Raw genomic sequence first — 144,179 nt, forward strand, 5'->3', positions numbered from 1 at the left:
GTCTTAAAAGTGTAGCTCCAATCCCCTCACAGTCTTGATGAAGAGAAAGAAGGGACTGAAGGGGAAAAACTCTTTTTATTCTGTTGCCTGCTGCTCAAGCACATAAATCCATGCAATGCTTAACTATCAGTACAAGGAGGACCACAAAAACCTTGGAAAGATGGTACTAAAATAAAGAAAATGCCTATAGCCAAAGACCTAGCCTTTTGTTTGAATCTTGTCAGGGAAAATTTAGCTTTCACTCTCCTTTCACTGATACCAGCTTGAAAAATCTATCCAGCCGTGCACAGTACCAGGAGTTGAACTGTAAGCATGTATGAGTGCTTAAAGTACACAAGTCTGTAAAGTGCTCCCCTAACCTATGTGGGAGGATAGAACAGTAAAAGATTCAAAAAAGCTTAAAAGCAGGACAGCGCTGGTTGCCTAGAAAACAAAACTGACTACTAGTCAAGAATGGAATTCTGTTTTTAGCAAAATGCTACTGAGTGGCTGAAATTTGGGTTAGCAGAACCACTGTGACCTAAATATAGGGTACATCCCTCGATCAAAGAAAGGTAGAGCCCTTTCTTTCTATGGAGAGCTCCTTTATCTGAAAAGATCGTTGGCTTTCATAAGGTTGCTTGTGTAAAATAAGCCTGCTCCAGAGTAAGAGTGGGGACCCACGCTCAGTGCTGCAGATCACGTTGTCCAGATAAGCAGAGCTCTGCCAGCCCATGATACGCCAGGGCGAATCATTCATATGAATAACGTTGCAGGCTTAGTTTCCAGGGCTATTCTCTTTGGGTTGTCATGAACTGATGATGCTTAGCAGCAGTTTTATAAAACAAAGTTAACAGAGGTTTTATTTTTTTTTTTTAAAGTGATGTTGCAATTTCCCCCTTGGACAAATTTAACAGACTAAGAAATATTTCTTAGTGAGACAGTATAATTTCTTGCAATAATTTTGTTACAGATTAAAAGTCAAGCCTATAGCCTTATACAAGGCAGTTGTACTAGTAAAGCAATAAAATTTGCAAAAAATATGTTTTTGCCCTTTGTTAAGGGCACGAATTCAAGGGTTGGAACTTAACATACGTTCAATTGTACACATACATATAGCGTTTTGTAGGAATTTCATCAAGATACAAAATCAGGCTGGAGAAAAGACTAAAAGGAATGTAAGAGTCCCATATTTTCCAGACATTTGTACCTGGTTTAATAGGCTTACAATTTGTACACTTACTTAACAAAAATAATCTTACCAGGTTCCCATCGCTTTCATCTCAGTTTTTAACTATTGTGATATTCCTCCGGGCTATTACATGACATGCCAATAAAAATGCAGGAGTACAATAGTTTTCTTTGTGTTCCTCTCTCTTAATCTGCAAAACAGATGCAGTGAGTGTGCTAGCCACTCCAGATTGCTTTCAGCAAAAAAACATAACTTTGGCAGGTTAGTACTAGTTAAGGGGCATATGGTTTGCTATTCTCTGTGGAAAGATAGCCATAAGTCAGCCAGCAAATTCAGATTCTTATAATTAACAACAGACAAACATTTGGCTAAAAATTCATGAGGGTTTTTTTTTTGTTTGTTTGTTTGTTTTGTTTTGTTTTTGCATGGCTTTCTAACCATTTATCCTTCTCTTCTTTTTTTTAGAAAAAAAAAAGAAAACCCACACAACTATGTGATTGATGGAGTAAATTATGTTGCAATTATCATAACGATGTCCTTGTTATTGTTTCAGAAAAATGTTTGTTTTTTACTACCACCCTCCTCTGATTTGACATGAATTTTAAGATGAAATGAAATAAATCTAATTTATTATAAATCATAATTTGGGGACAGTCTTTTTTGAGTGAAGCCAAGCTGGCTTGTAGCTTGCAAACCAATCAGCAAGAGAGAATGAAATACTTGACTGGCTTGATATGAAGAAGCTGACTTTAGAGGACAGGCCAACTACTGAACTTGTATATACTTTCCATTAGCTTTCAGGGGAATCATGTACGTGCTTCAAGAGCAGAGTCTGGCCTATTGCATTAGGCCTATTAGAGAAATTAAGAAGCTTTAAAACTTCTCACTGAGAGGGACAAAGCACATCCCTAGCAACAAAAACATGGCACTTCCTGACCAGTACGTTTGTGGCATCTAGGGCTCTGCTTCAGAAAAGCACTTGTGCATATGGCATTTTTTTAAGCTGCTGCGTAAGTCCAAGCAGAGGTTCGGCAAAGCCCTTGAGCACACAACTTGACGGGTTTGCCCGCGAGCCTGGCAGAGGCAGGGCACAGAACCTCCAGAAGGCACGAGGACTCAGTTCTCACTTGTGCCGCTGCAGCTGCTCTCCAATTAGCAAACGCCAGCCTGCAGCAGACGAGGGATTTCATCATGGGCGAACCTGTGTCTCCATGTGCCGGCACCAGTTTCTCTACTCTTATGGAGCCGTGAGATTTCTTTTGCTGGGGTCCCATCAAGCCTTATAAGCTTCAAGGCTGGTCAGCACCTAAGGACCTGGGGTAGGCTCTGAGGGTCACAACAGGGACCCACTAACCTAAGCCTGGAAATTTCTGCCTGCAGAAAGCCTGCAAATTTCACAAGTCATCCTCGGGCTTTGTCTGCACTACAGAGACACACAGCTGGGCATTAAATGCTCAAGGCCTCCCAGCATGGTAGGCAAAAGTGAATGTTGCATCAGCAGGAATGAGGACTAACTTGTTCCTGTTCAAGAGAGCTAGAAGGACCTGTGTCTTTGCTGTGGGAGAGGGTGGATAAGCTCTCAGGCTGTGGGCATGAGAGTTGATCAGTCAGACTGGTAAGGACAGCAGAGTCCTGCATCTCCAAGCCAGTTCTTGCTGGTGCCAAGGTAATAAGATCCAACATTGCCAGGGGAGGGGTTGGGGGGGGGGGGTGTTCTCTCTCTCCCTCCCTCCCTCTTCTGCATTCCTGCAGGAGCCACCACTCAACATAATCCAGCTCCTACCTCACCTCCCCAGGGTTCTGGCACAGGCATAGACAGCAGAGCAATAGCTACTTTGCTGCTTCTCCACCCATCTGGCACCCCAGGCGGCTGCCTGCTCTGCTTACTAAATCAACCTCCACTGAGCTCTGCGTTGGCACTGCTGCAGCGCTCTGGTGCCCAGGCAAGCACCCCAGTGCCTGTTCACCACCCACTGTGGCCACCTGTAGCAGCCCTGCATGGCATGCTCTGTTGCAAGCTTTCCTCCAATGTCACACCAGGGCCCACAAGAGATGTAAGAGAGAGTGTCTCTCTAGAAACGCATCAGTGACAGGTCAGTGGTCTTGGGGGTCCTCAAACAGCCCATGCAACTTTGCAAGACACTCGATCTTCTTTTTCTCTCCTAGTTGGACCTCAGGGGCAGCTGTGTCTCTTTAGGGGAAGCTGCTTCCAGTCCTACAAGGCTGCTTCCTTGTAGGAAACTTCCTTGTAGGAAACTTCCACTGCTCACCAGCCATGTGCAAGCCGTGTGCATCCTATATGCTCACATACGGACTAATAAAACAGGAACTGACTGCCACTGAAGCCTCAGAGCTCTGCCACTGTGATGATGATGATTATCGATATTAACAAAAATAAGTGTCCTTCACAGGCTTTTCTACTGAGAATATTTTAATGATTAATAAAGATTTGGTGCAGTGCTGCACTTCAAAGTACAGTAGAAAACTTGGAACATGGACAAACCTAAGAGCAGCCCCTACCACCTTAGAGCAGATGTCCAACTAGTCTAACGCCCTGCATTAGGCAGTGTCCAATAGCATACATCTAGGGAGAACTACGAGAAAAAGAGAAGCATATATTGTACCTCCTTGATATGCTCTTCCAATTTCCAGCAATCTACACCTCCTGAGCTAAAGACAGAGGGTTAGGTCCTTTGTTTTTTTTATTTATTATCGCCCTCAGTGAATTTTTGTTTCACTAATTTCTGTCATCACTTCCTCAGGCTAGGAAGTCTTGTGGTGGCAGGTTTTCTCCATTGCTGCTTGTTATCATCTCCCTGGCCTGTTCTCAGACTTCACCTCCCACTGTCAGCTGTCAGGTAGACACTTTTTCTTGGTAGGACTCCACAGAGACCAGTGTGTCCCATGAATCAAAATAAATTGGCTAGTCCAGTATCCTTCTTGCTCAAGGGAGAGCTCTTACTGAGGAACAGACAGCATAGCAGTTTTACACCAATTTGCCATGTTGTCCCAACTCAACAAGCACGGGGAACTTTGTTCACATGGCACCTAGTGGCTGAAAATTTTTTCAGGGGCCTAACTAGCCTGGTTCTGATTCCAGGGCTGAACATCTCAGAAAAGGGAACCGATCTGCCTTCATCCCCTCATCTTTACACTCCAGATGAGTAAATAAGGAATGACAGATAATGAACAGCCAACGTATGATTTGTGCACAGATACCCTTGCTTATGGACTATTTAATATAATATTTAATATCATCATCAATAACATAGATAGTGGGACTGACTCCACCCTCAGCAAGTTTGCAGATGACGGCAAGCTGAGTGGTACAGTTGATTCACTAGAGGGAGGAAAGGGTTGCCATCCAGGGGGACAGGCTTGAGGAGCGGGTCAATGTGAACCTCATGAAGTTCAATAAGGCCAAGTGCAAGGACCTGCACTTGGGTTGGGGCAATCCCAAGTATCAATACAGGCTGGGGGATGAATGGATTGAGAGCAGCCCTGTGGAGAAGGACTTGGGAGTACTGGTGGACAAAAAATTGTACATGAGTCAGCAATGCACGCTTGCAGCCCAGAAGGTAGCCAGCCAGTCATACCCTGGGCTGCATAAAAAGAAGTGTGGCCAGCAGGTTGAGGGAGGTGATTCTCCCCCTCTGCTCCTCTCTGTGAGACACCACCTGCAGTACTACCTTCAGTTCTGGGGTCCCCAGACAAGACAGACACAGACTTGTCAGAGTAGGTCCAGAGGAGGGACACAAAAATGTAGGCCTCCCATTTAGGAAGGCTGGAACACCTCTCCTATGAAGAAAGGCTGAGAGAGTTGAGGTTCTTCAGCCTGGAGACAAGAAGTCTCTGGGGAGACCTTATTGCAGCCTATCAATATACAAACTGGGCTTGTAAGAAAGATGGAGAGCGCCTTTTTACCAAGGCCTGTAGTGACAAGACAAGGGGCAATGGTTTTAAACTGAAAGAATGTAGATTTAAATTGGACATAAGGAAGACATTTTTTATGAAGAGGGTGGTGAGACACTGGAACAGGTTGCTCAGAGATGTGGGTGTTCCGTCACTGGAAGTGTTCAAAGTCAGGCTGGATGGGGCTTTGAGCAACCTGATCTAGTAAAAGATGTCCCTGCCCATGGCAGAGGGGTTGGACTAGATGATCTTTGAAAGCCCCTTCCAAGCCAAACCATTTTGTGAGTCTATGTATCAAAAATGGACAAAACACCCCAAAAAGCAGTGTCTCCCTGTGATTGACACAAAAAGCGAACACAAAAGGTTGTGAATATGACCAAGATAAGCAACTGGGAGGAACGTTGGCAATACTGACCTGCTTTCCTTACCGTTGGACAGGGACAAATCAGGCATTCCCCACTGCATGGCCTGTTTTATGCTTGCTTCAGTTCAACCCTTTCCCACAAGAGGGTGATGGTCCTCCCTCTCCAGGCAGTAGTAAACAAGTCACTCCCAGGGAGGTGGAAAGACCAGGTGGAGCATTTAGAAAGCTCCAGAGCATGCAATGAGCTATAAACCACGGCTGTGAAGGTTTCTTCACACTCCAGTTACCTGGCAAACAAAAACCATAACTGCTTTATCACAGCCTACTGACAGACTCCTGTTAAAAAAGCCAGGATTTAGCAGTCCAAGGATGGAACGCGACACATGCTAAAATCCCTTCTCTCCTGAAGACTTCAGGCCTTGCTGGCAGCTGCCTGGCTGCACGGTCCCTCTTCCTCCTGTCTGACCTCCTCTTCCTCCCACGGCAGCATAACCTCCCAGTGTGCCAGAACCAGCATTACAAACCTACAAAAGAAATGATTCAGTAGGTCGGTCAGACAGCACAGACTCACAGCGTCTTGTTGTATGCGGATAGCAAACATTATTCACATTCTCAGTAGTTCATTAAGAGAAAAGCCAAATCAAGATATTGCTGTTTTTTTTCATTTTGTCTGCTTCCAAATACCTAATAATAAAATATTAGTTACGTTAGAAATGATTCATACAGACACTGGGCTTTGAAGGGGAAAGAAGCACAGTTAGCACGCAGCAGCAAAGGCTACCCGCATGATTTGTTAGCCCTGGAAGGAAAAGACAGCAGCAAGCACAGTGGAGTCCTGGTCCCAGCCTAGGGCTCCAGGGCACGCCTGTAATACTCCTAATAAATAACCTTGAACATATTGCTGAGCTCAAATTCGAGTCCCAGGAGCTCTCCCAAGCTCTCCCTGCACAGCAACCTTGCAGTCCCCATAACAACCTGGCTAGCTCAGCTATCCCCGTCTTTCTCCACACTCCCGTTTCCCACTGCTCTGTAATAAAACAGCCTTATACCCTAAATCCTTGTCCATCTTCTGCCATTTCTGCTCACATTCCTTTCTCAAGCACTCCCCTCTGTCCCTTCAGCCCACCCTCGCACTGTTCATGCTAGGACTGGGGTAGCAAGAAAAGTGCACCTTCGAGGTGCCTGGCTAGGGTACCTAGCACATCCGCTGCCAACCCCTTGAAATCATTAAGGAATTTTCTCCCCAGAAAGCAGGAATCTGAGTTTTTTTTCATTCCTCTGTCCTAGCAAAGGCTGTCCCCTTCTCAGTATGATCTGTGTTCTTTTACCGTACCCAAATCCTACTACTGCAGAAATCAAGAATGTTGATGGTCCATCTGGCCAGACCAAATGGTGCTCAGTCACACATTGTGCTCTGACAGCTTTTGGTGCAGGTTTGTTTACAGGTAGCAGTTGTCAAACTGTGGTTTGAAGACCCATTGAGAGGTTTGTCCGTGTCCAGAAGTATTCTTCCCTACCTTTAAGGGGAATCCGCAAAAGGACATTTTACGCTTCCTGTGTAACATTTGCAAATTGACAAGACAGCACTTCACCTGGAAGAGCTTGAAAACTCCAGCACAGGAAGTTGGGGCAGCTTGTGTCCATGGTTGTTGGTAAATGGTGGGAGAGATAACTTCTGAAATAACATGTTGCACAGTTGTCTGATGCATCTACAACCATTTCCTTTTTCTTCCAAGCTCCCATATCCCGCCAGGTATCTAAAAATGTATTCACTCCCCTCCTTTTCCCTCTGCTGAGCAATTATGAAGAACCAAACGTCTGGAAAGTATTTCAAATAAATTAGTGGGAATTGTCAACAAAGACTGACTCAATTATAAACTGAAAATCTGTCATTATCCTGAATGATAGATGATAGAGGACAATGGACTGAGAACATGTAGAATTAATTTGTCTTCTCTCAAGCTGGTTAAAAATGATTTGCTTAGAAATGTTGCTTCTTGGGGAAAAAAAATACAATTATGATTGCACCTTTTCCTTTTCTAAACTTTTGCTATAGGCAGAAAGCACTGGTACTCTGCCCATAACACAGCTAGGCCCACGCTGCACACGCATCGGCTTCGTGCCTGCAGAACGGGCTGCAGTGCCCCAGCGCTCTGCACCTTTCAGCAGAGAATCTCAACTCTTCTGCAAACGCTGCTGGAGTCGAGTGCCGGAGCGTTTGCCAAAGGCAAAATGAGAACAAAAAGCCCTTCTCTATCCAGCCACTCCCTGCCTGCCTCCCTCCCTAACTGCACAAAAACAGTAATTCTGTGTGTGAATAAAACATGTTTGTTTGTGTACTTTTGGACAGTGGAACTGCAGAATTCAGCTAAATACATCCCTGATCTGTGAGAACCGAAGCACAAGTGCTCTCGTTTCCCCCCCTCAGCCATCTCTTTCAACAAATTTCCCCTTCTGAGCCATCCATTCATTTCCCCGAGGCTACACTGCTGCTTAAAAGTAATGAAATGTTCAAAGTATGGTAGAGTAAACCTATTTTGAAGAAACAGGGAACAAAAACTGAAACGGCCATGTATCTGTCAAAGCCTAATAACTCCAACAACATGAATTTCTTTCCCTGACCTGCCTTTGTCCATTATACTTTGACATTGAGCAAGGTTTTCCAGGGCATTGCTACACTTCATGAGGCCATGCCCAATTTTTAGATGCTGGGTTGCCATGGGGAATTCACAGCATCCAAGATACGGGGGCCTCTGTTCCCACAACGAGGCATGAGAACAGCACGCCTTAAAGCAAGAGCCACAAAGTGCAGTTTGCTGAGCCAGCCAAGGGAAATGCCAAAAAGATGGGTATGTCTCAATATTGTCCCTCTCCAGGACTCAGATGCCATCAGCAGTTTTCAGAAAAGTCCTCTCTCTCCCAAAGGCAGCTAAGGGCTTCTCAGCAGTGTAGGCAAAAATGAATTTTGCTGCTCCAAAACTAAGGGGCACAAGGGTGAAAGAGGCAAACAAAGGGGCAGTGGTAGGTGGAGAATCAGGGGATGGAGCCTGGAAATCGAGGATTTGCTGGCCCTGCTGGCTTCCAAGGAAGACAGCTAGGGGCAGTAATTCTTGCTGTCATGGTCCCAGACACCCAGACTCTGCACTGGGTAGCAGCAGCATCCTTCCTAGACTTTCCAAGACTGACGAAAGAAAGAGTGGGATGGTTTTGCCCTCTTATCGCTCCTGCATAGGCTGCTGCTGTAGATACCTCTACAACCTGCCTGTGCCTGGCCTTCCTATTCAGTGCACAACAGTATCACAGCTTGCAGCCAGGCTCCTCTTTTCTAAATATTGCCTTAACAGCTGGGCTAGGGAGTTACAGGGCACGTCTGTACAGTCAGAGGCAGCATGCGACCACATGTTAGCTCTGCCTAAGGCAGGAGGGTGCAAGTTGGTGCCAGTCCCAGGCCCATGCCGCCACGGAGCATGGGACTGCACCTACTTGCACATCCAAGAGCAGAGCAGGCCTCCTTACTGCCAACACAGCTCTGATCCAACATGTAGGACATGTAGGCTTGTAGGACTGGCTTAGGTCCCACCAGCTCAGTGCAAGGGTGGAGCTGGCATAACACTGACCTCAACTGCTTCCAGAGGCATATAAACCAAGACTGTCTCACAAACCTTCCTGCAGGTTCAGCTGATTTTGCTGGTGCTGTGCCCCAGACACACTCCAAAGCTGTGAGTGAGTGCTCCCGTAGAGTCACCTGCGATATGGATCCATATCTGGTCAGGCAGGAGAGGAAACTGAACCTCAAAGTCCCACAGCAGGGATGAATGGGGGAGCCTGGAAATCAGACGGGTGCTTTCAATCCACCTTCCTGTGATGGGTGGCGTGGTACAGGGAGCGTTTTCTGTCCACATTTGGTCAGAGCAAGAGCACAGCAGGTAACACAGACTGGGAGCACCAACCTTTAGGAAGGTTGGGCATGAGAGAGAGGTTTGTTGCTTTGTCTCTGTCAAAATAGTATTATGGCCATAACACCCAGAAATGGGTTCTGAGCTGCTTTCTCATCGGAGAGGCAGATGAACACGGTCTTAAGCTGCCCCTGAGGCAACTTAGCAGTGGAGCTAAATTTTGAACCCAAACATTTACAGTGAGGTTAAGCTAGCTGTGTCCCACCTGGGCTGCCCAGCAGAGCTGGGTCTGAGTCTGAAGTATGTGGTGTCAGGGGGCTTTTCACCATTTCACGAAGGAGGGGCCACAGTAGTGAAATACATTGCTATGCCTATATATACTCAAATACAATGGTTTTGGTCAATCAGTAACAAGGAAACCTATCATATGCCTGATTTTCAGCCGCTGACCTGAAGTTACGTAACAAAAACACAACATTCATTTAAGCTTCTCCATAATATAGGGGTGTGTGTAGGGAGACGGGGAGATGGGGAACCAAAAACAAATAAGTTATTCTTGCAGATTTGATGAAAGGTTCATGGGCCAAACAGTTTTGCATGAAACCCAGTAATTTTTACTTCCCTGCTTAAACTTGAAACCAGCCAAATTGTGTGTGGTTTGTGCTATTGCTGTGAAGAGCTTATATGGCCATACTAAGAGCAGTAGTAATTAGACCATCACAGCTATGCATTAGTTAATAAACAACATAAATAATCATATAAATGTCATGCTTTGATGCTAGGACTTGACCAATTCAAGCAAATTCAACAGTGTTTGGCACAAGAGAGCATTCTAAGAATTTGTACATAATCTGCTTTTTTGCAAACCTTTTGAGAAGGAGCTATTTACATGGTAAGCATGTTTTTCTTCAAGAGATTATACTCCTTCCAAGTCAATTAACTACATTCCAATGAAAACAGGGAGAATTTTAAATAAATGATACTAGCCTGTTCATAAAGAAAGAGAGAGGGAGAATGAGAACACAATGGAAACTCTGAAATTGTGGTCACTTAAATAAAAACCCTTCTGTGCACAGCTGAAAACATTTTCTCTCCTAAAATACTGACATTTTACCATGGGAGAAAGAACAAGAGCATTAATCTTACAGGGGTTTTCACTTGTTTTGGTTGCCAGAGTGTCTCTGTTACTGCCTCACGTTATGATTGCTATATTAAAGACATTAATTACACAATTCAGTGACAGAACAATCAGGAAAAAAAGGCAAGAGAAGTCTTCTGTGGAATCAGAGCTGAACAAACTGCAGGATAAAACAGCAAGGATCAGGGTACAGCAACTTTTCTTTGCTGAAGGCACCACTGACCTTTCCAACATCTTAGGTAAGCAGTTTATCTTAGCATTAGCCCACAGTACCACCCAGAAAATGACTACCTACCGTTAAGAGATGAAGATGGGTTTCTGAGACAAGGTATTTATATGGCCATTACCCAGGAACTCTGACACAAGGGGAGGAGATCAGAACAACATGTCAAAAGCAACTCGTAACCCAAATGAGTCCAGCTCACTTTGACCACTGCTCCTCCTGGTGACTCCACCAGGTGTACTCCTGGTGATCCCACCACGTGAAGAGCAGCTGCCTCTCAAGCGAAATTCAGCAGAGAGCAGCTTCCACAGTAGCCTGACCCACTAACAAGCTAGAGGAAGAAAACACTGCACTTCCCATCCTGCCATCTTCATTACTGAGGAGGAAGAGGACACTCAGTCTGAAAGCACTCATATACTTTTCTGTGCAGTTGTATTCGAACAAAAAGGAAGATACTAACAGCTCAATTCCCTCCCTCTGTGTGCCTCAAATCCACCAGAGGGGAGCCAAGCTGGGCTGGGAACACTGAGTGCTCAGCTCTTATACGAGTCAATGCTTGCACATCTCAGTAAACGCCCCATGAAATGCAGGCATCTTCTGAAGGTGTAGCATTTGTACAAAGCCAGGGCTGCCAGAGTCCTTGTAAAAGGATATCTCCGTCTGTCACATGGAGAAAACCGTTAGGTACAAAAGAGGTTTGGATATCCACAACCTGTAGTGTGGACATTATGTACTCAGAATTTAGAGGATGTATTTTTGGTACTTCAAATTCCACACTTGGGTGCACATGTCTAACCCTCCATCTTCAGTGGAAACCTATCTATCTGCCTATATGCAAAGGCAGAGCCAACTCACATTCCTCCTCACTTGCCACATTGACAAAGCATGAGTCATATTCAGATGTCAAAAGGGTCCAACTGCACAGAACTTAAAAGAAGGTTTACAAGTTTCTCTTAGGTCAAATCCCAGCCTACTGCGTCCTACGTCCATCCTGTGAGGAGCCCCCTCTGAAAAGGGGAAGACTACTGTTGTTATTATTTCTATTCCCTTAACACTATGGACCAGGGCCCCTTTATTTTAGGCACTGTACAAACAAATTACCCAAACAGTCCTTCCCTCGGGTGCTCCCCAAATAGGAGTGCCTAAAATCTTTCATTTGTCTAGACCTCCCACTTCCTACAAGAACATCTAGTTACATCAGAATTTTTGAATGTGAGAAAATAGCTGAAGTTCATCTTCTGTGAGCTGAGCACTGACAAGGTTAGAAAGAAGCTTTCCCGGGGTTCATACATCATGCAGTGGTGGGGTTGCTTCTCTGGAGTGTGTGGTTCCTGGTTCTAATCTCAGCTGTGGTGATGACCAGTGTGTTCAGCTACTGCATGAGAAAGTTTGCTAATTGCCAGTAGCTGTGCTAGCGTCTGACAGATACAGCAGATGTCACGGCCAATTTTCAATTATGTGCAGAAATAAACTGCATACCCTGGGAGAAACCAGAGCTTTCAGGACTTTTTCGTCCCCCAAATCTTAGGTGTTTCATCTGTGTGCCAATAAAAAGAAGCCACAGTGAATAACAGATTAATAAAAAGCTCTTCCAGCCTAAAGCTTTATCAGGGAACTTGAAAAACCCTTCCCTCTCTTTCGCACAGGGTGTGCTGTCCCTTGCAGTCCAAGACGCAGGCAGGAACTCAAGGCCTTGAAGAACAGTCCATTTGCTGTCCACCACAACTGTGCATTTCATAGTTTTATTGCCTGTTCAGTAGACAGATGTCCACTGTTCCTGCACCACTCTCAGATCCAAACCAAAAGCATGCAGGCCACCTTTGGACATGCAAGCTGCACTTCAGTAGTTTGGTTCCAAGGAATTTTCACTAGGCAACTGTGGCTCTCCCTCTTAGCCAACTTTAAAGTTATAACAAGCCTCTTTTAGCCAGTTTTTCTTGATCACCACACCAGCAATTAGCTGAACAGCCTCCCTGGATTTCTGCATTACCTCTTGTTTTCTAAATCAAATTTAATAATGTTTCCAGGAGTTGAAAAATATCATAGACTGAGCTACAATTGCTTTTTGTCTTTGATGCCTACCAGAAGCAAGTCTTGACTAATAGGGCTCCTAGCAATTGAATTCCACCTTTTTGTCTGCTTCCTTTCCCAGTGAGCTGCTACAAATGAAGGTTCAGTTTCCCTGGCAAATTCCACAGCTGTGTGAAGTGCTCTTAGCCTCCTTTCACATCTTGGTCTGTAAATCTAAGTCCAGCTGAACATCTACAAATTGGCCCGCTGTTAATTTATCTTGGAAAGTCTCATGTGGACATGCCTGGAACCTAAGTTTTCTCAGGTCCTTAGTTCAGATGGGGCCCCTTTTTTTCTCTTCTAAGTCTCATGTCAAGAGTTTGAGCCAAATATGGATATATCTTATCCTACATCCGGATCTAAATAAAAACTGTGCCACAAATCATATTTCCAAGATTTTTCTCTTCAAACAACTTGTCTTTTTTTCCTGAGGAGCAAATTCTACCGTACTATTAAAGCTAGTTGCTATTAGGCTTGTTTATGGAAGGAGGAAAAAATTAATGACAACATCAGAGAGATTCTTTGGTGAGATCCTATTTACAAAGTATGCCCACAAAGTCCTGTTTCCCAGAAAAAAAGTAGAAACAAATGACGGCACAACATTTTCTTGCTCAAAGTTACTAAGTCTCCCCCTTCTGTCAGTTCTGCTTTTCCTCATGGTGACACACTTAACTGTTTCTGTACGTTGGCTTGCTGTTTCTCGTGTGTACAGTGATTGCCAGTAACTGTAGACCCTCCATTTTGCAATTAGAGAATATCTCAGCCCTTATTTCTTAGCATCTGACTAGGCTTCATCTATTTTTTTTCTCCCATTTCACTGTGAAAGGAGCTTACTATAGAGCAAAGATTTTTCCTCAAGGCAACTAGTAACACCTTGCTATAAACAGCTCAATATCACATGCTATATTCTGCTCTGCATCCTCTGAGGCCACAGTTCATCCCTCAGTCATGTGAAAGCTCTGTGCTGCCAGGTCACGTAGCAATTGAAGGCATAGTCGTGTGGGCAGACTGTGAACGGTCACTGCTGCTAGCTAATTCACGCAGCAGTGATTTTGTGCCATGGACACGCTGCCAGGAGTGTCCCCGAGTGCCTCATGCTCAGCTCCCCACTCGTTTTTCCCAAGAACGGTAGGACACCTGCAGAGACAGAGTGAGACTGGGGGCAGTACCTTCTGGACTGCTCTGACTCTGGCTACCCTGTAATGCCACAGCTATTATAAATCATGACAACTTCTCCAAGACTGCTTCTATGCTATTTCTGTAGCCCTTCCATCCCTAACTACTCTTTTACTCCCCCATCCCTAAAACATTTCCAGTGATTTAGCTCCTTGAGATACATCAAGGGCCCTTATCATTACCCAGTGCAATATCTTACTGTGTGTAACCTGCCTGTGTACATCAAAGAAGCTGGATGCAGACTTTTCTCAACCACAGCAATAGGTTTCTGCTCTTTTTAGACAACTGCTTCAGATCATGCCTATGTAGACATGTACAGACAGACTTGAGGTCTTCTGTATGCTCCAGGATGCCTTTGTGGCCAAGTGGGCTAAGGCAGCTATTTGACTTCTGTGTAGAAGTTAGCCCGTATCAGCCCATGAAGGTATGCCCTCTGACAGGTTTTCTGATACTCCCAAATACAAGCCTGGAAAATAAGTTTTACCTTGCACGGTTCTCCCTAGTGTCATTTCCAGAAGCACCAACTCCAGCAAAGCAAAAGCATCCTAGGAAAAAACAGGGTACTGCATTTCCCAGAGGTGCAATCCCATTCATCCTGCTGTGAAAGGTAAAAGGAAACTAATTTTTTCCTTCACAATATCTATCAACTTGTTGTGCATAAAAACTTCCAAGCCAGGATTAATCTACCCCAAATGTAGGCTTCCCCCAGTGCAGTCACCAACCACTGAGTTAGGCTTCCTTTGTAGTTAGCCATCTGAGGTGCTTTGCAGGACATGATTCATCCCAATCTCAAGCAGGTATCTAAATTAGGGCAAGAAAGACCTCAGGGGAGCAGCTCTGATGCAGACACCTACCTCCAGTCATCTAAAGTTCAGTAACATTGAATCCCACCTCCAGACACTTTTCAGCTGACCCAGTTTATCAATAACTGTCATTTACCTCAGCAAAAAGCAGACACTTTCATCTGTACTTTTATTTCTCTACTTTTATTGAAAACTCCAAGCTTGTAGCACAGATATCTGGGAAACACTAGCCCTTCAGACAGCATCGGGGGCTTAATAAGAATGGAAACATCTTCACAATATGGCTGATTTCCAGTTTGAGAGCTCACCTGGACCTTTGTCATCTGATTTCACACACAGTTGCATTCCCTAATCAAATATATGCTTAATCAAGCACCTTACAGGACTCTGAAGTATACATTTTGCAGCATTTCAGCCCAAACTACCTCCTATTTACTAACTATTGTTGTTCAAGCAACTCCCAAGACATATATGGAGCTTTATAAACACATAAAGCAGATAGATCTCAGTCCATAAAAGCTTTGAATCTAAACAAAACATAGCAGCAAATGAAGACAGACTACTGAGTGGGGGCTGAGGAAATGGTTACAACCAGCGAGGATAATTTGCTATAGACTTCATATGAAAAAAATTAAAAAGTTTGCACATTTTTCAGTTGATATTTCTGGCCCTGGAATTTTATGCTTGAAAAGCTTCTTCCTGACCTGTCCGTTTTTATTTGCATTGAACCATTTGCTTCATCTGAGTTTCCCAAGAGACTGCAGGATTGTCATAAACTCCCTGCCACTCTACTTTAAGCAGACTATCAATGTACTTGAGTGTTCAAACTCTTAGGGTCTGTCTCCACGCTTGCTAGCAGCCAGGGAGTGATGACCACAGGCCCCTCTCAGGTTGTCTCCTAAGGCGCTTTGAACAGTGGCATTCCTTGGAAGACCCCACTCTGTTAGGCAGCCTGGTTGAGGAGGAAAGGAGATGGGAAGAGCTTCTCTGCCGCTGCACTTTTGCACCCAAGGCATAGCAATCTGGCATCTCATTTACTACTTGTGCCAAGCACGGAGGAAATCCAGAGGTGCCTTGCTGGACACAGCCGGGCAGGGCATGCAGAGGCACTACAGGAGCACGGCAATGCTCCTCCCCGCGCCTCTGCCTCTCTGCACCACCACGGCTCATGCTGAACGAGCATGGAGGAGCAGGGGAACTGCTCCAAACCAAGATTCTGCCTCTCCCTCTCTCCCTGTAGCCCTACAGGCTGATCCCAGCCTTCTAGGCAAAATGTCTTTGCCCTGCTGGACGGGAGAGTAGAGGGAACGAGGCTGGCAGGGGACAGCAAAGCTCACTGCAGTGGGGAATGTCATCAGCGCCTGGGGCTCAGCCCTGTCCTTCCCTGCTCTCCACCAGCCCCTGTCCATGCCGGCTGGGCCCCACAAGCAGCCACGCCATTTGCTGCAAAGGGAAGGAGAGGGCAGCGGGAGCAGAGAGGGAGCAAAGAGGAGCAATGAGGAGGTGGGCAGCTGTAGCACAGAGGGTGGGGTTGCTCCCTGCCCCCGTGAAGCCCTAGGCAGCTCCAGCGGGCTCCTGCCCCAGGCAGGCAGGGAGGTCAGAGCTGCGATCCACGTGGTTTCCAACTCCCCTATTGCCTGGACTACTGGCTCCCAGGCGCGACCTTGGAAGCCACAGCAGCTGACAAGATTAGTCTTTTGCCGTAACAGATAATAATAATTTTCATTAATTTTAATTAATAATATAAAATGCTTTAGACTAGGTATGATAATTGGATATAATCATATGATCTTGTCCTAGTCTAAATAATCTAAAAAATATGTTATTGACTACCCAACTAGCAGAAAATTTCTTCTGACATTTTGGCCCAGCTCATCCATCTCCTCTTTGCACCTCTGATATTTCCTGATCATTGAACCTCTGTTTAACATACTTAATTCTACGGTGACACACACTGCCTGCAACAGCTATTCATCCATCCTAAATTACTACTTTCATTCTTATTGTAATCTGTCTCTAATAGTAAATTACACATTATTTTCTATATCACCTCATGCTAAATCCTGAATGTAGCCCTATCAAGACAGTTAGGATTAAATAATATCACACCTATTAGACAGCTGTTCATGTATATATATTGCTCTATGCAAGCACAGTAGGGTGACAACTCCTGCTGCTTTCCCTCCCCACCCCTCCCTGCTCACATGCCCTGAAGCTGGTGTCCGGCACGTGACCTTGCAGCAGCAGGATCGTCTCTGCTGTAGGGTTTAACGTGCAATGGAAGGAACTGGAGCATCTCTGACCACCAATTATGGGTCCAAAACAGTCACCAGGACATCTGCCACCACCGTGCTTCAAGCAGCACCAGCAAGAAAACATCCGATATGTCTTTTAAAACAAGGGAGCACATAAGTGAGAGATTTACTGTCCTACCCCCAGCCTGTGTTGAGGTTGTGACACTCACCCCCTTTTCCCACAGCTGCCAAGGCAGAAACAGCTTCAATCAGAAACAGCCATTGACTCTGCTTCGCCACATGCCTATGACTTACCCATTGTGGTTATAATTATAGGCACAGGGAATCACACAAACATGTGTAGCATGTCTGTGCAGAGGTCTTTTGATGAGACCTGAAATCCCCCAGCCCAGGGACACTTCCCTGTCCTTCCTTTAAAAGGTAGGCTGGGACCTCAACCCAACCTCCTCTGTCACTCTGGCACAGTCATCCTGGTGATTCTCCGACTGATAGTCAAAGCCTAGTAGTGCCTGCCCGTTACTGCTAGCCATAAAACACAGGGATGAAGCTCCCCCGTAGTCCAAGGACTATTGACCACTGTAATTCTCCTCGACCTCTCTTCAGAGATGTTGCAGGGAAGCCTTCAACAGAGCATAAGCTTTTCCACTCATGGCAGAAGGATGAATTTTATCTCTAGTGCTTGCATACTGCATACTGGCATAAATTAAATCAAAGTGGAGCTAAGGAAATCAATTAGAGTGGAGTCTGTGCTGGATTTAGATGGTTTGCAGTAAATAAGGCCTGGGGCCTCACACTGAATGAGCCAGTAATAACGAATTGCTACCCAGTCAATGAGCACCGTCCGGTGCTAAAGGGGCCATCGTGTCACAGAAAATAGAGCACAGGAGCGTGTAACTGGAAACCACATCACGCTGCATACATGCAAGCAGCTGGGATGGAGAGCACACAAGGAGTTTAGTAATTCTTCTTCATAACTTTTGAATGCTTTATGTCCCAGTCTTCACAGTTTCTGGTTTCTTAGATTGAAGGTACCGATATGTTACAGCACAGAGACTTGTTAACCATCAGCATTACCTTCATCAAACTCAGCTCTGAGAAACAGCTAATGAAACCGCACTTCTAAAGCAATCACTGAGTATTCGAAATAGGCACATGGGAAGTAGCTCATGGAAATGTACTGGACTGGAGCACACAAAGTGTGCCTGAATAGCCCCTGAGAACAGCATGGCTACATGCTCTTTTGCAAGAGAGGTAGTTCAAAAATCAGCACAACTACAAATTCCTCTGTGTGCTGCCATAGCATCTTATTGTGGAAATGTATATAGATCTGCAGAAACTTATTCCACCTGCCTTGAAGGGAGCAAGATACATAGTGCAAGCCTGTAAGGGCTGACAGTTGTAGAACATCAATAATTCAAAACCTGTGTATGACTCACACTGCCCAACCCATCCCCCTAAAGGTACTTTTACTTAATATTCACAGAAGGCACATTGTTATTTCTTCTTCAAAAAAGTCATGAATAACTTACCATTCATTACCCAAGCACTTTTTTTTACAATTCACTTCATCTAAAAGAATAAGTAAGCGTAGAAATTGTTGATTTCCCAACCTCTTAAAATCTTCTTAGTTCATTGTGGTTGAGCATAAAAGTATTATTCAGAAACTCTTAGTTTGCAGAAGACCACATTTTTTATTTTTTTGTTTAAAGGCCTTAACTTCATTTTGTAAGCAATATTCACCTCTGTTCCTAAAAAAGTAATACAATGAAAAAAAGAAGGCAAAAGCCAGACTAGATGAACATTTCAATTTATCTACAAATTAATATATCAGAAGTCGCACTTCAGACTACCAGAGAAATGTGGACTGCTAGACTCCTGTTAACACCCAGCTTGGCAGAAGATAGTAAATTCTCAAGCACTCCACCTTGGATCATTTTAAATGCCTCAAACCAGCTTCCTCTACCCACCACAGGAAGAAGCGACCTCTCCATTGCAGGCCTTTTCCATGGGATGAGGTGGAATCTGTCACCAGTCAGCTGCTGGTTTTCTACTTGTGAATCATGTATGAACCCACTGGGAATGGCACCTCTTTGAAAGCAGCGTGAGGCTTGTCATCAGTTGCCACAGAAACAGTGATTTTCACAGAATTGTTCCACCTGGTTGAGCTAGAACATACTTCTTAGAGATTTTATTTTGGTTCCAAGACAAGTTATGGAATTGGGATGGGATTAGGCCATTGTTTCACCATCACCATCAGCCAAACCAGAACCGCAAAAAGGGGTCTTGCCCTTAGCCCCCAGCTGCTCAGTCTTAACCCATGCTTCTCACTTCCTCCTATTATCCTGTGCATTTGAGATGCCATGGAGAATCAAATCAGGATGCTGATCTGGGTTAAAACAAACCTTTCCTTTTTGAGAGGTTGACTAACTTGGACCCGTTCCCAATCCAGTTCTCTCTTTGACCTTGAAAACACTTGTGCTAGTGTGTGCAAAAGAGGGGTAGTGTGGGAATTGAAGTAAGCACTGAAGCAGTGAAAGGGTAAGGCTGTTTCACTCACTGGTTTCTGCTAGTATAAAAGGATCTTGAAACTAAAGCACTAGCGTCACTGGATGAAATGAGCATATTTCTAGCCTGAATTTACCTCTCTTCTGGTTAAATGATAGGGCCCTCTCTATTTTCAGAATTTGTTACTTATGTAAATACCTAAAACTGTTATGTCTCCAACATCTCCAACGTCAACTGCGTCCTGGGCTGCATCAAAAGAAGCATGACCAGCAGGTCAAGGGAGGTGATTCTACCCCTCTAGTCCACTCTGGTGGGACCCCACCTGGTGTACCGCGTCCAGCTCTGGAGTCCTCAGCACAAGAAGGACATGGACCTGTTGAAACAGGTCCAGCGGAGGGCCATGAGGATGATCAGAGGACTGGAATACTTATGCTATGAGGACAGGCTGAGAGAGTTGGGGTTGTTCAGCCTGGAGAAGAGAGGGCTCCAGGGAGACCTTATAGCAGCCTTCCAGTACCTAAAGGGGCCTACAGAAAAGCCGGGGAGGACTCTGTCAGGGAGTGTAATGATAGCACGAGGGGTTTTAAACTGAAAGAGGGGAGATTTAGATTAGATATCAGGAAGAAATTCTTTCCTGGGAGGGTGGTGGGGCACTGAAACAGGTTGCCCAGAGAAGTTGTGGATGCCCCATCCCTGGAAGTGCTCAAGACCAGGTTGGATGAGGCTTTGAATAATATGGTCTAGTGGGAGGTGTCCCTGCCCATGGCAGGGGGGTTGGAACTAGATCATCTTCAAGGTCCCTTCCAGTCCGAACCATTCTGTGAGTCTATGATTCTATGATCTTAGCTTTCCGTTAATAAGGTAAATCAATTGGCCTTTATAAGTGCCTAACACACCTATTTCATGGCACAAGTATGGTCCCTCACATGACTTTCATTGTAAATCCTGCACAGAAGGGAAGGGATGATATTGCTTTGTCCTTGTCACGTCAGCACCTGTTTGGTGCAACAGCTTCACATGAGGCACATGGTCAAATGCTAGTCCATGCCTCATGCCTCTGCCAGTGTAAGCCCAAATAGGAGTGCAGAACATGCCTCTTCACCTCTTGCAGGTAGGCTCTGCATGCCCACACCCACACCACTTGCATTGCCAGCACCTCAGCCCCACAGGAATCATAGAATAGGTTGCGTTGGAAGGGATCTTTAAAGATCATCTAGTCCAACCCCGCTGCAATGAGCAGGGACGTCTTCAACCAGATTAAGTTGCTCAGGAGCCCTGTGCCTGTGGACACTGGTCAGCTAAGGGGGCAGGAGAGGCCCTTTACAAAACAAAGGGCCTGTGTGCAGATTTCTCTCTCTGAGTGCAATTCGGCTCTGGGGGAGGGAGCCTGGTACAGCTGTTGCAATGCCAGCAGTGACCCAAGATGATCTGTCCCCTTAGCACAGAAAGTGCCAAGAGAAGGTGTTAGCCTGGGTCTGGGCTGAGCTGACCGGCCCTGCATCCTGGACCCCTTACCATTGGAAAGCCTGAAAAGGAGAGGGACTTTCTACTCCTCCTTGGGGTGGAGAAAAGGCCTAGAAAGTTTTCGGTTTGTCACCTGAGACAAATACATGCCTGTGCAGTGAGTGAATGGCTGTGCTCCTTTCCTTACTCTGCTCAAAACCTTCTTCTTCCTCAGCGTTGCTCTGATTGAATTTTTCCCCCTTCAGCTCCTGCTGTGCCTTGTCAGACCTCAACTGACACAACTCCTACGTCAGCCCTTTGGCTCAGAGCAAGCAGAGCTTTCTGCTAGTCAAACAAGAGTTTATTGAGGACAGTGCTGAAGTAGCCCTTTACTCCTAATTGAGTTCAAAATGAAATCTCATCCTCCGGGACATAAACATTCTGCAAAACCACCTCCTAGAACAGAAGAGTGCAACAAAAATATAGCAGAGAGCACCAACACTGAACTCAGAGACCAACAGATCCAAAAAAATTCACCTAGAACCACGCTAAGCTTAGGTTTTGCAGCAGTGCTCTGCAGTGGCAAAGAGGGGTTGAGACAAGGAAAACACCTAGAGATCTGTGGCGCTTTAGCAAGCTAAATCGAGCAACATAACATCAATATGTGCCCCCAAATGCTTGGAAATTATTTTCTAAGCAACTGTGGCTTTAATTTGTCTCCTACCGTCTCTAAAGCCTGAAAGTACATGTAACAATATCACTGTAAATATAGGCTAAATCTATCTAGCAAGTGACTTAACTGTAATAGCCATGTCACTTTTAAGTTTATGTACTTGTATATAAGCATATATATTACATACATATTTATATATACATACCTATCTATATACACACATATATATAAAATCTTTTTTACTATGTTATTATGCTATGGGCCATATTTCTAAAAAAAAACCTGTCCCAAAAAGTATAGTGAGCTCTTTGCAAAAATCATCAGTTCAGTGTCACATCAGATGCTGTTTGGTTATGATTTTTTTTTTTATTTTGTAAGTCTTAATCCAGGTGGGGGTACCAAGCACCAGTTTGATCAATTTAGACATTCATGTTTAGCTTCCATGAGGGAAAACTTAGAGCATGACACGTGAACTATTGGACAAAAACCTGGCCTTGTATGTCACTACAAATTTGATAGAAGAAAGTTAGCAATATGATCTAAATCCCAGCAGCCCTAGTCTTCTCTTATCCCTACAAAGTCTCAACTTCCCAACCTCTTCTGTCAGCACTTAGCAACCAAGCAGAGAGTTCAGGCAACTGCCTGAACTCAGATCTGCCTGTGATCTCATCTCCAGGTTAATTTTTCAGTGAGATCAGCCCTTTCCAGTAGCTCACTGGTGGTCACATGTATGTGAGGGCTCCCCTAGAGTGAAGAGTGTCATCAGAAAAAGGGGAACTTTGACAGAGATCAGCTCAAACCCCTGTTGGGCAACGTCTCACTGGCTCTTGAAATTGTTCTGCTGTCTATAACATATTCCCTGGGCCAGGCACTCAGTAGCACAGAAGTGGGCGTAAGACCTCATCCTTGAGGTAGGACCACAGACCTGCTTGGTATTTCAGCGCAAGAGTGTACAGCAGTCAGGATGCCTGGGGTTATCACATGGCCAAAGAGGGGGGACACCTGGTTCAATCTGCTCATTAGCCAGGCAGTGGCAGCCCTTGGATCTGGTCTACCACAGCCCAACAGTTAGCGAAACCAAGGGCTCACCTCCACTCCCCAACCTGCCTTTACGAGTGGTACCATTGCCCCAGCTACTGACACCACTTGTGTTCAGAGGAAGCCACTCATTACCTGCACCTTCCCAATGACTGAGACAGCATTTTCCAAATAATGTAAAGGAAGGAAGGAAGAGAAATAGCCACAGACTTCCTTCCAGGTGACAACTCTGCAAATAGCAGAGGTCAGCAACCCTGGTAGCACTCTACCGATGTACACACATGTGGAGGCCTACACACAAAGGTGACCAGTGCTCTACTCTACCTAACTGGTTTTCAAAGCTTCTGAGCACTGCTTATTACTACCTGTTACTGCCTGCCTGCTTTGAGTGCATGGACACTGAAGGCCTAGTATAGGCAGTGTGCCGTGCTAGGAGCAGTGTATTTACCACATTTTAAAAATAACACAATGCATGCCTCGCACCTTTGCTTGAAAGATATCTAAGTGCTTTATAAATATGCATGAAGCAATCCTCAGTGATATGCCAGAGATGTTCTATAGACTGTGCTGAGGCACGTTCCCAAGAGTGCAGAGGCAATTCACAATAAAAAAGCATTATTATTGCCTGTCCTTCCCAGTTCACCTTGAGAAATGAGAAGCAAATACCATAATGGCAGCTCTGGCTGTATTGTTTGGGCAAAGCAGCCAGCCTCAGAACAGCACAGTAAGGAAAGAATTATTTATATGCAGCTCCCAAGTTATATTATCTCCTGTGAAGACACAGCCCATTGCTTTTTCACATGTATAATGACCTCCATTGCTCCTCAAAGTATGCTAAATCACAATGCCACCTCTGCTGATTAGCAGAGACTTCATATGAGACCTTATACTCAACGTGCTGTTGCACAAACCCAGAATTATAAACAAAATTAATTTCCAAATCACAGTATCATTAAGGGTATGGTATCCACCTATCCAGCCAGCTCTCTGGGTCTGCAGTTAGAAGGTGTTGAATAGGGCAGAGCCCTGAATTTGGAGAGTCTGATGTGATCAAATAGGGAGAAATCTGTTCTGTGACTATGCAGTCAAGTGCATGAGCCTGGCAGGAGGGGATTAACAAGATCGGGGTGTAAATTTACATTAGTTGGAAGTATAAATCACGCCTTAGACACATTAAGCAGACACTAGGCCTGTAAATAATGACACAAGCACAATAAACAGACTCTTGGCAGGAGGCTGCCCTTAGGACACAATGGTAGAGGCTCCTGAGATTTGATGAAGGAATAGAAAATAACCAAAAAGGGAAGGGAAATGCTATCAGTCCCCAGTGTGTATAAAACACGGGACTAAACAAATCAGAATAACCTTGAGACATGCAGGCCTCCCTGATCTTTCTCAGCTGCCCACGTTCCACTTGCAAAGCAGTAAATAAGGAGAAGAAGGTTCTGAAGCACTTGAACAACATAGCAGTTTCCAGGTTTTCTATCAGCAAGAGCAGTTTCCAACGTTTATCCCAGAGATAGAACAACAAAAACATTGTTCAGGCTTGATCTCATTGGCCACTGTAAGATCAAAAACAAAACCAATCATCTTCTCTATCCTTCGACTTCTCTAAGTTAACTGATTTGCTCTACATTAGTGCTTTTGAGTCCTCTTCTGAGGTGGAGAGCTCCAGAACTTTCCCAGTTGGTCAAAACGCTGCTGTCTAGGATATTAGGTTATAGATACAATCTCTAAACAAATAACGTGCTTGTTACTTTTTTTCCCCAGAGATTCATACGGGGTTTTTGTCCTCTCCAAACTCAAGATGATGACCACAGGGTTTATTTGGACAGGACCATTAAGGAAAGTAGATTTTGACTGATTTAGGAAGAGCTTCCAGGTTGCTACTTAGTCACTGTAGGATGAATAGTGGGTGACCTTTCCATGTACTCACAAAGACTTATAGTCCAGACTCATGTTCACATTAGAAAGTGAACAGGAGTGAAAGGACATCTATATAAGAAGGAAACAGACAGGAAACAAACACTACAAGTATTTGTGCTAGAACCTGGTGTCCCTGTGTCTTGCTGCTTCCACAAGACCCAGTTTGCCCAGCATGGCCTAGAACTCCAAATGAGTAGCTGCAGAATGACTAAACTACTGACTCTGCTCCCAGTGTGTTTTGGTCAAGTCTGCCCAATATGGCAAGACTTCCCTCCCATAAGCACTCTGGCTTTTGCAGGCTGGAGAGAGGAGCTGAGCATAGCATGGGCCTCCTGTATGACACTGTGAGGCAGGAACAAGGGGAGGGTGGTGCTGGCTTCTGTCACCAAGAGCATAAACACCAAGGGACTTTGACCCCAGGTAGCATAGAACTCTTCCAGTGCTACTTTTCTCCATCCAAAAACTACATCACTTTGCCATTCTTGGCCACTTCCTCTAGGAGGCAGGGAGAGAATTCATATTGCAAAGCCAATGTTCATCTGCCCAGACCCAGACTGTTTTAACTTTGCTTTGTACTGTCTGCATCACTGACAATGCATCTCCCCATTTCAACAACTCTCCAAGCAAATCTGCGGCTAACACTAGTCTCAGTCTGTGCCCAACTCCAGGTCATCCAGGAGGCTGAGTCCTGGCGGAGCTGAGTATGCCCAAACAGCCCCTGTAAATACAGGCAGTACCAGCAGTGCTCATATAAAGCAACATGGATTAAACTGAAGTTGCATCCTTGTGTTTTATCCTCACCATCTCCCATGCTGAGTCTGACCATTGTAGCCAGTTGTAGTCTGTACATACTTTGTGAAAACAGATCTCTGTTACTTGATGGGCTCTACTGATCAAATCTTTTTCTCTTCAGACGCTTGTACTGCACCTTATATTCCCTGTGTAGTAATACAGAAAAATTCCTCTATCTTGCTTTCTGGCATGCTTTCTGGAGCACTAAGGGGATGCAAAAACGTCTTTCTGCTCTCAGCCTCTGTGCCTAGCACTACAGCATTCCCAAGCAGCCACCTATAAACTTCTGCTTAGCTTCTGGAGTCATGGTCTGAAGCATGCCTCAGTGCCAAGTTTTCTAAATCTCTCTACTGACTATCTGTGCCTGTCAAATTTAAAGAGTTGCTAAGCAGCCAAATAGAGACAATTTATCTTGGAAAAATAGCAAAAGGCATGCCCCTGACACTATGGCATCCCATTGCGAAATCGCAAACATGGAAACTCCAAAGCTTCTCAGCAAAACCACTGAAAGAATTTTATTTTTTTTTAATGCAGTGCGGATAAAACAACAATTTTCATTATCCTTATTCTTGGAAATGATTGAACTAATCTAGGCAAGTATTCCCTAAAAGCATCAATCTGAAGTGGCTACTTGACCCAGGAAATACCTACTAAAATGGTTCAAGATTGGCAACACCAAGTAAAAAATGCGTATGTCTGAACTTTGGACAAGGCAGGAGACCTACCTATGCTATACATGTGGAAGCATAAAAGCTGTCACGAGAGAGAATAATTAATTTTCCAGTAACAGGCATCATCCTGCACTGGCACCATTTGGGTTCTTCACTACCTTGTCTGGCATCAAAAAAGTCTCCTGGGGTAGCAAAAGAGGTTGGAGCACATCCAGGTTTCACCCCCACTGGCTGTCAGGATGCTCACAAAGATGTGTACTCAGAGGTAAGACGTGCTGCCAATGCCAACAATTTAGAAGCCGCTGAAGTGCCCCAAAAGCTAGGAGGAAGGATTGTTTGGAAAAACAGAGAGGTTTAATACACTGTTAGCTTTTTTTAAAGTCAGGCAAAAATGTAACATTTTTTTCCAGGACAGTAACAGTTTCTGGGTCAGGAGGAACACGTTGCCTTACACCAAACATTTCCCAGACACTGCAACAAACAATAGGCCTCTGACAAGCTATCTTAGCTGTATCCATCTGCATCCCAAATGTGAAACACTGGCACAAGTGAAAATTCAACTGAAGCTTCTTTTACTCTCATCTAAAATCTACATGATGCCCCACAAACCCAGACGTGCAGCCATCACAGCCACATGCAGTCCCCACTACACTGTTCTTTCCCATTTCCTTTAAGGAATCTGAACAAGGAAAGGTTTATAACTGGAATGACTAGCGTGAGTGGTTAAGACAGAGATTTTGAGTGGGGGAGAGATTCTCCCTGCTGTCCTTCTCCCATTGATTTCACATTTGTCCTTTCTTCATACAAGGTGTTGCTCTCACTGTACAGAGGATGAGCTAACACTTAGAAGTGCAAGTTTTGCTGCACTCCCAGAGATGCTTCCTTCTCCCACTCAGGTGAGACCTCGAAGGGCCAGAAGAAAGGGGAAGACCGAACCTTTTCAGCACACTGATAGATCGCATATCTAATTGCATCCAGTTTAACTTGCAAATCAGCCTTAGGAGATAATGGGTGGGCTGTCAGCAGGAGGCGGTGGAGCAATCCATGTGCGCATGTGTTTCAACCTACCGCCTGCACCGGAGTCATCATGCGTTTAGTTACTATCATAGTTCTCAGCAGATCTGGACCGGGAATTCCTCTCTTTAGCAGCCCTGTTGTGACAGCAGATTGGTATTTGCAAGGAAAGCTGGCGTTCAGCTTTGATACTTGTTAAATGTCATAATGGGTAGTGGAAATAAGAAAGCAAACTCCACAGTCCGAGGAAGAGGAAGATTCAACTGGAGTTCCACCCCTCAAACTCATACCTCTATTGAAGGGAGAACTTACACGCTCTCCAGAACTCCCATGCATTCACTCTCAAATCTCCCTCATCTCTCCTGTTGTGCACTACACAAATTTATAGGTCTATTTTCCCCCTATTTATTTTCTTTAGCATCCCATTTCTAAGGAGCAGCTTCACCGTGTATAATGCAGCAGCTGCCAGTAAGTCACTAGGATAGACAGCCTTGTTTTCCACAGGGAAGCGTGTGTAGTCAGAAAGAAATGAAGCATCTAAAAATAATGCCCTTAACACTCTACATGCAGCTGGTTTTCTCCAATTTTCCACTGGCCCGCTGCTGTATGCTGATGACAGTGTAAGAGGAGATCAGAGAGCCAGCTCAGTACTTTTCCATGGAAGGATGAAATCTCTAAGAATAACAATTTATCAGAGAAGCTGTGTCTGTTTGACCTGGCTCATTTTCAGAGATTAGAAACCAAATAACTCACAATGTATTGTGTTGACTTTGTGGGCTTTTTTTTTATCTAAGAACTGATTTTCATGTTTCATCAGTTCTCGGGGGGGGAAAGAATGCACATCTGTCTTCCAAAGTGGATCAGTGAGAGGATAATAACAAATAATGATAACTTACCCACGTGGAGTGCCTTTCATCTTGAAGGATACCAGAAATGCTGTAGTCTGTGGTCCAGTCCTGAACTGCTGAAGTCATTGCTGATTTCAGTGAGAGCAGAACCATAACCTAAGGCAGGGCAGCACCACTGCAACCCTGCAGGTAACTGGCTACCCTGCAGAAAGGTCCATACGTATTGTCAGGGAAATAAGTGCCTTTGAACTGACAAGTCATAGACTAGTAGAATTTGCATGCTCCTGCTTTCCTGGGACTGAAAGAGATCTAATACAGAAGCAACCACCAGCCCTGGTCTTCCACACTGCCAGATGAGCAGGTCAGTTGAAGGGAGCGGTACACAACCCTGTTGTGATGGAGGAGACAGTCATGAAAAGAGCTTGGGAGAAAACTCATCGTGACAGTAGCTGACAAGCTCACTATCACGATCTCATGTACAGAAGCAGACCCTGCATCACTGGCTACCCCTGTAGACTGCACTGTGGCAAGGCCCACACACTGACCCTGAGGTCAACTGGCACAGACTGGTCACATCTGGGCTACTAAACTCTCTTAGCCTACAAATCAGCACAGACACATTCAAACTGCCTGTTAGGAATGGTCCTCACACTGAGGGAGTTGGAGTCCCCCTGACACCAACACCCCAGGAACTATTAAATTATTAACTTAATAATTAAACAGTAGGGAAAATCAAGTTGCAATGCCTGGGCTCAGGCCCTTGTAGTCTTTATTTTACTAATATAGACATAACTAGGACTTCAGTGAAGTAGTGTCCCCGTTGCTGATGGGTTGACCTGTACCCAAAGATGTGGGTGTACACAAAGTCAGGAACAAGCTGGGAAAGGCCTAAACTCCTTGTTCTACCGGGCAAAGCCTGCCTCCATGCAAAGCCAAGAGAGTAGAAATGAAGCAGCCAAGGCTGCTTGCAGATTATGCTACTGACATGAAAAAGCAAACCCCATACACCAGCAAGGAGACAGATTCCACTGTTGGTTACCTCCATGCAATCAAAGGCATTTCTGTCTGCTGTCTCCTTCCCGTCCTCCTTCACACTATACAAAAAACATTTGTGTTAAGCTAATGAGATGTACATTCCAGCTCTTTCCTAACTTGAGCCCTCACTACTTTGATGACTCAGAAAAGCCAGGTGCAACTTCAAAGCAACAACTTCGGTAGGTTATTATGATAGGATCTCCAAATTAGATCTCAAGGATCCACATATTAAAAATACAACAGCAAGTGATGAAGATATGAATGCATTGCTTGAGCCCCTGGAGAAATTGCTCGAATTCTCAACAGAGAACTGAAATTAACCTACCTGGCTTCAGTGCTGGAGAATGATATCAGGATTCCCTTGGAGGAGACTTGCTGAAGACCCCAGCCAACCTAAGGGGCAGGGGAAAGTTCTTTCCCATCTCAGTGGACATCTGTCAAACAAAATGGGATATGTTTTAAAGGACTCTGCCAAATTTAGACATTGTGTACTCCTGCCTGGCTATCATGACCACTCTGGAGGTCACGCAAAAAGAAACAGTTCTCACAGCACAAAACCAAGTGAAGCAGATTGCATAGCAACCTACTCTTTCAAGTACAATACAAGCTTCTCTATTCCCTCCAGGAAAATCCTGTCTACGTGCTATGATGCCACATCCCATCTCAAATGCTAAATTTGTCCAACGCACAACATCTGGGAGATATTCACATGCACATGAAGAGCCCTATCCTGCGACACAGAGGGAGGAGCCATGTGGAACCACACTTGCTCCGAATGTTTGCCAGGCAAAATAGCACTGGATACTATATATAAAAAGGTGCAATTTAGAGGCCCAAGTCTGCTCCTCCTGAAGGCAGTGGCAAAATTGCCACCATCTGCTGCAACTGCTTATCCTTCAGGAGACACTCAGAAGAAGCAGCAGTGAGGCTCTGTCATTGCATTGGCAGCAGAAGCTCAACAACATGGTGGCAATATGTGCTGCAGGTGGCCAACAGTCATTCACACAGCTGTTGCAAATGCCTAGCAAGGCAAACCCCAGTGAGAATTACAAATAAATTTAGCCCTTTGGAAAATACTTATGGCTTACATCATAGTCTGAAGTTATGAGCTGGGCAGCAGTAAAATCCATTGTCATTAGGGATGTGGCTCTTTTCTATCTAGCAGTCTCTTTCCAGATGTTTCTGTGATATTTTTATGTGAATTTTCTTTCCAATAATCTCCTTTAGAAACCCAAATAAATTCAGAAAAACTCAAAATAAGCTGCTGGGGTGCATGCCATATGCTGCTGCAGGCTCCCCAGAAAACTCAACCAACCATCATGCTATGCCTGCACACAAGTCTTAGGGCCACTCTGAGTTCCGCATTGTCAAGACACACTTGGACATGAATCAAGGCTGCATTCAAGAATGGCAGAGCAGATCAAGATTGCTCAATCAGTCCCAATAGTAGTCCCTTCTTTCTCCAGAAAAATCTATCAGACAGCAGTTTCATATTTTTTCTGTTACCTCTGTTCAGCCAATACATACCATGCTGCAGATTTCATTCTCATAGCATGGTACGAACTGATTGTCCCCATGAATTTGGAGACTAGAAGTACCTAAAGAGTTACGGTTAAGTGTTCATTAAGGTACTCTCTGTCACAGTGCTGGTGTTTTGCCACTTGCTTTGGCCTCCACAGGGTCTGCTCCCTATATCCCAAAACAAAGTCCAGTGAAATCAAAGGGGGATTTCTGAATTTGACGTCTTCACTCCACGATAGATACAAAGCGATCTAAACTGGATTAAGAGTGAGCAAGCAGGAGGGTTATGTGCTTTGAAACAAGTGGTTCTGAGAACATTTGGATTTGACCATTATTTTGCTCCATTATAAAATTAGGCTAGGAAAAACAAATCTATTTTACAATCAAATAATATTTATTTTGTTCTTTCATGCTCCAGCACGTTATAGTGAACATGTATTACCCTGAAGGCAACTCTATTTCAAGGGAGTCTACTTCATAGACCATGGTTTCTGGGAGAGAAGTAGAAAAAAGATTAACTTGGATGTACTGTAGCCCAAAGCAGAATTATTCGTGAGATACACCCTACTACAAAGAAAGTAGCCTTCTGGGTGTCAGCAAACTATGTATGAAAATAAAGCTTTTAACATACAGTAAAGCTGTTGTTGATTGTAGAAATAGTCCCACAGTTTACAATGTCAGTCTGAATACACAGGATGACCACAGGACACTGCACGATAAGGTCTCCTCGGCCAAGTGAGGAGTTGCATTCACAGTATTATACATCACTCCTGCTCCCATCTTTTCAGGAAGCTGAATTCGCCAAGTATTAAACAGGCTACACTGAACTAGCTCGATGGTGAGCACACAGGAGGATGGGGGAGAAGAAAATCTCCTGTTGCAGGTTTTTCTCCTGGCTACGCTACTCTAAAAGCTGATAGAGCAGGAACACTCCCACCCTTCAGCAGAGATAGCAGACCCTCCTGAAACACAGAGAATGGCACTCTGTCTCCACCGTTACTATCAAACTGCAGAGCTAGGAAAATCATTACATTTCCCCACACCTTCATGTCCTGAGCAACACTGTCAGCCTTGGCTATTTGGGCCATACGCTCATTCAGCCTGGGACTTTTTTGTCCGAGGTGTTTGTACAACGCCTGACACACTGGGATCTCTAGGCAGTCTCACAACAGAGAAACCGATAACAGCCATCATCGTGCCCAAAGCCTGCCAGGGCAGCTGCTGGGGCTGCATCCAGAAGGCACAGTTGTGTAATGCCTCTGCGTTTAAGTGTTATGACTTGAAATTTCCATTCAGAGCACATTAGACACTACACAGGGGGGAGAACAAGAAGTACCAAGTTAGACTACACTTGGAAGCTCCTCAGTAGGACACAGAGCTAAGTCTGAACTTTCACCCTCCCTCTGAGCTCATGACTTCTGAGTGCTTGCCTCCTTACTCCAAATTTTTCTTTCACCTTAGTTCTCACGTGGAGCAGGGGTCATCTGCAGCCACAAGGTTCCTTTTTCACATCTGCATTTACCAAACTCTGCCTTCAGCTAGCTAGAGTATATCCGCACATTGCAATAGAGAATGCTGTCATTTTTCCACATTTCTCTCTTTTTCCCAGGTGGATCCATCCACAGTCCTCAGATTTCACACACCTGGGAAGGCCTCTCTTCACATCCCCCACAAAGGGAAAGTTGTGAAGGCTCTAAAGTTCCCTACCACTTTGGGAGTACCTCTATGCCCAAAAAGGTCTTTCCCCTGGGCTGTTAAAGTGCTGTCAGCAAACTCCTTCCCCAATTCCCTGTTCCTTAGCCCTGATTCAAACAGGGAAGAGGGTCAGCAGCACACAGCTTATTTGGCCTGGTGGTGCAGTCCAGGAGAAAAGCATCAATGACATGTTTGGGACAGAAGAGCTATGAATTTGCTTAATTCTTATGCCAGTGTTACATAGAAGTTGTAGCTAATAAAAAAGCATACAGTAGATGCAGGAAGTGTAATCTCAAGATGAAGGATACTTTGCTTGAAACATTTCCGAGGTGACTGTGAGGAGCAGGATTTAATACAGCCTCAATGCAGAACAGAATGTGGTATATTCTCTCACCATGCCTCCAAGAATCTGGAAGACTTGGGAACAAATAGAGAGGATGAAAAAAGAGTGAAAGAGTCCCTAAACCCCCATAAATCTGCCCCAGAATTGGCACAATAAAAGTATGTTAAAAAAACAACATTGTTTACAAGCAGTGTATGAATGGAAAAGAGGTCAAAAACCATCCCACAGAAAGAGAGGTGTGACAAAATGCCTACCCAGACATGGTCTGTAGGCATGTTTTTGGTCTTGCTGTAATTGTTTAACAGAGAAAAATATGTGAAAACCACCTGATTACTTAATTAGGCAGTAGAAAGATTACTTGGCTCAAAGCTATAACCCTGAGCAGGAGGTAGTTTCCGGTGAAGACAATCTAGTGGAATAGGCCGAGGTCCCTTTGCCTTTTTCAGGGCCTATGACATTCATTTGCAGGACTATTATCCTCAAATTAAATACTTCAGTGATTTTCCCCCCACCCTCACTATCCACAGCAGTGACAGAGCCTGGCAATCATGTGCAACTCTGCAATAACAAACTGGCAAATTCACAATGGAAGTAAACCATTTCAATTAGGAATCAGATTTCATTTTTAAGCATCCAAGAACTTATTTAACCAGAAGCAAAAGAAACCATTTTCACCCAAATTAGGAATCTGCTTACTAAATGAGAAGTAGCATAGGGCTGGTATAAGATACCCCTTATTGCAGAAAATTCTGTGGGATAGTCCACCAACTATTACCCTTGTATTATTGTTAGTTACAAAACAACCCCCCACCACCATCAAAAAAAAGAGAACCAGATAAAAGTTTTAGAGATTAATTTGTCCAAACATCAGTTTCAGTTGTGCTTGTACAACTCCAATGGTGCCAACGGATAGCTCAGGGACATGATGTAGAGCAGGATTCAGACTACCCGGTGTAGTAATCATCTCTTAAAGGCCTAACACATGCACACCTCACTGGTAGGACAAATTTCAGGACTAGAGCATCACTACAGGAAGGAAAGGCAGAAATAAACATGGAGATTCGCCTGTCCTCTAGCGGATAGGTCTATGAGTCTCACATACGGGAAAGGATGGCTTTGTTGAACATCAGGTTAAAAACAGAGATGGAAAAACTGGCAGCAATATCATGTTAGAAATTTACTAAAGACCACTTTAAAAGGGAGAGGGGGACAAACAATTTTTTTCTTGAGCAAATATCAGAAGGACCCAAAGAGAATATCTGATGGTTCGTGGGCATCTCTTGGACAAACAGTTCAGTGGGACAAGTGCCTACAACATGCTGAGAGCAGCTTTTTATTTTAGGTGGAGGAAGATGCTAAGGCTTGACTATGCATTCTGTCCAATTCCAATTAATTGGCGAGTGACAAATTGAGAGATAATTTGAATGAAGTAACAGAGTTCAGTATTCTAAGAAAAAGGAAACATGAGAGCAGCAGAAAAGGAATAATAGATCTCAGGAGAACAGACTTCACCAGCTAAGTGGCTGGTAGAGTCTTCTAGGAAGATAATTGGGGGCTGTTAGTAAAGTATACTGTATTGAATGTGCAGTAGCAAACCACAAGATTCAAAAGAAAGGTCTTGACGCAACCTCTGAGCCTGCAATGCTGAGTTCCGGACTGACCAGAATATCAAAAAGGGCTTGTGCAAATAATGAAAGCAAAAGCACATAACTAAGGATGAGTGAAGTGGAATAGATAAAGCACATGGGAATAAAAATTAATGTCAAGTGACAAGGCATATAAAGGCAATAAGAAATAAATTAGAATAGTAAAAGTGGTGCCTTTCCAAGCAGGAGTGGAGAAGAGCCCACAGAGATGTAAAGTATATGATAACATGCTTCTTTCTGTATTCACAAAAAAAATGTTAACTATGACTTAGTATCAACAAGGAAATAGCAAGGTAGGCCACGGTGTAGAAAACACGGGTTAAAAATATTTCAATAAATTCAGGATGTTTGAACCATCGGAGTCTGAGGAAATCCTCCCTCGCATGATAAGCAGCTAGCTACCGTAATCTGAGAGCCTTGAGTGATCACCTTGAATGGCTGGTAGATAGAAGAACACAGTACTACTCTTTAAAAAGGATGGAGGAATTACAGACCTGTCAGCAAAACAGGGATCTCTGAAAAACAGAAACTAAACTGGTGAAAGAGGGCTTGAAGGGTAGTGGAGAAAGACGTTATGAAAGCATGAAAGAGAGATTCTGACTATGTCAAGAGAAGCATGGCGCTCTAAGACGAAAGGAAGAGAGGTTAAGGGAGGAACGATGATGTTGTGGGAGGAGGATGCCTTGTGAGACACAAAAATGCCAGGAATGACAGAGAATTCGAGAGGATGGGTAGGGAAAGACAGCCAGCAGACGCACATTCCTGGGGAGGCAATATTTTTGGAAACCTCATTTAGCTATTCACGCAATCTTTCCTTCTCTTTCTCTCACATGCAGAAAAACACACACATGGTGCACACGCAGAAAAAAATTATCCAACCTACTTATTTGTTAACAAATACACATGGATAATCTCATATATCACAAGGGTCCCAGAAAATGTCTTAGTGATATTCTTTATCTAATCCGGTTTTTGTCAGAGGGCGATAGCAACACAGGATATCTTAAAGCATCGAACTTCGAAGCTGGTCTCCCTGGGCATACCATATGGTCAAAGGAGAGAGAGAGGTTCTTCCAAGAGGAAACTGAGAGCAAGAACCTGATTTACATGTCCAGAATCACGCTGTGTAGCAGGTTTTCTCTCTGGACTACTCAGCCTAGGAGCCAGCCTTCTGAATTAGATACCTAAAATTAGTGCAAGTATGAACTAATGTGTTTCAATAGAACAAAGTAAGTGATTGCTTTCAGAACACACTTGGAAGTTCAGGTCACTTTTATGTAAAAAAACATACTTACTAAATACAAATATTTTAATTCATCTAGTCTTCCACAGAATTTTTTAAACTTCCACCACAAAACTGAAACCCTCCACAAACTATTTTCCAGTTTTCTACAATCAAAAAATATAACTCAAAAAATTCAGCCAGTCAGATGACAACTAGCCAGTTTGTTTAAGTTTAGGTTGCCAGACCCAGGAAGACTTTTTAGCGCTCAATTTTCCTAATGGAAGAGATGAAAATGTAATTAAACCCAGATATTTTTACCAAGGAAATTTCCATTTAGCTAACATTACAGTCTTCATTTAGAAAGACATTTTTAGTTAAAAATTCCACTGAAAAGACATTCTAAAGAGATTTCTACTGCAGGCAATGGTGCAATATAAATATCTAGACTGGAGAGGGGAGAAAGAAGTAGATGCTTTGACTTGGCAATGTACCTAAACACGAGCAAACTCTGACCATACAAGTAGTTCTGCTGAGAAGACACACTGCAGGACATTGTAGTTGTTACACTAGACAATCAAAACATAAGCACAAACATCTTTGTATTTGCTGTACTTGGAAACTGCCAGTTCTCATGTTTAAAATGCTGGTTTGGCTTAGAATTGCAGGCTAGCTTATCTGGTGGCCAGTTACTCATCTAAGATGCTGAATCTTCTCTAAGACCTGAGAAAAGGAAAATCACAGATTTATGCCGTCACTTAGTGACACACTTTCTCAAGACAGACTAATCTGCTGAATGAATGTGGAGCCTTCTGTAAAAAACGAACATTTATTTTATTAGATAGACAAATCCAGCTAATGTTTGGAGAGTATTAAGAAGGTAGGTTAATTGCTTTGCAACGGGAATTAGTAACCAATTCATTGGTGAAAAAATAATTTTATTGTCAAGAAGAGCAACCAAATTAGGATAATTCACACCATTTTCATTAGTAGAGATGTTTTCAGTCTGAATAGAGATGTTTTTGTAGCTAGTAAGAACATCATGAGCATATAAAGAAGCAAAGTTTCAGCAGTTCTAACTTGAGTTCTGGAATAATAAAAGCTGAATAGCTACTTGATTAAAGATATTCTTTAGACTTATGTTAGTCCCATCATTCTGTGTTCTGCTGTATTTCACATGGACTATGGCTACCGCAGGCAGAAAGGCCAGTCTAGATCTGGATTTCTGGATTAACGAGTAGAACGAAAGAGAAGAAAATACTTCAGAGTTGGTCATCGCTGTTTGTTAATGTCAGCACACAGGCTTGGGGGTGTTGCAGAAAATGCACATTGTATTTCCCTCTATGAAAGATGCATTCTCATTTATTTATATTGGATATTAACACATGTCCATCCAGTTATGATGTAGTCAGGGCTGTGGGTGTATAACAACACGCTAAGGTATCCTGAAGACTCACAAATCAATCTGAAGTTGATGAGAGCCTTGTGCTTCTCTAAACAAGGTTACCAATATGGTGCCTACCTGCAAAGGTACCTGGACATACAGCACTCAACACTGCAGCTACTGCATGTCTGGGTGCTGGGCTCCGTGGTAGGATTCCCAGCACTGAGCTAGGCAGCCAGGCTCGTTATAGTGTGCCTAGGGATCTGCCCATACAAAGGGATTCACAAAAGGCCTTTCAATAGGCAACAGATGCTTCAGATGGCTCAAAGGAAATGCCAAGGACATACATTCAAATCCTCCGTCCACCCCAAGGCTCAGCTGCCTTTTTCTGGGCTGTATGAAGTACTTGCCTCTGTGCCACTCCACTCTTTGAACCCTTCCCTGTTCTGAAGCACCTCAGTAAATTCTTTCAGAAAGAGCAGGGCTATGCCACTCCTGTCTTGCATGGGGTCCCACTGCCATCCCAGCCAGTAAGAGGAACTGATGGAGCATTCTTCAAGGGCTCTGGGACCAGTTGCCTTTTCTGGTGAGATTCAGACCTCTCTCTCCCACATAAGCGTACAAACTACCAGGCTAGTTTCCCCCGCCGTGTGGGTTGGCCTCTCATGGGATAAATAAATAAAATAATTGGTTCAGGTACAGCCCTGTCCCACAGCAGAGCACTAGATCTGGTGTGGAGCCCTCTCCTTCCAACCTGTGAGGGCTCCCCTTGCTCCCAGCTCTCTAAAGGATGTGGTATAGGCCTTCTAACAGTCAAAAAGCAAGCCACCCCTGACACTCTGCCACTGAAAGGTAGGGGTTTCAATAGCAGAGAGAAAACCAGGGAGGAAAATTATTCAGGTTGCTCAATGACTATTGACAATCAGACTCTTGAAGGCACCTCAGGTGGGGTGACCAAGTTCATCAGCCACATCTGAGACAGCCTAAAGAGTTTCACTCATAAAAAAAAATAGGCGAATTAAGGAACCCAAAGGCTAGAAAACACAGAGGAAGAAATAATCCACCAAGGCCAACAGGCTAGCATCAAATGGAAGAAACTTCTTGAAATATATTTTAGGGTGAGTTACAAAATTTGAAAGGCTTCCAAAATGCAGAATATCATTATAAATTTATCTTGTAAAACAGAAACCAAGAAGAAAATCTGACACACAGGACTCTGACCCCAGAAATCACGCTTCCAGGAGGTAGGCTGCCTGGTGAAATCTGTGCTTAGGCGGGTTCTTTTTTCATCTGCGTGGCTTTTCTGCAGACACTCTGTTGAAGGTAGATCAGAGCAACAGGATCAGCAAATGGCTGTCCAGGAAGACGCCTTCTGAAGAGAGGCAGGAAGGAGGAACAGCACAGATGGAGCCCTCAGAAAGTGGGTGTCTAGATAGGTGTAGTATCTAGGGAGAATGAGGATGAAGAGCCTAGATACAGCTAGACTGCAAGGGTAGCTGGACTGATACAAAGAGACATCCCACGGTGTCTGGGATACGGCTCAGAAACAGTGCTGGATACCACTCAGATTGACACAACCAGTCCAGAGGGGTCTAAAGGAACAGGCTGGTGAGTGCCCACCCAAAGGTGCCTCTCTGTGCCTGCAGATCAGCATACAGCAAAACCACTGATACTCTGGCTCAGATTTCTGCTAAATTTCTGTCTCCACATGAACTCCTTAGCACAAAAGCGAATATTAGGTGATGCACTATTAGGCAGGCACTGATGGTTTCTTTGCCATTCAAGAAAAACTCTGAACTGACCGAGGTTAACTGGAAGTAAGACAATGAAGAGGTCTTATTGCCATCCAAGGCATTTTTAGAATTGCTTTCAGATATTACTGCAGACAAAGTTGATTTCTAAATCTTTAAACTATTAAGAAAATCTCATCAAGCCAGAAACATCAGACAAACAGAAAAGCTGTGATTTAGCATCTTGAGTAAGATTGACTTGATGTCTGAATCTCTTTCCTACAATGCTATTCTCCTAGCTCTTTACTTCCTCAGCCTGCATCTCGGAGAGCAGAAAAACAGCCTCTGACTGCAAACAAAAAAAAAAAAACCCTACCACTGCAGCACTGGTTCTTTCCATGCTGGAGGACACATCACAGCTCTGAAAACTAGGTTAACGACTGTGTGCGCTTTTCGCATGAAGCAAGGCTATGCCAAAGGGGAAATAATCAATAGAATTGGTTTCTGTCCTTGTAAACGGCTGATAATTCAGTATTAAAGCCTGATTCTGCTCTCACAAAATGAAGGAGCAAACCTCTATCTGTTTGCATGAAGTGAGAGGAAACCTTGAGAACGCAGTGAGGCTTATGTACTAGTGTGCACTGAACCAGTGAAGTGGACCCAGCAAACAAGTTGAGAAAAGTAAAGCTGCATTCAGGATTGGATTGGATTGCTTGCCCTCATTTTTACTTAGAGAGGCACAAAGAATACCCAGAGGATTAGCCAGTTTGATGGTTAAAAGCTCCAATGCCCTGCCAATGCTAGTTCTCCCACTGTTACTGTCTCTGCCCGCAGTCTAACGATGCGAGATTTCCTCAAGTATGCTACTGTAGACACAACCGCAGTGTAAATAGTTGGGCTACTGCTCCTCTGGGAAAGCCAGCCATGCCAAGAACTGCCAAACAGCAGCAGCAACCAAGGTGGACGGCTCTCTGCTCCTTCTTGTTCACAGCAGTGATGGACAAGGTGCAGAGGATTAAAAAGGTCTGTTACAGGGCTCACATTGTTGTAAGCAAACATTTTCCTCTCATTTAAAATAACTGAAACAACCAAAAAGGAAATTAAAAGAAATCCAAATAACTGTATTAACACAATATAAGCACCTCACACTTAAAAATCATACATAAGTACGTATATAATTCCAGCAACCACAGGAACAGAGGAGAATTAGCTTTTGGGTAGCCAGACTCTCTCTTCTCTCCTGTTCCTTCTACTCTTCAGCCTCTCCAGAAGATGTAGCAATCCTAAAAGGATAGACTGAGGCTGATTACAGAGAAAGGGTGTATGAGACAGATGGAGACTCATCTACCTTCAAATCAGCCTCTTACCATAAAGACCCTTCTCAGCATTGCTTGAAGTTTCAGCTTTTCTCACATTTAAAAGTTTGTTGTTAGCAGAAACTTCTCCCTGCCCTGTTCTGCAGAGCAGCAGTTTTGCCTTTCCATTCAGCAGTCTTGGAAAGTACCAGGTTAAGCATTCTAGAAGCTGGAGTTGCCCATGGAGCCATAGACCAAAACCCCCTCTGGCTCAGATTTCTCCTAAATTTCTATCTCCACATGAAATCCTCAGCACAAAAGCGAATATTTGGTGATGCACTATTAGACAGGCACTAGTGGTTTCTTTGCCATTTAAGAAAAACTCTGTTTACAGATGCGACAGAAGATAAATGACCTGGTTTCAGTTTCCAAGAAGGCTCCTTTATACATCTGCAGTAGTCTAATAGGGGCTTAAGTATAGTTTATACCAACCAGTTTCCACCAGATGACACAGAAGCGTTAATATACATGAGAAGCAGGTCTCCCCCTCTATTTTTTTATTTGCACAAGAAAATTATTACTTTTATGTTTGCATGCAGTAAATGCAAAGGATCATAATGTAAATAGACAGGGCAGTAGGAAAGTACTTAGGGAAGATGTAGCAAATTTATTGTTTGCAGTGATTCTGCTAAGTTCAAAACCAGACCTAGCAATTAATTTGCTTTGATAGAATCATGTTTTTCGTTACACTGTTCCACATATTTAATTATGTACTAATCCACCTCCAAGAAATCAGAGTAAGCTAAACTAGAGAACCATTACCTAAAAACATGACCAGGAGCCAAGCATTTGAAAATCACTTATTGATACAAAACATAAGGCAGACTTCCAGCCCAAGCAGTCCCTTGGGTTTAATCTTAAGATCTATAATGAAAAATCTCTTCTCTTTACCACTGTAGTCTTTCATCTCTTCCCAGGAGGGAGCAACCGTCTTCCCAAACACTCCCTTGTGGTCCTAATTGTCAAAAGGGAGTCTTTCTGTTACTGCAGCACTGTAAGGCTAATGAATTTACTGAAGTAAAGACTGTTACTAACAAAGACCAACCACTTTACTACAGTAGTGTACTGGTTCCCGGCAATGTGTTCTGGGCAAATTACCTCTAGTCAAACCAGCATCACTGAAAAATTACTGGTTAGTTTTCATAAAGGCAGTTTGTCGCTACCTCACTGTTCAGTTAAAAAAGTTTCATATAGGGAAGATTGTTGCTCCTCACCTGCAACTGAATACAGACTGTTGCCCAAATCAGGGCTGGGAGATTCATTAGGAAATCGGCACACTTTCAGAGAAGTAGAAGACCTTTCTCTGGCAGGTAGGATGGAGTGGATTTTGGCTTACCTGCTATTTGTCTCAAGCTGTGGACAGGGTGGGGTGCTGGGGTAAGGCTAAGTTGGTCCTGACATCGTCAGGATGGCGAGGAGATGTGACCTCCAACTATATAATTTTTAGTTGTTGCAAACCCAGCTGTTGACCCAATTACCTTGGCAAAACTGGACGTCTCCCAGGATTGCTTGTTTCTCTTGGTGGGGGAAAGAAGCTTGCTTCTGTAACACCTAGCACAGTTACAACCAGCCATATTTAGATAGACCTCAAATGAAACGTTTGATGTTCTGCAGCATTCCCTTAGGGTTGGGATTTTTCTCGTCCAAGATGGTTTGGTCAAAAGCCATACATTTGCAAAGCCTAATAGTCAATCCCAAGCTTGCTTTCTCAGGAACTAAAACATTTTGGATGGAAATTGCAAATGTGTGTGCCATCAGGACAGTATTTTCTGTCCTGCAAGCCTCTCTGAGCACAGCAAGTGTTGCCCTAGGCCAGAAGCCAGCCAGGAAACTGGACAGTTCAAGACATTAGCCTCTTCAGCAAACTCAAAGGCAGTTCTCAGCACTGGCTGAGACCACAAGGGAGACAAGAGGTGAGGCTTTACAGTAACAAAGTGGAAGTGGAAAAGAGGTTGTCTCAATCTTTAAGGCTTCCAAAAACCTGCAGAGGCCATTGACTAGACTTTGTATGACTGTAGTTAGTTAGAAAAAAAGAGCATGACTTATGGGTATACTCATGCTATGACTTTGTGCTTTAATAACTTGAAAAACTAATGAATGAAGCTTTCAGGACTGAGTCTTTCCCATGTTGGTGAAAGAGAAAACATTTAGCACTGATCAAGAATACCAGCTTTTGTGGTACACAAAGGCCATTTGCTTGCGGTTTTGCCCTCATCTTGATCATAGCAAATAATTTTAAATCAGTTCTGCAGGCACAAATACTTCAAACCAAACCAGTTTGTGATAGGACACAACACAGTTACTGATGAGAAGACCGCACTGTCACAGTTTAACTATGTCCAGTCACCTGAAGTTCAGCATAGGACTAATTCTCCTAAACAAACACATTTTTTCAGAGCACCTTGGTGACTCAGGTTCCTAACTCATTTCCACCCAGGACGAAAGATGTGTAAATGCAACAGGGCACATGCATTTCAGGGTCAGATCCCCAGAAGGGACTTACACATTGTGACGCTGAGTGCTGAGCTGCTAAGTCACTGAATGGAAGCCATGATGTTGGTGTTAGCACCGAGGCCTTCAGGGAAGAGCTGCTTCAATACCCACAGAAATAAATAACACAAGCAAGGAGCTGTCTAGGACAGCCACTGGTGGAGTTCCAAGGACTAGCAGGTTCCTTAAATCCTACCCACCCCTAGAAACGTACCACTTTACAGAGAGCGGCAATGGGGCATCTCTCTCCCTGCGGAAGTCAGAGCCCTAAATCCTCTCCTCATATTTGGTGCTTACATTCATCCATCTGTAACAAAAAAGAAAAAAAATCTGCCAAGAAAGGAAGCACCCACGTCCCATTTTCACCCAATAGTTGTTTTATTATTGCACTCCTCCAGGCCACGGAGTTCGTACCCACTTAAAGTGGAGTCTAGGATCTCCATTTTAGGCTTAGGTAGCTAATATTCCCATTATACGGCTGTATCTAACTCTTGGTACTAAAATAGCTTTAAAATCTGGACCTTAAGATCCCAAGTTACTCCGAAGTCAACACAACTACGATTCCTACATCCTCTTTGAAGATAGTTACAGGGTCCAAGGTCTTCTGAGGTGAAATTCTTTGAACTGAAATGAAAATATTTAGTCCATGATAAATATCTGGACTTCCCCTCCGATCAGCATATACCTCCAGGGATACCTTCAGGTATTCCATCCTATTCTAAAGTATTTTTGAAGGAATGATTCATAATTTTGGTTTGCTTTATAGCAAGGATAAGTACATAGCTCTTAAATGTTTGCAGAGCTGCTGAGCAGCATCTGGGAGGCTGAAGAGACTTAAAAAGAAATCCGTTTTCTAACAGGATTGTCTGAACTAAGGTGCAGTCAGACTTGTCAACCCACAACTGCTGAATTAGACATATCTGATAACTGCACCATGGTAGAGTCTAACTCAATGGCAATGGGATTTGGAAGGTGACATTCTGGTTCTTGTGATTCTGTGCTGTCTGGCAATCAGTGTCAAAGGAAGCAGAACTGGAGTGTTTTCTCTGAGCTGCTTGTATTTGCTGATAGCCCAGATATAGGAAAGAGAGGCGTCAAAGAGCAAGGAAGGCCAAAATCCCCCCATCCACAGCCACACACACATTTGGAATGCAGCTCAGCAGGGAGGCTCCCAAAATCATTGTTGGAAGAACAAAGGCAAGTTTTAGATGACAGACATTTCAAACAACAGAAAAGTTTGAGGAGACCAATAAGAATAACAATTAGAATGGGAAAGGATTAAGTGGCCAACAGAAAACAACAAAAGGAAAATTAACATCTTTTCAAAAATCACAAAGCAACTTCAAAAGCAGGGTAAGAACAATGAAAACCCCAAATTATGCACAGTTTAGCAGCAAAGCTCACAAAGAAATTAAGTGACTCCTGCAGAGAAAGGGTGTGGGGAGATCTTATAAATTTACCAAATTCCAAACAGGATAAAAAAAATAAAATTCTCACACACATAGCCTGGTAGGCAGCCAGTACCACTCGGTGCCATGATTTTTGAAGGCCAAATTCTAAAATGCATTGCTAATGCTAATAGTTTTGCAAAGGGGAAAGGTAGAAAATGAAATTATATTAACAAAGTCCAACTGGGGTTAGTAGGAACTGCCAACTGGTGACACAGCACAACGTGTCTGTGATAACACCTCACTTTTGTGCACCCATCCCCTAGTAAATCTTTAATTGGGATGCAAGTTTTTATGACAGGCACTAAACTCAGATGGAATTCTGTCTGTTGTTTGTTTTGAAATGTTCAGCCAAAATCATTGTGCTGTTTTCCCAGAATGAGATTTGGAGTTGATAAATTATCTCACCACTTAAAGCAAAAGCTTTCCTCTGAAGAGCTTTACTACTCCCATACCATCGGAGAGGATGTTAAAATTTAGCAGAAGCCTAAAACTTAGCCTATCTGTGTTACAGCTTTAACCTTCTGCCATAAAAGTCCAAGTGAACTTAATTATAAATCTTAGAGAAACCACACTTCGCACATCCTTAGCAGAGACTTCCTCAATTTCAGCAGTTAATGATTCTGCCAGTTCTTTCCGAACCTTTCTTCTTCTCTGAACCTGTTCCTTCCACAGCTCCTAGTGTGGTTCAGGCTATAGATACAACCAGGGAAAACCTGCAAAGTCTGCTTTTTGGCTTTTCCAGGCTGGCATGAGGCCGGGCACCAGACCTGAGAGCGGGAAACTGCTTTGCTACACTCTGATGCTGCCCCTGATGGCATCCAACAGTAGAGTGACTCAGACACTGAAAAGAGGAAAAGGATTCAGGAGAAGAAAAAAAATATTGAAATTCAGAGATAACATGAGAGAAATTGTGGTGGAGAGTTAGAGGAAAGGACTGGAGCACATCGAGAAAGGAGCTCCTTGGATTAGGAGCTGGAGACAGCATGGGAAGGGGACCACAAGGCAAAAAACATGTGACTGGCAGCCACAAGGACAGGGTACTGGCACTGCTTAGGGGCAGGAGCTGGAGCCACGGAAGGAAACAGAGAACAGTTGAAGGGGAGACACAAAAATGGATGTGAAGCTTAGAGGCGAGGAAACAGACACTGTCAGCAAATGACAAGGGACATTAGAAGGGGGAGCAGCTGGTGGGAAAAAGAGGTTAAAGAAAGAGGAAAAAATGGGAGTCAGATCTTACTAGTGTCTTGGCATAAACAACATTGAGAAACATTGGCCTGTTCAGGCAAAGAAACTGAGATAAGAAGTCAGGGAGGAGGGGTCTGGGAACAGGAGAAGACCAAGACTGAAGGAGAAGCCCAAGGAAGAAGACTACGATGTATAAAAATCAGGTATGTAAGACAGGGTTGTAGCATGGAAGCAGGGCACAAATAAAAATCATAGGAGAAGAGAGAGATATCAGACAGAGAACTGGACTACGCTGTGCATCAAAAGTAATTCCTGAGGGAAGAGAAAAGAATTACAAATTTGCCAAATGAGGAGGACAAGCAGGGCCACAGAACCAAGTCAAATCCCTTGAGAAGGAGGGACTGGGGCAGGGAAGAAGGATGGGTCAGTGAGGAGAAGACACAAGGAAGAACAAGGGAAAGGCGGGCAACACGAAGCAACGCCGAAGGGCTGTCATGTAGCTGAGCAGAACTGAAGGTGCTCGTAGCCCACCTTCCCAGTGCATCTGTGAGACACATTGCTGTTGGTTCAGGCTGGGAATAGCAGCTGCCTATCACTCTTAGTTAGTGTAAGTGCCTGCACATGCTGGAAAGATAACCTGCATAACTAAGTGTCCCAGCCTTAGCATTCAGAGGGCTGGACCCAGGACCAATTTCCTTTTTCTTCCAAGCAACCAAAGAATTTGCACGCAAAATGGCTGCATTCAAAACTCGCGGCATTTTTGTAGAACCCTCATTTACGTCTCTCATATCTATATGCTTAGATAACAGCTTTTAACAACACAATCACATGCCAGTTTTCTTTCAGCCCCATGCCTCAATCCACACGTGGAATGGGCCACACTCCCTTAACAAACACCTATTCACTCGTTTGTTTTCCCATAACCGCTCAGCATTGGCAAACATTATCTACAGCACACAATTCAAATTGTCTCTGAAGAAATTCATTACCTCTCACCCTAAATTTCCTTCAGCTTATATCCTTAAATATATGCTTATTCACTTCCTTACCGATTTCCTTTTCTGTGGCATTCACAGTGTTAGAATTTCCAAGGCCTAAAGACTCAATAGTTTCTTCAGGAGCCCAAGAATGCAGACAGACGTTTAAATAGAGTTTTAAATAATTAGGACCAGCATTGCTGGGAGTGTTTGGTATAATGCCCTACATATTTGTCTGTATTTGAATAAACACCTTTGAAAATCTGGATCTCTGTGCTTGCACAACTTCAATTCATTTATTTTCACAACACTTCCCGGAGGGCAGGGCAGACAATATTATTCCCTCGTTAGGAAATTGAAGCAATGAAAGTGTCTGGTCAGAGTGGGTGCCCAATTTGAAACAGGCAGGAATTGCTTTCTGTAGCATACTACTGGCAGCAGTTCTGCATGCGCCTCAAATGAGCCCCTAGGCTTGCAAGTAATTCAGGAAATTAGGAACACACCATTCATGACCACCTGTGGCTGCATGAACGATTGTCCCAGGATCACACAGAGGCTTTGTGGCAGAGTAGGCCAGCAGTAAGGCTTTTCTTTATCAGGAAGGGTCCTTCCACCGCCAGCAAGCCCATGTTTTGTACCTTAACACATTCCTACTTCAGCAACAAGAAACGAGACTCCAGGCAGCAGCCTCCTTCACGGCACTATGATTCACCTCTGGAGGAATAATCCTACCCTACAGACTATCCTGGTAAAAACTCTGTGTAATCCCACTGTACATTTGACGAGGTAGCGCAAGCAGTGCTGAATCTGCCGTTGTCTAACATCTGAGTGAACAGCACTTTATTCAGCTTTAATCAGCATTTGTTTCAGAGCCATGCACCTTAGAGACTGGACATAGGATGAAGATCCTGGGCAGCTGGTTCTGTTGCCAGCTATACCACCAGCCTGCAGGGCAACCGCAGCTAGGTTATCTACTTTCCCAGGTCTCCCTTTCCTCTTTTGTAAAATCGGGACATTAATATTGACAACACTTCTAAAGCATTTTGAGAACTATTGATGAAAGGCACCATTTTAGAGTTAGGCATTATTACTGTCATTGCACATAGCAGGTTTGATGTGTAATCCATACATACATGTATTTTAAGTGGCTGCTGAGCAGCTGGAGGCGACACACCAGGCTAAACAAACCACTGCTCTGGTACATCCTAGATTCACGTCTTCAGGCAGCTCATCATAATGATTCCATGGGCTGAGGACACAATCCCAAACTGAGTATAACTATCATATTATAAAGACAAAAGAATTGACTTAAAACAGCAACAGCTGATGGAAGGACATAAAACAACGCAAGAAAAATCAGTGGATCGTCCTCCCTATGGCAGTTTTGTTACTAACCCACTACTAACCTGAAATTTACACCATTGTTGAAATTCCCCATGACTTGTTCACAGTCAGCAGAGAAGCTGTGTGCATAACTGATCTAGATGTCAACATAGCTTTTCCACAGTTGTTTTATGCAACACATCTAAGCCAACAAGTCTGGTGTACAAAGGGAGAAGAACAAGCTCTCTGAGTGAATAGAAAACTACTGTAAGCCTTTGGGTTCAGAACCTTTTTCTTTGATTACCATGCCATTAAACTGACATCGGAATGATGCTTGAACGGCACTTGAACTTTGTACCCAATTGCATCAAAAATTGAGATTTGCTCTTGATCACCTTTTTGAAGTGCAAAGCATCTTCAGAGAGCTTGCCTCTCACCCATGTAGTTTGCATTGTGTCATATTGTTACAGATTGGCCAGAAATGGAATTAGCTGCAAGTTTAAACATCAGGAGCAATTTAATAAAGGCCTTCCATTCTGATACTTTGTTTGAAAACTGCAGTATGAGTATGCACAAGTATGTATGATGATATGGCCACGCTTTAGGTAGCGAACTAATGGCATTTTTCTAACTTATTACTCTCCTTGAGAAAAACTGTTATTTTCTAGATAAGAATGATATTAAAAAATCATTCTGGTTGATGAGATTTAAAAGCAGGATTACGGAAAGAATGAAAAACTCCATTCAATTGGAGAAAATAATTCGCTACTCAACAGATTTGTGCTTTGCTGCTGATCAGAAGATAATAATACCCACAATAATACCCATGTTACCGAGCACCATAATACCATACAAGAGCAACAAGCACACACTTGATGAGATTACAGTTCCATACATTTGGAACTAGTAAAAAGAAATACTTCTCAAAGAGACCCAGAGCCAGTCTGGGGAATTTTCTGCAACAGAAAGTCATTGTGATAAAAGTACAGCCATCTTTTTGAAAAGAACAGGATCATTTTCTGGACATTAAGCAGCTACGCTGGTGAAGATAAGGAGAAATAGAAACACATTCTTTCCAAGGCCAGCTTTATTTTTTCAGTCTTGTCTGTGGCCTTCAGTGAAAAGAGGCAGCTCCAGAAATAAAGCACTGGTCTGCTGCGGTAGTTAAATACATATTCATGTCTCTAAGTAACCTGCTTTAAAATTTCCATTGCCTGAACTTGGCAGAGAGCAAGCCTAGGGCAGGATTCAGGCCTCTAGAAAAGCTTTAGGTCAAGCGTGAATCAGAGGTAAAATGTTTATGGAGTTCAGGGACTGCAAATCCCATAAGCAGTCGGATGAGAGTTCATGTAAATGTTAAATCTCATGGGATCATCTCTCTTTTAAGCTTGGTGCCATCTTGGGCTGTAATGGCATGTGAAAACAGCTTTAAAAGAAAAATTCTGAATACAATGCAACCCAAAAGCCAGAGAGCCAAGTCTGGCACCAGGGACTGTTATCCAGCTCAACACTGCTGCAAACAGCTGATTAGCAATAGCATTGATATTTAACTGATAGCAAATAGCATTGAACTGATAGCAAATAGCATTCAGATCAGAGGAGCAAGGCTGGGCTTAGCTCTGCTGCCAGAGAAGGCCAGTTCACTTTGGCCAGACAAAAGGAGGAGGAGCAAGGGGACACTGAAAGTGCGAAATTTGCACACATTCACCTCAGCAACTGCAATACAATTAGAGCACCACACTCTGCATATAGACGACCAGAGATTTGTCACCCCTGAGCTCAAGACCACACCTAGACAGAATATAAGAGTTAGCCTTGCACCCTGAACACAGCTCCCTGAACTCCTCCCCCCTCGGCCACCCCACTGCTTGGAATAAAAGCAAACAGAAAGCTCAGCGTGGAGGTTTCCCACCTGCGGGTGCGGTGCCAAAGCTCCCTGAAAAGGGCAACCATCCCCTGCAAATTGGCCAGCACTTCTCAGAGCCTACAGACCCTCCCCTCCACACCTGGTTTTCGTGATCCGGTTCAGTCATCAAGATGTGTCCAAGAGTGAGCGCCAAGGAGGGACACACATGCTGTGCCGCCCCTAGTAACTGTATTTCCATCCCAGCGAGGATTTCTGTCATATCACAGAGAGAGAGAGATTTACAGTTTTCTTTTTGTAGGCAAACACATCTATTTCTTAGCAGCACGAGGCTAATTCCCTGCCTTGCTGCCTGCAGCTAGGCTTTGCCACGTTTTACTACACTGGGCTACCCATTTTAATGCACTGACAGTTTCACTTTCTCTGCGCAGTGTGTGTTTTTGAACTCACTCCGCAGCATGCTGCGAAGCAGACAAGGGAGGAGGGAGTAAAGAAGGAAGGAGGGAATGAGGGAAGGTGGTTCAGCCCCATGGAAATATTGCGCTTCCCTGGAGATTAAGCTTCTGTTTTCTCAATAGTCCCAATAAGGGAATCTAAATGTTTAACAGAGCAAATCTTAAAATAAGAATACACGTACTACATTGTCCCAGCCAAAAACATTACCCCTGCTTAGCAGCAGCCCAGATTCATTGGCATGAGTTCACACCAACTTGCTGGTGGGTGCAGAGAGCAGAATAACTGTGTTGTCTGCCTGCAGCTACTCCACCACTCACGAGCTCCATGAAAACACCTCAAGGGGGTTGCTCTGCATTATTTGCCTGCCACCATAAATGCGGATGGCACTTCGTGAAACAAGGGAAGGTCTGCTTCCTTGAAATACCCATCACGAGACAGAAGACCCCTGCTGATTTCCGCCACAAAACTGCTGGTGTATGGTAGACCCAGTTTCAGTCCACAACCCTGCCCTAAGCACCTTACAGTTTACGGCTCAAGCCTGGGCCACACGGACAAACGCTAGCTACTGAGCTAAAGCCCTCACAGCCCTTTCCATTAGCCCACACCTTGACAAGGAGGTTACCTGGCTGGTTGGACATCCAGAGCACATGGCTAGGCGAGCTCAGAAAAGCATTTAAAAAAAAATATAAAGAAAGCCTCAGCAAGTCCTTCTCCATTCATTTCTACTCGCTGTCTGCATTGACCGAGTCAGACGCAGTCAGTTCCCAGCTCATTTCCTAGGTTCATCTGGTTGAAAGCAATCCAAACTCAACTTGCCCACTGTACCCTCACAGTTCCCACATGCAGTCTACTACATCAAGGAAACATCCTACAGTTTCATGCCAGGGAGTACAGTTTCTGGGAAAGATGCCACCACTTCTTCTAATCAATTGTTTTAAGATGACACTACTTCACCATGGCTGAAAGTGCCACTCTTGGGGACATATGAAAATAATTCCTTCATTTTTAGGTCAAACATTGCCCTACAGCACCGCACAGCCCACATTACAAGAGAAATTGAAGTGAGAAGAGGCCCATTCTGGTATTGCGATGCCCAGAACAGAGCACAGAGCTCCTAGTGTGGTCCCATCTGGAATGTCATTTAATATACAAGTCAATGAGGTTTCGAGTCAAGCGGATTAGCTTAATCCAACTAGTCCTCCCTCCTTGGGGGTAAGGGAGGGGAGCAGTAGTTTAGGTTTCAACCTCAAGTGATACCTCATGCATTTAGAAATACCCCCAGCTAAGAGAGGGGATGTAAGGCCTGAGATTTCTCACACACACACAAAAAAAAAAAAGGGAAGAAAAAAATCCAGCATTAACAAACTATAATCCATTTGCTGTGATAGCTATTTAGCAGGCCATAAAGAAGCAATGAACAGACTAATTCAATTTTGCCTTAGTAAAGGCTCAGCTATAAGGGAAACCTGAGCTTGTTATAGTTTTCCTACTGAACAACGTGAAAAATTCAGACAAGATGGATGCTTCTGAATCCCCTGGGTCTGAGGAGCAGCTTGCAGTACCTGAAGCAGCACCGCTTCCTTTTGGTACGCCCAGTTGGTTAAGCAGTAAACAAGGCACACCTTAACTGCACTAGATCTCTCTGCCTGCTGAGCCTTAAACTGAGCATATTCAAGAAAATTGGGATCAATTACCTCAGACAGCATTCCCAGGAATTAGATCAAACGACACACTGGCCCCTACAGATGGCCAACAAGGAACAGCAGGAGCCAAAATTACCCACCTTGCCCTGCAGCCCCCACCGTTCAATACACAAATAATCCTACCGCAGCAAGGCTCACCTCTGCCACAAAGCTACAAAAAGCCTTTACCCTGGAATCAGTGAAAACACATGGAGGCGGGAAAGCACTGAAAACATTCAGAGGTGGGAAAGCATCTGAGGAATTGACTCCTCCTCAAAGAGACGTCACCTCAGGCAAACTCAACAGGACAAGGAATTGCCAGAGCACATCTTTATCGCGGTGAAAACACCCTTAGGCTGGGAACAAATTTGCTGAGTCAGGCCAAACTCCGAATTTCATGAACTGTCCTTTCGGTGCCCTGCGCCCATGAAAACCAGGCCACATGCTCACAAAAATGTTCTCATGCACACAAGCAGGACTTTAGTTAAACTATTGTAGTAGGCAGGCCTAAAATTAGGCAATTTTTATTTGATGTTAAACATGGCTGAATTTGGGAGTCAAAATGTAGGCTTCTTTCAGGCAGCTGATGTGCTTCTTGATTTCACAGGCTGCAAAGGGTGACCAGGAAAATACCAGAACTAAAAGAATTTTTCATTAAAGAATCCAGTTCTTATAATGGTACCTGCCTGCAGTTTCTCAGTTGCTGAGCACAAATGAGGTAATAACTCAGTGAATTGTGCACATATAATCAGCCATCTAATTGTGCGTGCAACTGCCAGGCTGGAATATGCAAATCCACCTGCAAAATGAATACGTGCATTTTGAAAAGTGAGCTTTAAAAGGCCTATGGTGACAGGCAGGCAGCAAGGTCTAGTTCCAAATGTCTTCTGCGACCTTATCATGAAAATAAATGGCACTCAGTTAAGTTCTCAATCCACTTCTGACCATTGACTTTGAGGTGACTTTTCCTAGCTACCAAGCTGCCTTCTCTACAGTCATCCTTCATACTGCTGTGAGACCATATATAAACTTCAGGAAGGTTCTTCATCAAGGTAAAATGCACCAGCTCTGCTCCATCTCCTGGAACAGTTCAGAAAGCCAGTCCCCTCATTTCAGTCGTAAAACAGCTGACAGTAATTGCTTGTTCTGTCTTGCTTCCAAGCAAATGAGAACAAGGACCTAAGGAACAATAGAGTAGAAACGACACTTGTGAAACAAGCATGTTGTAAGTCCTAGATAATCAACTATGACAAATGCATTCATAAATGTATAATTGTTACATGAAGCGGGGGGGGGGGAGGGCGGGGGAGGGGGCGAAGCTGGAGAGGTACTGTGCTCAGACTCACAAATTATTGAAATTAGAGAGGGAAAAGAAACAAGCCACCTGGGGCCAACACAGAATCATCACCAATGGTGGTTCATTAATAAAAGGCCCCAAGGAAATAACATATGGCTAAATGGGAAAATTCAAAAGGCTATTCGGGCTGGACTAGCATGCAGTTGCATGTTTGGAAAACCAGTCATAATGAAGGCAATGATAAATGACTGTGAGCAAAAAATCAGAAAAGCCAAAATTGGGTTTGAAAAATAAATAGCCCGAAGTATTAAAACAAACCAACTAGAGGTCCTTTCAGGATTTGTCTACATTAGTGCTTCAGTTCAGATCAGGAACATGCTTTTGAAGCAAATCTCTTCATCTTCACTTAATATGCTGTGTTCATGTCTCAGAGCAGACAATCTAGATTCTTCTCAGATGAAACTAGACCAGAAGATGCACTCCGGGAATGCACTGAATGAGCTCCAATTGCTAAGTGGTGGTCACTTTATGGGACCAGGCCAGAACAAATCTAAAATAACAGCCCCTTGAAATTTGTAGAGTGTGCGGGTCCTGCATCCTCATCAGCACCAACCGTTCCACTTTGCAGGCCTGCTCACCCATCAGAAAAGGACCTGGGGATGCTGGTCAACAGCCAGCTGAATATAAGCCAGCAGTGTGCCCAGGTGGCCAAGAATGCCAACAGCATCCTGGCCTGTATCAGGAATAGTGTGGCCAGCCAGACTAGGGAAGTGATCATCTCCCTGTATACAGTGCTGGTGGGGTCCCACCTTGAGTACTGTGTCCAGTTTTGGGATCCTCACTACAGGAAAGACATTGAGGTGCTGGAGCATGTCCAGAGAAGGGCAACAAAGCTGATGAGGGGTCTGGAGAACAAACCTTGTGAGGAGCAGCTGAGGGAACTGGCGTTGTTTAGCCTGGAGAAAAAAGTAGGCTGAGGGGAGACCTTATCGCTCTCTACAGCTACCTGAAAGAAAGAGAGGTGGAGGTCGGTCTCTTCTCCCAAGTAAAAAGAGATAGAACAAGAGGAAATGGCCTCAAGTTGTGCCAGGGAAGGTTTAGATTAGATATTAGGAAAAAATTCTTCACTAAAAGGGTTACCAAGCATTGGAACAGGCTGCCCAGGGAAGTGGTGGAGTCACCATCCCTGGAGGTATTTAAGAGATGGGTAGATGTGGTGCTGAGGGATATGGTTTAGTGGTGGTTTTGTCAGTGTTAGGTTGATGGTTGGACTCGATCTTAAAGGTCCCTTCCAATCTAGACGATTATATGCTTCTATCACCATGTGCTAGGATATACACAGCCTCAGTGTCTCCGAATCTTGAAATGAGAATCTGAAATGGAATCTGCTCCAGGAAATGTGTGAAGTATCGTGGGCACTCACTAGATTGGTGAGGCTTTAGGGAAATAAGCACAGCAAAGACTACATCTCTGAGAAGCTAAGGGATTCCTTTCCATCCATCTTTAGCACTAAAGATGTTGAAGTGATACTTATCCCAAACCTGCATTTTTTAGCTCCTAAACCAGTCTGACTAGGAGATGAATGTGTCAGCATTAGTGGCTTATGCTACAGCACAGAAATGAGTTTTAAAAGTACCCGCTTCCTAGGTTTATCTTCATGAGTCTGGGTGAAATCAGGTCAGGTTCTTACAGAAATAAGTAAACTCATTAAAAACAGTTCCTGTTTCAGCATCTGGGAGAACAGCACGGTTTGGTACCCTTTTTTCAGAAAGCTGAAGAGCTGAGTTAGACACCACTAGGCCTCACAGGTTAAAATAGTTTAAAAAGAGAAAGGTGTCCCCAGAAGATCACTCAGACATTGCTATTTCTCACAAACGTGGTTTCTGTCCTACAAAAATCATGTGTCATCTATTTTCTAGAACATGTTGGTAAAGGCACCGGAGAACCATTTGCCAAAGCTTTGCAGGCACTCTGAAGACTGCCAGCAAAGGCACTGCAGAAGTCACTGCAGCTGTGGGGTGGTTGTGATAGAATCACTGCAGTTTAATGAGGCAGTATTCATCAGCTAATCTTCTGATGCTCTCTATGCCACTCTAACAGAGTGACTTTCACTCAGGTGTCCACGTCCAAAACGATCCTAGGCTGTGAGACCAGGTAATCTCATGCAGCAAAAATGATCTAAAAATCAGAAAGCAATGACATGAAAATCAAGAGTCAATTTTCCTCATGGCCAAAAGTGGTCATCCTAGGTCTGCTGTCTTTAAACACAGGCACCGATGACCTGGAAAGGGAATTAGGCAGGGTGGCAGCAACATTTCCAAACGGTGCACAGTTATTTAGGTTAGTCAGGCAATAAGATTTTCCAGAGGGATGGACAGTAGCTATATGATGCCAAGCAAAGTTTAACACTCATAAATAATGCACAGTGCAGAGAAAAACTGTCTTTCATCGTTGCAGAACGCTGCCAGAACTGCATCAGCGCAGCAAAGGGCTATACGTGCCACTTCAGATGAGCCCAGGGTACCCTGACTCAGGGTTTGAGGGCAGTCAAAGAACTAAGATATTTTGGCTGTAGAAGAAATAGCCTGCAGAACAATGCAGAGAGATTATCATTCTAGCCTCCTACATAAGCGGAGGTGCAGGCACAGCTGGGAAAAGGCACTGGTCACCTCATTTCAAAGTCAGCATCACAGAAGTCACTACTGATCACTGACCTCCTATTGTCCTCTTCCATCTGCCAACTCAGTCAAAATAAGCTAAGTTAATTTAAACAGTTTATACAGTAGGGTTTTGCTGCCACAGTAGACTCACTTTGATTGGAACAGGTTAAGGAGTACTCACACACGCAATTATGCCATCAAATCAGAGACAAAATAAGTTATTTATGCAGTGAGGTGTGAGAAATAACTGGGACAAGCTTGGAGAAGTGCAAAGGTGTAAAGAATACGACATTTAACTGCAGCACCAGAAACAGGGTGGATTGACTGTACCCACAAACTGGAAGGCAATTCCAATGAGGCTATTCAGTTATCTAACACCATTAACTGTAAGTGCATTTAATGCGTTTTAATGTGATGGTAGATAAAATGTTTTGAGTACCGGTATTATGACTCAATCTTTCCAGGCCTAGTGTGGTAAATGTTAAGCTGAGAGGATCCAGAAGAGTAAACTGAGAGCATGTCCTCATTGAAATCCTCCTTGGATATTCTGCAAGGCATTTGTGACTTGTCCCAGCTGTTAGCACCCAAGAGTAAAATGCCTGCAGTCACTAGAAACTACAAAATGCACCCAAGGCTGCTGAGGTAACACTCCTGTCCTCTTGCCACTACACAGGCAGGGACAGGTAGTGGCCCCAGCACTCAGAGATGAAGCTAGGCAAACTTTGTGGTGGCTACAAGGCCTTATCTGCTTAGATCAGCAGCTCATTTCCCATGTATACAGAGGGCTTGGGCTCGTCAGCACTCTGCATTCACGTACACTGCATGGGGCGCTATCTAATAGACATGCAGGCAGCAGTTTGAATTCACTAGGCGCTGTCACAGGAAAGGCATGAGGAAAGAGTTAAAAGTAGATAGACATTGACTATTACATGGTACTCCCGTTTTCACATTCCCAATACTCTCATTCTTTGGCCACAAAAGGACACATGCTTTGGAATTGTTTGTTTGGGGGTGGAGGAAACGGGTGTTATGTTTATCTGTAACCATCGTTCTCATGTGGCGTTGTATGTACTTGTTCTGTCTTATGCACACAAGTAAACAAAGCTTGAAGTTACTTAGGCTGTACTTACGTGGTTGCTTTACTCCAATACAAGTCTATGCTGCCACTGGCTGAGGCCGCTTGGCTCTTGCCTTTACCCTGCAGCACATCAGCACGTTCCTGCTCCCTACCCAAGGCTTTTGTGCACGAAGAAATCAAGTAGCCAAACAGTGATCCAGGTCAGGGAACCAATTCATCTGCAAACAGCTCTTTTTTTTTTTCCTGCTGGGTCGGTTTTCAGATGATCAACCTGGCACAGCATGCAACTGCAGCGGCATTAGTACCACAAGCATTTCAGTGGGAAGGTCAGGGGAATGTGGTGGCCTTTCCAGCATAATCACCTGCTTATCTGTACGCTCATGCTTAAGTTGTCTTGCTGTCAAAAGGAACTTAGGCACATACTTAAAATTGATCTTGTGTCTCAGATGCTCTGTAGAGCTTTTCAGCAGTTTTAAATGCTACCATAAATAAAACTCTGTTCTACTCATAAAATCTCTACAGGACAGTTTCACAAAAGTAAAATTCTCCATGTATGATGATCATTGATATTACGCAATATTTGTATAGCAGCATGAAGTCATAAAATATGGACAAGAGAAAAAAAATTACCTGAGGTCATTTTAGGACTGTAGTTCCAACAGCATACATTCATTTCAGAGCTGATCGAAACTCAGAACTTCTTGTCTCATCAAAGCTTGACATTTTGAAATTGGGTTTTGATCCAAGGATAAAACCAAATATTTCATCAGTTTCTCAATAAATGGACTATCTGGAGGAAAACAAGAATTAAGACCTATCTGGTTTTCAGAGTCAATTTTAGGACTTTGAATTTTCATTTTAAAATATATTCTATTTTATGGAAGTTCTCTTACTTCATATTTTCCTGTTATTTCATGACTAATCAATAGAATTATGCACTGACTAATACCGACATGTCATAATATGACATATCATAATTTAAATATCCTACTCTAACAAAAAGTGTTATTTTTAAAACCATTAAGGGCAGTTGCTGCCTAGTACTGATCAAAACATATTTTTTTCTCTTATAGGATAGTTTGATGCTTTGACACAGAAAAGAAAGGAAGATAAAATATTTCAGTAAGCACTGAGCAGAAGATACTCTAAATTACATTTAAAATAAAAAGAAAAAGTTTAAGTGATAGAATGTTTGAACTGCATGTCATACTGTATGTGCTACATCAATGCTAACAGCACATACAATATCTAGAAAGAGTTTAAAACAATGAAAAACACAAAATAAAACAAAAAAAATTTTTAAGTAAAAAAGAACATTACAATTATGTAAAATTAGGTTATTTTCCAAAACAAAATGTGCATCAGGAGGAAAAGAGTAGCAATCCATTTCATTCTGTTGCAATTTTTGAGCCCAAATCTGGCTCCATCTTACTGATGAAAGCATTTTTCTTTGAAGCTGATATGATCACTTCTGTGAGAATAGCAGAAAACAGATCGGCTCAGAAAACATCTTTCTCTAAGAGAAGGAAGTGATAAAAAAAATATACCAAATTCTTCCATTTTTTAAAACACTTCTGTGTTACTACTAATTAACAATCACACCTTATCTCTAAGTTTTCTCTAATAACCTTCAGATGACCTGGAATATACGAGGATAATACCCGATTAATTTGCCCCAGCACATTTAAAATGCCGAGACAGCCAAATTCAACACATGGCCGCTTCGTGACTTTTTCCATTTGTAGGGAAACGCACTTGTGCAACATCTTTAGCTCTGCCTATGCCTCTGCAACGAAAGCAAAAAGCCCGAAATGCTATCCGTCCGCTCCAGCGACCCGGCCGGGACCCACTGAACCGCCGAGCAAAGATAAAACTGGAATTTGCAGCTGTGAAGTGCAGAAAAGAGGTGAAACACCCGCGAGCTGCAGTCGCGCAGAAGCACAGAAGCACATTCCTCCTGGAAGATAAGGCAGCGGAGGGCAGCTCCGCAGAACCAGCAGCGGGCCCGCAGCGAAGTAACGCACTGAAATACTGGCGTTTTTCAAAGAGGGCTCAAGCATTTCCATTGCCTGAACTGCAAGGCAGATTTTATCCAATTAGGTTTCACCAGAAAAAAAAAAAAACAAAAACAAAAGACAGAAAAAAAGGGAGTGCTCAGGTTTCTGGGACTTCAACACACCATTTGCAATGCGCGCAGCGGCGCGTGGCGGCCATTACGCCCCCAGGAGCCACCGGGCCCCCACCTGCCCCTCAGGCCCTGCCAGGACTTACCTAACTGTTGTCCTAAGGAACTAAAAAAAAAGTAAAAATTAATAAATACATAAATAAAGGGACATTTTAAACTCAGGGTCCAAATGGGTGGACAGTAGTGCCTGAAGTCCCCACTGTCGGGAGGCCGCCGGACAGGCATTGCTCACATCATGGCTGCCCCTCCCCGCACACCCCAAAACTGACCCATGCCCAGGGCCCCCTCCTGCTGCTGGCTGCTGAGCCCTGCAGCAAGGTGGACACGAGACTTTTTGGGCGCGGCCACTGCCATCCTTTGCTCTTACATGAAGGATGAACATCTCCATGCTTATCACTAAGGTGCTGGCAGGAAGCAAGTCAGCCGGTTGGTGCTCATTTTCTCTCTTTCCCCACCTCGCAGAGAGCCTGAGATGTAAGGAAGCCCATTTACATAAACAGAAGAAATTCTCCTAATGAAGAGTGGAGCAGAGAAAACAGCTTCATCACCAGAAGCAGCCCCCCGCTGTGCTTGAGATTGGATTTTGAGAACCCGCTCCAGACAGACTCCGCAACGGGCTGAGGTCGGAGGCAGCCTCTGGCAGTGACAACAAAACCCCGTGTCTCCTCCGGGGAAATAAACGTTTGAGGCTGGAGGACGCAAGATCTGTATCTTACTGCCATCCCTGATTTGACAGGAAACCATTTCACTAATACGTGGTGGTGCGGTGGGGGAAGATTTTCTCGTGTCGTAACATCTCCCTACAAACCCTACCCTGAGCACAGCTGCCAACAATGAGAAACGAGGGGGACTTCTCACAACCTGAGGATGACAGAGCATTACGTGCAGGGCAACTCTGGCACCTGCTTTTAAAATAAGCCGTTAATTTCATTTCTGTGCATCTATAAAGCTCATAGGGGTTACAATGACGCACACTCAGATGCAGCCTTTCATCTCCAAGTGTTTTTCAGAGTTTTACAAACTCAGCTGGTTCTGCAAAACTGTGTAAGCACACATGCACATTAGCACATTCCTGTCTATTCCTGAGGTACAGCTGCCCAGTAGAGGAAATAAAACATTTTTTTTAAAGCCGCAGTGCAAAGCAGGAGATAATTTAAGGAAACTAACAGCTCGCCCTCAAGCATTTTCATTGCCCTTGCTCGGACATAGCAGCTCTTGAGTATTTGTCTACAGAGCTACATGCACCTCTTATCTAAACATCCATGGCCATACTGGAACTGCACTGACCCAGATTTCATTCAGGGATTTAGAGGGTGCTCAGGTCCTGGCCCTATAAGATAACATAGGTAGCAGTTTCAGCAAAAGCCTAGTACCTGCATGCCTGTGAGGCTCTAAATTTCAGATATCCTGGGCTGAACGGCTTACAGGCTCAGGGTGGACTAACTCCCTACAGTAAAAGCTGGTAGGCAGAGACCCATAGTTATTATTGCTTGCCTTGCAGTGGGCACTCTCCACCCTTAAGACCTTCTCACCCCATCCTCATGCCAATCCCTTCCCAGGCAATTTTCCACAGAAGTACGGAAGCTGAGTGACCCTTCCAGAAGGATGTTCCCTGTTGTCGTTAGCTACAACCCAGAGTGTGATCTTCTGGTCCACTGTCAGCAGACTGGGACAGCATGTTCTGCAGCTGTCTGCAGAGAGCAGAGCAGCACAGAAATGGAGTCTCACGATACAACGACTGAAATGCTAGGCAGGTGTGCCATATGCCAGCAGGCAGCATTAGGTGTACAAGCAGTGAATGGGCAGCTAGTACAAGAGCCAGAAAACACAGATGCAGGTTGCTGTGGGAAGGCATTAGAAGACTATCAGAACCTGTCTTACAAGCGTTGGTGCCCAGATTTTGGTTAACTTCTTACTGCTGGGCAAACAGTTGAAACATTTTTGCTTTACATTGAAACTAAAGCTCTAGTATCTGTCCCCAGCCAAGTAACCAAGCCTAAGGTTTCATGGAAGTGCCAAGGAAAGAGTCTCCAGTGTAACGGGACATGATCTGAGTCAGGAGAGCTTCTCCTAGGTTTAGATACCAGCTTATTAGATATAAACCCAAGATCCTAGCCTTTTATGACCACTCGGGTTCTTGATATTAGGGTTTGCTCTGTATTCTTACCTTCTCTATTTCAACCTGCAACATCCCTATCTGCAGAAGACAGGCTTTTTCTTAGCCACACCAGTCCAAATACAAGGCCGTCAATCCTGAAGGCTGTCGAAGTTCTTTGCCAGCAAACTGGAAGTGGTGGGTCACACAAGGGCCTTCTTAGTCAGGCAGATCTCACAGCTGTAGTAACAAATATTCATCTCTGGTCACCTTGACTTCATCCACACTGTCAAGGTGGCTGGCATGGAGTCCAGACCTGAGCTTGGAGGTGTAAGTGGTATGAGCTGGTAACATCAAAAGTGCCCACAGGAGTAAGCTAATCCCCTTCTACAACTACCCGTTCCTGCCTAGAGAGCAAACTGCTGTACTCCAGGTAAGGTACAGAGAAAGCCAATACACAGGGAGTGTGAACTGCAAGTTTAGGCTAAAGTGTGAAGATATGGCCTAAAGTAACTGGAAACTACACATACATTTGCTATGTTTATACCTTTTGATCTCAAACAATTTATGGACAACTTAGGAAATCAAATATAAGACTACCAAAGGCCATAATTTGGATGATTTATTTGTACAATTCATTTCTTCCACCACTCTCTTGAATTTTATTCTTCCTCATTAGACCACTTGGGTTTTTTAGTCAAGTGTTTTCTCAAACTATTTCATTATTTTCCTTTGCTTCAAGTCTCTCCCTTTTTTTGCTGAAAAATACGAAGTTTGGCCATCCTTCTCTCCCTTACTCCAGTTTTGGTATCTTTTATTTACCCAGATTCTCTCCCTTTTTCTCTTGATAAATGAGATATCTTGCCTCCTACTAATCCTCCAGGGAAAGGCTCTTGCAAAGAATAGACTTACTTGCTGGTAATATCTACGGAGCTACAAATAAACATAATAGCTATATAAATATAGATGACTTTTCCTGCAAAGCATCTCGTAAGACTGTTCCTAATAATGTACTAATTGTACATCAAAGAAATATAATCACAAGCAGCATAAGACTTACAAACAAGCCTTCTTACGAATACAGCTGGACTTCTGGTTCTGAAGGTGACAGGCACAGTGTCCCATGGTGCCTTTATTCCAAGCTTACACCTTCTACTTTGTGCTTCTTCCACTCTCTTGATGGTGGAGGATGTGGAGACGCTTGTCTACAAAAGCAACACCAGAGATGGTGTGAAGGCTAGCGAAGACAGTGAGCAGATCTGGAAAAGACCTGCACCTAAAAAGCATTACCTTAAAACCATTTGATATCAAAGAGATCAGTTGCTTTTATCATGTCATTGGGAGAGTGAAGAACCAGATAGCTCATCTTCCTTTTTTTTTTTTTTTTAAGCTCATGAGACAAGGAGAAGATGCATTTCAGAAACTAAATCTATGGATTTCTCAAACCCGAAAGTGGGAATCTGCTTCTCTCAAACAGATGGCAAGTGGTAGGAAGCCAGGCAGAAACAACATTCATGTTTTACAGTGAGAGTGATTAACCAGTGGAAGAAGTTCTCCAGAGGAGGGACTAGATCAGTTTTCACTTGAAATCTTCATTTGAAATTTGGTTACCTTTCAGAGAGAAAATCTATGCCAAACCAACCTTGTTGGGCCAACTTAAAACAGGTTGGAGTATGGCAGTAAGTAGAGCCTGTGAGAGCCAGTAGATTAAACTAAATGATTTAAGGCACCTTCTGGCCCTTAAGGTGTGTACAACACTACAAAGCCACGAGAATGCAGTTGTAAAGAAATGCTTCGTGGCTTGCTGTACAGCTCACCTGAATCTCCTCCATAATCTCTGCAGAGACATGACAGAAAGTTCCTCTAACAGCTCACCGGCCATGGACAATGATAGAAGTGCTCAATTAGAAGAACACAAAAGAGAAGAAATTGATTCAGAAATGCATTGAAGAAGAGATGAGAGAAGTGTAGAAGAGTATGTGAAAATTAATTTATTTATAGAAAGACACCTGGAACAGCTTGAAAGTCAAGTTAAGTGCAAGTAGCTCTAAATTACAGAGTTTCCTACAATAGAAAGAGGATTGACATATCCTGTTTGAAATGGTTTGTTTCCTGACAATGAGGCTCAAATTTAAAAATCAAACTGAAATTCTTTATGGCAAAATGTACTGTAGAAAACCTACAAATAACTGGACAAGGGAAAAAAGAGGATTAGGGACAGAACTTTGAAAGACGTCAGAAAAAAATGACATCTGTTTATCTGAAGTCAGAAAAAGTCTTTATTTTTCCCTAAGCATGCCTGCAAATATGCCAGCCTGGAGAAGCCAACAGGCTTTCCATAAACTCCAGAAGACTCTCAACTGAACTCTACAAGGTATTTTGAAATAATGGACACACGTAGCAAAGAGGAGAAAACTCATTAAAGTTAATTGGCCCACCTAGTGAGTCTTCTCTGCCAAAAGTTGCTTCTTTTTTTTTTTTAAAGAATTCTGTTGCTAGCACTGATCAAAGTAAAAATGGTTAGACTCTCAGTAAAATCTTCCAAAATTTTTATTTTCACCCAAGTCTGAGGAAAAACTGACATCTGAATAAGAAAGTAAATGGTATGTGGTTAACCTGCTAGACTATTTTCAAGATTTAAAAAAAAAAAAAAGCCCCAACCTATTATTTTTCAAGGAGCATGTGTTAGAAATCTTTTAGGAGGACTCTGCAAGAAGCTCTGATTTTTGGACGTGGACAAGACCAAGCAAGTTGTTGATCCTGCAAATTTTCAGGTACGCGCTTAGCTTTGTGCAAGTAAGCAGTCAGAATGAAATCAAGAGGGCAGGCCAAAGTAAATACATGTTCTCCCCCAGATCCAAGGAGAAATCAATGACATAGGAATAAAACAAACCATATGCATGTGTTTCCAAGAATGAGATACCTTGCTGACCATCTGGACTTCTTAGTTTTCATCCTCACAAAAATACCTTAGCAAATACTTTTGGTAAAACCATCTACCATGAACTCCAACTGGCTTCCGTGGGTTGGCCACATTTACCATTTAAAGAACTCATAACATTTCTGTGGATTCTCACATGAGGAAGACCACTATTGTACTTTCTTAAATGCCAGCATTTAAGGACCATGTAATTCAAATCATAATAACACTCAGAGGGGGCTCTTGCTCTTCACAGTGCAATTAACTGGGGGTTTTAGACCACAGCTGTTTTTAGAGTTCCCAGAGGTCAAGCAGAATGTCACGTGCAGGAGTGACTATGATGCTGTGATTTACAATCCTCTTCACAGTCATTGGCCCCACTCGTCTCTGAGCGATTACTCAGTGTCAGCGGAGGCTGGGGAGAAGCCGGCAGCACAGACCTACACAAGAAGTGCCGCACTTCTCGGTAGTGATTCACCCACCGAGCACAGAAAGCCTTCAGAGAAACCTGCCGCAGCCTTCTTCAACGGGAAAGATGGGCTGCATCTACACTGCCTTGTTGGCATGCTTGCTGGCATCCCTTCCACAACCCTCCATCCTGCCCTGGCCTCAGACTGTCTGCAGAGATGCCACGGGAGCCCCTCAGTATGACAGGCTGAGAACCTCATCGGTGGCTTTCACAGAGTTGCCCAAACCCCTCACGCACCCACAGGATAACACAGCGCTGGCCAAACCACTGCACAACCAAACTGCTCCCTGTCCCGCCACAGACACTGCGTCTCCTCTGAAGTCGCACGTCACCCAGTGCACCAGTGCCAGGGGACCACGGCAAGATCTGGCACCAGAGGCGAGTCCCACTTGCTATTCACCCTGCCACCGGGCCCCCGGACTTCCTCCACCCACGCAGAGCCCAGGCAGCACCAGTCGGCACAGCGAGCCTCAATGGGCACAGAACCGCACGCACGGGCCTGACACCATTTTGTCACGCACAAGGCTATCACTCCTCTTCCTCCTTGTCTCAGCCAAGCCCTCTCCGTCCACCCTGGAAAGCCAGGGTGCTGCAGGGAGACTAGCCCACCTGGTGCTGTCTCCAACTCAGGCAGGCATCGGCTGCCCAGTGAGGGAATGGACCTCCTGGCACATGGTCAGAGCAATGAGGACACCCCAGGCAATGCAACTCATTTCCTGGGGACAGAGGAGGCGGCACTTACTTATAAGGATCCACAAAGTGACTCTGGTTCTGGCCTACCTGTTCACCAGCTGTGACACCCCTGATCTCTACCACAGGCCACCTGCCCACACCTCACTCTGGCTTGCCACCAACATTTAAGCCCAGGTCTCACAAGAAGTTCAGGCAGCTGAGCTGGCAGTCTCCGGGCAGGGCTGGCAGAGGATGGTGGGGAATTGCTTCTCAGGTGGTGGCTAAGGCAGAAAAGGAGGAAGGAGAAAGGCAGATGCAGCACCAGCACTCACCGGCCACGTCTCTCTGTGCACTCCATAACCCCTATGGCATATCCAACAACCATCAAATGGGCATTACTGTCAGCTCTGTCAATCACAGGCGAGTCCCTGCAGATTGTAGCCCAAAGCACAGCCTGAGACACGGTAAGATCTCAGGACAACCCCAAGCATCTACATGTACATTGAAGAAATACGCATCTTTTAAAGTCAAATCTTAGGCCTATCAGTTGGCAATTGATGGTGCTTTTGTAATTCTCTAACCAGAGAATAAAGTTTCTTTCAGATGCACTGCAAATATCTCCCAGCAGCTCTGCCAGTATATCCAGCCCGCTGAGAGAAACCCTCCACAGCTCTGTCTCCTGATCCACTAAATCACTTTTCAGTGAAGCTTAACGAGGGTGTCAGTGCAAGCCAGTAGCAATTTCTCTGTGCACGTGGAACATGGAAGGGCCACCACATCAAAACAGGGGCAGCTACTACTGACCTGACTACTGGACAGGGTGAAAGTCCCCATAAAGGAGTAGCTGAACATGACCCAATGTACCAATCCCCCACCTTCCAGCTCAGCCTGCATCCTGACAAAGCAAGCCTCGGGGTCTGGAGTTTCTTCAAAACTACTTTTCCAGCTCAAGATTACATAGATTTTCCTTCCTGATGGTAGTCCTCTTTTCTCTGGCAGGAATCCTAAGCTCTCCTAATGCGGCTCAGATGAATCTGACCAGCATCACGAGTACACTGGTTGATTTTTTTTGTTTCGTTAATTTTTTCCCTTTGGCTGGGTGTAGCTGTTATGTAATTTTTTTCATCAATATAGGGGAGGGCATTATTTATAGGGGATTACAGGGATTACTAAAGCAAACCATTTGCACTTTCCAGTGGCTGGTACAACTTGCAATATCCTACCCTGCCTCATAGTTAGCAAGTTGGAGGATCAAACAATTTTGGTTTGATTCTCCTCCAGCATGCTGATGCAGCACAAGTCTTGTGTCTACACTTTGAGCATGCTGGGCACAGACCCATACCCACCAGCTGCCTCCAGTACTCCTCTGTGCAAACATACAGACTGCTTCAGGGCAGGAGGGAGGGACACGCTTTGGGTTTTCCCCCCAACATTCCTACGCGCCTCTGGGGCCTGTACTTAGCATGGGTCCCTTCAGCTTCTCCACACAGACCTTTTACTCCTTTGACACCCTTTTTCATCACGCTTTTCACCCAGTGTGGTCCGTTATGACCATGGCTGGAGCCACTTACTGTTGAATGAGTTGCTCGGCCCCATTCACCACTCCATCCCAGTGCTATGGATCCTAGTGCTTCTAAGGTGCCTACCTCCTTGACATTTAAGGAGTGAATTTCTTTCATGACATTCCCACTCACTGAGCAAGAGAATGGGAATGATGCCCATGGTTTAATAAGATAATAAACATCCTGCTCTTTACATTTTCCTCAGTCGTATATCTCCCAGGTACCAATGCATGCAGATGGAACAGATTATATATGACATTTTCATTCTGCCCGCCACATACGAAAAACAGTGGAGCAGACAGCCTGCGAGAACACCGAGTATGCAACAAGCCTTCTCCACCCTGCCGCACCCCACTGCCGCTTTCAAGGTGAATTGTGAAGGGAAAGTCAAAGCCTTTTTCTCCCTGCACGTTACTTCCAGGCCAGCCCTCAGCAGAAAATTGAGCCAAACTTACCTCACTATCACAGAGAGCCCTGCATGCGTTAGGCATTTTCCAAGGTGCAGCAACCAGCCCCTGCGCAGAAGTGCCGTGTGAATCTTCATCAGCAAAAGTTCAGAAGTCTGCAAACCCTGCCAAGGTGGCTAAAGGATTCCCCTTGGGAGGAAGTGCATCGTACTGTCAGGATATATGTGCTCCTACAGAACTCAGCCAGAGGCCTCTTACTGATTCAGTGGCGCCGCACTATCCCCCAAAACCACCCTCAACACAAACGTGTTGAAGATTTTAATAAGCCAGACTTTCTATGTGCCAGCTAGCATTCTCCAAACAAGGTTGACTTGACAGCCTAAGCACAGTGCAAAAATAACCGGGACGAAAACTCTCCCAGGTTCACAGTGAGCATTACCTCCCATTAAAAACACTTTTAGAAGGCAACCTTGAATACTGCAGAACTGGAATCTGTCAATGCATCACTCCCCCTCTTAACCAGCATTCAATAAGTGGTGACTCTCCCACTCCTCCGCAGCGTTGCACAAATAGCTGTGCAAGGAGGAGCAGCATTAGCCTAAGGTAGTCCACCAGCTGCAGCCTGTGTGTTTTTAAAGGTCTGTTGAAGCAGCACTACGAAAGCAACACACTACATAGGTCATGGAGAGTAACACATTTTTAATCTTTCCTTCGTGCAGCAGTTGGGAAAATGCATGCCTTGGCTCCGTATCAATTCTCGCTTTTATCCTATTTGAACCTCAGAATTCTTGGAAAGGACACAATAATGACTCCCTTTTTAATTTCCCTTGTTCTGTTTCACTGGGTGGAGGGACACAGCACCAGTCCCAATGAATTTGTCAAGCATCTGATTTGCTCTAGCTGGTTTTTTCTCTAAGAGCTCCTCAGTCAGATGTTACGTGAAAATCACGCCAGCAACAAAGTTTGAAAAAAGTGAATCATAAAATCCAAAAGGCCAATAAAAAGAACCTCACATTTTAAGCAACGCTTACGATTTTTTAAGCCAATGATTACATGCCCTGGGTTCCAAATATCTGGAGGGGTTTTGCCTTATGGTTCTTCAACATTTTTGCTGGAGCCGTGGGCAGTGCTGGACAGATCCTAGGAGCCGCTCTGAGCGGAAAGAATGGGAGGCCGACTGGCCATGCCTGAAGAGAAATTTCTATGGCTCCGACAGGACTGCTTTACATTTCAGAGTCTTCCTTCCTAACAGAGTGTAGCAACTTATTAAACAGAAACTGATCTCGTTAAGTGACAGGTGATGTGTTTCAGTGATCAAAGCCCAGATTCAACGGTAGGAGCCCATGAGTCACGTCGACTGTTGCCATTCTAACTGATTCTAAATCATTCAGATGATTTCCAAAGCAATACATCCCCGCGCGTTTGTTGTACCCAGCTCAGCCTGCAGCTCCAACAGCTTGCTTATAAGTAGAAGTCCTGCTGAAAGATGATTTTCAGAGTGCCGTTAAAACATTTAATGACAGAAATATGCTGCTGACACTGAGGATCCTGAAATTCTTTAAGCTCACACTATCAACAAACAGGATTTTGACAGGCTAGTCAGACGTACGGAAGATGCACAGGCTCTGGGTCCACACTGGGAGTAAATCACTGCGTGCACAAACCTCCTGGGGTCAAGCCAGTGGCCACAGCGAGCGCTTTGCAAGCGGAGTGCTGAGTGCTTTGATGATGCAGAGCCCTCAGTCTGCTGAAGAAACCTCCAGCGCGCAAGACTCAGCTGAGAGAGAGAGAGAAGATCAGAAAAAAAGGAGTGATTGAAGACATACCTAAGATCTTCACCATAAAACCACTCATGCTCATTTGTTTGCTGAAGGTTAAGACGGAGAAAACATTCCTGAGCCAGGAAAACTGTCAGTTGTTATTTTAATACTTACCCAACTCAGTGTTTGTCCGCAATCCACAAACAAGAAAACCAGAGTATCTAGGAGCATAAAACTACTTATTTTATACACTTGGGAACATAATCTAAAGAAGGGTTGAAGAGCTTCACTATCGGATTCTTCAGTAAACAAAATTTAAAGTACTGGTATTCAAACTGTTTAGGCCTTTGGTAATACCAATGGAGTTTGACATTTTAGGTATTTGGCCATGGTTTGGCTGCACAGACTCTTCTGGCTCTCCAGCAACACCACATAGCGTCCTGAAATTTTATTCTTGGAGATCAAGAGTTGCTTACAGCCCAGTGGGACAAACCAGCTATCGACAACCAAAAAGGCAAACACATCTGAAAGCCGTGCTAAGGTTTCCCTTCCTCTGCAGGAAGAATTTATGACCCTTCAGGGTACAGTTACTCGCTTTCTTCCATGGCACAACCCAGACTGTTTGCTCAAACCCAGAACTGCTCAAATCTTCTGATATACTCCAGTGTCCATTCCTGCGCTTGGAGCTATTGAGAGAGAAGGCGCACACTGTTATGCATTAGCTTCCCAAAATAGCTAACTACCAGTCTGGGTGGCTGACTGGCCTAAATAAATTGCAACCCAAGACTTCTTCCTTAGCCTCCCCCACCCCACCCCCTATTAAAAAAAAAAAAGTTCATATTAGAAACTATCAATTATGAAGAAAATAGTACATCCAGTTGAGAGCCAGCTATTCAGCAGACTTTTTATAAATAAATCCTGCTGCTGAGAAAGCACCAGTGCTCATGTAACCACGCACCAGTCCGGCAAGCATGACTCTGCTTGTGGCCACTAGTTTCAGCGGCAGTGTTTCTACCCCAAAGGCCAAGCTGACTTTCAGTCACTCCCCTTCAGAAGACAGGAAAACAGCCTTGGTATCATCTCCTTACGCCTTCTTTTGTGGCCTACTGGAGACCACTTTCCCTCAGAGCTGGGATCTTTGGGATCAGCTGTGGCTCTGAGAGATGTGCCGCTGCTCAGTTGCTCTTGGGATGAGCTGGACTCGGGACCCCAAGTCTTCTGCTCTTGGCATCCATCGATCTTCTGCTAAGATCTGAAATAGGCCCCCCAGAAAAGAGGGGCATGAATGTCTGACTGACCAAAGGTCCTAATTCACAACAAATGATGTCACGTATTTAATAATAATATGACAGGCTCATCTCTAATGAGCGTCTAGGATTTTGCTACTGAATGCAGGCATCAACCTAGAAAATGGAACAAATTAAATGAAAAATTTAATACTATGCTAAAGGAAATTGAATAAAGACAAACATACAACATTTATACGTGTACAGCCTCTGTTGACAATATCTTGCTCATTTTGTGAAGCTGAAAGTTTATATATTCTCCTTTCTACTCAAACAAAATCTAGGCCCCAAAGTCCTAGTCAGAAGCAAAGTGACTTTAAACTATAGGCTTTCCATCCACTTGCTATTTAAGAAAAGCTTCTGAGAAGACACATTCTTTAAAGCATTCTATATTTTCCTATTTGTAGTTTGCGCTTTCTATGCTGTGAAGCTGAATTTTCGGCAGCCCACTGGAAAGGGCAGCTCAGGGAGCCAAACCCACAGCACAGACTTACAAACCTACGGCTCCTCCTGGCTGAGCTCACACCTGTATGGAAGGAAGGTCTCTCCTACAAGCAAAAATCATTGATAGGAAAAGCTCTGCCTGGAGCAGGTATCGGTGCAGACAGCAACCACGTGATTGAAACTAGCGGTAACCGCAAAAATAAAAGCACGTGTAATACAGATCCAGCTTCAGTGAGCATGCAGTGCATTCCCTCTGTTCTTCCAACATTTTTTCCAGGAAAGAAGAGACAAAATGGACAGTCTGCTCCTAAAAGAAAAGTAGATTTAAAAGCAGGGGGGAAAAAAAAAAAAAAAACAGAAAAAAATCCAAAACCCACCAAAACGCGCGCATTCATGTTTCCTAAATAAAGATGTACAGAAAGAAAATTTCCTCTTTCGTTTTTCTAATGCATTTTTTCCCCTCAGAAGAAACAATTCCCACCGCAACCCTGAAGTTCTGCATCCAAGGAAAAAAACAGCATCCCCCCACCCAAAAAATGACCCAGCTACCTCCATGAGAGAGAGAGACAAACCCATGATGAAACAGCAGGCTAGAGAGTAGTCTCACCAAGGAGACCTGTCACAGGTCTCTGGGAATCTGCCCTTGGCCTCTGGGTTCTGTTTTACCTCAAATCAGGACAGCAACACACAACGCTGGAGTGCCAGAGGAGCCGGCTTCTGGATGAAGCTCACTCAGGTAAAGAATATTCTCTTTGCATAAAAACATATCAGTGTCAACTTACTTTCTTCTACAGAAATAACTATATACACACGCACTCCTTCAGAAGGAGAAACGGCCAGTGCATTCCTTCAGTAGCACGGGGGAAATACGGAGATCCGCTGGAAACTACTGAATTTACGGCAGACCTGCAGGAGGTCGCACTACACTGATGTCATCTTTCACGTGCATTGCTTTTTCTCTGATTTTCGCAAGAGCAAAAGAAAGACAAAATATACGCCAAGACCTTTGTCCTGACGTTTTTCTCAGTTTGAAATGTTCACCTGTGTCTTGCTGATGGTAAAACAAAGCATCTTTTATTCTTCTGTTGATATATAAGCATAGTTATTCTCTAACGTGGCACCTGGAAGTTTCTGGCCTTTTCTATAGAGAATAATTTTTTACCTGTACTTTGAATGGAGTTATTACCTTAAAGAAGGAAGTATGACGTGTCTTTTGGCAGTGTACGTTATTTTTTTTCTTGTACCTTCTCTGCTTTTAAAAAATGAGTCAAGTTTTATTTTTAATCACGCTTTTATTACCTTTTCCAAAAACAAGCAAAAAAAATACCTCCAACAAATCACATCCCATACTGCTATATTTACATTGTAGAGTTCTTAATCTCTTATGTAAATATACATATTTTGAACTAATCTGTCTTTGGAAAAGAATGCTATTTTTAGCATTCTGATGATGGATAAATCTTCATTATCAGTGTAATGCTCTAAGAGAAAAGAAAATCAATTTTCACAGTTGACAAATATCAAGATAAACATATGGATTAACCTTATTCAAATTATTTTAAACAAAGAGAAACATCAAATGTTACAATAACTTAAGATAGTGTACTATACCACATACACAACGTGGCCAAAACTGATTATTTTTGATGGACATTAGTTATCACAATTGTTTTCCAAATAATTTTTTTAAAAAAAGTTTTAAACATGCTATTTGGAATATTCACTTCTTCTTGGCAATTAGTTTATCTTCATAGTTGACTGGGATTATGCCACTGCATTCTTCTGTCTTTGATACAGGATGCTTTATAAAAGCACGCCTAATTACATCAATATCACGTCCTAAATGATCCATCATGGTCGACACAATCGAAGGTGGCCCCTCTAAGTCTATCAAAAAATACCTGCAATGAGAAACATACACACAAAAAAAATTACCTATACTGCAACAACTTCAATTCAAGTGACTGTTCTGTGTGATTTCTTAAGTGAAACTTTCAGGTTTTTTCTTACATTTTGGTACCAGTATTGTTTCAAATAAAAGCTCAGTAGTATCTTGATTTCAAATAAGAAAAGTTCAACTGAGGTAGGCTCAGCCTGAATTTTCTTTGTTGTACAGCACCGCTTACCCAGGGGGACTAAGAAGAGCTTACTCTTCTTGTACCTACTCCATTCACTTCCATGCCTCGATCTGAACAGTTAGGGAAAAAAAAATTAAAAAAAGTAGGGTTGTACATTCATTTCAGTTAGAACATGCATCCTGCTCCTTTGAATTCACAACATTGTTTCTTTGGGAAACAGATGCCAGTGTGAAACGTCTCAAGCTTATATACGTACAGGCACATTTCTTCCTTTAAAGTTCTGCCTCAGAGCTGAACAGAAATTAAAAGAAAAACACCTCAACCAGCAAAAGAAACCCAAGGAAATGGCCTTATCCCAAATTAGGCACATCTTTGATGCAAACATGGCTGAAATTTTCAATGTGAGGCGGGATCTGAAGCCACATACAGGCAATGCCCCCTTGCGCAGTTGGCACCCGAGGAGCGTATGTGGTATGTACCTTAAATTCATTAGCAACATGATGTCTACTGTTCCTGCAAATTTTGAGTGACCTAGTGCCAGCCATCATAGTAATGCAAAAAATAAGCGAGCCATCCCTTGTCACTGGCCATCCCTCTCGCCTTGAAATGCTGTGAATGGACCGGCACTATCAGCAGAGCTGTAACCAGAACACTTTTTAATCACTGTGTCTGCATTTGGCGTGGCATTGACTATAGCATAGTAATAGAGAGCTTATAATGTAGTATATGGAGACCTTAGAGTGGCCTTCCAGTACCTGAAGGGGGCCTACAAGAAAGCTGGGGAGGGGCTGTTTGCAAGGGCATGTAGCAATAGGACGAGGGGCAACGGTTTTACACTAGAGCAGGGTAGGTTTAGATTAGACATTAGAATGAAATTCTTTACAATGAGGGTGGTGAGACACTGGAACAGGTTGCCCAGAGAGGTGGTGGAGGCCCCATCCCTGGATACATTCAAGGCCAGGCTGGATGATGCTCTGAGCAACCTGATCTAGTTGAAGATGTCCCTGCTCACTGCAGGGGGGTTGGACTAGATGACCTTTAAAGGTGCCTTCCAACCCAACACATTCTATGATTCTATGATTCTAGGTGCTACAGGCATTGTGTGGCTGGCATAGGCTCTTCTGAAAACCTATGATTCTATGAAAAAGACACCACAATTATGTCAGAAATCCTACTGAGGACTAACCACTCCCCTCGTTTCCAAGGCTAGCATTTAAAGACTAAATGTACAGCACAGCACTTCTCACCTTGCTATTTCATTTTAACCTCTACGGATCCTATTATGACAGCTCCCCTTTCCTCCTAGTCCACTCAAGCACATCTCCCCATGAAGCATCAGTATAACCTGAAAGTGATATCCCTTAAATGAAGCCATATTACCCAAGCAGGACCAAGTGCCCCAGTTTGATTTAAAAACTGTACCTAACAGGGAGGAATTTGTTCTGCAAGAGGTACGGATTCTTACTAAGGCAACTATAGCGTGAGCATCACACTGCACAGTCCACCTTCATGAAGGTAACCTCGAGTGGTAAGTCCCCAAGACCAGAAGTTGAACTCTGAGTCTGAACAGGAAATACAGGCGGATGGGGTCACGAACAACAGACACACTCACATTCTTCATGCTGCACAGAGTTCAGTTTCATCCAACTAAATCTGTTACATCAAAAATATTACACACAAAGCAGACCCGTTGGGCCAAAAATGACTCAAGCGGCGCACGCTGGATTACTGCACAGGGGTGGAATCCACCCGTGGAAAACACAGCAAAGAAACTTCTCCGTAGCCAGATAACCTAATCCTGAAAATGTCAATAGCCACCACTCAGCTCTGAAGTCTTTTTCAGAAAGAGCAGGCTGAAGCACTGAATTCTCGTATGTGAAGGGTCTGGTGGAAAAAATCTCCCTGCAGCCCATGCTGAAGCAACGAGTCCTCCAGAAGAGATGCCCAGCTGGTGCGGGCTGTGGCCGAGCGTCACTGAAGCCAAGGGACCGGTGCCAGGTCACGTCAGCGAAGGTGCTGCTCCTCTGACTGCAGCAGGGCTACCAAGAGCTACAGGAATAACCTACCTCAAGAAGGATTTGGAGGAACTCTGGTGGGCTCAAGTCCTCCTTGTGAATCCCCACAGGCTTCAATGGGGAATGGGACTTGGCTTAATGTATTTGAAAACTGAACTGCCTACCATTTTCTGATCTCCATAATTAAGACGTGCCCCCCAGTTAAAGTTTAGGGAGAAAAACAATTTTTCAGCTTGGACAACTAGTTATAAATACCGCACAGCAACATCTGAAGGATGCATGCCCCTTAAAAAGGGAAAGTCGTGTTTCTGTTAAAGCCATTAAAAGCCACTGGTAAATTTAACAGATGACACTTAACTCTTCTGCTTGGGAAGACGCCTTCCAAATCCTCTCACAGTCGCAACTTACAGAAAGCAGGATGGGGGGAGAAATTCTAGCTGGTGATCCACTACCACTTTCATGCCCCCTTCCCTTAGCAAGAGCATTCGTTCGTCTTGCAAACCATGCTCTTTTTTGCGGCACCATTTTAGTCCCACCGTTTCTCCAGAATGTAATTTCATTTCTGCTTGCAAGTCATATGCTGCTTTTCATTGTGTTCCTAAAACGGCAATTTTTTTTTTTCCCCTCCAAAGGCTGCTTTGCAACTTTGTGCTTTCTCTCACATTAGCAAAGGGTGGAAATTTCCACTGACGCACTGTTGATAACTGAAGGAGAAGGGGGGGATGGGAGGATGAGCTGTTACAGCATATCTTTATGACTCCTCGCAGAATAGGTATTTTATCTGACGATACAAAACCGCAGTAATTGGGGACAATGCGAGTTTTTAAAAAACAACCACCACCTCTTCAGCGTTAACAAGCAACGACTGCCTTCTGTGCCAAAAGAGAGAGAAGGAAAAGAGGGCCAGCGTAAAAAAAAAAAAAAATAATTATTTTTTCATTAAAGAAAGAGAAGAAACCAACGGCTGCAAAAGCAATAACCGAACACAACTGACAATGCAATCCCTGAGGAGATCTGGAACCCCTTCCCCCAAAATATACACAGTTAAATCAGCTGTCACGAGGCTGTGGGTTTTTTTAATCCACCCTCAATAAGGCAAGCAGCAACCTTAATTTCAGGCAGTGATCTATGACCCGATACGCAAGGCTGTAGCTACTGTTTGTGTAGTAAACAAAACCAAATCCCAGTGAGACTTAAAGACAGGGAAAAATACAGGAATGCAGGAGGGAAACCACCTCATTCTTGCAAGCTAAAATGCAAAAGCATTTAGGCTCTCTAGGAGTCGGCCGAGTCATCAGGGGAGAAATGCAGGAAAATTCCACTGATTCACTATGAGACCACAGTTATTTTTGTCAGCCTGCTCAACTGTAAATAGAAGGATGATTTAAATACAGGAGAGCAGACTGAAACATATTAAAACAATCGATTTAACTGAAAAAAAATTAAAAATCATATGATCTCTAATAAAGGAGAACATACCTTTTCACAAGAGGAAAAAAAAAAGGGGGGAGGAAAAGAAAAAAAGCCAGGTTTCATTTATCCTTTTTAGCATGTTCAAGCCAGAAATTGTTTGAACCCTGAGTCCTACGGATGCTCAAATATTTTGCTTTCAAATAGACAGCCTAGGACTTCAAAGAACCCTGAAAAGCACCTGGATCAAAATTCACTCTTAAATCCTCCTAGAATACAACTTTGTCAGCCTGGGGAGCCGAGGGAAAAGCACACGTACGGTGGACTTGGAAGAGGCTGTGTGGTACCATGGTTGTGCCCAAAAAAGGTCTGTATGCTTAAGTTTCTCCTTTACACGGTGGCAGTAAGTCTATGTAGCTTCCCCAGTGGAAGATACAAAGGAAAGAAAATGTTTTGATGAACAGGTAGAGCTGAAGCATCAAACAGGGAAACAGGAAACTGCTTCGAGGAAAGCAAGCTGTGGCACTCGCGTGAGAGCAGCTGGACATTCGTCCTCGTTAAGGTAACCCTATATAAATGAAATTGTTTTGCTACCTGAACGATCACTTCATCTTTGGGACCACTGCGTTGCTCTGAAGAGAGGTAGTTTGCTTTTCTTCTCGACTCTGGTGGTAGCTACCCTTCCTCAGCAGAGCAGGCTGGCAAGTTCGTGCTCAGAAGGATCACCATTTTGTAGCTGGAAGGACTCGTACACGTGTTACTTCTAGGTTTTTTTAAAAAAAGGTATGGAATAGATGGACGTCCCTTGAAAGTCACAAGGACAGCAATTGGGAAGTACCAGATCAAAACCAAAAGCTGGTATGTTAGTAACCAGACTGTGCCACAGCAATGACGCAAGTAATCCATAATGAGCAAGTACTTTGGGGAAAAATACATTTTACCACCCACAGTCTTCAAAAATTTCATTTGCCAAATCCTGTACAAAGATGCCTGTTATTATGCTAATTAAATAATGAAAAGACATTTTGCAGCACTGTAGAAAAATAAAAAAAAAAATAAATACCGTTACACTGCAAAAAAGAAACCAGCCTGACATCTTTGGAGTATTTGAAAAGTCATGCTTACTGGGCAGCATTTGAAAAGTTTGCAAAATTGTTGTAAGCGGGGCTGAAGTTGCACAGCAAGTATTAATTTTGCTTGTGTCACTTCTCTTCCTTCTGTACAATTCACAGCTTAAAACCCACCAAAATGCTGACCGAGTCCCACCCCACCAGGCCCGCTACTTAAGAGCGGCCATCACATTGAATCAATGTGCTCGCACAAGGATGCTATGGAATTTAGTGCATCAGAAAATGATACTGGTGCCTCAAACATCACCAGCTATTGCACCATTTCTGAAACTATTCCAACTATTTCTGAGAAGCACCAAAATTGCAAACTGCACTCCCACCAATAAGGTGAGGGGAAAATAACCGTTTGAGGGCTCTGATAGCTGAGGCACATGCACACTTACATGCATGTGCACGCGGACAAAAGCATTTTAAGGAAAAGTAATGGTTCAACTCATCAATGAAGAAAGCCCCATCTAGTGGAAGAAGACAATCAACTTAGCAGAAAATACTACAAATGTGCATAATACTCAAATATTCAAACTGGTTTTGTTCTCATCCAAGTGCATTACAGACCCAGAACTCCTTTTTGCTGAAGCAGATGTTCTAAAATCTGAACAGAAACAAACAACACAGGTTGTGCATTAGCTATAAATTTCATTTGGTGGTATTAATAAAGGAAAGCTTGCAACCTCTTTCATCTGTTTTTCTTCGCAACCCCTTTCATCTCTTTTTCTTTCCTCCTCTTTGGTCTTCAATAGCCATGAAAATCATCAAGAGTCTACCTGAGTGAAGCTAAACATGTCGGTACATTTATCTGCAGGATGAAGTCCTTTAAGTATACAATAGTTTGTGTTTTGCTCGGGGATGGAGAGAAGAGAAGGGTTGTTAAAACTTGTAAACGCTCCAGAGAACAGTTCTGATGGGTAACTATTATTTTACTCTTACAAATAAAGTAAATAAAATCGTATCCAAACAGCGTGGGTTATTGGAAGACGCTTCAGCATCTCCTGTCCACACGGAATACTATTCTGCCACAAGCTGCTTGTTTAAAGATAAGTTGTGTAAGCTCAGATACTTTATGGGAAGAGGAAAAGTTTGAACGTGTAACATAATTTACATAGATATGTTTCCAAAATATTGAAATCTCTTAACCAACATGATGCTTAATTACTGAAATACTCCTCTTAATTACTGAAATGCTCCTCTTAACAACGATCTATTTCTTCTGCGTGGGGCCACCGCGTCACCAAGAAATGGGAGAGTCATTCCGCCTTGTCTGAGTACACGCTTTGGCAAAGCAACGTTACATCCTGCACCACATAATGAAGGCAAAACACACGGTGGTCCCGCAGGAGGGACCCTAAACCACCCAGAGGGGGTGGGAATGATTTGTGGGAAGGCCAGGATGGCCCCCCAGCCTTCCCTGCCGCTGTAGCTTGGTACTTCCAGCTCCTGGGGAGGAATCGCAGCCCTGCAGGGACTGGAAGCCAAGTTGAGTTCATCATGCTGCATCCTTGGGCAAAGACCTCCTTGCCTTGCCTTTTTCCCCCATCCCACAAACAAGCCCACAGCACAACTAACACTGCAACCTGGATTTTCTGACTCCTGATCCCATTAGACGCTCTCAGTGCATATACTCTGTGCTCTTTAGTGGACCCTGGCAGTCACCAGGGTCCCTGCACACCTTCTACAGAAAATTCCCCATGCGCGTGTTAAGATAAGCTCCCAAAATACAATTCATCAAGAACAAAGAGTAGGACCTGAGTTTGCTATTTCAGAGAACAAGTGGGCTGATGAGATAACTGGGAGTGAACAGCAAAACAAAAAGATTAAGAGGCAAGCAAGCAAATAACAAAAGAAAATTGCCATCTTTTCAAAATCAAATTTGAAAGGGAAAAAAACAACAAGGCAATGAAAAACTGGCAAATAGAACATGGAAATTGTTATGAATAATCAGAATTACACACAGCGTAGCTGAAGAACTCCTAAATAAATGAAATAATAAAAATGTGGGGAGAAAGATCTAAAAATATTACTGTATTACAGGTAGATTTAATAGGGGGAAGCACCCACATACACAAAACAAAATAGAAGGGAAAGGCCACAGTGCTCTACCTATTTACAAAACTGTACTAAATCTGAGGACTGATCAGGCTGATGTATATCATCTTTTCTACAACGGAGATAACAAAAATAAGAAGAGAATTAACATTGGAGGGGGGGGATAAAATCACTCACAACAAATCTCTAGGGGACAGCAAGATGCCCAGTATTCAAAACCCAGCTACACCTGGCCACTTTCTTCTCCCCAAAGCCCCTGTCATAGCTCCTTCCAGTTCGCTGGTCTGCAAAAGGTTTGAGCCACTACCTTCCCAAAGGAGTGTCTGAATCTTTGGGGTTTTTTTTCTTTAAGATCTGTTTTGCAGCCACCCTTGTACCATCTCCCCAAAGTAAAAATACCCTACATACCAACCGCGTCCCCCAAACCACCTCCTTTATCTGATGCCCTGAAGCATGAAGTGTCACAAGCGTATGATTAAGGCATAGCCTGGCGAGGCCAAAGAAAACAGGTACGCCGCAAAGTGCAAGCCCACAGACTGTGCTACTGAGATCTACCATTTTACAAGCAGTCGCAATATTCTCCAGTTTAGCACTGACCAAATATGCAGCAGTGGCTCTGCAATGTCATCGCCCAGCCCCAGCCTGGACCCTTTGTTTGAAAGCTGCTTTGAGAGATTCAATGCTTCTCTATCATCTTAAACAGCAAACAAATCCGGAGCTTAAACAGTCCTTGAATTCAAATACTATTACACACCTTATTTAAATCAGTTCACTTTTGTTTGTTCCAGAAATAACCACCTCCTGATACACGTAATACAGTATTAAAAAAAAAAATGCACCATGTTAAAAGCAATTTTAATACACCACATTAAAAATGATAAACAAGTAGTGGCTAGTAAAACAAATACTTGGCACAAACCTATTGCCCGTTAGCAGATAAAAGTTGGAATCCTTATTTACATTCTCCTACTGTTTTTTTGGGCCCATGGTGGCCATGGCCAAGTCACTCAGGCTTAATACCTCCACTAAATTTACATACCTAACCAACACTGGAACCGATGTGTCCTTGTCATATTTTAATCATCCATAAAGTGATCAGTATTTGTTATGATTTAGTGAGATGTTACTTGAATTACACTCTTAAATACTTTAAAAACAAAACAGTAATGTTCTACTACGGCAATTAATACCATAAATGTGAATTAGCAGCTAATTCAACTTCAGTTTAAAATATCAGTAAACCAGTGATTTAAAAGTTTGATTCTTCAGACATATCCACACAGCTACTGAAACATACTACTTTCATAATTACTTAAATGCAAAAGCTGTCAATATTAGGACTCTAAAAAAAGGAGGGTGTTTTCTGCCAAGAGATGCATTTAAGAGAAGGACCTAAATTCATTTTAATACATATATATAATGCACCACCTGCTCAGTGAATATAATTTCCTGAGAAGAAACAAGTCAATTATATGTATGATCTGAGGTCTTCAAAGCTGCCTGGGAAAGCAGAACTGCTCATTCCAGTGACAGCTGCAGGCCACAATCCCCTATGGCAGGCTTTGAAAAAATCTCAGCTTTACAGATCAATTGGCAGGAAAATTCTCATTCTCTGTAAAGTCTCCTGGATATTCTTAAATTTGTAATGTGCCTGTAGTGCAGTATATCTGAGACAGATGATGCCAAAGCACTACAGAACTCAGAGCAGGAAAAGCACTTTGTTAAGGAGACAACTATCCTCCCTATTGACCTATGAATATGTATTTTTCCAGTTTAATTCTTTACTGTTCCCTAAAGACACTACCAAAACCTGGCTAAGTCCAGCAGTAGCTTTGTCGTGCACATCGCACTTGTCCTTTTGCTGTCAATCACTCAGTTTTATGACAGGCTGTATATATAGACTTGAATTGCAGTTAAGAAATGGAATTAACTACACGAAGAAAACGTACAGCAAAAGTCTGGGAGAAGGACGACCAGTAGGCATGCCACAAAGCACCTCTCAGCTGACCTGTGAATAGCTGGTGCTGCCACACTGATGGCTCTGGATCCGAGGTAAGAGACACAGCCCGGATAGCTCTGGGAGTTTTAAAGCAGCACAGCTACGTCACGACACTTGGTAAGGAAGAGGAAGATTGCTTAATTTTTCTTTCCGGGCAAACACCCCACGCAGATGGGGGAATCCCATGCCATTCTGAGTGACAGGAAGATGGTTCATGCAACGGTCACCAGGACAAGAGCTGTTTCTAAGAGACACGCTATTAAGCTGTGACCCATGCCACAACTATTGCACTGCACTCATTTTCATACAGTTTGTTGCTATGAATATTGTATTCCACTAATTTTCGTATCATTTACCAGCCAGGAGGTCTAGGGAAATAACAGATTCAGCAAACATCCTAAGCCCCCAACCATCTACATACTAGTGGAAGATAAACGAGCTGAAGCTCTGCTAAGAATCACAAAGCTAAAAAAAGAAATACATTTTTTAAAAAGGCAAACAAAAACCCAACATGAAAAGCTTTGAAAGAATCAACACTGCCCCCCCATGCTATCATTTGCACTCTCACAGAAGCCCTTTCAGTTACTTCAGAAACAGCCCAGCCTAAGGAGAAGGTGACACACTGTACTACTTCATACACCACTCTACACCAACTTGCTAAGAAAGGTGACATACACAGAACTAAAAACTGGCCATGGGAAAGAAAAGACATTAGCATTTCTTAGTACGCAGAGGTGTATATTCAGCTTAGTGAGGTATCTTTAAAAGTTATTTGGTTTTTAACTTTGTCCTGTTAAAAAAAAATATTAGTTTTTACAGATGCTGTAAAGTAGAACCGACCAATTTTATAAGGTGGATCAAGAACTGACTTTTCACTTCCTATTCCTAGATTATCTTTAATATCCTGGGTAAATTATTCTCCGGACCGTATCAAATATTGGATGGCATTATCAGGAATCCACCATACCTGAACAACAAACTGCAATCTCCCCAGCGAAATCTACAGAAATAACGATTCTCCCACATTACCAGGCACTGAAACTGCCTGCTGCTTCCCCTTGTAACTTCTCACTTCTCCTGAATTTGAGTTCTCCAATTAAAAGCACACAAAACAACAACTATTTCCTGTAGTACTCTCTCTCAATCACTTCTCCCTTTCAAGAAGCCAAGGAATATAGGGGAGGGAACTGCCATATTCAAACACAGAGGATCCAAATCCAGGGCAAGCAGAATGACTGCTGAATATTCAGAGACACTTGAACTGGGAGGTGGAGGAGGCACAGCAACAGTGGCATTAATCTGATGGCTTCCTGCCTGTGTTTCAAGACACAATCGCAATTATTTCCTACTTAAATTTGCCTCATTCAAACATAAAATATGTCTGCTCTGCAGACTCTGCAAAGAGGGTTACAGTCTAAAGATCCCCTCATCCTGCTTATTAAGTAGGTAATCTGCTACAGAAGTAGTAGATCTGCTACGGGTTAGGCCAGTTTACACACCTGAAAGATCCCCATGAGATATGGCTTCTATTCATCTCTGCCACGTAGTTCTTGTGATGCTGGTTACTGTGTTTGCCTGTCCTAGTTTCCCTGTTGAAGAACCCAAGACCTGACCTGCAGAAGCACTGCCACCCGAGCCAAGCACAAACTGTCATCCGAAGTGGTGAAATGTTACAGAGTGCTAAGTACTCTAGGGAAAAAAAAAAAAAAAAACAAACCTAGAAGCTAAAAGTCTCAACTTCAGTATCCAAAACTAGTGGAACTTTGTCCCTCTGCCTTAGCTCCCCACCTGTACAAAGAGAGTAACGCCAGCTCCTCGTTCTGCTGAAGCCATCGGAAAAGATTTCAGTGTTCACAAAATGCTGCTACTCCAACAGAAGGATAAGGTAATTTGTAATTCTGTCTTGAGACAAGGCTTTGATTAGCTGCCGTGTGTAGGCAACAGGACTTCATCCTAAAATGCAGAACTGTCAGGATAAAGCCATGTTTTGAAGGACACCATGGAGCAGGAGCGCAAGACAGTCACGGCCACAAAGCCATTGCTTTCGGTTACGTAACAGGCATGTGGCAGAGATTCCTCCCCTACCCTTTCTGTCAGCCTGCTGACGGAAGTGTCAGTGGCAGCTGTCACCACCCCCACTTCGCAGGAGAACGAAGAGGTCCTCAGAAGAGGGAGTGAAACCGTGAGTCAAACCCAGGGGAGAGGATCCAAGACAGGCTTCATGAAAGGGGCACCTCTGGAGTCACCTCGCCTTCCCCAGTGCCAAACACCCCTCAAGGACAACGGCGGGTAGGCAGGTTGGCCAACCACCCTGTTACACGCAGTTCATTTACAGGGATTAGGAGGAGCGTGTAGCCAGTTGTTATTTTGATTACCGCAGGCAGCCCCAGCGCAGTGCGGGTTGCCTAGCAACATTTCTCGGTCCTTGCGAGAGCCAGCATCCATGTCGGAGGTAGCCTCGAGGACCAACACCACGCCGGCAGCGTCAGCGAGCAGGGAGTGCGATCCACAGCACCTTCCTCCAGCACCGCGGGGGAAGCCTGGCATCCCAGATGCCAGTTCCCAGCTTCATTTACATTTATCATACTTCCCGTAAACCACATTGTTATCTTTAATATCCTTAAAAAAAAAAAAGTATCAGAAAGACAAGCAAGTCTCACAGGATACACATGGTAATTAACATTTAGTTCAGATGCATTAGAGAAAAAGAATCAATCCTGCCAATTAGCAACCAGCAGATTAAGTACACGACTTTTATCAGTAAACAGCCTGACTGGCTTGGAAAATAGCCACGTGAAAACGACATGACAAAATAGCATTGTGTATGTTGGGGAAAGTAGTTCTGCAGGCCTGGACTCGGGCTACTTGTGACGACTAAACGCTAACAAAAAGCCGACACCACACAGAATAAAAGAGAAAACACTTGAAGCAGAACACATGCACGCACAAACAGCCACGTACCACTTCACTGAGATCACAGACGTTACAGGTGTACTCCCACATAGCACAAGGAAGACCAAACAATGAGAGTTACACAGGTACATTTATAAAGGAGCACTCAGAGGACTTTAAGGAAAAACGCATCATGCATACCCTCCTCTTCTGTGGCGCTCCTTGTGCTTGGAGATCTTGTAAGGCAGAGACCTTTCTCCCAGGTTTTCTAGGTTCCTCACAATGGCTCCTCTCTCCATAAGAGCCTCAACAGTGCGCTTCAGCACGGCTGCAGTCTCAGGCTTTAAAAGATAAAAAAAAAAAAAAAAAAAAAAGAGAAAGGGAGAAATGTACACAAATCTGGTTACTCTTATTATGTGATTAGAAGGGACACCTGTACTCATACAGCTTAGTGCTGGAAGAGATCATGCCGTAACCCAGGAGGGCAAAGTGGAAGCAGAAGCAGACCTCCTCCTAAGGAAGAAAATTTTTAAGAACAAACAGCCAATTCCTCTGTGAATTATGGCAACGGCAAAGTTTCCACCGATTTCAAAGTCAGGTCCCAACAGCGGCAGGAGACAGTTAGTGGATTCAACTCACCTGGTATCACTTTGGCTGACCCTTGCACAGGTGTAAGTAAATACATGTGGCAAAGAGCAATTATGAATCAGCAACAGTTTTAAGGTCCCTGAACCACCAATACTCATTAATATTGTTCACGGCAACACTTAAAGTAAACAGTGCGGGAGGAACACTAATCTGTGGCTTGCTACAGAGACAACAATTAGCGCCACATTCATTTTGTATTGTCATTTCAACTGCACGTGCATAATAGATATTTGGAGCCTTGGCTAAGTCACTGCACATCTCATCACTTTTGCATAGCCGACATCCAAGCCCTTTTAAGAGTTAAGGAACTGACGTGCAGTAATTAGTCTAACATGCAGAGATTTCACTGCTTAGAAAAACAAGTTTGAGGGACAGGCAGCCAAAAAACAGTAGGTAAAACAGATGTAACGTTTTCCTGCTCACTGCGTATCAGGGCTCTTTTAGAGTGCTGAATCATTTTGGTAATGACACTCAACAGTATCTATGAAAATGTTAATAAAGTACAAATCAGAACGTTTTGAAAACAACTGCAAACTTACACACTCTCAGCAACAAGAAGTATTTTAAGAAACAGATCTCCTACAGAGAAAGGACACTAAATGGCCGTCCAGCTGAACACAAACCAAACTTCAGAGCTTTCTTCTGTGCTCCTTGCAATGCTTCACATCAAGATACATTACCAAGTCTACTTGTCCAGTGAGATGGCAACAGCTGTAAATGGAAAAGTAACAAAAGAGCTGATTTTCAGCTTTATTCAGATTTCATTACATCAGACCACCGTAATAACTTCACTGTCCCTTCTCAGCCAGAAGAAAACTTGTGTAAGCCTCCAATCACCTTATCTATAAGATGACTGAAAGTTCATTTCCTAAGCCTAAGATAGAGATGTACACCGTGATTAAGGAAAAAGGTTATTTAATGTCCAGATCCCTCAATGGAAATTGGTGGTAAAAGGCGATACCAGAATCTTACAACATGCAGTGCAGCCCATGCTCTGGCGTGTGAAATTTCTATTTCTACTTCTGCATACTAGATTCAAGTACTAGAGAGTATCCCATCAACACAAGGATTTTCTTCCAAGACTGGATTCTTAGTCTTCTCTATATGCTCATATTTTATTTCGCATTTCACCCTCTAGTATGTCTGACAACTACCACCAAGCAGCCATACGCAGTCCTCTCTCTCTCCACAAACACAAGGAGAAGGACAAGCAAACACTATCAGAGAAGAATTGGGAAGCGGCAGCAATGGCATGTTACCCCCTCAGTACTTTGAGCAGTATCCAAGGAATGGGAAGGGTGACTGTGAAATCCGTTGGCTGAGCTGACAGGACTGAAGGTGAAGAAGAGAATCAAGAAAAGCCAAGTAACGAGATCAAGCAGTGTCTTCACAAGAATGCCAGCAACTAGGATAAAGCATAGAACAAAATCTCTTATTCTGCATCATACCCACGTGTTGTTTTGCCCCAGTGGAAAGCGTTCTTTCACAATTCTGCTATTGGAGAAACACCAGTAACAGCCAGTAGCTCCACTTTACTTGACCCTGTCCTCCACACTCCACAAATGCCAAAACACACGGGGAGAGAGGGGGGCAGAGGCTCTTTTCTTAAGACTTTCCCAATGAAGAGTATCTACTCAAGCTCCTTATGGCTGTTGTAGCTTGACTTACATGGCACAAAGGCAAGAGAGGCAAGAGAAGCTGGCCCAAAATCTCTGCGGGTTTTATGCTGCTTCCATCAATGCAGGATTTCAGCACTCAAATCCACCTAAATCAGGAGCTACTGGTGAGAAATCTTCATTTGTTGTGAAGCAATAGCTTCGCACAGACAAGCCAAAAACTAAGGTAACAGAGCTGTGAGTGATATCCATAGTTTAATGCTGTGAGAACCATACCAGAAACCCGGCTTCAAGAAAGAAGCGGAAAACCAAGAACAACTGAGTGTGTGAAGAAGGCACCAAGGTACACATTGCTATCTAGAAGGTTTTGCCTTTTAAACAAGAACCTGACACCAACCATTAGGATTTTACTTACCCCCATTAGTAAGGGAAATGAGCAGTTTTAGGAGAGACGGGACAGCTAACTGAACAGCTGTAATACTTTGTGCGCTGCAGTGCACCTGTATGTGCTTCCAACCCTAGGCGTGAAAATACACTCTGGGAAAGTAACAGGATCTGCCATTCAGGCCCTCTCCCACTGAGCCTGCCGTGCGCGGTTAGGTTGCAAAAGCTTACACAGTGCTCAGACAATTATCACAGGAGAAATCTGTCAGGTCAATGAATAAAAATACTGTTTACTGTTGTTACTTGTCTCCCACTTGCATAGAAAATGCTGCTCCATAAACAGAGCTCTGTTCAAAGGAGATCTTAATTGACTGAGACCTTTAGACGAACAGCTGTGCGTCCAATGGTGGAGCTGCCTGCCATACCCTTCTTAACAGCCATGCAGATTTAAGTTAAATGTTATTGGGTAAGCTTACTCCTCTACATCCCCTCATACCCTCAAATGACACATAAGCTTTTTGTCTCTCTTACGCATGCCAACAGATCAGCACATTCCCTGAGCGGCTGCATGTCCAACATGATGTGCAGTTTCTAAACACAATGAAGCCTAAGATCAAGTCCCATGTATTTAGAAACAAAACAAAACAAAAAGAACAAGAAAAGAAAGCCACAGATTTCTACATTAAGGATTGTAAAATATTATGTGTTTTTGCAACCTCCCCACTTGCGGACGTACTTTGAAAACATAAACTAATTGTTGGTTTTCAAAGCTTGTCACTGTAATCCCTCTCATTCCTCCTCTCCAAAAAAGATCATGGTTTATCATAGCTTGCCTAAAGCCATCAACCAAACTATATATAGGCTAGCCTTTGCTAACCATAATATCCACAGACACAGGTTCCTTGGTTTGCCTCAGAGCCAGACCAGTTGAGGACATAGGAAATGGTATTGCCTGGCTCCCAACCCAGGAGCCACAACATTTTTTCCTGAACAGCCAGCAGTAATTCCAGTACCACAGATGTGGGGAAGCAAAGACTGGGGGCGGGGAGGGGGGTAAGAAAAGGAGAAAATGGAAGCTGGTGCCAGGATATCCATGCTGGAGAGCAGGCAGCGCTAGAAAGAGCGTGTAAGCCCTGGTATGTAATTCTAGCTCTTGTCCCCGCTCCTGTGTGGACAGTCAACCCAGAGCCCTTTCGACTGGCTTCACCCTTAGTGAACCTGGTGAACTTCGTTAGTGAACTTGGTTGACTGTCATTCGGCCATGAGTGGTTACCTTGTTCTCAGAAACTACAGCTCTTTGGACATGACCAAGCTGTGGAAGGAAGAGGAGGGAGGTCACTGCAGACTGTCCAAGGGCTTTTCCTTGGAAAACTGCTCCTGGAGGAAGTAACTGAAGGACTGTTCTCTACAGATCAAGATTCCCCGCTACCTCCACCCTACACTTTTTAAACTTGCAGCTGCCCAGAAGAAGTATGTTAACTACCATGTCAACCCTGTTGCCCTGCCGGGCAAAACCATCACAACAGAGGTACGCTACAAAACATACTTTCTGCATAACGCTGGCCTTCTCCACGGATGAGGATCGCTGTGGCCATGTTTACCTGGTGGCTGCACCGCCAGGAAGACCCTGCACAGCTGCTGACCACGCCACAGGCACGACACACATCAAGATCAGCAGGCACCTTTCCACAAAGAGTCCAGTTCAGTTTATTTAAAACTCCATATTCCCATGCGCCCAGAAGTTATTCATAGCCTGAGGTGTCACGCAAACCACAGCTGAATACCATGCCCTAAGCACTTCCGCCATACCTCTGTCTGCTCCCTTTCTCCTCACCAGTCTTTCAGTTTATCGCAATCGTCACCCGAGCGAGAAGAAAGCTGTTCAATGCTCAGACTTCTGCCGCATCTCACCAGGCTGCACAAATGGGAGCGGATGGGGATGCACAGTCCATCACCGCCCAGGATCAGAGCCACAAATGCCTGGTAATGACCAGCAAGTACTACAACGCAGCACCAACAACCTCTTCTTGAGGGGAAGTTATTATATGCCACCAGCATGAGTAATAGCACAGTTTTTATCAGTCATACAGAACTCGCATGGCAACCAGCAAGTGTATTAAAAATAGGCGAACAGAAAAAAAACGGGGAATACTCTGACAGCAAAGCGTCATCATTTCTACTAGAGCCCAAATGGACATGAACTCCTCAGCCATGAAGCTGCAAAGTGCAGCTCGGAGACAGACCAGAAACATGGCAAGAGCTTGAAATAAAGCTTTTGTAACGCTGATGTCTCCTAAAAAACAAGTAGCCACCCACCCAAACCTAAAGGAAAGGACAACGCTGTGGCTGGAACTAGAGCCATGTGAAAAGGCTCTGCGCCACTGCTCAATTTTCCATCTCGTTAGCTGGCCAGAGGGAGCTCAAGAGAGGACAGAGATTCAAAGGAATAGAAAAAAACAGAACTGGCTAAAAAAGAAGTCTTCTCAAGCCACCAAAACTCCTCCAAAAAGAGTCTTTAGAGAGAGAAAAGGAAGCGGACATCAAATACTTAGTTTTAGGGCTAGGACTGTACTCAAGTTCTTCTGGCTACTCATTCAGTTCAACAGGAAGCACTTAAAGTCAGAGGGCACATCTCCTTAAATTACAAACAGAAAGAAATCCATCATAATTAGCTTGATTATCACTTCAATGTAGTAATAATAGGATAAAATTGTGTATTTTTTTTGGTTGTTAAACAGTTACAAAAGGTTGTTCTAAAATTATTTGCTGAGGTGGAAATCAAAGAATGCACAATATGTTTAGAAGAATGCTGCAATTCAAAAGCAGCAAAACTGGGAGGGGGGGCAGGAATCAACTCCTTACTGTCATTTACTACATAATAAAACACTAGAAACTTATTAGTGAAAATGATAAAAAAACCACACATGCATTTGTGAACTAGCCAAGATCAACACTGGCATGAGAAAGAAGAGCTCTGCAATGAGAAACAAGGGGAAGCGGGAAAGAGTCATTTAATTGTCACACCCTGTTTTAGTATACAAGACGACACCGCAAACAGATGAAAAAATAATCAGCAGATTAAGAATGGACAGCCAAAAAAAAAATTAGCGTATGCCAGGCATACAACACAGCTAGTGGCAGGGTTGTTCTTTATCTGCCTAGGAAACAAACTTGAACTCGTGGTGCAAGATGCAAAGCTGCAATTACTATAAAAGCATAAACACCACAGAACAGCAGTCCTGTAGGGTACAACCACTGAAGGATACGTACTATTCAGAAAAGATCAAAATAAAGATAAAAGCAGTAGATCAAGCAAACAGAAGATGACAGAATGGTTTTGGTTGGAAGGGACCTTAAAGATCACCTGGTTCCAAGCCCCTGGCCATGGGCAGGGACACCTCCCACTAGACCAGGTCCCTCAAAGCCCATCCAGCCTGGCCTTGAACACCTCTAGGAATGGGGCATCCACAGCTTCTCTGGGAAACCTATTCCAGTGCCTCACCACCCTCACAGGAAAGAATTTATTCCTGATATCCAATCTAAATCTCCCCTCTTCCAGTTTAAAACCATTACCCCTCATCCTATCACTACGCTCCCTGATAAAGAGTCCCTCCCCACCCTTCCTGTAGGCTCCTTCAGGTACTGGAAGGCCACTATAAGGTCTCCCCAGAGCCTTCTCTTCTCCAGGCTGAACAGCCCCAGCTCTCTCAGCCTGTCCTCACAGCAGAGGTGCTCCAGCCCCCTGATCATCTTCGTGGCCTCCTCTGGACCCGCTCCAACAGGTCCATGTCCTTCCTGTGCTCATGTGAGAGCCATGCTGCACCCCTGCTAAAAATGGCCTGCAAGTGACTGATGAGTGCAATCAGGATGTCCTGAAACTGAGGACTCTGGACACCTGCCTGGAAGTTTGGACCTGGGCAGGGGTGGGGCGCGATCGGTCTAAGGAAAGCTGGATATAAGGCAGCACTGGGTAGGGACAGAAGTTTCTGTAACTACAGCAGTTAAAATTTTCCCTGATATAGAATAAAGAACACATGGGAGAAACCCAGGTGCTCCTGACCATGATATCCATTTCGTATTTCCATCAAACACTGACTGAACAAAAAGGTGTGATACTATTTTAGAAAAGGACTATGGCAAACAGTGAGAAAGTTACAGCAGGCAAGTCACCAAAAATAAGTTTGGGGGAGTGATCAAAATTGACTCAGTCTGAATTAAAAATAACACCCCATCCTCAAAACAGATCTTTAATTAGCATTTTAACAGGGTATAAGACAAGTAACTGGCAACTTCACCTGACACAAATAGGAAGCCCAGGGACTTGGATGCAGAAGCAACTTTTAAAGTCAAAAAGTGATGCTAGTATATCTTCTGTTCCGAAATCTACCTTTCTTCTTCAAAGAATCTAAATTCTAATTTTCTTATTTATTTTTTTTTTTTTACACTCAGTATTTAAGATCAAAGAAATTATTAAAGAAACTGAATTAAAAACTAAGCAATACAAGTACCCTATAAATACCAAGTCACAGTTAAATTAACACATCAGTCTCAACACTGAACTTAGCTGAATTTAATTCATTTTAGGGAGTTGATACTCTCAATAATTTCTGAAAAGAACTCTAGAAGGTGTCTTTTAAGTCTGACAGCAACCAAATCCTCCACGATTCAAGGCCATTTCAAGGGTTTATTACTAGAAACAGTTAACGTAACAATTGGCCACAACTTCAGAAACAATTAAACACCTTCCTTAAAACTCCATGTACAAACTTACCCTCTTCTTCTCAACCACAATAAATTATAGCATGGATTTCAAATGCAATGCTCCTGGTCAGCTCAAGTCTGCTTATCAGAAACTTGCTAAGACCCAGCTTACCAGAAACTACGAGTAAGTTTTTTTCCTCTCATGACTTTCAGATGCAAATATATTTCATCAAGTTTCCTTTATATATTCCTTAAGCCTAAATAATCAAGAGTGGAAAGGGAAAAAAAAACCCACGAAAAAACCCATGGAGGGAATTATTTTCAAACACCTTTTCTCCCTGGTCTTTGGAACACACCCACACGCACACACTCACATGCAATTCCTGTTGTTTCCACATTTGTTGTTTAAGATGAAAAACTGAAGACATTCCAATGAAGAGAACAAAAAGATAACAGTAGGAGCATAAAAAGGGGAAGGTGGGAGGAAAAGAAGCCTTCTCCAATCTCATGATACAGAAGCTGAAGCCACGGCCAAGAACCCCGTGCTTCTTTCGCCATCTCCATACTTATCCCTGGTAAACCCCTTCCTGAGCACACTGCGAGGGAATACATGGTTGCAATTTGCCAATTCAGGTCATCAAGTCCTCTCCCAAAAGCAATGATCTGACAGTTTTTAAGACACCCTGGAACTTTTTCTGACTTCCCAAACTTGCCCTTTGATTCCTCAAGCATTTGGACTGCAATTGCCCAGCCTCACGGATCTACCTTCGCTAGACCCCGAGATAAGCAAAATGTAAAGCCAGACTTAACTGCGCGTCCTAGTCTAATCAAGAGCTGCGACAAGTCATCCTTAGGCATGTTTAAAAAAGAAATCCTGTTCATGACAATATTTTTAGATATATTTAGGATTTTAACCACCACAGAGAGCAGAAGTTTTGCTCTTTCTTCCTCCCCATCTTCCAAGATTACAGCTGCTACAGTTTTCTGCTTTCTTGAGAAAGCTGGTTATGCCTCTCCTGGATAAAAGGTCTTGTGGTACAATTTTACCTAATAAGATGTTTAGTATGACATAATTCCCATGACAATGAGCTATGAATGAAAAATAATGCATACAACCCAGCAGCAGAATTAAGATGGAACTTAAGTTTGGAAGCTTATTTCTCAAGAATGTCACCTATACTGTCAAATTTCTCAAGACAAGACTAATTTTAAGTAAGAATTTTAATTCTGGATAAGATCTCTATTTTCAAATAAACTCTTTCAATACCCTTCCTCTAAAACTCAGCCTTGTTTCCATCTCCCCTAGCATTTTCTCTCATCGACTTACTTTAAGCTTTTCTATTCACCCGCATATTTAACACCGGCTTGGAAGACTGACAGACACTGACAGAAAGGGTCCAAAAGCGATGGCTGCTGTTTCCAAGGTAAACTGAAGCCCGCCATCCCCTCACCTCAAGTGTTCGGAAGGAAAAGGCCGCGTTAACACAGAGCCAATGGCTCCTTCAGCTGCCTGGCACCTCCGTTCAGCAAACTGGGCAAGGGGCACGGATCAAAGCACCATCACGCTGCAGCTGTTACCGCTTGCTTCCCTGGATGCTTCAGGGACAAAGTCAGTGGTCTTATCAAGAAGGAGAAGGGCTTCGGTGTGTTGGAAGCGGTATACAACATGACCAGAATTCACAACCCAAGCCACTCCCCTGCCAGGTGATCCCAAACCTGGTACTTTTCCCCACAGGGAACAGCTCGCTCAGGGCACGTGTGCAGGCACCGCTGAATCCGCTTCCAGCCTTGGGGTGCCAGCAATAGTCCGGCCTTGGGAGAAATACCTGCAACTGTCCAAAGCATCCATTGTAGCAGCTGGACGTCAGGATATATTCCAAGTCCCCAACACTCCAGCGCTGGAATGCACCACTAGCACCGTCCAGCCTAGTCTAAGCCACTGAAGAGCTCCCTTCGATGAGAGAAATCTTTCAAGGACTAGAAATCTCATTCCTAACACATTGCTGTTACATCCATCTCGCACATCCTTACTGCCACAGAAGAACAAAGAAGAGTCAGGACTAAGAAAAAACTGAACATGGTTAGTAAAAAACTTTCCAAAGAGTGTGTGAGGACCATAGCTGTAACTTTCAAATCCTCACGCTTTTGCAGTACAGTAACTATCCTTGGCTCTGAACCAGAAGAGCGTTTAAGGTGGAAGTCACACTGTTTAGACCAACCAGTGTGCACAAGTGAAAGTGAACCTTGGAAATTTCTTGCACAAGTTCTCCTGTATACTACAGCACATATACTGGGGATACTCAAAGCTAACTTGCAAAACTAGTTTCGTGGTTCAGTCAAGTTTTAAAAATAGTTGCTGACAAATGAAAGGGTTATAAGCATCATGACCATGAAGTCAGATTGTCACCTTATTCCCAGCAGTCTACAACCCCCCCCAAAAACCCATCAAAAAAGCAAATTACCAAGCACAACTCAATTGAACACGCTTGTTAAGACAGGAGGAAGAAAGCATGGAGGTGAAACCTCCTGGCTTGTTCGCTTCCCTGGCACAAGAACATGCACAGGGCAAACTGGGACAGCCACATCCAAGGAGGGAGAGTTCACTTCAGAGCCAACAGGCACAGAGTACTCATTACCACCATCTCCTTGGGTTTGACTAGTGAACCCTCAAAATAAATGCTGCCACAGCATTTATTGAACCTGCCCACAACTTGCCTGGGCCAGGACTCCACAAAGTCTCAAACATCAGTAAACTGGGGATTGACAAAGACTTTGTCAAACTAATACAAATGAAACCAGATGGTGATGAAGAGGCTTCTTGAACCTCTATTAAAAATCAACAAAATGGAAAGCTGCTCACTGAATCACTAATTAGATAACCAATTAACAGCTAACTAATAAAAAACACAGGAGTCTCACTCCCTCCTGGAAATCACAAATCCATACCAAGTCTGCAGGCTGGAAGCTCTGCTTATTTTTCATCCCAAATACAAAGCTTCTTCTCCAAGTATGTTTTGTACCCATTCCTTCAACCAACCAACAGCTTCCACCTTTCTTTTAAAACACAGCAGCAAAAGAAGAGAATACCAAGAATCATTTTGATGAATGCAGCGTTTCCACTGCAGTTGAAAATCTGGCTTTAGTGTCCTTCCCACAGTTTTTGCCAACACACCCATCTCTAAAACTGCATCTTCATGCCCAGTCCACCGGTGATTAACCACCAGATCTGTCCCCTTCCTTGCTGAACTGTCACCACTGGTCAACAAAGACGTCATGATTCACACCACGCTTTCCATGGCTATTAGCTCAAATACATCCCTATGGGGGAGCAATAAGGGGGAGAAGGAAGTCGAAGACTCATGTTTGGTCTCTTCTTCTGGAACTCTGTTGGTGTTGTAATCTTTTGCAAATAAAAGTCATTACAAGGTATCCTTCCATTCCCCTGGAGCTAAGCACTGACCACCACACGCAGCAACTGCCTCCTACAAGAGAGAAGACAGCATCACATACATCATTCTCAGAGCGTGACTGCTGGCACAAGCTCCTTGGAGGACTTGGGCACCAGGACCTATTTCTAGATTGCAGTCAGCAATAAACGCAAAACAGGGCTCCAGGCTGGGGCAGTCCCAGAGGGATACCAAAGCACAACTGGAGATATTTAAGGACACTCCAGAATCGAGTGAGAAGGTACCTGTGCCACTCAAGAATTAGTTAAGCAGCAGCTGAACAGAGCATTTAAAGAAAAAACAGAAAAAGAAAAAAACAAGAGGAAAAAAATAAACCCCAAATTTTGCACGATATCCAACAAGACTGCTCTATTAAATAAGGGTTCACCCACATTTTGGTTCGCAGGCAGCCTGCTGCTCTGCAGGGTGCTTCAGGCGGCCAGCCTTGCCCTGCCAGCATCCTCAGCTTCAGGTCATAGAAAGATCAGCCCAGACCACCCCCAGCCCCACCTCCCCACAACATGAATCAGCGTTAAGTTTCACAGCCAAACTCCACAACCAAGGTTTGGATCCTTAAGTTCTTCTTGCAGTTTTAAATAATCTAGTTTGTGGGTTGGTGTTTTTTTTTTTTTTTTTTTTTTTTTTTTTTTTTTTTTTTTTTTAACTTCTCCAACCAAATGCCCATGCCCTGCTTCAAGAGGACTGCCTTTTAATGATGGGGGCAAAATGGAAAGTATCTCTATAGGGATGCAACCCCTGCTACAACTAAGAATACGTGTGACGCAATTATGGACAAGCTCTCCAAAATAGCTTCACAAATATCTGTTCTGGTTTTTGGTTTGTTTTTTTTTCTCTATTTTTATTGAAACTTTGTACAGAAGTTTTAAACATTTCCATACAATACTTTTAGACAGGACAAAATGCCATGGTAAAGGAATGTAAACTGCAAGAAACACAGTCTGAAGTATCCAAATACTCTCTAATAAGAGTTTTAGTTTGAAGACTAATGCAGTAGGCAAAATAATATGCATACAGTATACAAAGAACAGTATACACAGGGCCAGCAATGCTAACTATGAAAATTTTGCATCAGATTTACTTCAAAGATTTATAGCAATATGATAATTCTATACACTAGACCAAAATTAATTTATCATACATCGTTTCTATGACAAAAAGCTTGTCATTATGGACAGTAGCAACTTACAATATAATTAAGCTGTATTAATCTCATCAACACTTCTAAATCTATATTCCTACTACAATATTTTTTTTTCAGTATATTGTCTTATAAGATCTTAACAGACCTTTAAATAACACTTTACCAAAAGAGACCTGGATCCATTATAGTGATCTTATCTACATGCCCATTTGGCTTATTTCAAAAAAAAAAAAAAAAAAAAAAAAAAAAACAAAAAAAAACAAAGGACAAGGAAAAAGGCAGGTTTCAAATGCTATATGATATCATTTGGTTTTGGTCTGAAATGTATTTTAGTTGAATAGTTAAAAAAAACAAAAAGGCAGTTCATTAACTGGTATTTTATATAAAATCTGCAGAAAAATACAACGGCAACAAAAAACAAAAATACTTCACAGATATCTGAAAAAACATTATATCAGAGATACAAGGTAAAGCAGCATCACTTTGACACTGTGCTTTAAAAATAAGAAGATGAATGAAGAGACTGCTCTAGTGATATTAGAAAATTTGCTTTCTTCTTGAAGAAGACTACTAACATTTTGCACAGCAACTATTTTTATAACCACCTCATTTAAAAACGTGTATTCATAGACACAGAGAATTGTCATATCATTACCATTTTTGCTCAAAGTGTCTGACTTTACACAGTGAAACTGATAATGCTAAGTGTCACCAGATGTCACTATACCATGAATTCAGTATTAGAACAGAAGTGAAGCAAATGCCTTTAAACCAACACCATAAAAGAAATAATAGAAAGTGTTTTGTAAACAAAACAAACCACTTTGCAAAAACAAGAGAGTTCAGAGATCTCACAGTGAAATCAGAAATCCTAATTATATATGTTTACATTCTAGGACTACTCTTTACCTTAGGCCAATTAAAGCACATTAAACCATTTAATTATATACAAACATTTTCTTAAAAAAAATTTAAAACATTGCACACAAGTCTGCTTTTTAACATCACAAAACAAGGTTAGTTTTATTTTCAAAACAATTACATTTAAGGGCACAGAACATACAGAATACCAAATTAACAGATGAGTATTTTTGCTTCGCTATACATGCTAAATCCAAAGATTTCCTCAAGAAAGCTAGAGCTTCGCAACTCTTAACTTCTTCCATGTATCCTGTTCTCTGAAAGGGAGCACCTCCCAACACCTCCTTTATCTTAGGATTTAAAAAAATATATATATAAAAAAAATAAAGCTGTACGTTTTAAAGTTGTAAGCATTTTCTGCTTTAAGTGTTCGCGCAGAGATCCTTTAGTGGCTCTGCCCGCTTCACTGTAACCTTGCGGGAAATCCTTTTCACTACTCAGTTACAGTACTCCCATGACTTGCATCAGAAGTCTCATGCTGGCCCTTCTGGGATTAGGGTGCAAAGGGGAACATGAAGTGGAGAAGTAGAAAATACACAAGCGGTATATTGAAGGCCATTTTAATTTCTTACAATCTCTCACCGTTTCCTTTCAGGTATGAGTAAAAGCTAACAGGAAAAAAATAACAAAACCAACAAAAAAAAACAATCCAAACTTTGGCAGAGAATAGCATCAAATCATTCATTTAAAAAAAAATTAAATAAGAATAGTCTCCCAGAACATACTATTAAGCTCTCAAGAAGCCTCTTTTTTTCTTTTTTTTTAAATTTTTTTCTTTTTTTAAAATAAAAAGCTTCTGAAGAAATGTCTGGGAAAAAATTCAAATATCTTAACAGAAAAAAATAAGTTAATGGAAGTAACAACAAAAAAAAAAAGGTGTCATTCCAAAATAACTTTTTCAAGACTGTCATTCTAAGCTCAAGGCAATAAATAAACCAATCGCTGCGAGACAGAAGCACGTGTCCTCCTGGATCTACACCTGCATGACTAGCCAGTCCCACCAAGGAGGAGGCCAGGCATTAACATTTATGGAACTGATTGACCATTGTAGGAGACACTTTTGTAGTTTTACCAGACCAAAAAGTTGGTGTTTAAACCAAAACATATTAACCTGGGTTAACACCTCTTCCACATAGATCACAATCAGATTAGCAAAGGCATGTTTACGCTATAAAAAAACCTCAAGCAAGTTCTTACACTAAGGTCCCTAACACAGGGTAACGTACTTGCTCACAAAGACAGTTTGCTTGAAGCTTTGTAACTTCCCCCCCCCCCCATAATAAAGGCCTTTAATTAAGTGGTTATATGCAGCAAAGAACATTAGCGTGTTCTGTGATGTCTAAGACATAAAAACAGAATACGACCAAAGAGGCCAGCATTAGGCAGAGAGTAGCATAGAAATACATTTTGAAGTGACTTAAAAAAAAAAAAAGCAGTGGAGAAATAATTTGCTTAAAAGCTTCTTCACGATAACAGGTCTAAAGACGGGGGGGAATGCAAAGCATTACTTTATTAAGATCCTGACTGACTGCCAATTACTGCTGTGATTAATGCAGCAACTTGTTAGTTTAGCAAAAGTGAGAATACATTAAGTGGGAGATGGGAGTATCTCAGATTCAACAGTCAAAGGCCGCCCCGTACATTTGCGAAGGATTACGACTCCCTGCCACACCGTGGATCTGACTGTAGTTACACTGCACAGGATACAGGCATCCTGTGTATTAACTCTTTAAACAGCACATGACTTAGGCTGGGGAAGAGAGGAGGTAAAACAAGCAGGGAAAAGCCGTTATAAGCAAACCACTCTTCAGGTGGCAGTAAGAGCCATGCCTTCAGTTTCATAAGCACATAAGGCACCCTGGGAAAAAAGCAAGCACAGATGAAGCAACGGCAGCCAAGCAAAAGGGTCCCTGAGCTTACCTGGCTTCACAGGTTCAGTGGCAATGCATTTGTTAATATTGAGAGCAAAGAGGACCGCCCTGGAAAATCCAAGTACCAGTCACTGATAGAAAGACATGCCAAGTTACTAAGGGACAGTGCCTGCTACACGAGTCTGTCTTTCCCTGTGCCAGATTAGGCATATTAGCCAGATCCCAGCCTTTTCAAGAAGATAGATATTGGTGGACTGAGACTTATCCTCACCCTCCACAAGTTGTTATTTTTCATCCCACTAGGATCAAATTTTGCCCTACTTTATTCTGCATAGAAACAATTAACTATGTTTTACATCTTCGTTATAGTACCGTCCTTCCCAGCTCAGCCCACTAATGATTTAACTTGAGATGCCATTAACACATTTCACATACTACAATTTTACCATTAAAAACGATTTAAAATATTATTCTCAAAGCCAGCCACACAAACTGTAAGAAAATGTATCTTGTCACACTGGTGCTAATATCAAGATTCAAGTATGGTAACTCCCCTCTTCTACATATATTGCAACACCGCTCCTACACTTGTTACTGTATTTCCAGTTAAGAGCAGTCCACTTTCCAGCAGCAACATCTAAACAAAGTGGCGAAAGGTGGGGCATCTTGGCCTCTGCTTAAAGTCTCGGAATGAACAGATTTGAAGACAACAAAATAAACAAACAGAAAAAGGAAAAAAAAAACCACACACAAAAATGGAAGTTGATAATTTTATCTGGAAATATGTATTATACATCATACTACTAAAAGGTATTTGGACGGCCTGCAGCTTACAGCACCACTGTACTGGAAATCAAACTTTCTCCAGCAGTCAAAGGCAGGATTAACCCAAATTTCCTCTCTACAGAACTGTTTCACCCGTAGGGCTTGGTTCTCGTTTATGTGCCAAGGAAACATTGCTGGACCCTTGAATCAATGCTGTTGGACTGTCAGCATGGTCCCTCAGACCGTTTTTGGCCTAGCCAGTTTGTGCTCTCCCAAACAAGTCCTGAGACGAGTTCGGGATCAAAAACAACTAGAGGAATTATTTTCATGGGAAGCCTGGATATGACCACTTTGGAGGGGAAAGGAGTTCACTATTACAAGTGCAGCCACACACTGTCAGCTGGCCTCTGTGTCCCAAAACAGGCCCTGACTTGGTTTAGCGTTAAGGGTGAGAGCACCCAGGATGGCAACATGTTCTCCTGCTTTACCAAGGGGGACGTGGAAGCGAGCTCTGCAACCTTTCAGTCTGCCAAGCTCCCACCAACCTGCTGCACAGACATGTCCTCCACACCTGGAAACTGTTCATCCCTGCCTTAGGCATCCATCCCTTGGGAGAAAAGAACCTCAGCATCTCAAGACCTACTGATCATCTGTGATCACCTGGGAAAAGTTTCGCTTTTTTTTCCTGAAGAATCTTAAGGGCAGACCTCAATTGCCGACACAGATTACAACTGCACACGCTCCTTATCTCCTGACACAGAATCCCTCGGGAGTCATTCCTTAAAAAAAAAAAAAAAAGTCTGACAGGGTGAAAGGGGAAGTGGGAAAAGACACAAGGCAAAAGGACTCTGAAAAATAAAGACCACTTCCACCTCTCTCCCCCACTCCCCCTTCCCTCTTGTCTTCCCACTTGTTTTTCTCCCCTTACAGACTTGCTACACAGCAATGGTGGGGCTGCAGAGTATTTCCTTCTAGATGTATACAGCAGAGGAGAAGAGTTATTTTTCAGTGCACTTACCAAACTGAAGACATGCAAAGTCTCACACGTCTCTTTCCCATGTGGTAGAGCCTACGTACATATTTTTCTCTAAAAAGAGGCTAATCCTAATTATGTCCTCAAGGTTTGGAGACTGAAGAGGGTGAACGTAACATATATACTCTTCTATTTCAATATACTACAAAACACAAATAAGGAGTATTTCCTTTTTTTCCTTCCCCCCCCCCCCTTCTCCTCCATTGCCAGTTTGTCATCTCCAGGGTTTGGTGGTGTGGGTTTTTTTTCCCTTTTTTTTTTTTTTTTTTTTAAATACAGCAACTTTTCAGTAATGGAATTTACAGTGGATAAAAATCAAAAAAAATAAAAACTTTCTTACAGAGAAAAAAAGACATAAAGCTACTAACAGCTATCGTGTTTTAAGCGCTACAAGACAAAATATATTCCTGTTGTTGCCATAAGAGAAATGAGAAACCGAAAAAAAACTAGAAGCATGAGCAAAATTAAAGAGTGCTAATTTGGCCAAGGTAATACAGCTGTTACAAAGAATGGCTACACAGCAATGTGCATCACAGCCCTACATTCAAAAAAAAAAAAAACAACCTTTCAACACAGCTTTAATCATTTAGATTTTACACATCGATAAATGATTACTCAGTTATCTTCACCTTAATGCTGACTGAGCTCTGTTACTGCCTGACTTCAAACACAGCCACCTGCCTGCCTTTGGTATATTTATACATGTATACACGGAAAAATAAAAGGTTAGTACTGAAAATGGAAAAAAAAAAACCGGACAAAAATGAAAAAAGAGAGAGACACCACATGACACTTCTGCCTTCAGCAGAGATAGGACAACATGTCTCAAATGGTCTCTAAATAGGCTAAAGTTGAGTTGATCTTACAATTATAGCGTAAACAATGCCTGGGTTGCAGTTGTGTTATTTGCAAAGAACAAAAAAAAAAAGCACTAAACAAACAAAATCTCCAGAGACCTGTACCAACTTCTGTATGTTTAGCCATACCCTTAAAAGTTCACTATTCACTCACAAAGAGAAATAGACAAACATGAATATTCCAAGCGAACAGACACAGACCAGTCCAGTATTTAGTAATAGTTTAACTTTTGGAGTCTCTTCCAGCATTTGTAAACAAACAGTCTCTTCCTCGATCTCCCGAACAGCTCTCTTGTTCATGTTTTTACTTTTAAAGCCACAGAACCAATCTATGAATTTCAAATGTCTCTCTCTATCATCAGTCTCTTCCTCGTGCTTTTTCTCCCCCATCAAAGCAGCTTGTCCGTTTGAATAACAATCAACTGGTGTCTCAACTTCAGAGTGACTCACAGAAATCACCGGGTTGCTGTCATCTCTGCAAGTAACCAGAAGATTGATATCCTCCGGCTTAATATTTTTAATATTTTCTTCAGATTTGCCATTTGGAATGATATGGTTAGTGTTTTCATTGCACTTGAGGATGCTCTTTTCTTGCACTTTGTACAGCTCCCCCTTTGCGGCGTTCTCTTTGATGTTCCTGTTTTTCACGGCCCAGAAAGTGGTCGTCCGAACCTGCTCCTTCGTAGGCGGAGGCGTGAGGAGGCTTACTACAAAGGTCACAATCCCAGTGATCCAGAACAGAGCTGTCGCAACATACATGTAATGGATGTTTTTGATAAAGCTTGGCCTAGTATCCGGCTGGTTACACTCCGGAGCGCGATAGATAAATGCCAGTATCAATCGTATCGCTCCAAGAACAAACCCGGCCATTCCACCATAGAAAGCCCCCTGCTCATTGCAACGCTTCCAAAAGATCCCCATAAGAAACAGAGCAGCCACTGGTGGGGTCAAATAGTCTGCTACCTCTTGAATATAAAGGTACATCTGACCACCTTGCATTTCTACAATTATGGGGACCCAGGCAATGCTTATAACTACCATGAACGCAACAAAGACTCTTCCTACAATCATCAGTTCTCTAGACGTCGCGCTCTTCCGAATGAGCTTGTAGACATCAAGTGTGAATATGGTGCTGGCACTGTTGAATATCGAGTCCAAGTCACTCATCAGTGCAGCGATCATCACGGCCATCATCAGTCCCCGCAGACCAACCGGCACAAGTTTCATCACCAAACGTGGGTAGGCAATGTTAGAGCATCCAGCTCTGCTCCCGCAGACTTGAAAACAGTGTTCTGGATTAATGCAGGCGATATCATCTGCAAACAGTATTCGTGAAATCATCCCTGGGACAACTATAATAAACATCGGCAGCAGCTTTAAGAAGCCTGCCATCAGAGTGGATCCTTTGGCATGAGCAATGTTTTTTGCAGCTAAAACTCTCTGAACTATGACTTGATCGGCACACCAGTACCAAACAGAAGCTGGGGTCTGTCCCAACAGAAATCCAGGCCAGGGAATATCTTCATCTGTTGGCTCGCGCAACATTTTAAGAGCATCAGGCTTTGGGTCGACATTGCAGGAATTGGTATTGGAAATGTTGTAGGTTAGCAAGATAGACGTAATATTTGGTGACGCTAACATGTACCTTCTTTTAACTTCTTCAAACCCACCAACCTCCGTAATACTTATGATCATAAGTGTGAGGGCACCAATAATCATAAGCAGAGCTTGAAGGGTGTCTGTGTAGATGACAGCCACAAGACCTCCAGTCACAGTCAACAGTGCAGTCATTCCAATAAGGAGGATAACTGACAAATAGAGGTTCCAACCTAGCGATTCTTGAATAAAAAGTGCCCCTGAATACAAGTCAACTGAGAGTTTGGTGAAGATATAAAGAATTAGAGACAATGCTGCAAAATATATTTGAATTCTATGCCCTCCAAAACGCTTGGACAAGTATTCAGGCATGGTGTATACTCCCGACCGGATGTAGACTGGGACGAAGACCCATCCTAAAAGCTGCAAAAGCATTAAGGCGTTGAATTCCCATGCACCTACTGCAAATCCACTCGCCGCTCCAGATCCTGCGAGCCCAATGAAATGTTCACTTCCAATATTGCTCACAAATAAAGATGCACCAATAGCTACCCAGGTCATAGAACGCCCTGCCAAAAAGTAGCCACTTACGGTGCTCCGATTGTATTTCCACATGGCAAAGAAACCTATGCACATTACAAGCACGAAGTACAGCGCCACAATGGCAATGTCTGCTGTTTCCAAAGAAGCCCTCATTTTTGTAAACAAAATGACTTCGCACAGCTGACGTCCACTTCTCGCCCCCCAGCAAACGTCTTTTAAGCAACACGTGAACCAGTTAACATATATCAACACTGTGGATCAAATTCTTTGTCCCTTGGTTTGCTGTCCTGATGCTGGTGGTTGTGGTACATTTACTTTCTCCGCTTCTCAAATGGAAATTTGGAACTTAGCACGCACTTTTAATCCACATTCCACAAGAGCATCAGCCTTAACTCAGTTGATGTAGGAGAAATTCTTAGTTGCAGCTAAGTTTAGTGAGGCCTACTGTACCAACCCTGCAAGGCAGCAAAGACAAAAGACAAAGATTGAATTAGAGAAGGATTTCATGAAGTAATGAGAAAAAATTTGAAGTCTAGCAAAACAATGACTGAACACCACAGATTTTTTCCCCCTTATATATCCTGCTTTATTTATGCAATCCATAATACACATAATTAAATATTTGTACAACTAAGTAGTAATGCCTACTGTAAACGTTAAAGTCGACTTTCAAGTACCTTAAGAGACGCAGCAATCCTAGAGTATTAAACGACCCAGATTCCCCAGAACAAGGCAAGGAACAGAAATACATTTTATTTTTCTTTAGTCTCTCACAACTCTACTTCTCAAGCCACTAAACAGGCCTTCCTTTTTCAAGCAATCTTAGGGGTGGTAGGGGAAAGCAACCACTAAGGAGTGTTAACCTGGCTAGTCATTTCCTCTATTGCTTTAGCACTGCACCCCACAAATCTTGATAGATCCTGACGTCACATGCACACACTTGAGACACCAGCTGACTGCTAGAGCTAAAAATCAAAGTGAAGTCACAACACTGTTTAGAAACAACATAAATTTAAGACCAGCTGGAGAACCATGTTATTCTGCAGGTTTTAGACAAGCTTGCACCTGTCTGGGGTACAGATGATCACAAGGTTACATTTTACTCTGAAAGCTCTTCCTACATCTCCCATGTAATCTAAGTGAAGAAAAATTCCCATTCAACCAAGTTACAAAAGCAAAACTATACTGGACATCGAGCTCTAGGGTAATTCTGTCTGCCATGTGCCTTTTGATACCCATACCCGCACTGTTTCAGGATTTTTTGGGAGCACTCTAGGCACAGGAGGGAGAACTGGATGGACTTTGGTAGCAATGTTACTAGGATGCCAGGAAGTGCTGTTCCCTGCACCATTCACTTGCATCCAAGCATGAAGAGGATCATGTTAACATCAGAGGCAGAAGGTTTTGAGGCAAAGCATATCCTGTCATTCTGTTCCCGAACCCCCCGTCACACTCAATTCTACCAAAGCACATCAGGAAACAGGCACTCATTTAGGCAAGCAGGGTTGAAGCGCTCAAAGTGGAGGGAAGGGGATAATAAAAAGACTTGCTGGAAGGGAGCTGGACAGGTGGGAAAGGAAGGGGCACCGAAGAGCTGCTCAGTGGCTCCTACCTCTGCCATGGAGGTAGGATGCTCCTATCTCCTATTTAATGCCCTGAGAGGCATCACTTACCTATACCCACCCAAAATCATTTAACGGGTTTAGAGAATGCTGGATGTAGATTCTGCTACTTCCTACACTAAACGGGCATAGCAAGGGAAAAGAAGATCAAAGCAAAGAACCAGGTTAGTCTAAAGATCAGAACACAAATCTTTAGTATTCAAGATGATTACGGAAGAGTAAGGAACAGGGTCTGGCTCTGTTCCTCTTTCCCACCCACTAGAAAAGGCACAAAAAACATTGGATCTTTGTTCTGACCATAAGGTTTACCAGCCTTAGAAGTCATAAGCATTGGCTTCAGGCATTCCCCAATCCACTTAATTTGCAGAAGTGTTCTGGCACTACACTGAAGCTCACATTTTCCTATCAATTCATCTATCATTAATACAAACACCCAGATAACATTCTAGTATTTGGGTGGTTGCCTGTTTAGCATTGCTGTAGCATATTCACTTTGCTTAAAAAAAAAGTAAATAAAAACATTAAAAATTCTCAGATAGACCATAACAAAAAATTTTATTAAGGTTGAAAATGCACACACTCCTCCCTCTGCCTTACTTTGTGCATCACGGAAGGCAGCAACAGTGCTGATGTAAGAATGTCCATTTCTCATTAAGGCAGATGTATTTTTAAGAAAAAGCCTATGCCAAACCACAGCTTCAGCCTTAAGGAGAAATTCACAATCACATTATTCGTACCAGCAGCTGTTTTTCATGAGTAGTTCAGAATCAAACAAGATAACAAGGGTTCCCCACCACCACCACAAACCCACAGGAGAATACAGATATTCATTCTGCTGGAGTTATAGCCAATGATGAGACTACAGAGACATGGCACAAAATGAACTGATTACAGTAGTGTGCTAAATTTATCATGCTCATAAGCCTCAATCCACAGATGTATGTGAAATTCTTCTACAGAAGAATTCATATTTATCCCCACCCGCAAATGCAGTGAAAGTTAAATAGTCTATTAGTTTAATCCGACACAAAATTATAAACACTTCAGATCATATGATGCCATCAGATACAAGTATAATGTACTATTCTTAGTTTTAAGCACTTCTCAGTAACACTTTAATAGTGCTACATTCAGCTAAATTTTCAAGTGAAACTACATTATAACATTTATACCAAAACTATAAATATTTTAAGGAAAGGGGAAGAAGATATTTTACTGAGACACAGTGAAAAGAGCTACTACTATACAGAAAATTAGAATAATGGGCAAGCTAAAGAAATAGTAATAAACAATTATTTTCCCTCTTCTGTTGTCCTGCTCTGTTGCTAAAATATGTTAGACTTGAACTTTAGTTCACCTCCCAACATCTTCCCTGTAGGTTAATCAATGACCTTGCAAAACTATACTGTACAGTAATATGCATAAATCACAGAAATATTTGTTAAAACTAGGTCTATTTGATACAAGAGGTACCCAGCTCATAGTATGACTATTACAAGCATGTTCAATCCCTCTGAGAGGTGTGTAAGTAGAAGATGCAGCTGCCCTTGAATAAATTGTGACATTTCTCAATTAGGATACTTGCCAAACTACTCTGGGCTCATTCTAATCAAAATAAACAATACGTGAAGTTTCTTGGGCATTTTACATTGGAAGGTACAGCCAGACCATGCATTTGAAATTATCAGCCTACAGAGACCTGAACCATCACCTTTGTAATCAACATCTGAATTTTGCAGGGTTCAGCTTACTTGAGCAGGAAGGTGGAAAGTTTTCAGTAGCCGGTACAAATTTGCTGCACTGTCACTAAATTACTGTACTAAAGTAGCTTCTTGTACCAGTTTCTTATTAGACCTAATTCTAAAATAACCCTGAAAGTTTTTTTCATTACGAAAATGAGACTCGTCCCTCTGAACTTTCAGCAAGTTATGACCTCAAGTCTTAAGAAGGACTTTTGAGACGCCCCATGCGAGTTTAATCTCAAGTTATTAGAACAGCACACATTGTGGCACTGACAAAAAAAATAAAAAAGAGACAGAAAGACAGCACTGCTGCCAAGGACTGTGAATTTTTTTCCCCCCTAAGGCTGTTTTCTGGCTGGATCATATCAAAGGCACAAAACAATGTGCTTCCCTCTTGTCTGAAGATAGAGGGCTACAGCTTTGGTGAAACAATGCATATGTCTCTCCAACAGGCAGCCTGTCCTTTCAAAAAAAAAAAAAAAAGTCTCAAGCAATTCCCTGAAGAGACATTAGATAATGTGAAGCAGATTTAGGGTGGGATTTTTAGGAGAAATTTGTATGATTGTTAAAGGAAAACTTTCTCCACAGTGCTTTTCTAATAAGATGGGTCTTCAAACATGCCAGAATCAAACTGCGCCAGCCCTAAAGCAACTATTTGTTTTCTGCTCAGTCTACTTCTCTTCTCAGTAGATGGGGAAGTTTCCCAGTTGACTTCCCTTTTCTCTTGCAGTTCAAGAATCAGTCCCAATGACCAACGTTTTAAGGGTTATTTGAGGATGCAGATGCCCAGGTCACACGGGAGCATCCACTGCTAACATTTGTTACCAAATTAAGTACATACTGAACTTTGTTCAAAGACTTCAAAGTAGTTTTGAGGTTCTTTCTTAGAAACAGTGTTTTTCTCCTCCACTCCCACCTTCTTCAAGCAGGGGTATGTTAACTCATACCAGTAACCTTTTACCTACTGAACAGCTCGCATGAAAGAAACGTACTTAGATTGCTGGGTTCAACACCTACATGGCAAGCATTAACAATCTCTCTCCCCAAAAAAAAAAAAAAGAACGAATAAGAGTCTCATGCCTTGAGCGGGCCTGTACAACATTCAACCCCTTGAGCGTGCTGTCTGGCCTGCTCACACTGCAGGCTACCTGCTATGGACACACAAGTGAGTTCCTACCTGTCCACTGCTCCACAGTAAACACAATGTTGGCTGAGGTAGCCTATCTCTCAGAAAAAAAAAAAAAAAAGGAGGAAAGAGCTTCATTCCATTTATTGCAGCACTCTAGAACACAAAAAAAAAGAAGCAGCACAAATGTTCTTCATAGAATAACTGATACACAGCAACTTATCTTTATGTATTACATGCCCTTGAGAAAGCAGGGGCTATCCTTGCCATCTGCTCAACAGAGCCTAAATATCCATGACCGCAGTTTCAGGACTCTCCTTCATAAGCCAGGAGATGGGGCAGAGGAGCCGGGCAGGAATCCCACCTGAGACAAACAGGTACATCGTTGGCAGCAGGAAAGCTCGGAGGCAGAAGGTGACCTGTAGCATCTAATAAATAACTTCAGTTAAGGCCTGGGCTGGCATTCCCAGCAGCTAAACAGGCTGTAGTAAGAGAGTACCACATTCACAAGTTACCTGAACCAGCAGCGACCTGACTAACCTGTTTGCCACATGTGCTCTGCTGCCCCAAAGTAGTACCGCATCAACACTTCTGCCGGCCTTGGAGAACACAGGTGCCGCAGAGGCAACTCTATAATCATCACTACCACAAAAGTCCAATTGAGGTGCAAGGTTCAAGTCAGTCACTCAAAGGAGTTGTTATGAACACATAATGCATTTTTTTTTGTCTGGGGTTTCAGGAATCGATCCAGTTCTGGTCTTCATTTTACTGCTGCATCAGAAAGAGAAGCTTGCTCCGCAATACATTCTTCTCGATTCTTTTCTAAAGGACTGCTGAAGGAGACACGAGAAAAATAAGTAACCTCACAGCATGCAGTTCAGCAGAAGAAACAGAGAACTACGCTGCATTTGCTAGTCAGAAGTGTAATGCTACTGTGGACTATTACAGAACCAGTAACTAGAGAACTGAAGGCCAACTGAAGCTGAAGGGCACTGTGAATGACAGTGTTAGAGAGGCAGATCAATTTAGTTGTGTTTTTGATCATTCTTCCCCCCAATACCAAGTGTATATCCCTATACAACCTATCAAGTCACTGACTGGGGGGGGGTGGGAAAGGGGCAGGGAGGTGCAATGGGAAGAGCAGAAGAAAGAGGATGCAGTTTATTGCAGTGCTCATTCAGCACCCTGTAAACACAACAGAAGCTACAGTACTGCTGAACTGCAAAGCAAGAGGAAGGTCGCTTATTTCCCCGAAACCCACATCATCATCAGCGCCTCAGCAAGCCACTTTGTGCCACTGCCTGTGGCATTCGCATTTGGATGGTTTCTCTCCCCATGACTCAGTCCCCAGCGCTCTGTCAGGAAGAGCAGATTATTTGCTTCGATGTTCTTCTGAAAATTGCTAACAGCTTGGGGTGGGGGGGAGGGGGAGTGGACAACAACAGAAGGGAAGAGGTATAAAGTTCCTTTTTATTTGTCAAAATAGATACCAGAAAGGACCACCTCCTCTGTGCCTACCTAGGCATACTGTAGTCATCTTGCTCAGTTCTTAAGAAAGACTAGCTCATCAGTTTGAGTTAAACTGGCTGCTAGTCTAAAGAAAATAACGTAGGTAAGTACTTCCTTTTTCCCTCCTCAGCTCAAAGAGCAGGGTGATGTTTACATGGGCAACAGATGTTATCTGGGTTCTCTGAAGAGAGGGGCAAGTACAGCTGCTGCTCAGCACCACAGAGTAACTGGGCCACTCTTCCCTGGCAAATGAACTGAACCATTCCTGCCTCTTCCATAACTCAAGGGGATGTCTATCAGAGGCTCAAATGTGCAAAGACAGGTTCTCACGACAAGCAGCTCCATCCCTCAGCAAGGAAATGATGTTTTTCTTTGAAACTGCAGACAGATGACATTCTTCCTTCTACACAGGAACTGGAAGCAGAAGAGGAAGGAGGGTACTGAGAAGGCACGTGGTCAACAGTAACTAAGAGCACAATAGGGCAAAGAGGGAAAGCAAGCCATTTTAATGGAGGTGGGACACGGTGTCTCCTCCAAGAGATGGCAAAAATTAGAAGATTCTGGCATCACGCAGCATCGGGCAGAATTTTTCCTGCCAGGTAAGTGTGTCAAGACGTCAGCTGACATACTAAGTTGGAAGCTGCAGAGGGACACAGCCTGAAGACTCAAATTCTTTTTTGTGGCAACCTAAAGTTCAGAAGCACAAACATTTTCACCACTGCTGGCAAGTACTATTTACTGAAGTTAGTCTGATGAAGTTCTTAGTCGCTACAAGCAACAGTAAGAGAATCGGTAAAACAAAGCATAATAAACATGCATGTACTTGATTTCTATAGAGGATCTGGGACCACATAATCAAGTTTTCTGGACATAGAGGACAAATTTTATCACTCTATTAGAAGCACACCGTCAGGAAGTGTTGTAAAATCTCCACCACTACTGAAGATGACCCTTTTCTTTAACTGAAAGGTATAAAGATGTGATCCAGTTGGTGGTTATCACCATTCACTAGTAACTGATGTAACTGGCATACTCCTACCCTAGAAGAACGTGCTGGTTCTCCCCATTTGAAGAGGATCTTGGCTAGGAGACTACAGACTTCAGAAGTTACTTGGGGAAGGAGAAAGGAGTAGTGTAATTGTCAGTGACCATGCAACTGGGGAAAACACTAGGGAGAAATTCTTCCTAGAATCTCTAGGGGTAAGAAAAAAAATAAAACCAGACTCGTTGAGCTTATTTAGGACTTCCCCAAGTTCCCATCACATTTATGGCTGCCCACAATCTTTCCAAGAACATAAAGCATCATAAGTTTTACTGAAAGGTGAGACAGAAGTTTCCAGGCCATACATAATCCTAGAATTTAAGTTTGAGGCCCTCCAAGCTTTGTACTCTCCCAGGTGCTCTTGTGAGATTTCTGATACTTCTTAGGGATTTTAAGACACTAAAACAAAGCTTAAATAAAGTTATCTTAGATATAAAACAAGTAGTGCTATTCTACATCAAGCTTTGTAATTACCTATATTAACAGCTACCAAACATTGATTTCTTTTTTTACTAGTCTGAAACACACACACCTCAACTCCACCGAACCCCTACCCCTCCCATATCCATGCTCTGTATGTACCTTTGCTTTTAATTATTATTCCTTAGATGTCTGCACAACTGAAGCACAAAGACTGGCTTGCAAGTGGACAAACCAGAATTAAACAAATATGTGAGAAATAGCAGAAAAATAGTCCCTATGTAGTTCCTCACATTCATATTTCTAGGGTTCATGACCCTTCCTTTACACCACCTGCTTGTTTCCCTCCCCTCATCCCATCAGGAGTGATGCATTTCTGCAGTACCTCATTTCCAGCACCAGTATCTGCACTAGTGCTCCCACAGTACAGGTCCTTCATTTACACAGATCTTGCCTTATTTTCCATACTTTTACTTCCCATCTTTCCTGTCCCACTTCTCCGTAACTAGTTATATTTTGCCCATGTGTCCTCCCTTTTGTTTTTCACCCCTTTCACCTTCTAATCAGCTCTTCTACAGATTGCACACCCGACATATTCCTGCTGGTGCACTGGGCAGGCGGTTTTGAAGGGAACAACCTGATGCCCAGTGGTTTCTGCTGCCCTTGGATAAGCAGCACAGAGGCTGGTATACGCAGCTCTATCAATCAAGTGCTTCCACCTAAGTAACTCTTACATTGCCACAGACTTGTAGCACAGGAGGTCTGGGCAGCTGTGGCTCAAAGAATTAGCAGCCTGCTCTGGCTGGAATCTGACAAAAGGCAAAGTTACTTGATCAATAACCAAGAACCACCAAAGTCATTTTTGGGTGGAAATTGCCAGCATTATGGCTCTGGAACAAGGCAATTGGAGAAATCAGCTCCTGATAGAACATGTGAAGAAAGAAAGAACTTCCATTATTACAAAATATGGTATGTACGATGTATTAGAAGAAAGCAAACATATACACACTTTCATACTTGAAATAACTTAACAGCTTATTCTAAGTGATAGAATGGACACCTTTAAAAGAGTTGGTCACTTTTGAGGGTTTTTACACCAACCGAGAGTAATAATGCTATTTTAATCACAACAGGTTCTCCTTTCTTCTTTTTTCAACAGTCAAAGGATAGACAATCTGCTCTTATGCTGAAGTTGTACAAGCATTTCCCTCTTTATATACATGATGCAGACACATGTATACGTACACACAGTGAACAAATGAGAAGGGATACACAGTCAAGAGAGAAGAGCACATTGCTAAGTCAGTAACAGGGGCGAAGAGCAGAAGTCATATCTTAAAGGTTAAGCCGCCATTCCCAGCCACTGAAGAGGGGATAGCCAAATCCCACTGAGGTCTGCCAGTCTCAGCATGGACACAAGGGCCTGCCCACAGTCCTGCAGCTCTACAGCTTAGGGAACTAGAGTGGCCAAGTTAACCAGGGCATCCCATTACATACACTCACTCAAGCACATCACTCGATACACTGCAGAAGCCTGTGCAAACCAAGAGGCTTTCGAGTCCCTTACTCTTGCCATCAACTTAGTACTCGCTTTGGACGACTTTACCAAATCCACCTAGCTAACAACTATCTGCTATGAAAAAAGCTTAAACTCTTCTGTAAAAGAGAATAATCCCCTACCTCCCCCCACACCCAAGCCAGGCACATATCCCACACTTGGCAGAAACTCGGAAGAGGACCACTCCTAAATCTTCAGATTGAAAAGTTGTTACTCTTATGGAAACGCTTAAGGCAGAAAAAGAAAGGCTGACTCCTATAGGAGAGACAATGCTAGATCTTATAGTTTTCTAATCTTGCCTTTTAGTTTCAACTCTTTGGTCTTTGTTCCAGCACCACCCCCAACACAAGGGTCCTTCCCTGCTAGGCAGAATACTGTGAAGAACAGCCTGTTTCAATACACTAAAAAAGTCAAAGGAAATAGAGGAAACCTTTTGCGTAATCTTAACCTGCTAAGTAGGGGAGGGAGGCAGGGAAGATGTACAATTCAAATGTAAGAACAGGTAGGTTCACCAGAAAGGGAAGAAAATAAAACCAGTATCTGCCTGCTTACTGCCCTCTTCATTCTTCCCTCCTTCTTCCTAGCAACTAAGATATCAAAAGCCCAGCTGCTGCAGCTGCCTCCACAGCAATTAAGTGTAATAGTCAAGATGTCGAGCAACACTGCTGCCCATTACTTTGGCTTTCCTAAAACAGCCAGCGATCCCCACAGCAGGCAGGGAATTTTTGAAACATGGCAACCCACTCCAAAGGCAACAAAAACACACCAAAGGCAAGTTATGTTGCGCAAACATGCCAGTCAAACTGAGAGCTCAGATTCACTCCAGTATTGCAGAGGTGGGTGGAATGGTCCCCTAGTCCGAGTATTTGCTGAAACAAGGTAATTAGGTTTCAGAAGAGTATGCTGCTAATAAAATATTGATGTGCTTCCTCATTTTAAGTAAAATAATATAAAGTACTTTCAAACTGTCCATTCACTTCAGTTCCAGTTACAAAGCTCTTTTGTCGAAGACAGGTGTCCCAGCTCGCAAGAGTCAAGCAGCAGCAAGAGCAGCATGGGAATACCGCCACCTCCTCTGTCTGTCCTAGGCTCCCCAAGCTGCCAATTTTCCTTGGAGGGTGTCTCGCATTGCCGCCCTGTGGTCAGTCTGCAAAACAGCATCAGAGCAATAGGAAGCCATTTCCAGCTCTTCCTTCCCTTTCCCCCCAACTTCCTTCCCCGGGCTCTCAAGGGAGTTTTGGAGGGACAAGAGGGGTAGGAAAAGGAAGCCTCCCTGAAGAGCTCTCCTTTCTCCAGCAAGCCACAACTCCTGCTAACTCACTAGCGGGCCACTACCCTTTCCTGCTGAAGGTCCTGCTCTGCCATAATCCCTCTCGCTGAAAGCCGAAGATGACTCTCCTGGGAGAACATTAGAAATAATCAGGAATTCATCTTTTGCTATGAATAGTAAAGTTTAGAGCATGAACAGCTGTGTCTTCATTTTGCACCTCTACCTTCACCACAACTGCAGTCTTTGACTCGACGTCTAAAACACGTCATTTACCTACATCTGTACACTACTGATAACAAGTCTGACATCAAACTCCCCAAGCTCACCGTACTATTTGTTATTTGCATGTTGGAGTGTAGAAAGCCACATACATGGGCAAAATTCATTATTTCCACCCTAAGTTCAGTCATTTCACTGGCCTCATACCTTACTTTTCCCAAAGCATCTCCTCTGTACACTCACGCACAAGAGTAACACGAGTCCAAGTCCCTCACTGTGGTTACGCTTCAAACATGGCGATGCCACAGAGAAGTAGGTTTTTGTTTATTTTGGCGGTTCTTTTGGGGTTTTTTGTTATTGTTTTCCTAAGAGAAACTGACTGGGATCTCTGCTGCTCAAGGACTCTGTCCACAGGCAATTTACAAATACAGTATTTCTAGTGCAAGTCAATTACCTGATCATACATTACCTACAAAACAGGACAGAGAATGACTGCTCAGCTTTGACTTCAGAAGGAAGTCAGGAACTTTTGTGAAAAGTACATGCAGACAACTGCTGATAAAGTCTGAAAGTAAAAGTTTTCCCCCTTGCCCATCCACTCCCTCCCTCCCCCCAAGATCTTGGGTGTTGCATTTTTAAGACACAAAATGAAAGCTGAAGAGGCTCTGAGGAGGTCTGCCAGGAAGCAAGGGGACATGGGAGCACCAACCAGGACTGAGGGGTCATGCTCGCCCTGTAACCATGTCCAGGCTAGCTGGAGAGGGAGGAGACCAGCTGCACAACCGAGTCCATGGTTCACAACAGAAGCCACATGCAAGAAAAGAACGAGGAGGGATCCCTGACTTGATCACAAGCAGTGCTAGGGAGTAACAGAGTTTAAAGCAACAAAAATGAATCTGAGGGATTTATTCTGCCTAGATCTATGAAAATGCCAACTTAACTATTAAAAATAATTGTGGGTGGGGAGAAACCCACAGAATCATGAAGTTTGCCTTCAAAGAGAGCCATGAAAGTCTACAGGACTGTAGCTTTGAGAAGGTTTGCACTGAAGCTGCCACGGAGCTCACAGGAGTTAATGACAGCCTTAAAGCACAAGAAAGCCAGGCGGCAGGGGCGCTTTTTTTTTTTTTCTTGGCAAGGCAGGGGAGCTGTCAGAGATGAGAAGGATGCCACAGACAACAAGAGAAGATTCAGCACTTGCTCAGGTCTCAGACTAAAGCAGGCACCGGAGCATGCAGCCACCACACAGATGGACTGACACTGCAAGACAGTGAACACCTGTCCAGGGCAGCTTCATCAGGAAGCACTAGTGTTAAGAAGCAAAATAATTTATTCAGGACCGTATATGATCTCTCCAACTTCTACAGGAAGGAGTTATGTAGTCACTCCATTATTTCAGACTGTTTTATTAGCCCCATACTCAGATGTCCATGTTTTGACTAATTTAAGTTATTATTACAGTCAAGATTGTGCACCGCTATGGGGGTCATTAGAGCAAACCCTTTGCCAGGATTCAGCAGGACCACATAGCATATAACCACTACAGAAATTTTTTTCAAGTGTTCTCATTACAAAAGAAAGGCAGCAGCAAGATACTGGAACTCAAAAAAAGCACACAGGTCTGGTGTACTGTCAACACAAACAAAAACTCAGCATCTAGAGACAGACTCTCTAAATTTTAGAGTTACAACAAGGGTAGGTTATAAACAGCAGTGCACCTGAATCAAAACTTAAGTGTTTTAACATAATCACAGAGCTAATAAAATCCTTAAGATACACCTATTAGGAAAGAATATACTAGAGAGTCAAACTTCAAAGAGGAAAAGGTTGCAGATGTTAAATCTAAAGTGCATTGATGCTCATTAGAAGCATCTTACAGCTAAAAGCTTATCCCTGCGTCTCTGTGCTCACATCCTAGGAACCAAAGATCCTTTCCACCAGACAGCACTCCATGGCATCCTTTCAGAATAGTCAATTTATTCGTGTCTCAGTGTTATGTCAGATTTGCTATGCTTTCTGTCCTGCTCTGCATTCATAGTGCCTGCACAGCATAATGCAACTCCCACATTAACAGCATGTATACATAAAAAGCATCTCATCACTTTACCTATGGCTTATACACTGATGGGGAGGGTTGTGGGAAAAATAAATAAATAAATAAAAATCACATGTTGACAACCCAAGTCCAGAAGCAGTGTGTTTTGTCAGAGCAAATGCTGCTCTGTGAGGTGGTGCAGCAATGTCACCAGATTTTTTTCCCTGTTGCCATATTTCTCCACTAGAGGACTCACCTGAGAAGTCTACTACAGCTTCCGCAGTTAAGCCAAGTCAAAAAAAAAAAAAGCCAACCCTGACATGTGGATGGTACATGTAAAATGAATGGAAATGTACTAGTATATGCGGCACATGTAATACATGAAAACATGCTCCCGTAACTACAAAAGAAACACAGCAATGCTATTTAGCTTCCTGCTAGTCTATGACAAATATACATGATCATTTAAATGAAGGTTAAATGCAAGAGCAAGCATGTCCACACTGGGTCAGATCACAAGGGTTACAGCCTAGCAGACGTGCTGCTACATTCCAAGACCAGCACTGCATATTAAGCTGGAAAGTAGCAGATAAACAAAGGCTATAGAAGGTACTAGAGAAGGGCCAGTATCAACTATTATTTTCCAAATAAAGGGTCCCACCTACACAGAGATGTTTCTATTTTATTATTATTTTTACGCACAAGTACGCGCACACCCCCCCACTGATTAAGCCCTTGTAAAATAGAAAGAGCATCATATAACCTCACTCACGCCACGGCTTATCATCACGCCGCCAAAAACAGCGGCAACGGCTAGCAACCCTTCCCGTGGGTGATACGGCCAGCCGTATCAGCAGAGCTCAACTGGTGTTAGCAACGGCAGGGGAAGAAAGTAATTAAAGAATATATATTCTTGCGACTTCCCTGGTAGAGAGGGGGGCCTGCAAGGCAGGGGAGCTGGCACCCCGGGAGGGAGAGGAAGCTTGCCGAAGCCAGTCCTTGCTTTCCCCTGCCAGGGCTCACCCCAAGGCCTCCCAGAGGCGAGGGGACCTAGACTGGTGGTTGCTGCGACCTAGCAAGGTACCCAGCCAAGACACAGCAGGTGCTGGGGAGGGGGGTGTGGGGTGGAGTGTGAAGCACATGGCGATGCAAAGCGCTGGTGCTGCGGAGGAAGAGAGGCACCAATGTACAGGGGCAAGGAAAGGGCTAAGTTCACTTGCACCAGGCAAGGGGTGGGGAAGGGGTGGCGGGGGGCGGTAAGAAAAGGAAAAACGCATCTATTTCGCTAAGTGTGGGATCTGCTTACCTGCGGAACGAAGGGGAGTGGGGGGAGGGGGGGGGGAGTGGAGGGGACTGCGGCTCCAGGGGAGCAACTAAGCAAACTCTCCAAAGGAGCAGAGGAGGGAAAGAAAGAAAGAAAAAAAGAAAAAGAAACGAGTAAGGGGAGAGACGGCAGAGAGAGGCACGGGGGAGAGCCTGAAGCACGCTGCGCAACCCCGCTGCCCGGCGCGGCGGGGAGGGCGGGCAGGGCTCGCCCCCAGGGGAAGGGGCCGGCCGGGGCGTGCGGCGGCCAGCACACGGCGAGGGGAAAGCGAGGAGGGGGCACCAAAGGCTGAAGGTAGGGGTCTGTCAGGTCCCACCTGGCTCCCTCCCTCCCGTCTCCCCTCCCACACTCACCCTCTGCATGGCTTTCAGGATCAAAGCCAGTTCATAGCGGGGCATCTTAGAGCTCGGCTGTGGCGGGAAGAGCAGGGATGCGGCGGGGCAGAGGGTGGGGAGAAGGGGGCGGCGATGCCGGAGAGAAGTGGGGAGGGGGGAATGACCGAAGGAAGAAGAGTGCGTCCCCGGCGGTGCTGGCTGCGGCTCCTGCCCGCGCTGCTCCCGGGCTGCACAGACACCCAGGCGGGCGGGCGGACGGCGCGGCTTAAAGGGCGCCGGCAGCTGCGCAGGCTCGGCCGCGCCGCCCCCTGCCCGCCACAAGCGCCGCCTCCGCCGCGCACACGCCTGCCCGCCGGGGGGCCGCCGCCCGCCTGGGGGCTGCCCCACCGCCCCGCCCCGGCCCGGGGAGAGGGTGGGGGGGGAAGGAGGGCAGCGGTAGGGGGATGCCCGCCGCCGGGGAGCGGGCCCAGGCCGGGCGGGCCGAGCCGCGGGCGCCGCCTCCCCCCCCCACCCCAACCCTGCGGCGGCTCAGGGCCTGCGCCCGCCTTCCTCCTTCCCGCCGCCGCCGCGGCGGCCGTGGCTGCTGCAGGGAGTGGAAATTTCCACTGAGTCCGCCCCCTCGCTCCCCCCCCCCCCCGCTCACACACACACACACACACCACCCGAGACCGCACACGGCGCGGGGGGGCGGCCTGCGCCTGGCTGCCAGCCGCCCACGGCAGCGGCCCTCGTCCTCACGCACCTGGGTGGGCCGGCGCCGGCAGCGGGCGGCAGGGCAAGGCCGCACGTGTGGGGCACCCCCTGGGCTCTTCCAGAACCTTCCAGGGCCCTTGGGGGGTCTCTGCGCCTGTCGGCCAGAGCGCAGGTGGATGGGACCCAGCCACAGCACGATGGGTGTGGGCACCCGAGGGGCAGGAGGGTTGGAGGGACCGTGGCACAACTGGAAGATGGCCGGCCTTGATGCTGGGGTGCTGCTGGCGAGGGAGCTTCTGGGCAAACGTTTGCCAGCCAGCGGGTGCTCCGGGCACAGCCTTGGTGTTGTACTTGCCAGGCGCCCATCAAGGTCAGTGACACTGATACCCTCTGTCAGCAGCACATCCGACACCGGCGGCCAGCCGGAGCTGTGATGGGAGCCTACAGCCACCTGCATCCACCAAAGAGGGGTGTTGGGAGAGCCTGGTGTACGTCAGGTCTGTTTGGGCAGTATTTATTTATTCCACAGGAGAGACACATCCCTCCAGGGGTACCCCCTTCCCTCACATGTACATCAGAGTCACCAATATATGGGGTGGCTTTAAAGAGAGCCGAGCTCACACCAAGTTTGTACCCAAGGTGTTGAAGCCCTCGTCGCTTGGCCCTGTCTGCCCTCAGAAAAAAGGGAGGCAGGGGAGGAGAGAGCAGCGCCACCGTGTTCTGGCTCAAGGGGCAGTAGGAAGGAAGGCAAATCTTGAGAGTAAAAAAAACTTTAAATCTAGGAAATCTCAAGCCTGCCCCATCAAGAGAGGCCTCAGCTTCTCACCTAGGAACCCCAGCCATGCCCTGCCCCACCACCAAGTGAGGTCATTTGGGTTTTGCTCTGCTTGCATGGCGGGTAATAGCGTAGTTGGCGAAACGCATCCCAGGTGCAGGTATCGCAAACTGAAAACTTCTCCCAGCACTTTCTACCCTACCTTGCAGCACAGCCAGCACCGGCAGCGCTCTGGGCCCTCCTCATCCAAAGCAGATGTGAGTTCTAGGTAGTTCCCTGCATGGTACTGTGCCCTGCAGGCACAACAAAGCCCAGGTGGGTGCTAGGAGCCGTTTTGTGCACTGCTACAAGTTATCAGGATGAATTGCCTATGCAGGGGTGTTTACACATATTCCCAAACTCCCAACCCCCCCAGTGCTTAGGCAGAAGTTGCCAGGCAGCTAACAGGTTTAATTTACGGCCTGTTGGTGCTTACCATGTACAAGCCCTCCCTGAGTTACGTTGCTTGCTTTTTTTTTTCAGTACGGTGTTGGCTGCCCCGCGCTTATTTCTTGTTCTGAGCAGGTGCCTGGTCAGTTCCAGAGGAAATCCAGGGAGTTTGTAAGTGATGGTGGTGCCCAATGGAGGTGAGAATGCCCGGGCATCCCTGTCGTACACACACACCATCGGACTGCCATTCCCACCCCCCTGGTGCTCCCTGCCAGTGGTGGCAGCAGTCACATGGAAGCCACACTGGTCTCTTCCCACAACATGAAACCCCTACGCCCTGCAGCTCTACCAACGCTCTACCTGCTTAAAACGCTCCTCTGCCAGAAGGAAGGAAACACGTTCAATCCCTGTTCATGAAGTCTTTCTCACCCAGAACTTTATGCAAATCCCCAAGTCTATATACTGAAATATCTAGTGCTGCTTTCAAATGCCAATATTTGATTCTCAGTTGGATATACATTTATATTCACTGTTCATACTCACTGCTAACCACATTCCACATGCAAGCCCCGCGAATACAATGTGTATGTGGCCAACAAACCCTCTCCCCTCTTTTTTGTGAATCCCACCCACACCCGTGCTTCCACGCTGCATCTCAAGACCCCGCAAACATAAGACTGAAGCCTGAGTCTGCTTTTATGTGCGCCTGGGATTTATTCACGCATGCAGAAACACTTGTGCCTGGGACCTAAGGCATGCCTATATATATTTGCTGAATGAGATGTGTATGCTTGAGGGTCTTTCGTGCATGTTAGCAATACAGGTAGAGTGACTATATCTGTCTGTGTCTGCATGCCACGCAACGTATGGGCATCTGGTCTCACGCGTCGTGCCTACGTATAGCTATGTGCACACTTGTTCGCGGACCGACCACTGCATGCACCTGCGACGGCCCGTATCTTTGTGGGAATTTCTTACACTTTCTGACATTCACACTACCGGTGTAGCATGTCCACCAGGTATGAGCTACCTTGAATCTCACAAGTTTGTTTTTTCCTCAAAGCGCTAACCACAAGTATCCAAAGACCGTAGGAAACTCTCATTTAATATTTAAAAGCACACAGTTATAGAGGGAGGTCTGAAAAACGTGTAGTAGCCATGCTCTAAATACTCAGTAAGGAAATACAACCGCCCCCCAATATAGGTGGGGTTTTTTTAAGTAACAAGTGTAAACTTTTGACTTTTGAGAGGCTCAAGTCATGACTTTTTCATGCTGGAGGCTGGTCATGCTACAAAGCAAACCATACTCTCTGCATCTTAGTGTTTTTCACATCCATCCCTATGCCAGAGAGCAGCACAGAGAGCACTAATGAATAACGTCACTATTTCTAATAAAGCACAAGCTAAAAATATGTCCTCATGCATTCTATATGCATATGTAAATACAGAACCTATTCTGTGAAAAAGCTCTTGGAAATGTTTTAGAGAATTAAAAAATGCCATGCAATATCTCATAGACTCCTGACAAAGAAGCTAGTCCAGCATGGCAGGATTAAGGCGGAAAATGAAAGAAAAAATACTGCACTTTTAAAACCTCAAAATTACCATTAATAGCCTCTCTAATCACAACTATATTGCACTTCGGTGATCTCTTTCTTATGATGGAATATACCTAGTTTTGAAACAAGTACTCTGTGCACCACAGAAAAGCCAATTCTCTCCTCTAATTTCTAGCTGTGATATGTGCACAATATCAAATTAAAATTTATCACAGGTTTAGGACTAGGATGTTGGCTGTCTTGAACTTCAGATCGGGACAGATTTTCCGAGGTGTCAGCAGAAAAGGGGAATCGCCTGTGGAAAGAGTAATTCCACTGCCAAGTGTGTTTTTGTTTGCTTGTACTGGTGTTTGTCATAGAATCATAGAATCATAGGGTTGGAAGGGACCTCTGGAGATCATCTAGTCCAACCCCCCTGCCAGAGCAGGGTCACCTAGAGCAGGTACTCTATTGTCTACAGACTATAGACAGGGATATAGATACAGACACAGATACCTGCCTGTTCTCCCTAGCGTTTACTCACCTTCTCAGTAAGGTTTGTAGCTGGGCACTGTACATTTGAGGTTACAGCAGGTGAACTAGGGAGTACATGGGTGCATGGGAACACCCGCGTGGCTCTGCAGTCACAGCAGTGACTGTGGTCTAGACATACTCCAAAGAGGTGACAGATGGAGCTGGGTCAAAACAGTGAAATATCAGAAGTCCCAAAGGAGCAGATGAGCAAGCAAAGCTGAAGTGAAGGAGAAAATATTAATAGACGGGGCTGTTGTAAGCTCGTACATTGGGCTCCTGAAGTATCTAGCTGGGAATATGGCTCTTAGACACGTGGGCAGGGTTGCCCCTGGAGGAAGGACTGGAAGAAAACAGCTGAGAAATGAAGGAAGAGTGGGGCTGTAGGGGTAAAAGTGTGGGCCGAAGACACCACAGCAGGGACAAGTGAGAAGGAATGTGGAGCAGATTGTGATGTGGTGTTCTCAAAGTAGTTCTAGGATCTAATGAGAGGATGTAAAAGAGAAGGCAATGGGGAAGGGAGAAGTAAGAATGGATGGAAAAAGACTAGGATGGAGAAAGGGCAATTTTGAAGAAGACTAGGACAGGTGAAGATGGGGTAGTAGGAAGCTGAATGGTCTGTGCTATAAGAGAACAAGAAGAATAATGTATTGCAGAGCTTCTAATAAAACCACAGATCTCTGGATTCCCTACCCCTACTCACCCCCTGCCACCGGTCCTCTTCTGTCAGCAAATACGTGTGAATCCCCCAGCAAAGTAAATTTGTCTAATATTCCTGCTGTCCACGCACGGATGACAACTCACCGCTCTTATCAGTTTCCCTGTTAGCTCAGAGGGGCAGGGAGCTCTGTGGTAAAGCTAAAGGCTCCAGCCCTAATGGCATTTACAACAACATGATGCTGCATGATGGAAGGGGGTTTGATGTTTTTTTACTGTTTGCTTTTTTAAAAGCTAGATAATTGCACATGTAAAATATGCTTTTAATGAAGACTAGGTTGCAAAATCAATACTACATAATGAGAAGTGCTATTTTCTCCTTCGTCTCCTTTGCATATGCATATGCAAAGTAAATAATTGCATACTTTTTTCCATGGGATCTCTGCCACATTTATTTTTCAGGGTGGAGCTGCATCAGGACTACATAGTGGAGGAGGATGCTGTCTACCGGGGTTTTTCCACATTTGTTTCAGCAAATGCAGTAAATGACAGTACAGGATCACGTGAAAAAGGATGAGCTCTTGGTTAAAGCAGCTGAGTTCTGCTTTAGGAATGGATTCAATCCCTCCTTTGCCACATAGTTCTCATATGATGCTGCATAAGTCAGTTAAACCACACTTCTTGCAGGTGGCCACGAATTTCATGCTCCTAGTTTCTGGGTATCTGAATTGACATTTTGTGGTCTAATTTGCAGAAGTGCTGAATGATCCCAGATGAAACTGAATTCAGTTGGTGCTAGGCATATAAAGTGCTCTGAATGAAGAACATATCAACTTCTTGAGATAATCACGGGAAATATTAACCATCTCAAACCAAGTAACCACAATCTACAAAACCTTAAACTGCAGATAATTCCAACCCAAGCCCATCCCAAAGCCATCACACCCAAGAGGTAACCAAATGTATTTATGGCTGGTGATTCTTTTTTATGGAAAGGGGAGGAAGAGGCATCCTTCTGCTGTTCAGCCTGATACCCCAGACGGTGTCCTGCCCACCAAAAACCCAATTCCAAGATGGTGCAGTAAGGTTGCTGTGACTCACCTGGCCCTCTCACAGAGACCCTCTACTGCTCCTTTGCATGTGTGTTAATGGCTCTGCCAGGTAGGACCATGAGCAAGTCGGATACGGCTGCACGGTGGTGGGAGTGACGGTGGTGGGAGTGACAGTGGAGGAGTCAGGGACTCTGAAAGTGTCCAGTTCTTCCAGGCAAAGGCACTGGCTCTGGCACACTGGAAATTAATGTGTGGTTGGGAAAGTGAAGTCACCAGGAGGGCTCAGGTGAGTTTCCAAGAACTGCTGAGTGCCAGTGGGGCCTGGGGAAAAAAGTGGGAAGAGAGGGCTCAACTGTGTGAGGAAGGCTTTAAACTTGGGGGTAGGCAGGTCAGTGATACGAGTCCAAAGGTAATTGTAACAAATGGTAGTTTATGGGGTTTACAAGATGACAAGGAAACATCTATAAATGCATGAGCAGGTGGAGGATGACCCTGGAAAGAAAGCCGCAGAGCCACAGCAGGCACACCATCAGTTTCTGTGCCCCAGCTTACAAGCAGCAACTTGTTTAAATCTCAGTAAGTGGCCCATTAGCCCTCCAATGTGACTGTACGCTACATCAAACTAAGGACAAGAATAAAAGTGTAAAAGGAGCCTGTGAGAATAAAATCAGAAAGGCCAAGGCAAAAAAGTCAATATAATTAGCAAAGGAAAGGGAGGGTAACGAGAAAGCACTTCTATACATTAGAAGTTAGAGCAAGACAATGGCAAAAAAAATGATCTACCCTTCGACAAGGATGGAAAACGAGTAAGAGGTGACACAGAAAAAGCAAAAGTGATTAATGTCTTTTTCACCTCACTCCTCAGCAAAAAGAATTAACTGTGACCAGTTGGCTAAGCATTAATGTCTAAGGTTAAATGACAGAAAGAACAGAACAGACTACTTCAGTTATTTTTCAGTTAGCCAGACCTGACAGAAACCAACTGAGAGCATGTGGGAAACTGGCTGAGGCAATCCTAGAGCCGTGAGGGATCCTTTCCCGCGGCACCAGGGGAACAGAAGACGGGGGACAGGTGATTGCAGTGCCTGGTTGTAAAAAAGAAGAAAAGCAGCTTGAGGAATATAGGCGGAGAAAACAGCCTAACTTGAATTGCTGGAAATATACTGAAACAAATAATTAAACAAAGTTTTCTTTTGTGTATGGGAAATAATGAAATGATAAGTAGAGGCCAAGAAAGATTTGCCAGGAACAAATCATGCCGAACCAAGCTAATTTCCTTCTCTGACAAGTAGCAGGTCTTATGGACAATAGATATTGCATATCTTGACTTGAACAAGGCTTTCAACACAGTCTCTTGTGATTTCTTGTAAGTGAGCTAAAACGAAACTATTGTAAGGTGGACTCATAGCTCCTTGAAAAAAAAAACAAACCCTAGAAGAGGAATTATCGTCGGTTCATTATTGACGTGGAAGAATTATGGAAAGCAGTTCTGCAGATGCCCTTCCCAGGATTCATACCATTCACTATTTTCATTGTGTTTTGGAAGATGGCATATCAAGTATGGCTACCAAATTTGTAGAGAAGGTTCTACAAGCACTGTGGCAGGATTAGCATCTTGATCAATTGAAGAAATGGTCTGAAAACAATAGGATTTGGTGCAGTAAGAACAGGTGTAAGAACATTACGCTTAGGTAAGAATAAACCCCCAAATGGAGAGTAGCCAGCACGGCAAGACCTGCATAAAAATGCCTTGGGGATTTTGGAAAAGCTCAAGCTGACTAAAAATTAACAATGCCATACAGGTGTGGAAAAGCAAGTATTGTGCTGAAATGTATAAACTGGCTAGGTGAGATACGTGAAATAATTTCTCCACTCCTACTCAGCAATGGTGAGGTCTCAAACTGGAAAATGGACTGATTCACTTTGGTCACCGAACTCAAGAGAGGAATGGGCAATTAGAGAAAGTCCTGAGAGCGACACAAAGAACTAAAACTTTTTAAAAAATTACCCTGGAGGGCAATCTCAAAGGACTGGATTTGTTTAGTCTAGAGAAAAGAGGACTGAGAAGAAACACGATAACAGTCTTCAAATATGTAAAAGGTAGCTGCTCAGTGGAAAGCAGTAGGTAACTCTTAATGCTTAGAGGGGAGCAGAGATCTTAAATAGTATCTAGTTACAGTTTCTGCTATATATAAGGAAAAACTTCCTAGCTTGGAGGCTAAGAAAGCCTTGGTGCCAGTGGAGGTCATTGAGTCTTTAGTACTGATGGTTTCAAACACGTCTGAAAAAGTCATCATTTAGATATTGTTGAGTGTGTTTGGGAAGGGGGGTACTAGACCCAAGGGCAACAGCTTGTGAGGCAAGTGTACACAATAACTTGCAGACACATATTTGAAAGGCATACGTGGCATCTGGAGCTGGGAGCCATGGCATCATGAGAGTGTCATCATCAGATAAAGCGTCTCTAAGTTCCCAGTAAGTTCTTTCCAGCGCACATAGCCTCAAAGCAGGGAAAAAGAAATCAGATCTAATATGCAAACTTTGAAAGGTTTCTGATCCCTAAATAATTTCTTGAGATCTCTTCCTACCTTCTACAATTATAAATAGACACAGGCTGTGCCGGAATGGCTGAATTACTGCTGCAGTGGTTTCCTGTTACAGGTGAAAAACAGATACTAAGCCTTCATTGGTAACCTATGCAAAAATAAAAAAAAAAATAAAAATCTAGCTACATCATGTGCATTTCTGGCAAAAGGAGCTTGAAATCCCATCACCTGGGAGACAACCAAGTACTAGCATTTCTCCTTTATGAGAGGACTGAAAGGTTTTGTCATGAATTTGAAAGACTGTTTATGTTGCACTGCTTTGCAAACACTTGGGAGGCAGCGGTCCTTGTCCTTGTCCTTGTCCTGGGGGCCTGCTGTTCTGAATAGCCAAGCCAAGAAAATGGTGTGAGAAGCAGCAAAGGTACAAAGAGGGGGAAATGACATGCATGAAGCTGCACAAAATGTGTATAATATGAGTGGGACCAAAACCCAGGTCTTTGTGGTGTTCACACCAGTACCATCCATCTTCTTGCACTGCTGGCAGACTGTAACAGTATTGGTTTCAACAGTTAGCTTTCCTTTACAGAGAACTTCTGTGAAGGTTGTATTTTATGTTGGCAATGACCACAAAAATATTGCTAAGGCATCTTTCTAGTGCTATGAAAGTGATAATGTTATTCTATGCAATTAAAATGATGCCTCCTACATATGTGATGCCTCTCCCCAGCTTTACAGCTGTTTGCCATGTTCTCTGTGAGGGCATTTGCTGATAATAAATTGTGTTGTGGGAATATAATAACATGAACAAGGAAATCTAAACTGATCCAATTGTTTAATCTAGTTTAAACCTACATTTTCTCAGAGGAATCCCTAACCCAGATTAATTTAGAGAAGTGACGAGGTTTGATCCCATTATCATCACCCTTATAAATCACACACGCAAACCCCATGCTGTTATGTTGTTATTAATAGTCCTGACATGTATGTGTATGCTTATAATCTTCTAAATATATGAGGAAAAACAAAAAAAATAAATCAAACAAATACGATTCTCCCTTGTTTCAGTGGAGCCCACCTGTCTCCTGCTTCCCGAGGGAAGCCCTGCATCATGGCTTCAGATTATTCTGTTTAATAAACTCTAGTTCATTAAAGCAAAGAATGTTCAGCCAGCCTTTGCCTCTCTTACGGAGACAGTAACTTCTGCACCAGCTTACCACATATCCAGGTTTCCCTGGACACTTTTTCTTTTTCCAGTAAAAAATTGCGTCTGGGCAGAAAATGGAGATTTCATACATTTCTTCAGAATCTTCAGATATCAGACAGTCTGACTGGAATTGTGACTTTAGGCGCAGCTGATAGATATCCGACTATTATTGACTGCCCTATTGCACACCTGCAGATCAGCTCTATGCTTCATGCACTGCCAGGCTGGTGTTTCCAAGAAGCATGAGAGCTATTGTGCGTATATTGTAGAGGTGATTGCCACCTGTGCAGGACTTCTGATGCAACAGGAATGGTTTGGTTTGGATTGGATTTACTATGCATTCGCAGACCATCTTATACCACCTTGCAGAGCAAGTCAAGATTTCAAAAGCCTCCGATTTGGTGCATATGTGTTACCCAAAACATGCGCAAGTATTTTTGTCTGAGAAATCCCCACAAAAAAATAGTCTCTGTAGGTCTCTGTGGAGATATTCGAAATACTCAATAAACGAGAAATAGTTAAGGCTAAAACCTAACTTACACTATGCATTCAAAGGTTCAGGGGAAAAAGCAGGTGAGAATCTGTTGAGAAGAGAGAGGAATATTTGGGAGAAACAGTCAGTCTATGCCAGGCGTGTTTGGCGGGTGAGGAGGCAAATCTACCCCTCCCCAGCCTGCCTGCCTGGCAAGTAAGCTAGCTGTGACATGCTTTACTCCCACTTTGAGAAGTGTTGTATATCCCACGTCATTCATTCCGCAAGATTAAGGAATTCTCTCTTGGCATGACATAAAGAGTATTCGTCAGGCACCTTCTCTGTTTCCCTCTCATGCTGCAAGCCAGAGAAAGATTGTCGTGGTGAAAAAAGGCCTTGCCATTTGTCTTGGTTTCTTTATTATGGAGTGAGAATTTATAATTGTCCATAACAAATAGGATCCTTTATTTTTCCCGGTATTAACTTCAGTGAACAGAGCTCACTGGAGTCATACTACAAAGGAATCTAGTCGTAGCAATACTATATTCAGAACTCTATTCAGTGAAATGTGAATAATCTCAATTAAAGAATTTTAAATCTTTCAGATAATACAGTTATTCATGCACGTGCAACCAGCAGTAGATGCCTATACTGTTACAACCAGAAGCTTCGAGTTCAGTTTTTACAGATGACTAATGCAGTTGTTGCTCAATTTCTACAATTAACACTTGTGCAAATGTACTGTCTTTTACAAAGGTCAGGCTGCTTACAGGTGTTTAACGTTACTCATATCATCTACCTGGGAAATGAGATCACCTGGGAATTATGTAGGTTTTAAGAATTTAATAGTAACAGTTTTTTTTAAAACTATTATGAAATTTCAGGTCATTTGTATTTCTGTCTGGATGGGAATTCAGTAGCAAAATGTCTTTTTGATAGCGCTTCAAAACCCCACACAACAACGAGACTTCCAAAGAGAAAGTAAAAGCCAGAACATTTGTCTGAACTCCCCCAAGAGCTGGAAGATTTGGGGGTTTGGAATGAAATTATAGATTTGTGTCTGAGGCTCCCTTTATTTTTTCACAAGAGAAAAAAACAAGACTTGGAAAATTTATGAGACAGCCTGATATACACTGCACTGGAATGACTTTGAGAATCACTTGGCTCTTCCCTTCTCAACAAACGCAGCCAGTTGTCTCCCAGAAAAATGATAGATAGCTTATAGAACGTTAGCAGCTGGCTAAGGAAGCGTTGAACAGCTCAGTCTGAAACCAAGCAGGACCAACACAGTCACGGTGGGACAGGAAAAACATTGTAAGAGGCGAGCAAGCACGTCAGCTTCTGCCACTGTTTAAAGCACTCCCCCTTCATTTTAGCAAGGAAGTATGAAAGAGTCACTCCCGATTCTGCAAGGTGAAAGAAATGCATTCTCCAAGCTTCAGTTCAAAAACCATTCCACGTCCTCTTAATGAACATACAAGCATTTTGACTCACCCACCTACCTCTGCATCATTAGAATAATCCCCCATTGCACAATCAAGAGCAGAGAGCGGGGCTGCGTCCATGTCTAACTTTGATCTTTCTACGCTTCTCAAGTCACACATGAAAAAGCATAACCTTGGCGAAAACACTTAGCCGAAGATAATCTCTAACATGAAGGTATTCTGGGTACAAAACTGGTGTTTGGTCCTAAGTTTGATCTTGCAGTTGTAGGTGCCTAATAAAATGTGCAGACCACAGGGATGCTAGCTGGTGGTAGACCAGGCTCATCCGTGACCTTTGAGAACTAAGACTCCTGACAGATTTCTACACCACTCATTCTTCCCTTCCAAAAATCAGTGCATGGATCTATTATATTTAAATCGTGGGCATATTCAAACCAATCTACATTAAGAACTTAGTGGCTTTCGAAAAGCTAATGAAGCTTGTAGTAAATCTTCGGCGTAATATACTGCAAGTTCTTCAGTGAACGAAGTGGCAGAACAGTACAAGTCTGTCTTAATGAAAATTACAGGCCAGTTCTGCATTTGTGAGCATGAAACTTTAAATTAGTCTGAACTTTTAAATGGGATTCTACCACAAGAAAAGGCCTGAAATAGAAATCAGAGCTTCTATACTTTTGTCTCGATGATTTTTGCAGGAAGGTGCTCAACCTAGAAATGAAAGCATACTCTGACCTCCAGACCGGAAAAAAGCATGGGCTGTGAGGATCAACCCAGGGGTATTTTAATAGCATATGCATCATTTCCAGTCATAACACTTGTTGGCCTTTCTGTGCTTTTAATGGCATCTTAGCTATCCCATTGCCTTCAGTGAACTTGCAGAGAGTTAACTCAATGTAGTACAGTAAACAGCTCTGTCTCATCTGTAAGAGGGAAAAAGCTCCCGCTTGTTCAGTCTTTTCTTTTTATTCACGGCTAAGTAACAAAGCAAAAGCCTTGGAAGACAACACTTCAAGCACGAATACCTGAATGTGTAAAAATCGAGGATCGGCTATTCCTCCCATACTTTGAATAAAAAGTCAGAACTCTCTCTCAGGAGCGCAACCTCAGAGAAAGAGACAAAAATGATACAGCCAACAGCTGAAAACATTCTGCAGCATCATTTCTTCTAGATACCAATCTGCGTCTGAAATCTCTAACTTCTTAGCTTTTGAGAAAATCAGTAGGATTTGCTTTCTGCTTACAGCCCTGCTGGGTCCGTTCTGCAATTTAACACACGATTTAACAACAAAGCGAGCTTGGTAGGAGCAAGAGTGTGTTGAACCTGAGTTACTAAGCACAGCAAGTTAGGGCAAGCACGGAGCCTGGCAGCAACGCACGCAGCCCTCCCAAGTGTGTGTGTGTGTGTGTGTGTGTACACACACGTGTGCGTGCACACGTTATTGTCCAGCAGGTGAGAACAAAAAGGTACTGTCTTTATGAGGTACCACAGTGATCCTCAACGGTGCATCCCATTAAAATAAGGATTTTCAGACTCGCTTCAGCAGCTGCAAGTGTCTGGGAAAGAGTCACACCTTTTTTTAGTGGAAGGTGATCTAGCTGTCACGTTTCCTGGGACTCGCAGTGTGTGCAGGGCAATTGCAGTATCGGCAATGCTGCCAAGAATGAGGTGAATCAGAACGGAACTTCGCTTTCAGAACCGTATATTGTATCAGCAAAATGTGAGGATCTATGTACAGAAGTCAGGATTAGGTAAGCCACAGAACAATTTCTATAGCAAATGTGTGTGAAAAACAATATGCGGAAGATACAGCAAAACAGATGACAGCTGCAGGAAAGTAGGAAGTCAAATAGCCCCTTGCAGAGATGTTATGAATGCTGATACACAAAAAAAATTATTCTAGCAATTCCCATTTCCGCTGGTGAAATTAGATACAAAAAATGGACACCGTGAAACAATGAACTGTATCATTGCTTTATGGGATGTGGAATTGTCTGTATTGTGTAATAAGATGTTACAAGTCTGTGAGGCAGAACAACTTGTGCTATTCTCAGCAGAATAACTCAGGGCAAAACAGCAACTCCTTTCCTTGGTTTTTAGCAGCAGAGTCTGCATAGTTCCCTCCCTGCACAAAATTGTGCAGAGGATATGATACAATCAGTAATTCTCAAGATCACTTCTTTCAGCTGGCGCTTCTTCAATGTGTCACATTCCCAGTTCTCATGGAAAACCTAGATTATAAGATAGGAGGTACCAAACACCTACCTCCTGTTAATAGGGCAGTAATGCACATAATTATACCCAGCGCTTTACACCCTCTTCCCCTCCAATATTGGCAATGCAGCAGCTGACAATATTGGCACGTTTCCATCGGCACCACCAACTACTCATGCTCAGCGCTGTGCCAACATCCCCTGATGTAAAATTAGAACTGTAAGACCACATCCTGCCTTCCTTTGTTTGCTCACCTATTTAGGCAGCGGTTTCAACTGAGCCTGAACCGTCCACTCCTATGCGCGTAGAGGGAATGGTGCACAAAGGAGCCGTTCTGTCCAGCGCTCCCACAGCACGCTGCGATAACACAGATTGATACCAGTGGGGAGAACAACCTCTCCACAGCGGTCACAGACCACTGCAGACATTGGTGGTGCTCCGGGCAGCATTCACCCTAGGGATTTTCTTTGCCAACAGAAAGCCCCCTACAACACCGCTGGCGTTTCTCTGCTCATAGAATATGCACGATAGAGGCTGAATCTTAGCTGTAGCCAATGATTAAATGACGTCACGTTTTCATTTACCTGGGGTTCCAATACAATGATCTCTCAGTAATTCCTTCAACATCAGAAGAAACAAATACTAGCAATCATCTTTACTGGCTATGATCATTTCCATGGCAATGCTGTTATTTGCCTAGTGCTTTGTGTGTGCCAGGCACTCTGTGAAGAGGAAACAAGACAAAGCCCAACCTATTTACAGTGTGATGACCTGTGTCTGCAGCCTGTGGTAGCACTTCCACAGTAATTCCAAAGGCATGCATGTGTGTGTACACACGCATACATGTTCATGGAGGAGTTGTGGGGCTTGCTTAATTTCCAGACAGATCAAATTTGGCTCAACAACCAGCCAAATAAATGCTGTCGTTGGTAAGCGGAGGTGAGAGGAACAAGCATGTGGAGAATAAAGAGCAGCAGAAGAGTGAGACCATGGTTTTGGTGGCAGCGTTAGCATAAACTGCGGAACTGCAGTACCAGCATCACTGTAATCTTGTCTTTTTGTTGGCTTAAAGTGCTGTGGAACTGTGTGACATCTGCTGCAGAGATGCGCGCAGGACACTCATGCAAGCATTACTGCAGGTGAGTGTGGGCTGCGGAACCAGGGGGTGAATACACAATACAAGAACAACAAAGAAATGATTAAAATAATGAAACAGAAGTTCAGTTACCTGTAAGAAACAGCAGCTCCGCCCTGTGTAGCATTTTTGGTGGTTTTAGACAGCAACTGAAAGAGCAGTAAAAATTGCACTTAGAAATACATAAGAAGCGAAAAATGTCCTTTAGCAGAGTGGTAAGGCCAAATTTGCCTTTTTTAAGCTTAACTGCCTGGGCTCTAAGCATTTCTAAGTCTTGAAGCTGAACAAGCCCATTATCAGTATGAAAATGCCAAAGAAAATGGAATGCTTTAAGTTTGCTTTCTTTCCTATCTTTCAAAAAAAAAAAAAAAAAAGGCTTTTAGCACTTTGTAGTTCTACCAAAATGAATAACTAACAACAATGAAATTGTTCCATATCATATAAACAATGGTCCCATATCTTACTTTTTTGTAGACAATTTATATCTATCCTTTATTTGGCAAGGACAGCAACAGGTCTAGCTTTATCTATAGCTAAAAATATAAATACAGATATCACACAGCAAATGACCGTCAAAGTTTTGAACTGAACCTGTTGAAGTTCTGGTAGGTTCAATCCCGCTTTTTTCCATAATGTCACCAACAACTACTGTTTATTATCCATAGTAGGATGTCCCAGTTTAAACAGATTCTCTTTGGTTTCTCAAATTTGGCAGGCAATGCACAATGTGTGTACCCTGAAAGAATCCAGGTAATAGCTAGACTTTTTCATGTTGTGTCGCATCCAAAGATCACTTATTAGATAGATGATCACTGAACAACGCACCTTTCCAGAAAATTTTATGCTTTCTAATACTAAGCCCTTGTCAACGAACCAGCTCAGCTGTTTTGCTATCTATCTATCTGGACTGCACATGAAAGAATGATGCATTTGTTTCTTGCTCTTCAGCTGCCCTTCCAGACGACAAACAGGTTTCTGTACGGGACCCAGGAATAGAAGAAGGAGGACTAATATATAATATGTAACTTGGCATTGCATGCTTTGAGAGTGGTGTTTGGAAACAAGGAGAAAGTGAAAAACAATATGTTCAGTGGAATTTTCCTTCATGTATATATTTTATCTGCAGCTGCAATGTACGGAGGCCAAGTTATTTGAGGTGAACTGGAAAAGAAGCAATAAAATGCCATTAACTTTAGTACTTTAGAAGTTAGGGATGGAAATGACCCATAAGACCTCTGCCAGAGAAAGACTGCTCCTTCCAGGACCGCGATAAGTACACCAAATAGGGAAGAGTAGGAAGAACATGCACCATACTTAAACCCTGCCTTTCCATCCCCTGCTTGTCCATCCCCTGGGCTGCGCCTATCTCCTCATTCCCAGGTGGCACACTGTTCCAGCGGGCGCTGCTCTGATCCCATCGTTGCCCACCCACAAGCTGCGCCGGCGCAGGGAGCCAGCTGTGTGGAGGAAAACCGGGGGTGGAGGGGGAAAGTGGACCTTCAGAAACAGGCTGCTGAGTTATCCCCGGCGCTTTTCAACAAACAAACAAATGTTATAATACGAGAAAATGACAGGCTTTTCCTCACTGAATATGGATGAGAGATTTAATACGAAGAAAGCCTATTATCAGTATATAGTTGCAGTATTTTCATAAGGATTTGTCCTTCAGAGTTGGATTATACAACTTTTCTTATTACAGGAATGTGAAGATTAAAGATCCCAAATGCTCTATATTTTTGAGTTGTTGTAATAAATGTGCCAGGAATCTGGCGAGATTTCCAAAATGCATTTTAATCCATAGTAGCTGAAAGTTGTGCACTGTAAGCAATTTTCATTGTTAGGTGGAAGTAAATATAAATTACTGAAGAATCAGAAAATCCTGTTCCAACTAGCAGTTTGCACAGTATTTCAATCGCATGCGTACAGTCTTTTGGAAGGAAGGAAGGCAAAAAATCTGTGATAAACTACCACTTAATGACACATTTTCAAAAACTAGATGTTGGTTGCATATAGAAAAGCTCTTCCCGCACCTCCTAAACTGCACAAACAGCTTTTCTATATGCAAACTAGCATCTGCAGTACGTACGCACCTATATCCAGGATGGCGCATATGCAGAAATAGATGTGAAAATTGAGACTTGCAATTGTAGAGGCCAAGCTGAGGTCCCTTTTAAAGTTTGTCTTCAGGTACTAATTTAAATGCATAAAAGAGAGGAAATTGGAAGCTAATCTTTCTCCTCTCCCCACTGTACTTATTTCGGACTTTCCCCACTGCGTTAGATATGAAAGGGTCTGAGAAGAAAGTATTATCGTAGCTAATGCAGTGCCCAGGGTATGAGTCATATACCAGAGGGCCCGCTCCTGCCTGTGGACAGAGGGACTTGTAACACAAAAGGCTCTGAGGAGGAGGGACAGCACTTGAGCAGCCCCCAGCTACTGGGAGGCTGGAGGTGGAGCTGGCTGGTGATAACTGGATGGATGGTTTCCATCACATGGTTAATGACTCAGCATCGCTATCCCAAAGTATTTATTTTTTCATCTCTACCAGCTCGTCCAGCACACTTGTGCGGAAAAGAATGGGGGGGACTGGGAGAGGGGAGGCAGGCATTAGGGTCTGTAGCCTTCACGGAGTGAGCAGCACGCATATTTTCCACTGCTGCTTTGCCATCTCTGAGGTTGTAATAACACTACGACTGTAACACCATCAGAGAGATTCCCACCGACTTCAGTGAAGCTTGGGTCAGGGCTCAGGCACCTCTCAGTCAATAAATACACCCTTCTCTTCCACAGCAGCAAGGAATTTTAACCCAGTTGCCTGTGTGCACGCATATTGCTTCTACACGCACGCATGCGGCTGGAATCCCGTCACCGAGGTTGACAACAGGGAGGGTGCAAAGCAAACATCGACTACCCTGTTCCTGCATCCTCCAAAATATCAGGAGTTATGCCTCCCCCCAACACTGGCAACTGCTGAGCAGAAATGGCCGTGACAAGAGTGGGAGTAATCAGCGTATGTGCAGTATATACTGATATGTAGCTGCTGCAGCCCTCGTTCCCTTCAGCTGGCTCCCAGAATAAGAAAGCGATAGTATGTGTAGGTTTATTTTAAGTAGGGCTAGAGCACACATATAGCTGGCTTGTACACAGTCCCCTGCAAATAGTGCTACTCGATGGGATATATTATGTCACCGTGGCCCTAAATACCTCTGCTTTGCAGACTAAATTCAACACATAACTTTTGAAAAACAGTAACACTTCCAGTATCTTTTCTGTTGTCAGTGGAGAGGGGAAGTGTTAATGTGGATTTTGGTGCTTATCTGTATTTACTGCTAGCCCGCTGGCTCTCTGTCACTAATGTTCATAAAGACACCCACAACAATGAACAGTGGAGCCTTGCTAATGCCTCCCACCAGCCACATGGCATGCAGAGATTAAGGTTGGAAGGTCACATATTCCTTCCCTTTGTTTTCATTCCCCATTTGGCGACGACCTACCATGCAAGGGCACTCAGTTGCCTGCACTGTTTGGACTGGAAGGCCTTTTTCCAGCAGGAGGGACGCTCGCTCCCTGGTCTTCGAATTGAAACCCGATCAGCAAAAAGAAGATGAGCCCAATCCTGCACAAAAGTATTTTAAAAAATTGATTGTTGTCATTGAAGTGTTAGCGACTATCTTGACCCCGCGTCCTGCCCCAGTTAGCAACAAACAGAGATTCTGGGGATCCCAGTTCCTAACGAGCACAATCGCTGAAGGCCAGTTTGTACCAGGCATCTCGGAGCTCCATGCTCCTCTTTCCAGCACTAAGTGATTGCACATTGTATCAGCAGCTGCTTCTGCCACTGAGAACAATGCATGCATATGCTGACACAAGAAATAGCCCGTTAGCTATTTTCTACCTACTAAGAGCCACCTCTGTGTGCAGTCTGCTACATGAGCAATATCTTCTAGTGCAAAGAGCAGATTTGTTGGCTGGGCAGTCATACTGCATGTAAGGTCACTACTATCCACTGAGCTTTTCTACCATCTGTGCTTCTCTGTTCTCTCACTTAGAGGGGGCAGCCAAAGGCAGAATCCAGCTCTTAATTTAGACCCCAAATGTTATATAAAAGTTATTTATCCCAGATGGACTCGGTCCCAGAAGTCGCTGCTATAAAAGACTTGTTAAATAGTCAATTTTATAAACGAAGATGAATCAATGCCTCCCCACGTTGCCAATTTGTGTTTCGTATTCCCTGCTTCTAGGCATGTACTCACTTACTAACCCAGGTACACACCCAAGGAGTCGGAAGAGCCCCTTTGAACTTAACAAATAGGCCATGTTACCAACTAAGAAAATGCAGTTTGTGCTTAATTTAAATTTGCTGAAGTTTCAGACTTTCAGTCACCTTGCATATCAAGCAGAAACAGCCTGGAGAGACTAGAAAGACTATCAGCCAAATTATCTCCTGATGACTGATATTAATATTTGCATCAATTTCCAGGAAGAAAAGCAAGGTGGGAGCCAGCATTTTGAGAAGCAGCACCCATTCTGCATGGCTTCAAGCAGGATTCACTTGAGCCTGAATTTCTGCTGGGCAGCCACCAATTGCGGGTGCTGCTCCAAGGAGTCCTTTGGTCCAAAAAGAAAATCCCGGGTATCTCAACTTGATAGCTCAGAAATGAGGCATCCTAAATCACGGTACACTCTTGAAAAGATGGCTCAAAGTCAGCGCGTACTCAGGAAGTCTGAGAAACACTAGGAGACTTCCCCTCCGAGTCTCGTCCTGAAGGACAAGACTCGCATGCAGACCTGATGGCATAACACATGCTTGTGCTGCCTGATCATGAGCAAGGTTACCAGCAGTTATAGAAAAGATGTGCATAATGTCCATATCCTCACTTTTACGGATAAAAGCTTGGTAAGTGAAAAGAGGAACATCTCAATTACATGAGCAAGTATGGTATTTGTCCTCCCTTTAACCTAATGTTCTGAAGGGTGTGAAAGATTAGCATTAAGGATTGCCACGGGCCATTTGCTGTAACCCTATCTATACAACTTCCTGAAACAAAAGAACAAATTTCAGCTCCTAGGTAGAAGCCTTCAGGCACATGAGAATATAACCAAAGAATAGTTTACCGCAAACGTGGGCTACGTGTAGAAATGAGACAGATCAGTGGTTTACCTGACACAAGAAGAAGAGGTTCTGAAGGCAAAATGTCTCCTAAAGTGCCTGCATTTGGTGAGCGTAACCTCATGGAGGCATCTAAGATCTCATGATTATTTCCTACTCTAAGCATAAAAAAACACTGACGTTTTACTGATAACATTTCATGATGGCTGTGTCTAAAAGATGCTTTTTAAATACTGAACACTTTACCTGGCAGTACCCTCTCCTCTCTTTTTGGAGAATTAACCCCGGCCACAGTAAATTAAAGAAGAAAATCACGTTAAAACTGCTTGAAAAAGTAATCACAGGGCTGAAGCATACGTTAACATACCCAATGCAGCACAGTGAAGTGGGAAGCCTGCTAATAGCCTTACAATATCAGACACAACAGGTTGCTAATTTAACAAGCTTCACTAATACAGGATTTCTTGGCCGTTTCCCCCTGAAGTAGGCATTTTTGCCAGTTTTAGTTCCTCACTAATTTTGATTCCTCACACTCATTTTTCTGAATTTTTCATCATGCTCATTTCCTACGTATTTATTTATTTGAGTGTAACAAATCCATCTTCCCAGTACACATGATTCTTAATACACCCAGCACGGATTGTAGGAGGCTAGCTCTCTCAATGCGTAGGAACTAAGGGACTCTAGAGCATACCTGGGAAGTCGCTGGCTAGTACTCAAAGGGACTCTAGGTGCCACCTTGTTGCCAGGTGTGCCTTCTATAGAGCCAAGACTTCACATCGTGTGTTTTCAGAGAATCATAAAAAGGTGACTTGGAAGAATCGTCGCTGCCCTGCAAGTTCATTCATGTTACAGTGTGAAAATGTGAGCAGGAAATAAGCCAGCTTCTCCACAGTAAGCAGCAAAACTTCCCGTGAACTCACTGAGACCATTTGGCTTCCTCTGCATATTGAATCTGCAATTTTCTTGTAATCTTGCTCTACGCTACTAGTGAGATAGTGCTGCCTCTCCCAGCCTCTCCATGAGGACAGTTGGCCAGCAGCAGGTCCTGCGCATGCTGCCTACCTCTGGCACCAGTTAGCAGGACCCTCCGCCAGGAGAGGCAGGAGCACAGCAAGGCTGGCAGGGAGCGAGACCGGGACCCCACTGCAGGAGAGGGGGAGCAGTCTTTGCAGAAGCTGGGTGAGGTACGAGGTGAAAGTGCGCAAGCAAGAAGTGGAAGGCTGGGACTTTCTGTTCCCTGGCAGGGTAAAAGGTTGGTTGAAACAGAGAAGAGGTAAAGGAAGATTCGGGCTGGCCGGGAGGGCAAGGGGGAGGGGAACAGCAGTGGGAGGCAGAAGTCAACCTAGTGGGAATAGGATTTATTAGGAGATTGTTAATTTGTTCACTAGTGAGGGCAGGTTAACCCTTGTTCATGGCAGCCAAGTACACACAGACTTGCACACCACACACAACAGCACATGTATTTTTCACTCGCACAGGTAGCCTTAGCCCATGGACAAGAAGTAGTGGGATATTTTTCCCTTCTGAGTTCTAGGTCTTCCTCACTCTGAAAGGGATCAGGGTGTCTATATGGGCTGTTCAAGCTGAAAGAGTGAGATTCATCTCTAGGTGATCACAGTTCAGGTGTTCTGCAACAGGCAGACATCTAAGGGACAACAAAAATGTCACCCAGAATGAGGTAGCTGGAAAAGCTTTTCAAATCCAGGACTCTCTGAGTATCACACATAGCAGAAGACCAAACAGGACAAATTTTGGAAAGGAGGGTAAGCGGCTCTCCTTCTAATGGAAGAGAAGTCAGCAACAGGAGGTCTGTCATCTACCCACCTAGGAAGAATGAGGTCAAACTCATCTGCCTCTGCTTCATCAGTGGCTTTAAAGTTGTTGCTATGTCCTCTCCCTACCTTTGAGCTCCCCCATCATCCTGCTTCAGGTGAATAATGACAGGACCCAGAGGAAATGGTCTGAAGTTGCGGCAGGGGAGGTTTAGATTAGATATTAGGAAGAATTACTTTACTGAAAGAGTGGTCAGGCACTGGAGCAGCCTGCCCAGGGAGGTGGTTGAGTCACCATCCCTAGAGGTATTTAAGAAACATCTAGATTGGGCACTTCAAGGCATGCTCTAGTGGCAGAGATTGTAGGGGTTGGGTTTTTTTGTGTGTGTATGGTTGGACTCGATGATCTCAAAGGTCCTTTCCAATCATGAAGATTCTATGATTCTATGATTCTCTCCTTTGCCAGCTCCCAATTCTTGCAGACATGATGTGATGAAGCATATGGGAAGGATGTGCCCTACCAACTGGATGCAGGATTTGTTTAAATGAGATTTACATTGAAAAGGTACAGGGACCTGCTCAGACACACCCAAGCGCACCCGTGTTCTGCAAAGCTGTCTAGTGTTGGCAGAAAGGCATTGAGGAGGGCTCGCATCATCCTCCAGCTTCCCAAGAACTGGAAGATCCCAGGGAGACCTCCCTATGAAGAGGGCCATGTCTCTGTTGGCAAACCTAACCACCGCCGCTCACTGTTATTGTGGCTGTGTTGGTAGCTGTAGCAACCAACCAAAGGACCAAAGGCAGATAGAGCATTTAAGAACCATTTCTTTTCTTTTTAAACCTGTGTCACAATGATAAAACCCTGCGATCTCTCATTGCTCCACTGCTTCCAGCCCTGCCAGTAATGGCTATGGAACAGCAGGCAGAGTCCCTAGCTCCAACTCTTTTCTCCTGTGGGAAAGCAGCTACTTTTTCTACCGCAGAAAGTAAGCTTTGGTTTTGAATAAACTGGGGAATAATGCATCAGAGGGTGCCCCTCCGATAGATACAGCAGAGGGGAACACAGCTGTTGGGGCTAGGCCTAACAGGGCATAGCTGCTTTATAGGGATATAATCCTTTCCTGGGTTACTTTCTATTTAAATGGCTTATGCCTTCAGTTCTGTTTGTATCGCACGTTTCTAAGGCAGGGGAGAAAGACCTGGGCTTGTAATCTGAGACACTTCTGGTTCAGCGTCAAAAAACCCGCATGAATGCAAAGGCTAGGAAGGAGGGTTTCATGAAAAGCGTCCTTTGGGATTTGCAGCTATCTGATGATACTGACCCTGGGCCTTCCCGATGGCCAGCTAGCGTGTTTCGGGTTTAGTCAATACTTTGCATTCACATCCAGGACAAGTGGAGTTCAAATTCTTCCCAACAGACTAATTAGGCAAAATATTTAGAAATGCTGTAATTCCATTCATACTTTTGCCATAACATTTAGAGAAACAACGATGCTTTTCATATTCTCTGATACCAAGAGCCTCTGACAGCGTCTACGCTGGAAAAACACATAGTCCCCCCAGTGTACACACAGTTATACCCAGGCCTTCATAGCTTTTACGACAGAAATACCTGCTGCACCAATGCACATGCTCCTCAGCATCCAACATTTGCTCATATGGGCACACCTGAGAAGCCTTTAATTGGATTCAGAAGGGCTTGCATCTGTTCAATAAAAGGGCAATATCATTTACAGCAGTAGCAGAAAGATAATCAGACAGGTTTATTCTCTGCCAAAATAGGCAATGTATATTTACAAAGCTTTTCTAGTTCCTTTGTTGTGCATTCTTTCCACACACCATTACAGAAAGATCATGTTAACAGCAGCGGCCGCTGTGTGGTATCATATTGCCTTTTTATTTTTCCAAATAATTAAAAAAAAAAAAAAAGAAAGAAACGAAATCCTGGAAATGTTAAACAAACTATTCTATTTTCATTAGGCTGTAACAAAACTATTAAAAACCTACTCGTCTTTGGGGTGGGGGGGGCAATACTAACATTCTCCTGCCTTTTTTTTTTTTTCTGGATTAGAGCGTGTCATGATGAAAACATCACTGCGTCATGATCAGCGTGCTTAAGAGTGCAGCCAGCCACTTCCAAAAGGGTATAAAAGCTAATGCCCAAGAGTTTATAGAGTGACAGAGCCAATTCTAGTACTGATTTATTGAAACTCAAATTGGAGCACTTAGATTTCATTTCTGCCAAATGATGTCGTTGGAATGCCTAGTTATTTTCTCATGCGAATAACCGAAAAAAAAAAAAAAAAAAGCAAGCAACCCCTGGAACTCTTAAAGGCCTTCTCTTTTTGTCAGGCTGCAACAAAACCGGCACATTTCCTGGTACTTCTCTTTTGCCAGTGCTTTTTAAACCATTAAGGTGTTGTTTGTTTGCTTTTTTTAACATAAATCCTGAATGGATCTTCTGGGTCCAGGTACATGACGCAGCAATCCAGGGAGCCGCGGGCTCCTCCCTTGCCCTACTCCGCTCCCATTCTCTGGTGTGTGCCTAATCCTGTAAACACCTTAAACAAGAGCTGGCTTCGGGTTCTACTATTTGTGCTATCAAGTGGGAAGGCATTTTATTTTTCTGAAATGAAAGAGCCAATTTATGCCCTTTTATGGACCATTTGAGAACTCGCTGCAGTGGAAACTTTTCTGCAATAAAGGTTCCCTTGTTTATGAGCCCTTTGTGTTGCAAGTTGCAGTACCACTTGTTACACTTAGGGAGCATCCTGCAGGCTCTGGTAAGGAAATCAGACCTTCTCATTCCTTCTCCCCAGGATTCAACACGGGTTTTCCAACGCTGTCTTTAGCCTGCCGTCAAGTTATTACAAAGCTGGTGAAAAATACTCTATCTAAAGCAAGTTTGTTCCACACGTGGCCTGAAACGGTCTTCCCCAAAACGAATAAGTGCATATTTATGGAGTAAACCATACCATGGGATCCCATACAGTAAAACACCTTTTATTTGAAAGATGAAACTTCCTGTGACCCAAAGCTTGGCCAAGTTCCATTGAGAACCACTTACCCCAGCCCCGTCTTGTTTAAATGGTGCCCCCAAAGCTCTGAAATAAGCCGAAAAAGCTATCATTAACAGGAGCAATTCTGCTCTCTGTTAAAACCAGTTCCATCAGTATTGATGCTGCAGTAAAAAAAAGCAGTCTTTATGCATAAATTGGTCCTGCCAGAGGTATTCATGTTGCCTTTTCAGTTTTGAAACAGTGTTTTTGTTCCCAATTTACAAAAAGCTTCCTTCACGGCTGAGTCAAAGACCAACCTGACAACCAGGGAAAGAAGAAATTTAGCTAACAGGCTCTATCAGGGTTATAATAAAACTACAGAATGTGTTTGTATCTCCATCTAAAAAATGAATAGAGGGAAAAAAGAGACAAAATATCTATCCATCTATCTGTCTGTCTGTCTGTCTATCTATCTATCTTTCTATCTATCTATCTAATTTTAAAACTTCAAATACTACTTAAGAGAGCAGGATGTGGTAAATGTTATTTTTGAAATGGGAACATAAAATTTCAGTCAGTGATATTCTTTTGGCAGCATTATTTAACCACAAATGACAGATAATAATCAACTGGAGGAGCTGGGGGTCTTTTAATACCATTAAGCTATGAAGCTGTAGAAATGACAGCAAAATAATTACTGTTGTGCTTGTTGAGTCGTAGGAGCTAAGCTCCATGTTTCCATGGATATAGAGTTTCCGGTTTGGTCTCTTCCTATTTAAAGATCAATACTGAGCTAAGGAGAAAGCAAGATTCAATTCAACATTTCCTTTGCTGTCTAAACATTGATATTCTGAAGCAATGGGCAGCCTGAGCACACACATACAACCTGGGCTCAATCCAGACCCCCCCATTCACCTGATGCGAAGTGATTGAAAAATCATCTTAGCCACCCTCCAGGGCGTCTTTTCTCCACCTCCAAAACCATGATATGGCAAGAGGTAGAGGTGGCTGGGCCAGGGCTCCTTGGCTTTTGTGACTTCCAGGAAGACGTGTGGAATCACACACCATCAGCTCTGTGCCCAAGAGGTTCTGTGATCACCAGTGGGTCAATCTTTTCTCTCTGGTGCACACTCCTGCCTCCTCCCCTTTCCCCACATGCATATTCCCTGTTGACGTTCCCCTCCATCTTGATATCCTCGTGGTCACACTAGTGCTCACGTGGCCATATGGTCACTAGCGTGACCATGAGGATATCGAGCGAGAGGGGAACATCAACAGGGAATATGCATGGAGGAAGGTGGTTGCATGGACAGATCAGTATAAAACTGTCCACAGGGCGGTATCATGAGTACTTTGACTTACTAAACCAGCCCTAAAGATGGAGTTAAAGAAGAGCCCAATTTTCATTTCTCCATACCTATCCCACACTGAGCTCACAAAATGGAGAAGCTCATACCAGACAAGCAAATACCAAGCTATTGCTGGTTTATCCATTCTAGGCTTACAAAATCAGCTGGCATTTGGTCAACGAGGTTATTATTTATTAGGATGTTTCACATTCAGAGCAATGCTCTGCTATTCAGTGTAAAGGTGCCACCCTCACTAAGTCAACAGGCTGCGGGAGAGCAATGTCTGCGCAAAACAAATCGCACCTCAGAAATATGTGTGCCCCAGACTGAGGAACTTCCAGAGCTGCAACCATGACACCAGCAAAGGCAAACAAGTCAGGCAAGAGATAATGAGAAATCGAGGTGGAAGATAAAAATGGTGAGAATTTATGGAGTAGGTGGGCAAAACACACTTTCAGACCAGGCACTCAATTGGCAGAAAATGGTAACAAAAGCTGTTTGACATTTCATGGTGCAATTAACTTGTGTGGGGGCAGAGAGTAGCTATAGCTTGCACATTTTTAACTGACCTAACTCCAGACTCTCGACAGTGCCATTGGTGGGGTACGGCAAGGCTGCCTGATGCCAACATCTGTGAGCATGAAGAAGGATCGGGGTGTTTCCCAACACTTCCTGGCATCCGTCTCCTGGCAGCCCAGGCTGTCTGTGTCCCTTCCCGGTCGGTGTCCTCCGTGCCTTCCTTTTCCCCACTACATTACTGGACAGAAGGAGTCAGGAAAAACAGAAGCTTTGAAGGCAGTAAGTCAGCCAGCTGGACTGGAATTCCTCGCTAA

General features: G+C 43.7%; 2 protein-coding genes and 1 long non-coding RNA gene across 3 annotated transcripts; 1 reads left to right on the forward strand and 2 right to left on the reverse strand.

Annotated features, from left to right (window-relative positions):
- Positions 1-71,371: 71,371 nt before the first annotated feature.
- On the reverse strand, positions 71,372-117,578 carry MRPS6 (mitochondrial ribosomal protein S6). The gene is made up of 3 exons (XM_063346051.1): positions 117,443-117,578; positions 83,881-84,020; positions 71,372-72,013 (listed from the first exon to the last, which is right to left on the reverse strand). Exons 1-3 carry the CDS (start codon positions 117,485-117,487, stop codon positions 71,833-71,835), a joined length of 366 nt encoding a protein of 121 aa, XP_063202121.1. The 5' UTR covers positions 117,488-117,578; the 3' UTR covers positions 71,372-71,832.
- SLC5A3 (solute carrier family 5 member 3) lies at positions 95,860-117,580 on the reverse strand. The gene is made up of 2 exons (XM_063346038.1): positions 117,443-117,580; positions 95,860-103,677 (listed from the first exon to the last, which is right to left on the reverse strand). The coding sequence occupies exon 2, from the start codon at positions 103,373-103,375 to the stop codon at positions 101,234-101,236; it is 2,142 nt and encodes a 713-aa protein (XP_063202108.1). The 5' UTR covers positions 103,376-103,677; positions 117,443-117,580; the 3' UTR covers positions 95,860-101,233.
- On the forward strand, positions 113,425-119,997 carry LOC134520537 (uncharacterized). Its single transcript, XR_010072455.1, has 3 exons — positions 113,425-117,383; positions 118,518-118,614; positions 119,415-119,997. It is a non-coding gene; the product is annotated as an uncharacterized LOC134520537 (long non-coding RNA).
- The last annotated feature ends 24,182 nt before the right edge of the window (positions 119,998-144,179 follow it).

This window comes from Chroicocephalus ridibundus, chromosome 1 (assembly GCF_963924245.1).
Source record: "Chroicocephalus ridibundus chromosome 1, bChrRid1.1, whole genome shotgun sequence".
NCBI classification, from domain to species: domain Eukaryota; kingdom Metazoa; phylum Chordata; class Aves; order Charadriiformes; family Laridae; genus Chroicocephalus; species Chroicocephalus ridibundus.

Bases quoted from the DNA above. Each gene is read 5' to 3' on its own strand.
- SLC5A3 (XM_063346038.1), bottom strand. From the start codon at position 103,375: ATGAGGGCTTCTTTGGAAACAGCAGACATTGCCATTGTGGCGCTGTAC.
- MRPS6 (XM_063346051.1), bottom strand. From the start codon at position 117,487: ATGCCCCGCTATGAACTGGCTTTGATCCTGAAAGCCATGCAGAGG. The intron at 84,021-117,442 runs GTGAGTGTGGGA...TATCTTTTAAAG, and splicing joins TCCTGAAAGCCATGCAGAGG to CCTGAGACTGCAGCCGTGCT. The intron at 72,014-83,880 runs GTATGCATGATG...TTCTCATTGCAG, and splicing joins GAGCGCCACAGAAGAGGAGG to GTATTTTTTGATAGACTTAG.